Source organism: Pelobates fuscus, chromosome 1 (assembly GCF_036172605.1).
Source record: "Pelobates fuscus isolate aPelFus1 chromosome 1, aPelFus1.pri, whole genome shotgun sequence".
In the NCBI taxonomy this organism is placed as follows: Eukaryota; Metazoa; Chordata; class Amphibia; order Anura; family Pelobatidae; genus Pelobates; species Pelobates fuscus.
The window spans coordinates 163,050,505-163,194,683 of NC_086317.1; the positions used below are offsets into that span (position 1 = coordinate 163,050,505).

The window sequence follows — 144,179 nt, forward strand, 5'->3', positions numbered from 1 at the left end:
GCAGCGTTACTTACCTTGTCCGGGGGCGGCCGAGGTCCTCTGTTCCCGGCGCGCTCGTAGCGCAGATGACGTTGGGTGCTGAGCGCGGAATGCGGTCACGTGTCTCGCCTAGCTTTGAGAGCGCGCCGCGCGTCACGAGCACGCTCTTAAAGGGGAAGTGGGAGCCGAAAATCAAAACGGTCTCCCATTGGCCCCTGTCACCCCACACTCCCCATACTCTCTCACATATTGGGGGTGTGGATATGACAGGGGCCAATCAAGAATAAGTTGAAGGTATTTAAACTTACCTCTCCCTTTACTCCCTGCCCTATCGTGGTTTCTGTTTCAGTTCCCTTTAGCGCTTATTGTGTTCAGTTGTGTTCCTTCGTATTGACCTTGGCTTTGTTTCTGACTACGTTATCTATTTATCCTTATCTGTTCTGTTTGCCGGCTTGCTGTTTACTGTGTACCAGACCCCGGCTAGTCCTAGTTTATGCTGTCTCTCTGTGCCCTTGACCTCGGATCGTTCCTGACTCTGTCTCCTCTCATATACGTCGAGTCCGGCCATTCTAAGGTCCGGTAGACGTATCTCTCCTCTGTGTTGTCTTTTGTCGAGTTGAATCCTGCGAGTTAGGGTATATTTTCGTTACAGTAACCAACAAAATGACAAAGTGCATTTGGTGCAACCCGAATGCCAGCCAAATGTGAGAAAATAACTTGGTACGCGAGCATTCAATGCGCAAATGTGTTTAAGTGCGCAGCACAAACTGAGGAGAATCGCATGCACGCCCACTTCAGAGAGCAAAAATCTAATTGTGCATTTGGCCAATGGGAAAAATACAAAAACTAGAGCGCATAAAACACAAATGAAGGGGGTAAATCTCTAAGATGTACCCAAGCCCCACTGTTGAAGTATTGGGCTAGGAAAAAACTCCCAATAAAGCTTAAACACAAAATTATATGAAAAGAATAGATAAAAGGAAGACAATGCTTAAACAAGTCACACAAGCAATCAATAAACAAAAATTGTGTAAGTTATAATAATACCAATATGATAACGATAAGTTAATAACAGAAACATCACAGTTAGGAACCGTGGGACAGGTTTTACTTTTAACTGTTGGAGCAGCAAAAAAAGAGCCAGTGCTTTGTTTGGCATCGCCTGTTATACTATGGAAGCAATGCTGATTGGCTAGAAGGATGGGCCTGTTATGTTATATATGTGTTATTGTATTGGTTTTAAATATTTTTTATTTGCTGCTGAGGGAAATAATGAGTGCAGCAAAATAGGATAATAAGAACCTCTGTGTCTTTAATAAAATCAATATTACATAAGTATCACAATATTGGCATGATTATATTTTGGACCTAGGTATGACATCAGTGTCCTTGAGTTACACTCATTTTTTCCAAGATCACACATTTGACATAGAGGTCCAAGTATGACTTTGGTTCATTAACAATGGCTCTTGTACCTTGTTTACCTATCCAGTACACTGTTTTAAATTACTGATGATGAGATGTACTTTATCAAACTTTCCACCACATTGTTTGAGATCACAGACTATGAAATACTTGCTCTAAATCTTTTGAAACGTCTCAGAACACCTGTTCCACATCAAGCCTCCTGTAAATTCAAGCCATCCCAAGATGAACAAAATACATACGATATAAAATGGAAGCTGGAAGTACGTAACACAAATTAGTTCCTAATATACTAATATTTTATAACATGTGTGACGGAATGCCTGGCACCCTGGCTGGGCACCTCCGCCAACAGATGCTTCCTAGTACTTGCAAGCACCATAAGCACCGCACCGAACACCACAGACTCCACAACCGCCGTAGCTTAGCTGGGATCTCGCTGTCGTCCTTCCACCCTGGACCAACCTCTGATATCCAGGACCGTGTGGGAAAGACCTCTCCTCCAGGAGAGTATAGCTGTATAGCTCTTATAAGAGCCAGTGATATAGCAGTTCCCCTCCAATCACTAGACCAAGTTGAGGGTTAAGCAGGACTCACCTTTAATGGTGCCACAGCTGTCTCCTCTCCCTGCAAGGTACACTTCCGCTAGGGAGGGATACCGGTTGTCTCTACTCCCAGTAACTCTGGCTGTAGCTAGGGATCTGGGCTGGCTGCCCCCCATTTTGGTATGGCCAGTAGAGAGACCTCGGCCCCATCTCCACCTGCCATTTGGGGTTCCTCCCCGGACCAGTCTGTAAGGAGCCCTGGTAATTGGAAAGAGGGATCATCTGTCCCCCCTTCCGGTATCTCCGACTGCTGTTGGAGAGTGAGGCTGGCTGTCTGCACTCCCTGTAGGATACACTGCTGCTGAGGAGAGAGAGCGGTTGCCTCCTCTCTGTGGAATGTACACTGCCACCGGGGAGAGAGACCGGTTGTTTCCTCTCCCTGAAACTCACTCTGCCGCTGGGGAGGTAGGACGACACCTTCTGCTCCCTGTGATACACACTGCCGCTGGAGAGTGAGACAGATTGTCTCCACTCCCGGTAGTATACACTGCCACTGGGGAGAGAGACCGACCGTCTCTTCTCCCTGGGTTGAACACTGCTGCTGGGGAGTGAGACCAGTTGTCTCCACTCCCTGTAAAGCTTGCTGCTGCTGGGGGGAGAGGATGATACGCTCTTCTCCCAGGAACTCCAAGCTTATGCGCTCCATCACTTCGGAGACTGGCAGCGTTATCCGGCTAAATAGGCGAACATATCCTGTCCCACTTAGCCAGAACAGACAGATCCGGTTGCATCTCTGCTATGTCCGTAAGGCCCAAGCTGTCTTGCAGCTCATCTCGGATGCAACAGAAGCGAGAACCATCTGGGTCTCCTAACGCTATACAATCTTCAAAAACCTCCCATAAAAGACCAGGGCCATTGTAGTCCTCTCCCTCAATGCATTTGAGATTGCCCCGACCCAGGTAGATAGAACCGGCATGCCACTGTAAGGCCCAGTATGACTCATCTAGCCACACCTCGGTCGCAACAAGTGTTTCCAGTTCGCTTACCCATTCCTGATTCCTGGTCGTCTAGGAATGGCATCTGCAGCTCTAACTGTTCCGCTTGGTCGCTGGTTGGTGGTCGAGATTTCCTCTCTCCGGAAGGGTCAAATTTCGTCGAGAATCTCCTTCCAGATATTGGTTTGAAGCGCCACCCTCCACTCGGTCTCCCTTTCCTCTGAGATAGGGTACTCCATACTGCGCAGCACATCCTGTAGTCGCTGCTGGAGCCTGGAGTCGATGTGGGATACTGTCCGACAGTACGTGCCTTCCATCTCTGAAGTAGGGATGGTTTCCCATGACTACGAAGCCATCCCACCGCTTGCCACCAATGGTGATTGTGTGTAATGTGTGGGAGTGTCACCTACTGTACTGCATTATCCTTGGCTTGTACCAATTGTCATCCTGTTCCCCACAAGGTCCAGGTAGGTGTTCCCTTGCATGGGGACTTGCATATAAGGCCAGCTGTGGCACCATTAAAAGTGAGTCCTGCTTAACCCTTAACACGTAACTTGGTCTCATGATTAAAGGGGAACTGCTATATCACTAGCCCTTATAAGAACTATACAGCTATACTCTCCTGGAGGAGAGGTTTTTCCCACAGGGTCCTGGATATCAGAGGTTGGTCCAGGGTGGGAGGACGGCGGCGAGATCCCAGCTAAGCTACGGCGGTTGAGGAATCTGCAGTGTTTGTGGTGTCCGGTGCATCTGTTGGCGGAGGTGCCCAGTCGGGCTTCTCTGTGCCTGGGAGATAATTAGATTAAGCGGTGGATGTAGCAACCCTCTCCCAGACACAGACGCCAGGGAGGGATCAGCTATACTGTGAATGGAGACACCTAGCTTCTTCCAGCTAGAAGGGAATTCCAGCAGGATAAAGGTTTTTTTTATTTATATATTTAAATGCATTTTTCCCCTTCAATGCCACAGAGAGGGGCAGTGTTTTATGACAATTGTGTTCATGCCTGCACTGTTAACAGTAAGCCTCCCAACTGAATACCCTGGGACAGTACTGCCTGCTGTTCCGAGTTTCTTCCCGCTTTTGAAGACACAGGGAACTGCTGTCCCCAGAAAGTATAGCGCAAGTGCATCATAAGACACCTTTGAGCAACACTGTAACCACACACTCTGGTCCTTAGAGGAGCACAATAGTGATCTGCCTCCCATGATATCACACTGACTCTCTTTCTTCCAATCTAATAAGAGTACAGTGGAGCATTGGGGATGAAAGACAAGTACATGCTCTTCTCCAATGAAATGGAGGTTAGCTGAGAAAACCTAGTTTGGAAGACAGCAACTATTGGTGTATTTAACCCTGCAATGTGGTGTGGGTGCCTGGGGGGAAGCAGTCAAAAAATTGTAAAACAGATTGTCATTTTACATTGGGACCAAGTCTTTTTTTTTTTTTTTATTCTTTTTTTTTGTTGTGCGGGTGGTTACAGTATGTTTAGTGGTCGCCACAACAGCAGTTCACATGGTTCACAACAGTTTGACAGTGGCATGAGAGTACGCACAATTTTTGTTATTTTTAAAACATGCTTAACCAAACAGATAAAAAGGTTGATAAAATTAGATGAACTCAAATATTATAAGGTATACTGACGATTAGTTGTCAATCCTATTTTGCTGTATTGTATAAGTCATAGTGTAGGGGCACAAATAGCATATTAGCAGTAACTACTTGAGAGAGTGTGCCTCAGAGAAGTACTATGTGTATACAGGCTGGGGGACAACATATAACCAACATTTAACATTGCTAAAGCCTGCCACTGCTGTGTAGACATATTTCTATCCACTCAGGGCCTAGCCTGCTCTATTGGATATGATTCAACTAAGTATTAGGGCACTAGAAACAAGGTACCACAAACAACGTTATACTGGCAAACTGGCGGTGGCCTGAAAGAATAATAGACTATGATATAGGCATTAAGAGAGTATAAAGTCACTCGTTTATCAGTTGCTGGGTGAGGTAATCGCTGGGGCATGGTTTGGTAATTACGGTATGGCGTAACTGGACAAGATGGCGTCCATCAACATGGCCGGCTCCGAATTTAGTTGCAGTGTCCGCTGTGCTGGGAGTGTCTGCGGTTCAGCCAATCCCCCGGATCGGGAAGTCCGCTGTACATGGAAAACGGTAAGTTGGGTAAGAGCGATCATAGGCGGGCCTTCCCGGCTGGCCTTGTCAGATCCTTTTCGCTGCCTGTGTAAGCCCGTGTAGGTAAGGACGTTGGTTCTTCAGGGTCCTCTTGTGGATCTGTGGCTGTATACTGGACCGGGGTGTCGGTAGCTTCGGTCGGGTGACAGCCGCCTCTCTGAATGGTCGCGTGTGTTTCATGAGTGAGCGGTGGGCTGCCTCGCGGCAATGTAGCGACTGGTACCTGGATGGATCTTGGTGGGCGGTTAAGCCGTGAGGGTAGTGAGGCTTCCTTTTGGTCCCGAGTCTTGTGTGGGGTCGGCCTCCTGATGCTAGGAGCTTGGGTACCTGTTTTGCAAGTGTCCATTTTGTGAGTGGGGGTCTTCCCCTTCTTCTCCTTGCTCACATGAGTCGGTCTCCGAAGCGCTCCGCCAGGCGAGGCATCCTCTTGCGGAGACCACAGAAGAGCCACCATTTTTTCCCAGACTGCCCGGAACATACGTTCATATCGGAGCTCAGTCTCCCTTCTGATTGAGTGCGTGGCAGTGGAGTGCGGGTCGACCGCCATTTTGCAGGCCTCCCTCACGGTTGCTGGGCTTTGTGGCTCTGTCGCTTGAGCCCTGTGTGGCCGGTTGGTCTTGCAAGGCTGGACCGGGATATCCCCCGCCGGTCCAAGGGGGGGGGGGGAACGGTGGCTCAGAGACTTGTCCTCCGATGTCGGCAGCAGGATAGCAGCCGCCTCTCCTGCTCCCATTAGGTCAGTAGGCCTCACCGGGGTGTACGGTGTAGATCGGGTTGATTGTCGCTTGAGTTGCATCTTTTTGTTTGTCCCGACTTCCCCCAGCACCCGGTGGCCCTTGTCTGGCTTTTAAACGCCGTTTCAGTAGGGTTTTAACGATTATTCCGTCGCTGTGTGCAGGAGCTGATGAAGGTTGCTGCCGCTCAGCTCAGCGGTTCGGCCCCGCCCCCCAAGTCTTTTTAACCCCTGAAGGTAAGCAGGCACCAGGACAATTCTGCCCCACAACAATTAAAACAATTTGAAATTGTAATGGGCGTGGAACTGTTCTTTTAATCTGCAAAATAACCTGTTTAAATACGAAAGTCTGGTATTAACATATAAAACAATGGAGTTCATGGACTAAATGGTGATCCATAGTGAAAAAAGTATATTAGGTTTATTCAATACCTTGTTAATTGTGGGGAATTGTTTAACTCCAATCTATTCAGTATAGTTTTAACATTTTTCAAAGGGAAAACTTAAAGGACCACTATAGTGCCAGGAAAACATACTCGTTTTCCTGGCACTATAGTGCCCTGAGGGTGCCCCCACCCTCAGGGTCCCCCTCCCGCCCGGCTCTGGAAAGGGGAAAAGGGGTAAAACGTACCTTTTTCCAGCGCTGGGCGGGGAGCTCTCTGCCTCCGATCCTCCTCCGTTCCGCCCCGTCGGCTGAATGCGCGCATGCGGCAAGAGCTGCGCGCGCATTCAGCCGGTCGCATAGGAAAGCATTATCAATGATTTCCTATGGACGCTTGCGTGCTCTCACTGTGATTTTCACAGTGAGAATCACGCAAGCGCCTCTAGCGGCTGTCAATGAGACAGCCACTAGAGGATTTGGGGGAAGGCTTAACCCATTTATAAACATAGCAGTTTCTCTGAAGTGGTCTGGGTGCCTAGAGTGGTCCTTTAAAGGAACTTAACATGTATAGCCTGGAGGAAAGACGAGACAGGGGGGATATGAGAGAAACCTTTAAATACATAAAGGGAATCAACACAGTAAAGGAGGAGAATATATTTAAAAGAAGAAAAACTACCACAACAAGAGTACATGGTCTTAAATTTGAGGGGCAAAGGTTTAAAAATAATTTAAGAAAGTATTACTTTACTGAGAGGGTAGTGGATGCATGGAATGGTAAAAGTGGTAGAGGTTAACACAGTGAGGGAGTTTAAGTATGCGTGGGATAGGCATAAGGCTATCCTAACTATAAGATAAGGCCTGAGACTAATGAAAGTATTTTCAAAATTGGGCAGACTAGATGGGCCGAATGGTTCTTATCTGCCGTCACATTCTATGTTTCTATGTAATACAACAGCAATGAAGTGAAACAGTGTTATTTACCAAAGTGTGATTTGTTTGGAATTCAAAGTGAATTTCAAATTTTAGGCCCATATAGCTGCTTTGGAATAATACACAAATTCAGCTTATTTTTTAGTTTGGCCTTATTGAGTCAAAGTTTTAAATTCTCTTCACATTCCCGACAACTTACACTTTAGTAAATAACCATGAAACCATTACAAACGTTATCATGGACAAAAACTTGTTGAGGGTCCTCCTCAAATAAGATTACAATTTAGAGGAATGACAAGATAAAAGCAAATTTCAGGCAGAGATAGTAAAACTGAAAAGAAAAAAAAAAATACCCAGTTCAACGTATTGTTTTCAGTTTAGCAAGTTTGGACTGAGATGTGAAATATCATGATCAGTTAACTGCAGTACCCAGACTTGTGAATAGACCTAACTGAGCTGTTAAACTAGCTTAGTGGTTTAAAAAAAAAATGCCAGCTTGGGTGCCTTAAGCTACTGGTTGACATTCTATTCCCAATTTGTCACCATACACCGTTTAGTTAATAAAGCCTTATACAACATTACAGTAGGCAGTTTGTGTGTGAGAGTACAACTGTGGGTTTTAGAAGAGAGTGGGCGGGCATCTGTAAGATTGAGCATGTTTTCTGAGGCAGGCGTACAGGAAGGGGCTGTAAGGGAGTTGTTTTGGGAGGGGAAAAGATTTCCTTGCTCTGGGAGAGTGTCTGGATGGTGCGATAAGAACCTCGCTGTGTCTTGTCTCAATGTGGTGAAGCTTTGAAACAGGTGGGTGCCTTTATATATTTGTCTACACGTGTTGAGTGTTTTAAACAGGTGGGGGGCTTTTAGAATCGTGGGGTCAGTGACCCAGTCCATATTTTTTTGTGGATATAGTCTCCATGTGCAGGGGCGTTCCTAAAAGCAGTAGACTGAGCTCAGCCAAGGATCTAGCATGTAAGTAGCTGCAAACCATGCAATCTAGGGCTATTCGTTTAGATAAGTTGCCGCAAAACTGTTGTTGCATGGGTTTGTGCAGTGGTCATTGCATTTTTGCTATTACATTACATTACTCTGCAAAATGATTAGTGAATAATGACTGTAGAAGCAGCTAGGCAATCGCAGAAAATGCTCCACCCTTCTATGAGAGCATGGCTACCCCCCAGACACATGCATTGCCGAGCCATTGCTCAAGGTAGGTTACTTTAACAGGGTCTCTAGAGCTCCCAGTGTGCATTCCCAGAGGGGCGGTGGGGGAGGTTGTTAGTGAGCATTGCTGGCTAAATGTGATTTTGGTGAAAGCTGGTTGGTTTGTGCTATATTTACAGTTTGTAGACGATGGATGGGGCGCATTGAATCTAGGTTCAGACAGCTATTTCAAGGTTATTCTTTAATTGAGCGTTCTAAACCGCGAGCTGAGCGTGTTGTTACAATGATGCGATCTTCATTTCCGTTATAATCATTCTTCCATCATGGAATGCACATGTTTAGTAAGCGAGCACCAGAAACCCAGCCAGTGTGCGAGCTATGGGATCTGCAAAACCTAGTCCATGGTAATCGAGATGGTGAAAAACCATTAGATTGGCAGAATTGGTGGATTTTTCACACTCGACTGTATAGCCTACGTTTTCGCATCTCTGCAGTTCAGTGTGTGTGTGGAGATTAAATAAACATTGTCAGAATCACAATGTTATCTACATCGTATTTACGTTTTAAAGAAAGCAGAGGCCGTTTTTTATTTATATACCTATCTGAATTTAAGGTTTTGACTAGGCAACCTCCGGTACTCCAGATGTTGCAGACTACGTCTCCCCTGGCGCGTTGCCAGCATTATGGGAGATGTAGTCTACGATACCTGAGGTGCCGAAGATTGCCTAGAGACCATTTGGTCTATTTTTGCTAATCAGTAAACTTTAAAATTGCATACAATTGAAACCGTTAATTCCTAATTTGCATGACCGCAATCTCTGAGTTGTGACGTTGGGGGACACCACAGTAACTGGTGATATTACAATCCAGGTTTTGTAAAGTATGCAGTGGATTGATTTTCGTAGTTAGACCACTCTGGTCTACCAAGCTGACGTCACTCAATAAAATCATGTCTCTGTACTTTTATTATAAGTCACTGATTTTCACAATTTATTTTCTATAGATTCATAACTAAAATTCAACACTACTTGAAGCAATGCACAGAGTAAACAGTCTTCGTAAGAAATACTTGTGGACATGTTTCATCTATTACTATAATTATATATTTGAATTGCATTATGGAACCCTTTTTAAAGGGGCATTGTCTCATTGAAGTGGTCTGGGTGCAGTGACCCTGTCCTCTTAACCCTGCAATTGTAATTATTGCAGTTATTGATAAACTGTAATAATTACTTTGCAGAGTTAACCCCTTAAGGACACATGACATGTGTGACATGTCATGATTCCCTTTTACTCCAGAAGTTTGGTCCTTAAGGGGTTAAAGGATGACTATAGTGTCAGGAAAACAAACTCGTTTTCCTGACACTAAAGCATCCTTAGGACCTCCCCACCCTCAGGGCCCCCTCCCTTGGGGTTGAAGGGGTTCAAACGCCTTCAGCCAATTACCTTTATCCAGGGCCGGGCTCCCTCGGCGCTGGTGACCTCTCCTCCCCCGCCAACATCCGCTTCCGAGTGGAGCAGAATGCATATGCTTTTGCCGCGCGTGCATTCAAACAGTCGATAGGAAAGCATTTCTCAATGCTTTCCTATGGACGTTCTGCACGCTGGAAGCAAATTTCGCATCCAGCGTCGCAAAAGCGCCTCTAGCAGCTGTCAGGAAGACGGCCACTAGAGGTATGTTGACATCTGAAGGGTTAAAACTTGGGGGACCTGGCACCCAGACCACTTCATTGAGCTGAAGTGGTCTGACTGACTATAGTGTCTCTTTAATTCTACTTGTAGTTGCTGTCTACCAGACAGCTACTAGAGGCACCTTCGGTCTGCTAAATAAGGATATGCAGCATCTACTTAAAGGGACACTCCAGGCACCCAGACCACTTCTGCTCATTGGAGTGGTCTGGGTGCCAACTCCCACTACCCTTAAACTGCAATAATTACCTTGCAGGGTTAAGTCCTTCCCTAGTGGCTGTCTACTAGACAGCCACTAGAGGGAACTTCCTGATCCCTAGCACAGATTATCTGTGCTAGAGCGTCGCTGGACGTCCTCACGCTGTGTGAGGACCTCCAGCGTCGCTCTATTCCCCATAAGGAAGCATTGAAATTCATTTTCAATGCTTTCCTATGGGGTGCGCCAATGCGCATGCGCGGCATTGCCGCGCATGCGCATTGGGACTCCTCGGCCGGTGGGCGGAATCAGTCTCACCCACCGGCCGACGGAGGAAGAAGGTGGAGCAGGCAGCGACGTGGGACATGTCGCTGCCTGAGGTAAGTGACTGAAGGGGTTTTCACCCCTTCAGTAACCAGGGATTGGGGGGTGGGAGGGCGAGGGACCCTCCAGTGCCAGGAAAAATGATTGATTGTTTTCCTGGCACTGGAGTTTCCCTTTAAAACCCCATAGAAAAGCATTGATTCAATGTTTTCCTATGGGGTAGTCCTAATGCAATTGTTTCGCTTGCCACGCATTAGGCCCTCCCCAGTCGGCTGACAGCAGAGCCTGATCTTGCGTCGACGGACATCGGCACTGGAGTAAGGTAAGTGACTAAAGGGTTTTTATAGTTTCTTTTTTATGTGCAAGAATTATTTATGTGCATTAGGTGCCACCATTGCATTGTGGAAGGAGACCTAGCCAGCACGAAGGATGTATGTCATGTCACGTCACGTCACCAAACGGGTGGACTATTATGTTGGGGATAGGGACATTATTCATAGCGCCCTAATGTTTTTGTTCTCAATTTTAAGCTTTCAGACAGAGCTCTCAACACCCACAGTGGCTATTTATTTCTACCTGTCAATCTTTTTTTTGTATTATACCTATAATGCAATATATCAAGTATAGTGGAAAATCTTGCTACTGCATAAATTAAAGGGATACTATAGGCACCAAACAACTTCACCTTAATGAAGCAGTTTTAGTGTATAGATCATGCCCCTGCACTCTCACTTATCACTGAAATACTGCACATGCAGAATTGTTTGCAATTCAGGATTATTCTAGCTCTAGTGAACGAATACTGTAAATTTTATTAACGACAGGAGGCGAATATTTGCTTATCTTTCTTTATTGAACCTCCCAGCAGCAAAGAAATAGTTAACAATGGTGTAAAAAAAGTTTAACCAATCAGATTGTATAACATTTTTATATGATGTCATCAAGCTCCTCCCAATTCCTCTTTCTTGCTGTAGCAGAGTATCAACCATGTAAACAATATAACTACATGAACAATGGACGAAACAGCAGGTCCTGTGCTTGGTCAACCTTGTAAACCGAGAACTGAGTTGTCGACTTCACTTACAACAACCGTAGAAAGGTCTTCACACTGAAATTAAACCGAGAGAAATCCATGAGAGTATAGGTTCTCTTACCAGAGAGAACCAAGTTTATGAAAATACATATAGTGAACATCAATTTTTGGCATAGTTCATATTAAATATTAGTGAAAAGAATGAGAAATTCTTGAACATAATACTATAGTGTAAACCTATGGCAGATGGTGTGTATATTTATGTTGGAACCGATAAACACTTTTAACTTGTCTAATAACTAACCGTATATACTCAAGTATAAGTCGACCCGAATATAACCCGAGGCCCCTAATTTTACCACAAAAAAAACTGAGGAAACTTATTGACTCGAGTATAAGCCTAGGGTGGCAAATGCAGCAGCCATGGGTGTACGCAGGAATTTTTCCAGGGGGGGGCATAATTGTAATGACATCTATGCTTGGCCCCTTTTTGACAGTGTCATGAAGGGGAGGTGCATAGTGATTATCACATAAAGCCAGGGTGAATAGCGTTTTCACAACTATGGTGTCAGGAATACATGTTTGTATTCCTGACACTATAGTGTTCCTTTAAGCAAATTAAAGGAACATTCTGGTCACCATAACAACTTAATCTAAATGAAAATGCTATGATGCCAGGAAGCCCCTGGGTGCTCTTTCCTTTAAGGGGTTAAACCGCTCTCAAATGGTTTAACCCCAAAGGCTTCCTCCAGCTCCAGGTCCCTCAGTGGTATTCGGCATCTGAAACGGAGTGTCAGGAAGTGCAGATTGACGTCAGGCATGGGTGCCGCTGATTGGCTAGAGTTGACAGTTGACGCTCTAAGCCAATCGCTAGTTCCCGGTTCATAATTTTTTTAAAAACTTTTTTATGAATGGGGAGCTACTGATTGGCTTAGAGTGCCAGCTGACTGCTCTAGTCAATCAGCAACACCCCTACCCAGCGGCACTCTGTGCTTCCTGACACTCAGTAAATAAAAGTGAACACATTAAAACTGATATTTTTTTTTAACCTGGGGAGATGAGAAGGTCCAGAGTTTCCTGCCAGGCCCAGGTACCAAAGCCTTATGATGTGGTGTCCAGAATAAAGTGCAGGGTTCACTTCATTTGTCCTTCCTGCTTCAATCTCCTTTTCTTCTCCTTCATTTGACAGTCTTCTTTTTCTTCTGACACTGTCTTCTATATTTGGCTCTTTCTGCTTATTTTGCGCCCTTCTGCTCCAAGTGCCCCCCCCTGCGGACGCCCATGGCAGCAGCTACTGGTAAATTTCAAAATAAAAATAGATACCAATAAAATTACATTAATTGAGGCATCAGTAGGTTAAATGTTTTTGAATATTTATTTACAGTGTGTGTGTATATAATAAATGTAGTGGGTATATAATGAATGCAGTTTGTGTAGTGTGGGTATATAATGAATGCAGTGTGTGTGTGTTTGTGTAGTGTGTGTATATAATGAATGCAGTGTTTGTGTAGTGTGGGTATATAATGAATGCAGTGTTTGTGTAGTGTGGGTATATAATGAATGCAGTGTTTGTGTAGTGTGGGTATATAATGAATGCAGTGTTTGTGTAGTGTGGGTATATAATGAATGCAGTGTGAGTGTGTGTGTGTATATAATGAATGCGTACTGTGTGTGTGTATATAATGAATGCAGTGTGAGTGTGTGTGTGTGTATATAATGAATGCGTACTGTGTGTATAATTAATGCAGAGTGTGTGGCTGTGTATAATGAATGTGTACTGTGTGTATAATGAATGCAGAGTGTGTGGCTGTGTATAATGAATGCAGAGTGTGTGGCTGTGTATAATGAATGCATACTGTGTGTATAATGAATGCAGAGTGTGTGGCTGTGTATAATGAATGCATACTGTGTGTATAATGAATGCAGAGTGTGTGGCTGTGTATAATGAATGCGTACTGTGTGTATAATGAATGCAGAGTGTGTGGCTGTGTATAATGAATGCGTACTGTGTGTATAATGAATGCAGCATGTGTGTTTGTGAAGTGTGTGTAAACTGGGTGGGGGGAGGGCATTTTTATTTTAATATTTTTATTTAATATTTACTTTTTTTTTTTTTTTTTTTTTTTTTTTGATATGTCAATCCCTGGTGGTCCGGTGGCGTGGACTGTGCAGTGGGGGCCCGCAGAAGCTCTTACTTGCCTTCCCAGCAGCTCCCTTAAGCTCCCCTTTGTAAATCTTGTGGCCTGCGTGCCGCGCGGAGCGTTGCCATGGTAACCTGTGGGAGTCGCAAGATTTAGGCAGGGGAGCTGAAGGGAGCTGCTGGGAAGGTAAGTAAGAGCTTCTGCGGGCATCCCCCCCTGCCAGGACCGGGTTTTTCATGAGCACGGCGGTCCTGGTCTGTATTATGGCAAAGTAAATGGCCATAATACAGGCTTATACTCCTCACTGGAGTATAAGTCGAGGGGGACTTTTTCAGCATAAAAAATGTGTTGAAAAACTCTGCTTATATTCGAGTATATACGGTAACCTACAAACATACACCAAGAGTAAGCTACAATTCTCAACTGGAAATGATTGTTTAAGTTCACTACCTACTTGCATTCGTTGATTCAATTTGGGATGCAGGGAGAGGGGGAATTCATTGATTCAACTTGGGATGCAGGGAGAGGGGGAATTCATTGATTCAACTTGGGATGCAGGGAGAGGGGCACAGCAGGGTCCTGGCACTGGAGAGTCCCTTTAAGGACACAAGCCATTTTTGCTTTTTTGTGTTCAAATGCAATTTGCATCTCTGTCATTTATTGCACCAACACATCTTATATACCGTTTTTTTGGTTTTTTTTCTTAGAGGACAAACAGGGCTTTAAAGGGACACTCCAGGCACCCAGACCCCTTCTGCCCATTGGAGTGGTCTGGGTGCCATCTCCCACTACTCTTAACCCTGCAAGTGTAATTATTGCAGTTTTTTAATAAACTGCAATAATTACCTTGCAGGGTTAACACCACCTCTAGTGGCTGTCTACTAGACAGCCACTAGAGGGCACTTCCTTGTCCACAGCACAGTTTTCTGTGCTAGAGTGTCGCTGGACGTCTTCACGCTTGGACGTCTTCAATGCTTTCCTATGGGGAGCTCTAATGCGCATGCGCGGCATTGCCGCACATGCGCATTAGATCTCCCCGGCCGGTGAGCGGGATAAGTCTCGCCCACCGGCCGACACAATCACCGGGAAGAGCGGCGGCGGAGGAAGAAGCGACATGGGACATGTCGCTGCCTCTGGTAAGTAACTGAAGGGGTTTTCCCCCCTTCAGCAACCGGGGATTGGGGGGTGGGAGGGAGAGGGAACCTGCTGTGCCAGGAAAACTTATTGTTCTCCTGGCACTGGAGTTTCCCTTTAATTTTATAAAATCTCATAATATATATATATATATATATATATATATATATATATATATATATATATATATATTTTTTTTTTTTTGTGTGTGTGTGTGTGTGTGTTTTGTTTTTCTTGTTTTTTTTTCTTCTTACACTTGATATGTACCACTGTCATAAACTCCCCCAAATTATGCTCAGTTACATCTTCTGAGTAAAACAATATGCCCAAAGTATGACCTAGAGTCCTAGACACTATTTTGTGAAGTTACACTGCTGTAAAAGAGACGTGACCAGTTCAGGTTTTTAAGTGTGAATTTTCATGGAGGGTTTTGATGCATCCGTGTCCCACTTTGAAGCACTTGAGCAGGCTACATATTCCAACTACCCCATAAAGCCATACCATTTCTTAAAGAAGACATCCCAGGGTATTTCAAAAGGCATATTTTGAACCATAGCTTGTACCAAGTGTAGTAGTAATAAGCATTATTTCTGCTTTTTTGACACACAAAGTGAGTTTGCACAGTATATTTTGAAAACCTTATGTGTGCTATGCCTGTATAATACTTCATATGTTGCTCAGCTATGAGTACAGCAAAATCCCCGTATGTACCTTTCTCAGGTATATGTGGATACTGAAGGGAACATTTGAGACGCAGCCAGTTGTTTTCTAACTTTGAAGTTTTATGCTGTGTCCATGTTCCATTTTGGAGTAGTTTAGCTGGTTGGTTATTCAAACTTCTCCACAAACACATACTATTTATTAAAGAATACACCCTGGGGTAATTCAAAAGGCATATTTTAAACCTTAGTGTGGGATCATTTTTTTCTAGTTTGTTGCAGGTGTAGTGGTAATGATGATTTTTTTTTTTTTTTTACTTTTTTTTTTTTTAGTTATTTTTAAACGTTAACCCCTAACTATCAGTAAGCAGCACTAACTGTAAATTCCCCAATTTCCCATAATTCCCACTAAGGCTATTCTGAACTCCCCTTGATTCTTGATCCTCCGGTCACCAAATCAATATTGATGGAGTATCATTGTCAGCAATAAGACAGACACCAAATGTGCTTAACAAGATTCTCAATGAGTATACACAGTTTGTCACGCAAGCGGCTAGGTTTATCGCATCCTTATAATTAGCATTACATACTTGTGTGACAGTAAAAGATTCCGCGCTGGTCACTCTGTCGAAACTGCTGTGACCAAAGTATCCAACGATTTAATTGCTGCTAAATCTCGCGGCCAATACTCTATCCTAATCCTCCTTGATCTTTCTGCCGCCTTTGACACTGTTGATCATCAACAGCTTCTTCACATTCTCCGTAACTTTGGACTACGGGATACTGCTCTCTCCTGGTGCTCCTCCTACCTCTCCCAGCGCTCTTTCGGTGTTTCTTTCTCTGGTTCTGCCTCTTCCCCCCCCCCCCCTCTCTGTCGGCGTCCCCCAAGGTTCTGTCCCCGGCCCCCTATTGTTCTCTATCTATACTGCCTCCCTTGGTAAACTCATCAGCTCCTTTGACTTCCAATATCATTTATATGCAGATGACACGCAAATCTACCTGTCCTCCCCTGATCTCTCTGCCCACCTTGACTCGTGTTTCTGACTGCCTCTCTGCTATTTCCAACTGGATGGCTGTTCACTTCCTTAAACTCAACCTGTACAAAACAGAACTTCTAGTTTTTCCTCCCTCAAGTGCTGCTACTCCTGTGTCTGTCTCCATTCAAGTCAACGGCGCTACTATCACCTCTACCTCGCAGGCTCGCTGCCTAGGGGTTCTTTTTGATTCTGACCTCTCTTTTACTCCTCATGTCCAATCGATAGCCAAATCCTGTCGCTTTCAACTCATGAACATAGCGCGCATCCGCCCATATCTAACGCCGGACGCGGCTAAGGTACTGGTTCATGCTGTTATCTCTCGCCTTGACTATTGCAAACCCCTTCTCACCGGTCTTACATGTTCCCAGCTTGAACCGCTGCAATCTATAATGAATGCGGCTGCGAGGCTTTTTTTCCTGTCCGGTCGCACCTCCTACGCTTCCACGCTCTGTCAGTCCCTGCATTGGCTTCCAGTTAGATATAGGGCCCAATTAAAAATTCTGGCGCTTGCTTACAAATCCCCACATAATGCTGCTCCAACATACCTATCCTCCCTCATACACAAGTATGTCCCGTTGAGACTCCTGCGCTCAGCCCAAGACCTACGCCTCTCCTCTGTCCGGATCCCCACCTCTGACGCTCGCCTTCAAGACTTCTCTAGGGCTGCACCTATTCTGTGGAACTCCCTTCCCTCCTCAATCAGACTTTCACCCAGCCTCCACTCCTTCAAAAAATCTTTGAAAACTCACTTCTTCATTAAAGCGTATCAATTAAACTGTCAGCAGGTTTCTCATCTCCCACCCCATGACTCCTTTCCTGCAACTGTCAAAAATGACCTACCAAGCACTCAATAAACCCTTCTCTAACAAACTATTTAATTCCCCTACTTTAACCCTTTGTGTCACTATACCCCACTCCCTCTAGCATGTAAGCTCATCGAGCAGGGCCCTCAACCCCCTCTGTTCCTGTACGTCCAGTGGTCTGATCTCAATTATGTGTCTTAGTCCACCCATTGTACAGCGTTACGGAATTTGTTGGCGATATATAAATAATAAGATGAGCATTTGAAAAAAGAGAGAACAGGAACATCACGAGGTCGAACATCCTGAAAACGGAAGGTCTCTTGGAGCATGTTACAAAATACATCTGCTAATGTCAGCATAATCATTATAAACCTTATTTTAAGGCAAAACATATTTAAGCAAAAGGAGTTAACTGTTTCATATACTTACACCACTCACCCCAGCTAGCAAAATATATTCTTTTAAAATATTTAAATTAATGAAATAAATTGAACCCCTTAGGGTTAAAAAATAAATAAATTTTTATCCTTAAGGGGTTAAAAAAAAAATGGATCACAGTATAATACTGTGATCTGTATTTTTTTTTTTTTTTTTTTTAATTCTTTATTTTTGTAGTGCATAAAGAAATAACAACGTGTATGTGGTACCCCAAAGGCATTCCACATGCTTTTCAATGACATTCACAACATTGGGGAACGTAATCATATTTGCACACTTTTTATATTAATGTAAAAGGTCACTTCTGTTACACGTAGCTTAAAGGTGGATTCAATATTTGAAACAAAAAACAGTTAAGTAAGGTAATATTTTATGCATAATAAACATGCTATTCTAACTAATATCGACCAGCTATTCCATTTAATAAAGTTTTTCAATTACGAGGTAACTCAACGCATGTTATATTATAAGACTCAGGCTTGGTAGGTACACCGTGCAGGTTAAGTTAGAATATATGCTTTGTGGTGTGTCTGCTGTACATACTGTAAATAATAGTAACTGTGCACTGAGTGGGCAGATATAAGTAAAAGCAGCATTGAACCTAGGATGTAGCACACAGTAATGATAAAAGTTAAAAGAAAACAATTCACTCCTGTCAGGCTATGTATTCATGCCTAAATGCTAGACTATGCGGGTGCTAGTAGGGAAGGAAAAATAATGTAAACATAATGAAAACTAAACATTTGTTATTGTCCATTTTTATAGTTGCTAGTCATCGGTTGTGGTAGCTTGCGGTCGGCATCCATTAATCCGGCTGTCCTTTGCTTATGAGGGTCTTCACCCGATTCCCTGTCTGAGCTCTGCTCGGGGTTGGTTGCGGGATTTATTTGGGGCAGCCCTGCTGTGTTCTGAGCGTGTGGAATGTCCCCATCTCCAGCCCTCATCCGGGTCTGTGTTAGAGGTGGTGAGGCAGTGGTCCCCGCTTTTGATGTTCTTCCAGTTCCCAACCGGGTTGGAGTCTGGGGGTATGATGGTTAAGGTCCCCTGACTTATAGTAAGCCTTTCGTGGGCCTGTTGTCCCAGGCAAGGGTTGTAAAGCTGGCGGTGGCTGGGACACTCTGTCTGGGCAGTATGGCAAGGTGATCCCCTCTCACGCCCCATCCTTATTGAGCAGAGGTTTCTTTGCTTGGGAGGGATAGTGATCACCTCGGGGGAAGGGGGGGTGTAAGCGGGCAGACCTGGGGTATGTCGCCTTTTAGTTAAATGACTCACCGCTGGTGGTCTGCTGCCGACCCGTTGATGCTTGCGTCTGGTTTCCCGCCTTCTCCTTCCAGCTTTCCAGGCATTAATATGGCCCCTTTCAGGAGCTGCGGGTTGTAGCTTGGTGACCTGAGAGGGTGATGCTGCTTGTGTCTCTGCTGGAACGGAGAGCTTCGCCCAGAAAGCAGCTAGCAGTCGGTCCAGCCTCTCCGAAAGCGGTGGCAGTGAGGGTCTTCGTTCTGGCTGGCACGTGGCGTCCGCCATGATGTGGCACACCAGAACAAAGGAGTCGGTGATTTGTTTACGGTGCCGTGCCGAGGCTTGAGCCGGGATATCCCTCTCCGGCAGGGGGGGGGGGTGAGAGTGTGTCGGGGAGACCTCCAAGTAATTTGGCATCAGCCAGCAGAGGGATCGGCCGCCTCCCCCGTGCCGTCTGAGTAGGCCGCCTGTAGGCCTCAGGTCAATCCCCGGTCCGTCGTCGCTGTGGGTTGCCGCGGCTTTGCGGACGCACTTTCTCTGCGGTAAGTCCTCTGTACAGGGGCTGAAAAGTAGGCAGTTGTAGGGTGTAATGTTTCTATTTAGGCTTATTTCTGGTTTTTTCGTGAGGAGCTCCACCAGCATGCGTCCGTTCAGCCCGGCTGCTAGGCTCCGCCCCCCCTGTGATCTGTATTTTGATCACTGTAGGCAGTGATCATCTGGCAGGGAAGGGGTTTATTTTTATTTGGACTGGGTAAAGGGGGGTGGGATTTTTCTTTTTTTTTTTTTTTTTTTTTAAGCGTTCGTAAATATTTTTTTTAAACTTTTTTTAAAGCTTTAAAAAAAAAAAAAAATATATATATATATATATATATATATATATATATATATATATATATAATCTCATTAACCCCTAGCTAGCCTAACACCAAATTCCCCACTAACTTCCACCCACCCTAGCTAGCTAAATATATATATAATTTTTTTTTTAATATTTAAATGAATTAATAAAATAAATTTAACCCCTGAGGGTTAAAAAAAAAAAAACCAAAAAAAATATATATATCAGATGACCGTAAAATGTAGTCCCTGCAAATTGATCACTATTGTCAGTGATCATTTGGCATGGAAGGGGTTAATTTTATTAAAGCCGAGGGGGGGGGGGATTTTACTTTACACAGGGGAGCTGCTGGGAAGGTAAGTAAGCACTTGTTGTGGGCCCCCCAGGACCGCTGGGCTTGTAATGGGCTTGGCGGTCCTGGTATGTATTATCGGTATCTCTATTGGCCGATACCAATATTGCCGAAAATACCCAATATCGGCCAGACTGATAATCGGTCGATCCCTATCTTTTACTGCAATAAAACACATACATATGATGTTTTACAAGTACAACATTGTCCCCATGTACAGGTTTCATGGTGTTTTGGAAAGTTACAGGGTCAGTTGCCCATTTCAGTTTTTAAACATTGAAATTTGGTTTGCTGGGTCTTTGACACCGGATGGCAGCCCCATAATGAGAAATATCCCCATAATGGTATACCATTTGCAAAAGTAGACATCCCAGGGTAATCAAAATTGGTGATGTCCAGTGTTTTTTTTTTTATTGTAGGGATCAACCGATTATCAGTCTGGCCGATTATTCAGTATTTTCGGCAAGATCAGTATCGGCCTATAGAGATACCGATATTGCTGATAATGCAGACCAGGATCGCCGGATCCATGACAAGCCCAGCGGTCCTGGAGGGCCGGAGCAAGCGCTTTCTTACCTTCTCCGCAGCTCCCCTGTCTAAATCTTGCGAGTCCAGCGGCTGTTAGAGCGTTGTCACGGGTTACCATGGCAACGCTCCGTACGGTACGCAGGCCGTGCGAGTTAGACAGGGAAGCTGGCCAAGTAGGAAGCAGGGAGGGGGACTAAAAAAAAAGGAAATATTTAAAATAAAAACAAAAATGCCCCCATCCATTTTACACACATTACCTACAGACACACACCACACTACACCAATACACTGCATTGACTATGCACACACTACACAAACATATACACACTGCACACACTACACAAACACACACACTCTGCATTCATTATATACACTATACACATACACACTACATTCACTATATACACATTACACACACTGCATCCACTATACACACACACTGCATTCATTATATACACTACACAGACTCTCTGCATTCACTATACACACACTGCATTCACTAAATACTCTCACTGCATCCACTACACACTCACACACACACACATATTCTTGAAAACATAAATTCTGACTGGCATGTATATTTTGTGCATTTGACTTAATAAAAAAAAAAAGGATTTGCAAAAAAAAAATAATAAACAATAAAATGGTCAGTTAACAGTAGATTTGTGTAACAATAGTTTATTTTTTCAAAATGGTAAACGTACAGAATATCGGTAAACTAACGGCTTGAAAGTTCACAGATTATCGGTATCGGCTCTAAATAATAAATAAATGTCGATCCCTTTTTTAAAATGTGTTGTGTTTTTTTTTTGTTTTTTTTAAGCTATAAACCCTGGCCAATATTTGTGTTCATTTTAGTTTTTCCACACAGAAATGGCACTTTCACAGATGATATTGTCATTAAACAGTCATATTTGTGTTCAGCGACATCTTGCGAGTACAACAGTTTCACCCTCCATATGTACAGGTTTTATGGGGGTCAAATATAGGGATTGCAAATTAAATTTACTTTCCGCCTGTGTTGTCAGGCATGTCTCTCAAATTAGAATGAATAAAAATCACATGTACATAGCATTTATTTTTATATATATATATATATATATATATATATATATATATATATATATATTATAATTATACACACGAAAGAGATGGGGTTATGCAGTAGAAAAACTACTACCACTGCCCCAAAAAGAGGTTACAGGATGTATGGCTTAACCCCCAAAGTTACATAGAAAAAAAGTGGAAAAAATGGAGTAGGGAGTCCACTCACACAAGGTAGGTAGACTCCTACTCCATTTAAAAGTACCTCCTAAAATAAAATGTCACATATATAGGGTAAACAACCTTTATTAGAAAAAATGCTAAAAGTAAAAAAATAATAAATTCACCCAAAATAAAGGCGTGTATATATCGTGATAGAGTGAACACCAACACCTTAAAAGGCCTGGGTAAACTTAGTCCTGTATAGTCACAAATTAACAGAGTAAGTGAGTGGATACTATGAACCTCTAAAGAGAGGTCAAAAACCACACTCGCTAAATAAAATAGTGGTAACCAAGACTAGTATAATCCCCCAATAGAAAAAGTGCCACTAATGGGATGGTTGGTAAATAGTAGTGGTTATGGTGTCGATAACTAGACGATGGCAAACGCTGTAAGCAACAATATGGGAGCCCTTGGGTGTCTAAATGTACAGAATCTAGGAAAGAAAAACTTCCCAATAAACAGGAGAGAGCACCCCAAGACTCCCTAAGCTAACTAGCTAGCCTCAAATAGACGGCAAAGAACTCACTGCTGCTTCATGGCAGCCTACCAAATCCCTAAAGCACTATAAGAAGTAAGTTAGCGCATCCCAAGCGCTAAGAGGGCCCAGGTTAGGTTAAAAAGTAGAAAATAGAAAACTCAAATTAGAAAAATAGCATCGGCTAATACACCTCGACGTGCGTTTCGGCGTTTTAGATACGCCTTTGTCAAGAGATATGTATATGTATATGTGTGTGTGTGTGTAGTTACTTAGGCTGAAAAGAAACATGTCCATAGAGTTCAGCCTTTCTCACATTTGTTTTTGCTGTTGATCCAAATGAAGGCAAAAATAACCTGTTGGAAGCACTTCCAATTTTGCAACAAACTTGGGGGAAATTCCTTCTTGGCCCCAGAATGGTAGTCAAATTTATCCTTAGAGCAAGAAGCTACTACCCCACTAATGAAATTATATCCCTGAATATTAGATTTTTTCAAGTATGTTTGTAAGCTGCTGTTTAAACATTTGTACAGACTCTGTTAAAACCACTTCTTCATGCAGAGAATTCCACATCCTTATTGTTCTTACTGTAAAATAAAAATTATAGACTCCACAGGTGATGGTTAAACCTAAGAAAGGGAGTAACCAAACAACCTGTGGAGACAGAACACCTTATCGGAAATTTTTCTGTAAAATAACCTTTCCTTTCTTCCAGTCTAAACGCATGACCTTGTGTCATTTATATAGTCCTGTTTATGAATAGAATTCCAGACAATGGGTTTTTATTGGTACCAAATATATTTGTATAATGCTGAGGCGCAGTTTTTTTAAACTAGGTTTACATTTAAACTTTAACAACTAAAATGTTCCATTCTTAATTTTGCAGCTTGCCTTTTTTTCGAGTGCCATACTATCCCTCATAAGAACAGGTGCCCAAAACTGCACAGCATATTAAAGATGTGGTCTTATCAGGGTTTTACATAGACCATTTATATATGACAATACCTTACTGACCTTAGCCACTGTCAATTGACATTGCACATTGTTACCTAGTTTGTTGTCTATAACCATTCCCAAATCCTTCTCATGTGTTATCCCTAACTCGCTACCATGTTGCTTGTGCATTCTGTAACCCGAAGTGCATAACTTTGCATTTTTCTACATTAAATCTTGTGTGTGTATATTTTATATTCATCAGCTGGGTTTCATTTATTTCAGGAACGAGCATAAAGGTTCAGAGGAGATGTACCCACGTGGATCAGACAGAGGCTGGCATCGGGGGCAGCACCAGTGGGATGTGAGTTTGCATAAGCATTTTTACTTTTGAACATTTTTTTTGTATAGTTTTGTTCATGTCTATATATGGAGTTTCTGTTCTATACTATTAATGTTTTGGGCATTTAGGATCTTTCTGCACACATGCAGTTATTTTATATTGCTGCTGTTCAATCACTGATGCTCCTATTATTTTCAATGGGCAGCCGAGAGTGTCAGATGACCGCTATTACAGTCATACCTCCTGCGGGTGCCGGGAAGTGAGTGACCAGATACGCTTATTTAATTTTAAACTTCTTGAAAATACTGAATGGAAGAACAGCATCAGAGGACTCCAGCCTCTACACCCAATTCAAATAGATGAAATGGCTATAGTGCCTGGCATTTAAAAAAAATAAAAAAATAAAGTACAGTATCTATACACCAACGCAACAGTGCACTGAGATGTAATACAGGGTTCATAAGTTCAAGTCCGCCTTTAAGTTAGTTGCCACCCCAAGCCTAGAGTCCATACACGGCTGAATTTCTATACCCTGGGGAAAATTTTGCATCTTGATTTAATGCTTTGGTGCTTGGCATGTACCTTTTAAAGAGAGTTGTGTGCTTTAGAGCCAAAATTAAAAATTATAAAAAACAAACAAAAAACCTTTGCCAAATAAATAATACAAATGGTCTCTTTTACAGCGTAGGTTGCCCCAAATGTTTGATTCGTTATTAAAGAATTTGTCCACTTAAAATGAAAAAGACAAATGGTGCAAATAGTGTAATTCCGTAAATACAGTATTTTAAAAGGAATGCAAAGTATCTAATTCAATTGTTAAAGGATCACTATAGGGTCAAGAACACAAACGTATTCCTGACCCTATAGTGTAAAATCCACCATCTAGCCCCTCCTGGGCCCCTCATGCCTCCATAAATATAGTAAAAATCTTACTTGTATTCAAGCCTGAAGCTGCTGGCTCTGCCCTGTCTGCCTCAGAAAAACAAGCTGTCTGCTGACATCATCAGAAGTGGTAGCCTGCTCCAATCTCAATGCTTCCCCATAGGATTGGCTGAGACTGACAAGGAGGCAGATCAGGGGCAGAGCCAGCATGATTCAAACACAGCCCTGGCCAATCAGCATCTCCTCATAGAGATGAATTGAATCAATGAATCTCTGAGGAAAGTTCAGTGTCTGCATGCAGAGGGAGGAATGAATGTTTAGATGCATTTTAGGCAGCCATGACCCAGGACACAGGAAGGATATCACTAGGCTGTAATGTAAACACTGCATTCTCTCTGAAAAGACAGTGTTTACAGCAAAAAGCCTGAAGGTAATGATTCTACTCACCATAACAAATTCAATAAGCTGTAGTTGTTCTGGTAACTATAGTGTCCCTTTAACGATCGAATGACCTTCTCTCTAGTGATCATGGCACAGGCGGTGCATCCCCCACCTGGGAAACACTGCGAGCAGTACAGCTCATTCCGTCACAGGTAGTGTTGGTTGGTATGTGAAAAGCAGAAAACTCTCTAATACCGAAATACCATTCGGACACCTTTCAGCAAGCGGAGGAAAATATATATATATATATATATATATATATTTACAAAAGTAGAGCCTTCTACTTTGCTCAGTCTAGATAGTTTGAGGTGATTTTACTCTTCACACGACGGAGTTTGAAAATCGGCATGCAGCAGCAACAATTTTTTTATGTATATTGGCTGGTTTAAAAAAAATTATACATATTTATTGGGATCCAAACATTGCAAAGCTGTTGCTCTAACGCTTGTGCACTAATGAGGCTTGCTTCTTTTTTTTTTTTTTTTCTTTTTTTTTTTTTTTTGCGCATGGGCCACTAGGGGGAGCCTAGCAGTTGCAACAGCAGAAAAACTCTTCTAGCCACCCCAGTGTCTCCAGCCGATTCCAGTGTAAGTACAATACATTTGGCTGTGTGTCATTGGGGTTGGTTTGCTACCTGACAAGTTGATTTTAATGTGTTCCCTCCAAAATACTGAGCAATTGTTGGAGAATAATAAATACAAATCTATTAATCCCTTTACTTTATATGCTACATTATCTACTATAAAAGGCACAAACTATATTTCAGGTTTTACTAAAATACATACAATCTCTAGAATATACCATATGATATTTATATTTATTTAAACAATGTAATAAAAATGGTGTGGTGTGTTTTTTTTTTTTTTTTTTTTTTTTTTTCATTTAACCATCATGATGATTATTTACAAAAGCCAAACTTCCTGTACCTGCATTTGAAGAGTTTTAGCGGCCCATTCTCCTCCAATGAATTAATTCTGAGGACTTTTGTCTAGTGTGATAACACTGCGCATGCGAGGCAGTCGTTGCTATCTGCCATTCAGGTGCTTCTTGATAAGGTACACTTAATCCAATGCTTCTAACGGGACACACTTTGCACACTGTCCATGGACTCCAAGTAGATTCAGTAATTGAATCTATTCTGGTCTTGAGCTCTGTGGGGCTGTCTCTGTGGCAGCCGCTAGTAGGTGTGGGAATTATAAACCGTACCTTTTTCTCAGTAACTGCACAACATGACCAATCATTTAATTTAGATGAAGTGATTTTGGTGCATTTTGTCCTCTTTAAAAGTTTTCTTTGACAATTCTTTGTTGACAATGATACAATGTTCAGTAACAGTGTGTTTTGATGTACACCTGTCTTTTAAGTGACCTTTCCAACATTGTCTGTATGTACAATGGAGTGCTAAATAAAGATAAGTTGACATTTTAGATCATGCTCTTTCAGAAATTGTTTAATACTTGCGTATATATATATATATATATATATATATATATATATATATATATATAAATTTATTTATTTTTTTAAGATTATCACTGGAATTGTAGTTAATTGGTAACAACTCCAAATTTGCTTGGATGGTTATTGTTGTGTTTTTGTCATTATACCCCATTTTCCCACTGTCCTGCCCAAATTACTATGATGCAGTACAATTAACTTGACTTGTATAAGGTGTTGGACAGCCCAAAGAGTAGGTGAGATATTTATCAAATACTTTTTAAGGCATATTATGGACTGCTGACATGGCAGAAGGCAGCTTAACATGCACATGCCAATAGTTAATTTTGATTTGTCATAGCTTTGTGCATGGAGAAGCATTGTGGGTCCTCCTGTGCATGCGCAACAGTTCTTTTCTTAAACATGCATTGAATAATTCTCTCTGAGAAGCCTCACATTCCTCTTTGAGACCGCGCTCATAGCGAGTGAGGAAGAGAACCGTGCTGCTGGCTTGGAACTTAGGATCTTTAAAAAAATAAGAAGTGTTTATTTTCTCTTGAAATCTAAAATATTATAGAGGTGTCTCTCCATTAACCCTCCTAAAACGGAACACTTGGTTGGAGGACTGATTTGTCACTGTATCTTGCCCTGTGAGATGCTGGCTTTGTAGTTACTACTACTAGCATTATTATGACTAGATAAATATCAGGACTGGGAGAAAGTCTCCTTGACCCTTACATTGACTCTTTACTACAGTGTTCATAAGTTATAGGAGAAGTATTACATTCTGTTAAACCTTTCATAAATTTAAAACCATTTGAGACTTCATGACATGACCGCTTGTGTTCAGACTTTTATTCAAATGTGGGTGTAGGGCATCTTCTCGGGCATTGCAAGGTGGTGCATAAATGATGTCACTAATGTGAAAGACCGGAAATAACACTGATTGATAGGCAGGGGGTGGTTCATTTATATTTGTCATATTCTAAAAAAAGGGCAAGAAGCAGAACTCACGATTAGAAACTTTTTGTTACTTGCTCCCATTTTATATAGTATGTATTTGCTTCATCTTGTGATGGCTTGCCAAAGTTCTTTATTAGTTATGGTGAGGCTTGGTGTTAAACAGGTGTTTTAAAAGATTCAGAGCAAGTATTTCATGGTCCGTAATATCAAGCAATGTCGTAGACCGTTTATTAATGTTTATATTTTCATTGTCAGTCATTTTAAACTATGTACTGGATAGATTAACATTATTTATTGTTAATAAACCAAAGTCCTACTTGGACCTCTTTTTCCAAGGTGTGATCTTGGCAGAACAACAAGTGTAACTAATGCAAATTAAGTCCTACCTAAGTGCTTGTCCAAAACTTAAAATATAATTGTGGCAAATTTTGTAATACTGTTTAAAGAATATAAAATGAAGCCAGAGATTGTTGGTTTAGGACAGGGTTAGGCAACCAATGGCATGTGTGCCATGCACGGCACTCAAGACTTCTAAAGCCAAACAGGTTCTGACCAATCAGGAGTCCCAGTGAAACTTCAGATATCTGCTAATACAAAAAGATGGTGAACGACAATCCTGAATTTATGCATTGCAGCACTTAGAAGAGGTGATCTCAGATCACTTCATCCCAGCACTTGTGAATGGGAATCCACACTGTAGTATAGCAGTTCTTGGCAGCTATCGCAGCTCCTGCCCTTGACCTTTATCTGGCCAGCCTGGTCCCCACTGGAACCCAGGAAAGCCACCCACACTACTAGATATACACAGAGCTGCAGAATAACCCTCCCCTCATACAAATAATAGCAGCCCAAACACACACCCAATCCGCACAAACTCAACACCACTGACAATCCATATACATGCACACAACCCTACATGCAGTCTCACATGCAATACCCCAAACCGCCCCACACATACATACTACAAAACACACAATGTGACATATCCATCCACACACACAATTCCACAAGCAGCCCCCATACACAGCTGACATTCATAGGTACACAATACCACAAACTACTCACGAACATATACGCACAAATTCAACGATACAAAGCAACTGCAGTATAAATAACGCGTGCATGCAGCATTGAGGCAACATGCACACCTCCATTTAAAAAATAAAAATAAAAAATAGGACCGGCACTCTATGGGACATCACAATCTTATTTCGGCACAGTGCTGCTAAAAGTTTGCCTACCCCAGTCTAGGACAGTGATTCAACCTTTGGTACTCTAGATCAGTGGATCTTAACCCAGTCCTCAAGTACCCCCTAACCGTTCACAAGTTAGGGATTCCACAGTTGTCTAAGGTGTTTTTAGTGTAATTCCTAAATCCTGGGCCGGTAGGGGGTACTTGAGGACTGGCTTAGTAACCCCTGCTCTAGATGTTTTGTACTACAAATTCCATGATGCTCTTATGCCCATAATGCTGGCAAAGCATCAGGGGAGATGTAGTCCATAACATCTGGAGTGCTGCGGGTTGGTCTATGATTTGCTGTGCTCTGCATGTAAGAAATTACCCCGTTGCAATCTTCATTCCTTGTCTGTGTAAATCAAAGGCCAATTTAGCAGTAGTGTCTGCCTGGTTTAAGTCTATTTCCTGTAACAGTCCCTTTCTGTCATGATGGGAGAAAATGACTCGTTCTTTAATGCTGCCATCAGTTGTTCAGGAAATACCGTTTTCCCCTCACCGTAAATGATTCACATGTCAGATCTGGGCTTCATAATGTTTTGGCAGCTGACTTTTTGGCCTATTTACCTGTAGCCCCATGGATGGACCCTGTTTAGATCTTAACCGATAGTTGGTAGTGTATAGGAAAATCTTTTTTTTCTGGAGATTTGTTATAATGTTGATGGCTACATATGGGTTTAGGAATAGCACACACACGCACACTGCACTCATACACACACGCACACTGCACTCATACACACACGCACACTGCACTCATACACACACGCACACTGCACTCATGCACACTGCACTCATACACACACGCACACTGCACTCATGCACACTGCACTCATACACACACGCACACTGCACTCATGCACACTGCACTCATACACACACACACTGCATTCATACACACTGCACTCATACACACTGCACTCATACACACTGCACTCATACACACTGCACTCATACACACTGCACTCATACACACTGCACTCATACACACTGCACTCGTACACACTGCACTCGTACACACTGCACTCGTACACACTGCACTCGTACACACTGCACTCGTACACACTGCACTCGTACACACTGCACTCGTACACACTGCACTCGTACACACTGCACTCGTACACACTGCACTCGTACACACTGCACTCGTACACACTGCACTCGTACACACTGCACTCATACACACTGCACTCATACACACTGCACTCATACACACTGCACTCATGCATACATACACACACACACTGCACTCATGCATACACACACTGCACTCATGCATACACGCGCGCACACACACACACTGCACTCATACATACACGCGCGCGCACACACTGCACTCATACATACGCGCGCGCGCACACACTGCACTCATACATACGCGCGCACACACTGTAAATAAATATTCAATTAATATAATTTTTTTAGGATCTAATTTTATTTAGAAATGTACCAGTAGCTGCTGCATTTCCCACCCTAGTCTTATACTCGAGTCAATAAGTTTTCCCAGTTTTTTGGGGTAAAATTAGGGGCCTCGGCTTATATTCGGGTCGGCTTATACTCGAGTATATACGGTATATAAGTTGTCAATAAATAAAGAAAATTGTAATAGTTACAATCCTTAATAATTTTAAAACTCCATAAATGAGCAGAACAGTCCTAATAAGTCTTTTAAGCTGTATGCTCCTATTTATGTACGGCTGAAATCCCTTCTATTGAAACAGCAGGGAAAGCGAGCCAATGGGAGCACAATATTAGTCTAGTAACACACTAATAATATTTAATAGTATGGTACACATAAATAATAACGTAATCCACTATGTGAAGAAATGTGTAATAAACATTTCTACATATAGGTCAAGTTTAATAACCGACAATGTTATCCATCCAACACCAGCCGTTGGTCTTCATAGTATAGAATGCAGAAACATGTCTTTCAAAAAAAGGATTTTATTCTAAAAATAAGTATAATTGAATAAGTATTTTAAAATCAAAGTTATTCACAGAAGTGTGGGAACCTTATTCTGGAGTCTCAGCGCCCTCCGTCTTGATCCTCTGCCGTTGCTAACTGTCAGAAGCCGGCTTGCAGACAGCGGCAGAGTCCTGTGTGTCCAGTAGCTGAAGGGGAGATTCGCCACGTGCGTTCCACTTTGGTTCACTTTGCGTTCCAATCTGTGTCAGTGTATCGGTAAGATGCAGCCTTAGGCTGAATCTTACCGATACACTTTATCAAGAGATGTGTGTGTATATATAGATTAGATTGCTAAATACACACACGTGTCAAGCCATAAGACTTACTTTTCCCACATAAATCTCACTTTAATAGTGCTTTCACTACTGCAAGGTATTCTGGGTAGGCCTGTGCAAATGAGCTCAACAAAGAACCACATTTTTGCCTCATAATTCAACTTTATACATGGATTCCTCGGAGTATGTGTCTGCTGTATACAACAGCTTTGAAACACAAGTCAGGAAGAGGAGCAAAGCCAGTGAACCACTCATAGACAGCTGTTTATTTGGTATTGTAACTCATCAGCATGAGATTGGTTATTGGCTTGCTATGGAGGCTTGGCGTTACTTGTAAAATACATACCAAACGATTTGTGGTGGGGAAAAAAGTGTGGATGAAAACCATAGTTAAAGGACCACTCTAGGCACCCAGACCACTTCAGCTTAATGAAGTGGTCTGGGTGCCAGGTCCAGCTAGGGTTAAGTTTTTACCCCTTTCCAGAGCCGGGCGGGAGTGGGTCCCTGAGGGTGGGGGCACCCTCAGGGCACTCTAGTGCCAGGAAAACGAGTGTTTTCCTGGCACTAGAGTGGTCCTTTAATAATGCACTTACTTAAGGTGGAAGGGGTTTTCATCCACACTTTTTTTTTTCCCCACCACAACTCTCTCGCGCTCTCGCGCTCTCTCTCTCGCTCTCTCATTATTTTCTCGCTCTCATATTAACTCTCTCTTTTATATTATTTCTCTTTTATATTTCTCTCTCGCTCATTATTAATGTCTCTCATATTATCTCTCTCTCTATCTATCTTAATAATACACTTAAAAAAAATTATAATTTTTTTTAGGCTCAGCCTGTTCCAGTGCTTCGAGGTCATCACCCGAGATCTTTCAGAGGAGGAGGCTACAATGCACACAGGTAAGACAAGAGTGGAAACTAGCATTGAAATAAAGCTAACAAATCCCCACAAAATACAAGCAAGCTATTCTTAACAATGCCAATTTGAACGGAACGCTCTCACAATAAAGACTACAAAGTAGTAGTATTCATCCTTTGCTTGACTTTTAGACTCAAAATTTCCATTGTCCAATTTTCAAGCAATCCCCCCCCCCCTCCCCATTTATTTTGTTTAACATCAGAAATGGGCATTCAAAGTTTAGCAAATATTTTGTCCTTTCAATAATGCTGTTTTCATTTTTTATAGTAATTTTAACATTATTATTTTTGGAGAATAATGTGCTATCTTGGTCTTGCAGGGAGCATGGCGGTTATAATTCTGCAGGCTACCACGACTACCACGATAATCCTCGACACGACTACCACGATAATCCTCGACACGACTACCACGATAATCCTCGACACGACTACCACGATAATCCTCGACATGACAACTGTCATGACTATCCTGATGATTCTTATCACATGCAAGATTATGATGATCGGCAGTTTCAGGATTACAAAGACCCCCGATACCATGACGAAAGAAACTATCATGAATACAGGGAACCTGGATATCACAGAGGACGTGCTAAGGGGAACCACTACCGTGGTGGATACAAGTCTCATGAACGAGGGAACTCTGCCCACAACAAACATTCAGGGCCACATCCTAAGAAACTTAAATCTCCAAAAATTGACAAGACCCCCAAGAAAGGGGATGGTCCTGCAGGGCGCTCAAAGCCTAGCTCAGTTAGTCCTGTCCCCATAGGTGAGTAACTGGGTGAACTTCTATTGAAGGATTCAAATACGAGGGGCAAACTATTTTCATGTGCGGGTTTGAAAGGTGAGCTCTGCTTGCCTTTCAGTTCACGCGCACTGGTCTTAGTCCTATTGCTCTGCATCTTTGACCAAGATCGTCCGTGTAGATGATCTCAGAAAATCCAATGTTTCCCTATAGGGAAAAATTGAGGCTAGTGAGCAGGCATGTTAAAACACAGATGTACGACAATCAATTAGACCATCCGATTGAAATAGAGTTTCACTTGGCTGTTGCGGCAGAAGTGTCTCTAATGGCTATCCATGTGACCGGCAATAGAAGCATGTTAAGCCTGCCATGAAAACTTTGACTTTTCTGCAAAACGGCAATTTATTAAATTGTAGGGATAAAAAGACAGGGACATGACACTCTGACCACTTGTAGTAGTCTGGTGCCTATAGTATGACTAAATAAAATGTGCATATAGGGAAGCTAAAAGATTAGATACATTTTTCAGGAATTATGTAGGAAGACTGAATTGTAGCTCGGACTGCATAAACTAAAATGAAAGTGATTTAACTCCTAAATGGCAGAGAACTGAGCAGTGAGACTGCAGTGGCATACTCTATATCGTGAAACTGCTTAATTAAGCTAAAGTTGTTTTGGTGCTTAGTGTCCATTGAGGAATAGAAGTGATCCACAGGAATTCAATACATCCACAGAGATAAAGTACATTCGATTTTGTTAATATATAAGCTGTATGCATTAGAGTATTTCATAAAGCAAACAATTTTAGTCCTTTTTCTATGGTCCGTTAGTTGTACCTTTTAAACTGTATTGGCCAACGAATAAATATTAAAGGTGAAAAATACAGAAATCAAAACAATAAAGAAATCGATTTGTGTAAACCAGAGGACAGTGCCCAGTATTTTGCATATGTCCTGTCTATCTAAACACTAAAAATAATACTTAGTTTTGTTTACTTTAAATGTTGATGTTCATGGATGGGTTAACGAGCAGTAATCAAAGAATTAATGTAAATAGACAAATTATTTAAGACCTGATTGGTGGGGGGGGAGGGGGGGGGGGGCGGGCGGAGGGGGGGGGACTGCGCTTAGTTTAATGCAGTATGGCAACCCTGGATGCCATATACTCACAGTGCTTTATTCTATTGAAGAATGAAGCTACTGGGCCATCTTAAAGGAAACATACCTTGAGTTCTTCTGAATTGACAGACAAAGATTCATGTACATTGGTATGGCAGCTCTATTAGTTCTGTATGTTTCCCCAGAAGAGTCACAAGTGGATCTGGCTGAATGTCTAAACACAGTAGTTTCCAACCTGTTCACACACTTCAATGACTTCGATATCTCTGGAGCACACCAAATATCTAATATTTTACATGGTACTGGTGGACTGGCAGTTTATAATTCACTTTTCATTAACCGTTATTACACCAGCCGTGTTCCCCCAAATAATTCACTTCCAGTCATGTTTCCCAAAAACCTCAGACGCAAAAACACTGTTCAATTCTGCTAGTGAAAAAAGCACCTACACCAGCTAGCTGCCATTGTGCCCTTTATAAGGAGTGTGAACAAGTGAGGTAATACCATAGATTTGCTCCCTTCATAAACACCATTGCACAATGAAGACCCTTGTTCATGCTCAGTGCTGCCCACTAGTGGTCCAGGCATAATGGTTCGTACTAATGGGATTCCTGGTTTGCTTGCCCTTATGAGGCAAGCAAACCAGGACATCTCTCTCGCTGCTGCTTTGTTAGTGGAATGATACTCCGTGTTTCTATGAAGTGGGCACCAGGTCTTGGGCAGCGGTGAGTGTAGGAATACTAGCTAAATGTGCACACTTCCCACTACTGTTACTTGTAGTAAAAGCGCTGGTCCTCGGTTCTGTGGTCTGTGTGTGTGTGTGTGTATATATGTATGTATGTATGTATATTATATTATATTATTTATATATATATAATCTGTATTTCCCTCACTAAAGTCTTTTTGGCTGCAGCATAGTAGCTGGTACCCTCTGATCTATATGATTGTTCTTGAGGAGTTCTATCTTCACCAAGGGCTTATTTTCATTTTTTTTTTTTATTGAATATTTTTAATGCATTTTATTATGTAATGATTAAAAATAATGGGGTAAACTTCAGACTAAAAATAGAAAAGAAACGTTACATGGTTATTGACTAAAGTGAGAATTCATGGTAAATTCAAACTGAATTTCAAATTTAAGATCAAAAATGGCCAAACGGATCTTTGCTTTTGATATACTTCCAAACTGGTTACATTTTTATTTTATTTTTTTCAAGTGGTGCACAATCCTGGCCGCAGCGTTGTCGTATTAACATCAGGAGACAGTTCTACGGTAAGTTACCTTTTTGCCTCCATGTCATTTTTGTAAATGTAATGGCACGATAAAATGCTCTTACAGAAATATGTATGCCTGTTTGGTATCAAATATATATTGGTGGTCTGTGTTGAAATTTAATTTTTTTAAATAAAACTCCCTCAGTCGTTTGTCACTTTAGCAGGTACAGGTGCCTGGTTGATGCAAATTTCTAATCCGCCAATCATGTGGCAGCAACTGAATTCATTAAGTGAACACTACTGGCACCCAGAACAATTCATATCAAAGTCCCCCCTGTTTTTAACCCTGCAGCTGAGATCATTACAGGTCTGTGGGAATGGCAATATTTCTTAGCATGGTTAACCTGCATCTAGTGACTGTCACTCTGACAGCTCTAGGAGCTCTTCCGTCGCAACAGCAGAGTGAAACTCTGGATTCAATTACATGTTTTAATGCACTAGCCCGGGCACCTAAAACTTTCTAGTGCACAATAGAATTAGAATACATGCTTGTGTTCCTAACACTATAGTGTTTTAAATCTTGCAGACATGGTCAAGACGTTTAGTTGTTGTTCAAAGCAAACACATGGGAATAAAAGTTGAGTGACATAACTGGAAAGTTTGTTGATGTTGGACGTGGTGGTTTGACTCTCTCAAAAATTATTGAAATCCTGGATTATTTTCTTCTTTTCTTTTCTTTTTTTTTTTTTTTTTTGACGCACAGCAGTTTTTGTTTTTTTGATTTCCCAGAGAATTGTACAAGACACAGTAAAGCATCCAGTGAGCAACTGCCCTGTGGATGTCTTACTTGAAAGGTCAAAAGTGAGTGACCTGATTGGTCCAAAGTAAGAGAACTGAAATTACTCCATATTATAACTGCAGAATGCAGAGGAGCATCTTTGAACAAAGAACCTTAAAGGGCATGGACTATAGCAGAACACACTAAGCTCTGTTCATGTCCACTAAAAATAGGAACTAAGATTGCACTGGGTACCGGTGTACCTAAGTTGGACTATAGAAGATTGGCGAAATGACAGCTGGCCTAACAAATCTCTATTGTGACAGTGTGACATGCAGGTGGTTGGATCCATCCTGTATTGCTGATGGGGCATGGTGGCTAACTCGGTTCATGGTCTGAGATCTATAATTCCAAAAGCCATCAGCCAACTGTTCTTGTGGAGCTAAAAATTAATTTTTATTAGTGACCCATAAAAATAAACAAAGCATACAAAAAGAACACCAACTTATGAAAGTAAATCCATGGCAGTAACACAAAAGAAAGTTGTGTAAAATAACACATCCATTTATCCACGCTACCTTGAGTATTGGCTGGTACAAGGAATATTTCTTTAAATAGGAGGCCCCTTGATTTCAGTTTAGCATTCTGTAAATGCTACAATGTACTCAACAGTGTGATTTGCTGAAATGAAAATTGCCCTTAATTTAAAATTCTCTTTGAATTCCTGACAAAGTAGGTGAAACAGAAACATTCTCCTAGGCAGCTTGGCTTCTAGTTTTCGTTACTTTGACCTTAAATGTGAAAACCACTTTGAATTCCTGACAATTCTCACTTTAGTAAATAACCCAGTAAGTTTTCTGGCTGGCCATGTGCGTTACTTTATGGGCACACCCATAATATAGTGGCTATTTGCTACAGATTAACAGGTGACAACACAACTCCGGTAAAAGTTTGTGGGTTCATTAATTCACTACAAAAATCGCAGTAGACGTAAAGATAATTGTGTTACAGTTTTTCTTTAGACACACTACAGGGTATAACTTTTTTTTCATTCCTCAAGTAAAAAATGAAGCATTGCTAATTTAGTTTCTACCAGTTCTACATAACAATAGCAATCTCAAAAAGTCGTTTGCATGTGAAGCAACCGGTTCAACGAAAAAACGTTTATTGACCATTGCACAGCATTCATGAACAGTGGTGAAACTTTAAAAGCAAAATCTGTTCAGTACACAGTAAAGATACACACGTTAGACAAAAAAATACATCAATCTCTTTGGTTTAACATATTAAAAGTAAAACGGCGCCTTTTAGTATCCACACACGTGCTGTCAAAAAGCACATGAAAATGAGTTCCGTGTACTCAACCTACACATTCACCAGATCTCAACCCATGTGAACACTTTTTGAATGTGATAGAACAGGGGTTGCAGAAACGAATCTGCACTGCATGGGTTAGCTTAATAGGGCTAACAGAAGTTCCCAGCTCTCCTATGTTGATAATGGAGGCGGGTAAGTTCAAAAGCGGTGTAAATGCTTACAGTGGTGGATGGAGGGAGCTGTAGTGGTTTATGGAGCATGGCATGTTCAACATGGTGGTTTTTTTTTTTTTTTTTTTTTTTTTTTTAATTTCTTTATTTTTCTTGTGCAAAGATTGACAGCGAGCGTGCAGAGCCACGACAGCATCCGCATGCATTTTTCACAACATTTCAAAGTGTGGCATTTTAGACAGCACATTTTTTTTTATATAACATAACATAAGAATAGCAAGCAATTAGACATCAGTGTTTTATATTTTTCAGCATGCTAGGCTAAACGTGTACATAACAAGGCTAGTTGCGCTGAGGCTTAGAAGTATATAGAGTTGCATCGTTATAGGAGGAAGCTTTTATGTTTAAGGTGTGGTGTGCTCGTTAACGACAATGATATGCCAGGAGCTTTACCGCTAATTTTTAAACATACTTAAGTTGTCCCATTAGACAGGACCACTTAATACAATAATGCTTGAGCGGTTAAAGTAAACACATATAAGGAACTACAGCAAAAAAAAAAAACAACCTGTTACTGTACGATAAAGTAATGAGCTAAGGCTGATCTATGAAGGACAAGATAGTAGCGATTTAAACTGGCTCAGCAGTATTAAACATCGTGTTTGCACTGGTTGCCAGGTAGGCCCAGGAAGTCTACTTGGAGGTCTAACTGGGCTTAACAAACTATAGTGTTTAGTAATGCTTACAGATAACAGGAGGGTCAGAGCAGTTTACAATACACAATTTAGTGCCTCGTGTTGCTAAGTAATTCAGAAAGTTAGTAAATACGTTTATATGGAGCAAATTAGTATGACATGCATAATGGCTTCAAACGTTCTAATCCTGACCAGTGTCCCTGCATAACTGCACCGCGTCCTTTGTGGTTGCGGGGAAGGGCATGCTGCCCGTCTGTTAAGGGATCAGCCGATTCCTTTAGGTGGAGCTTGCACTGATGGCGTCGGGTAGTTCTTGGTGTCGGCTGTCAGCCAGGGGCGTGCCGGTGTCACCCTCCTGCTCCGGACTTGTGGCAGGGCCAGCTTTGTTTCTCCACTAACTCGGGGGATTGAAGAGGCCTGGTATATCCCTGTTGAGGTAAGACTCAGGCCTGTGGTGGTGTCGCCGCGTGCCATGCGCAGGCCTCCGCCTCTGCTTATGTGGGGGATGCGTCTGGGCTTTGCCCCTTGGGGCCCTCACCCGGAGTTGGCTCTTGTGACGGGTCGTGGGTTGTGTCGTCGGGCTTTTGCCTGAGGGCTTCCTTGTTCCACTCCGGCTGTTGCTCACTTGGGTCCTCGGCGTGTTCTTGCCTGCCCGCGGCTGCTGCTGTGTAGCTGTGTGTCTAGCTTCCACCTTTGCCCAGAAGTTTGCCATCAGCATGTTCAAGCGAGTTTCCAGGTCGCCAGTTATCTGTGTGGGCTCACAGGTTGCGGGTGGTTGGACCGGGTTAACCCCCACCGGTCCTGAGGGGGGAGGGGAAGCCCGATACTTCAGGTGCCGCACGCTTTGAAGGGCTGGGAGAGCGGCCGCCTCTCCCCTGCACTGCGTCGTGTAGGCCCCAAGCCTCTGATCTACCGATCCAGCGGTCTGTCCGAGTGTGGGGGATATCATTCTGCTCCCCAGCTTTGGTGTCGTCGAGTAAGGTAAGTTGAGGTTCAGGGTCAGGTATTTTCCCCCCGTTTTTTGCTGTAAATCAGGACCGGGCTCGGGAGCTCACAGATTGTGCGTCTGGTCAGCTCCCCGGTCAGGCTCCGCCCCCAACATGGTAGTTTTAATGGTTCTGTAGTACTAGAATACAAAAACCACATTTCACAAGGTATTTTAACTGTTTAAACCTGTGCTTCTAGGACGAAAGTAAAGAGAAGACTCCTAGCCCAATAGTTGCAAGAACAAATAACAAAGGAAATGTGAAACCAATCCCAGCCATCAAAGCAGAGACTTCAGCAAGCAATAGTAAATCAAACTGCGAACAGGCTGGCACAGACAGTGTGACCATAAAACCTGTGAGTGAGGTCAAAACGGAGACCATCAAAGTCTTTGCAGTACCTAAAGAGGTAAGATGAACGACTTAAAGACTGGTTGGTTAATTCTATGCGTGTTTGCATACACCAAAAAGAGTAGCCCATGTAAGAGTGTTTCACATCTTCCGTCTGCTGCCTTACTGATTGTATGACACGATCATTGTTTGATTTCAGGTGCTGTATAGTGCAGCTTTGAAAACATATTGCGGTTTTATTATGTAGTATTATTTTACATGCTGATTTGCAGCTCACTACTGTTCAATGTGATGGGGTTTTCAGGTTGCACTTCCTTAGTACTCAAAACAATGTGCTGATCTCGCTAGGTGTGCTTTTTCCATAGTCCTTATTCAATGCATTCTTTTTACAAAAAAATATATTAATTATATTTGTGAGAATGTTTGTTTTTGTTACAGTGATGGTCAAATAAGCCTGAAGAACATAATTGGCGTAAAACCGATAATTCTCTGGCTCCAGAGTGCAAACTCTCCCTTGCAGTGTATTTGTTCATATACTAAATAACACTGTAAATTGTGACTCGTAGCCAAATTGAGTAACCCTTGCGGGATGGAACATGCCCAGCTCACTCAAATATGCTTAGATCTGATATATATCTTTCAGGGCGACCAAACCTTATCAAATCTGCTCATAGGATTGTAGATGTCCTCTACTATAACTTCTATCTCTTGCAGTGTTGGTATGCTATCCCTCCGTTACCAGGAAGCCAAGGCTCTTCAAGCTACCATCACGATTATGTTGAACACGTTTTGAGATTGTGAGGAAATCCCTATATGGACCTTTTATAGTAAAAATGCCCATGGATCGAGGTCGAAGGGTCTAATAAATTACTTTGACAGGGACGTCTGGACCTGTTCCCGATATCTACGCACTTAAGGGCATTCCTTTATTTCTGCTCCACCTCCAGCAAAAGTCTGTGGGGGTCTTCCCCATTCTATACAATTTAACTGGCGTGGTGTACCACCTTGGCTTTATTTGAACATCTTCTCTTGCAAATTTATATAATTGGACTCCTTCCTAGCCATTTCCCAAATAGCTTACCCCCATACTCCTCCTTACTGCTCCTCGCCTTGGTCTGGGAAGGTAATTATTTTAGAATCTTGATATAAATGCTTATACCTCAGAAAGCCAGCTCCCTCCAGACCTTTAAAGTCTCTAGATATTCCCACAGGGAACTATTTGTTACGTAGAATGGTGGTCATGGGAGAGGGGAAGATCTTCAATTTGTACTTGGGTAAAACATTATCCCATAAGTCGAATTGGTGATTTCTGGGCATGAGATGAGGAAGGCTCTGTGCTGCTTTATCACCCAGATGTGTATGGTCCTGTCACATCAACCCTGCCTCCAAATTGTCTTGCCTCTGGGGAGACATGATACAGGACCCACCTGGGCTAACTGTGCAGCTATATAATGTAGGTCCAGGTGTGTGAGGCCCATTACAATTTTTTCTTTTTCTTTTTTCTTGTCAAAGGTAAAAGTCCAGCAAATGTTTACTAAGCACTTCTCCTTTGGTTTGCATTACAAGTTGATGCTTGTTAAGTCACTCAAGTCTGCATATGCATTAATACTTCCATAGTGGTTAAGTGTACAGAAATGTATGCACTGACTTGCTGGCTGCTTCTCATTTATAAAACCGAGGAGTAAATAAGAACTCCAAAAAGTGATTCAAAGTCCCAGTTTCTCTTTAACCATAATTTGTTTTTTTTATGCTCTCCGTACATGAATAAGCGGCCCATGATCATTGTGTAATGGCATATTACTCTGGTATTTTTGGGTTTTTATTGTCTTTCTATCTGTATTCCATAATTCTCTGTTCTCCATGGAGAGTTCTATTGCATTTTGGATTGTGCATTTCTATGATGATTAACCTAATTTTTGTGCATTTAGGAAATTCCTGTTTTGACTCCCAAGGAGGAGGAAATATCCTTGGATATCAGTGCTGGGAAGAGACCACATCCTGAACAGCAAGAGGCCAGTCTGGATGAAGAAAAAAGAGAGCATGTGGCCATTGATACAAAAAGAATGAGGAACGACAAATCTCCAGAACGCTGTAATAAAGACGATGAAGTTCAGATTCCATTGCTGGTATATGCATACATTTATATATGCTATTCGGATAATCAGTGCTTTATCAATTATTTTTGTGCAATACACTCCTGTATTTAATTCTGTTGCTACACTTGATATAAAAAGTTTGTACACTGCTTATATTTTAAAAATACACAAAGCCTCTTATTGCCTTTAGCTTCATTCCTATTTTTTTCTTCATGAATTAAGCTGATTGAGCTTATTTATTATGACAGCCTTTGAGAAAGGCGCTTTGTACAGCGCCGAAACGCGTTAGGCAGACATGCAGAGAATTTAGATGATTTTATAATCACGGTTTTCTCACTATTTTTCACTTCACTATGTTAGGGGTATTGTATTAAGACAAGAGGAGCTGGGGCCTGTTTGGAGATTTTTTGGAGGGAATAAGGGATTTGTACTACAATTACTACTACTTGTTGGATTCCAGTTAAGATAAACTAAGTGTGCAATACGACTTTATTAGCCTTGCTATTAGCCTTGCTTTGATCAAGCAGTGCATACAGCACTGTGGCTAGTTCCAAGTATCATTGAGTCCGTTTATATTTAACAGGGGAACATTCAAGTATCCCAATCTACACTTTCTACCAGTCAGTGCATACAGCACTGGGGTTAGTTCTAAGTAGTGTTGAGCCTGTTGATATTCATACAGCACTGTGGCTAGTTCCAAGCAACATTGAGTCAGTTTGCATTTAACAGGGGAACATTCAAGTATCCCAATCTACAACATCTACCAGTCAGTGCATACAGCACTGGGGGTGGGTCTAAGTAGTGTTGAGTTTGTTTATATTCTATAGGGGAACATCTAAGTATCCCATATCTATACTATCTACCTAGTACTTTATGTTACTGTCTTGCATCTAGCCTTTCAGGTGTGGCTATATGAATATTTCCGTAACAACTTTTGTTGCAGTACCCTCTAGGGTTACCTTGTGATGGCTACAGGATCCACCTGTGGCCACTAAGCAAGTATGCAACATCACCTGTTGCAACACCGTGAAGTGTTATATTGTTAGGAGCTCATTGTACCTATACCTCCACAAGAATAGACACTTCTGCGGTTTTATGCTGCACTCCACAGTTGGAGTATCATATTAGCGGTTACTTCCCTTTCCAGTTTTAAGGGTTTGTTTCTGTTTACGAATCAGCAGGGTAGTTAAGTGTACATTGGTACCTCCCATTCATATTCCCCAGTAATGAGTATACATCTAGAGCACTTTTGCCTAAGTTGATATCTCATCAATCACTCCCTGAGCCCCTTTTGATCTCCTCTTGCACCGTTTTGGGTGATTTTTTACTTTAAGTATTCATATTTATGTTGTTGTATTTGTTCATGGTTAAGTATACCTAATTAAAGATTATTTATTTTAGCAGACTTCTGAGATCTGTATCTCACTTGTGTTACCTAGACCTTGGGTCTTAGGTATACACTACCTTTACTGTCTTACTGTATATAATACAAGGGTTACCCCCTATTGAGATACGTTCTGGACACACTTATCTTATCCCCGCAAGGGGGTACTTTCTTTTTCTTAGCTTATTTATTTACAAAATTTTTAGCTCCAGCTTTGCTACTTAGCTATATAACTGAGAAAGTGTAATAGGTTTGAGAAATCTAGGTAACCTAATACCACCAACAACTTGGCACCCACATAAGAATTATATGTCTAATAACAAAGGTCAGAATGGGTCTAACACTTCAGAGAGTTAAAAATTCACTGATATACAATGGGAATATCAAAAGTGAAGAGCGGATTAGAAGGGTAGCAGTGTGCTCCATGTGTCTCGTGGATTATGACTGCTCAGACATCCACCATAATGGTAGGGACCCAATAAGGCAGGTCAGACTCTAGAACTCGGCAGAAGGAGGTGGACTGCGCCCTGTTGCCTAGGCTACAGTAGAGATAATAGCTGCTTGGAAACACCAGGGTTTAGTTTGTTGTGTTTTTTTATTTTTTTTTATTTCTGGATATGCCATGCTGGAGGGTTGTTGCCCATGTTTGAGTCCATGAGGCAAGGAATGGTATTGTTTTTGTATTTAGAAACAGACGCTTCATCAAGTGTAAATGCCGTAGACTGGAAAGGAAGATCCTGGCTGACCATGTCTGCTAAGGCTAGTCCTGAGTATTCAGTTTACTGTAAAATATAAATACTAAATTAAAATCGTATGTCTTTTTGTATTTTAATCTATCCCCTATTTTGCTGCCTGATCTTGCAGAAGCTTTGAATGTTGAGACACACCATTTGTCCTGTGTCCTGATTTTGAGTTTTCACGTTCTCCCTTGAAAAGTGCAGTGTAAAAGGGGAATTTTATCAGAAAGCATAAAATTATACATTTTTTTTAAAATCCTTTTGCGATCCATTAATTTTTAGAATTTATTTTTCAAGTACCCCCTATAGTTGGAGTAATTCCTTTTCTGTCTCTATAGTAGTTGATCAATATATATCATATTTAAACCCATTCTAATTGCCCCTCCCTGCCTCCACCTCAAAAAATAAAATAAATTTGTATTTTTATTGCCCTGCAGGATGGTTGGATAGATGTTCCCCCGCATTCATCGGGGCCCTCTTGTGCCACTGAAGAGTTAGCCAAGAAACCTGAACTGGAACAGTGTGTTTCGGATACAGCCCAAATGCTACGCAGAGCCTTTATCTTAGCCAGAAAAGAAGAGATTGAACTGGTGAGATGATATAAAATTAGTCTCATTTACAATACATGTAAATTGTTAGAAACATTAAAAAAAAATTGGGTTACATGACCAAGAAGTCCCTAAAAACCTGCTTCAGCTTGCAAAAAAACAACAACACTTTTCCTGTTTCATAATGGGTGATGTTGTACCACCTAAATATACCGTGAAGACCGAAGTTTCCACAAAATCATAGAAATGCGTGATTACCAAAATGTATTGTGTAGCATTTATGGTTGGAGAGGACTGATGTATGTAAAGTCAACCTGACCTTCACAAATTGTGTTCACATTCAAGTAAGCATTAATTCAATCCAGACATTGTGTTGGAGACATGTCTAGGAAATGCATAGATTAAAAGAAAAAAAATCTATGCACCAAAACAACTTAACTCCTTAAGGACAGAGGCAGTTGTCCATTTTCTGAACGAAAAAAAAAATTTAGGTGCCCTCATACATATCACTTATTTATTTCAATATTTTAAAAAGGTCAGAAAGGGCTTTCATTTAACATCCAATATGTATACAACAACATTACATGTGGAGGAGGGAAAAATGTGTTACGATTTGCTAATTTTTACACATCCAGTGCAAGTATTTTAAAAGGAACTCAAAATAGATTTATATTACTCCTGATTGTTAAATGCTTAATATGTTAAGGATCTAAATAAATATTTGATAAACACTAACCCTATACCAACCCCTGCACTAATGCTATACTAACGAAATGCCTACACTAATTCTAACTATATGACTACCCTAATCTTACCCTTAACTTCAACTCTACGCCATCTTTAATTCTTGCCTTACCCTACACTAAACCAAAAGCTACATAGAGATTTGTGCTGGGTCTATGCCATAGTCTGTTCTGGACCAGATGCTGGAGGGGTCTCCCTAAATCTCACTGAACCCCTACAAAAATCACAGCTTTATGAATGCAGTTAAAGTGCTCAGTAGTAATGTACTGCGTTTAGAACAGAATGCAGTGAGTGTAAGTCAGTTTATTGTATGATTCTATCCCTAGGGATACTCGGTCATATCATTTTTGTTTTCTCTTCCAGGCCTATGCTCAGGACTGCCGGACCTTTGCTTTGGTGGCCAACATGTTACTGAAAAAGGACCCATCAATTGAGACCGCTGTAGCCAGTGCTCTTCGATCCACACTGCAAGAAATTGCTGGCCGTTGTGTTCATGAACTCAATGGCTTTATTGAGCGTTATGATGTGGAGAGTAGAGTCCTCTTTGAGTCTGCAGCTAGTAGAGGGAAAACTAACTAACGGCCAGAGATGTTTAAATGATTAAAAAAAATAATAATGGGATCCTCCCTTCTCAGGAGCAGCCACCTTATTTATTTCAAAATGAAATATATTTTTAGTTTGTTTATGCTTTGGGTTTTGTTTTATTTATATGTTTAAGTGTTGCTCGACCACCCTTGTATACCGAATATAACTCTTCCATGAGTTTCTGATTTCCGAACATATATTCTACACAAGTGCCTTTTACAAGTTGGAGTCTTTCTATAAATCAAAAAAAAACTCTTTCATTATTTGTGCGGTTTCATTTTATCTGATTTATGGTACAATTGACACAATAAAATCTTTCAGAAATTTTCATAACATTTCTGAATCTTCAGTTTTGTTTCCAGTCGCACATCCAGAGTACAAGAGCTCTCGTACTGTTCTCATAGCATCTTAAAACCTAATGCCCTAAATTTTAATCCTAAACACAACCTAAACTTGAGTCCTAAGTCTACCATAATCTAAAACTGAGATGCACTGAAAGCCATGATATTCACTTGACCTTAACTTGACTCTTTTTGTGTTTTCCATTTATTTATTTATTTATTTTATTCTTTATTTTTGTGGTGCAATCAGTGAGTACATACGCTTGTTATGCCACAATAGCAGTAACAAGAAGGGTAAAAAGCATCGTTTAACAGGCTTATGACATAGATGGTTACTGCACACATTTTTAAGTTTCCGTATATACTCGAGTATAAGCAGAGTTTTTCAGCACATTTTTTGTGCTGAAAAAACCCAACTCGGCTTATACTCGAGTCAGAGTCTGTATTATGGCAATTTGCATTGCCATAATACAGACCGGGGGAGAGGGGGGCTGGCAGAGCTGTACTTACCTGTCCTGCAGCTCCTGTCAGCTCTCTCCTCCTCCGCGCCGTCCGTTCAGCACCTCGGTCAGCTCCCAGTGTAAGTCTCGCGAGGGCCGCGGCTCTCGCGAGACTTACAGTGGGAGCTGACAGAGGGAGCTGCACAGACCGCGCGGAGGAGGAGAGAGCTGACAGGAGCTGCAGGACAGGTAAGTACAGCTCTGCCAGCCCCTCTCTCCCCCCACTGAACTACCAATGACACTGGACCACCAGGGAAGGAGCCCCCCTCCCTGCTATGTATCAAGCAGGGAGGGGGGACGAAAAAAAAATATATAATAAAAAAAATAAAAATTAATAATTCAGTTAAATAATAAATAATAATAATAAAAAAATATAATAATATTAAAAAATAAAAATAAAATAATAATTAATATATCAAAATGCCCACCCCCACCAACACATACACAAACACACACTGCATCACACACACTCACACTGCATTCATACACACTGCATTCATACACACACACTGCACTCATACATACACGCACTGCATTCATTATATACACACACTGGAAATAAATATTCAATTAATATATACGCACACACACTGCACTCATACGCGCACTCATACACTCACACTGCATTCATACACGCACTGCATTCATTATATACACACACTGTAAATAAATATTCAATTAATATAATTTTTTTAGGATCTAATTTTATTTAGAAATGTACCAGTAGCTGCTGCATTTCCCACCCTAGTCTTATACTCGAGTCAATAAGTTTGCCCATTTTTGGGGGGTAAAATTAGGGGCCTCGGCTTATATTCGGGTCGGCTTATACTCGAGTATATACGGTAAGTTGTTGGGTTAGCATAATGCACGTGTCAGGAAAGAATATTCAGAGGAGTGACAAAGGGTGAAGACAGGACATGTGCAATCATCATCTTAACAAGGCTATTCAATTAGGTTCATGCTAGGCTTGTCAATTTTGCATGTTATGTTACGCTTATGCTAGGGTGTAAATGACTTGAAAACATATGTGAGAGACATAAAGGCAGTATCAACAGTTAATATTAAACTTTAGAGTTTAGAGTTTCCACCCCAAGGGGATCCCGTGTCAGCCAGGTGAGGATCAGCGTTTGTATGCCAGGCCCTCCTTTTTTATATACAGTGAGGATATCTTTTCAGGATCACCGGTTAGGTGACTGCGTTAATACTTATAGACTCTTTGGGTGCTCGTGGAGGAGGGAAGATGTTCTCGTTGTGGGTAGTCCGGTCGGGCGCTTGCCTTGAAGTCCCAGCAACCGTGTCGTTTGTTGGGTGCAGCATGGCGGCTATGGGTGGTCAGTCCTTGTATTGCGGCCCCCTTGTGGTGAGCTGTGCGGTGTGGCAGGTTAGGCCGGTGTGCGGTAGGGTTGTCGCACTCTGTTGCTGTTGTTCCCCGGCTTGCCAGGTGTTCGTGCTGCTTCTTTGGTTAGGCTTGTGGGGTCTCGGCACTTACTCGCTGGTTCCCGCTGAGATCAAATCGGCAATCCGCCTGTGTGGCGTCAGGGTAGATGGGTGCATCCAGCGAGTCTCGCATCTGTGCTGCTTGCCATGAGGTCTCCGCCATTTTGGAAGCGGCCTCTATGTACTGGGTCTGCTCTGTCGTTGTGGCACTCCGATGGGCCTCAGGGTGGGGACCGGGATCACCCCCGCCGGTCCAGGCTCGCCTAGCCTCGCGTTTCTGCCTCCGAGGGACTGGAACTTTGCAGCAAGCCTCTCCTCGGGTCCAGGGTGGCTTCTTACACCGGGTAACAGCTGCCGATCTCCAGGTAAGCGTTATGTTGATATTTAGGGGCTTAAAATTGGAGACTTTTACAGGAGCCACTCCAGTGTGCGACCATTCAGCCTGGCGGTCCAGCCCCGCCCCCCCTCCTTTTTATTTCTTGATCTTTTGTATCTTAAAGGACCACTCTAGTGCCAGGAAAGCATACTCGTTTTCCTGGCACTAGAGTGCCCTGAGGGTGCCCCCACCCTCAGGGACCCCCTCCCGCCCGGCTCTGGAAAGGGGAAAGGGGTAAAAACTTACCTTTTTCCAGCGCTGGGCGGGGAGCTCTCCTCCTCCTCTCCGCCTCCGTTCCTCCCCGTCGGCTGAATGCGCACGCGCGGCAAGAGCTGCGCGCGCATTCAGCCGGTCACATAGGAAAGCATTCATAATGCTTTCCTATGGACGCTTGCGTGCTCTCACTGTGATTTTCACAGTGAGAATCACGCAAGCGCCTCTAGCGGCTGTCAGTGAGACAGCCACTAGAGGAAATAGGGGAAGGCTTAACTAATTGATAAACATAGCAGTTTCTCTGAAACTGCTATGTTTATAAAACAATTAGTTAACCCTAGCTGGACCTGGCACCCAGACCACTTCATTAAGCTGAAGTGGTCTGGGTGCCTAGAGTGGTCCTTTAATGATTATACTCCCCTCTGAGGCAACTTTTTTATATTTGTCCTTTTCTTCCATGAGCCAGATCTTACTACTTGGGTGCCTCCATTTTGTTGTCCTCTATCCATGTTGTCTGCAATTTGCCCTTTTGTGGATTATTTTGACCAATGCATTGTGGATAAATTGGCTTAGTAGCTGAACAGGAACTGTGCTTAAGCCCATTGGCAAAATTTGCCACGCTCCTCATGAGAAAAAAAAATAGTCCCTGAAACATCTTAAGTTTAACTAAACAAACTAGGATGAATAAATAAAGTGTGTGTGTGTGTGTGTGTGTATGTATGTATGTATGTATGTATGTATGTGTATATAATATACACACAAATAAGGGAACAATAAAGGATTAATCCAAAAGCAAAACCTGCAAAGTGACAAACACTTTAACCTCTCCTGACGTTGCTTACATACTGTACGCAGATTAGTGCAAAAAGGAAGGGACCGGTATGAGTGCAGGAGCCCTGCACCTGTTCCAGCTCCATCATCATGCTGGTATACATTCTATATTTGCAGAATACTACTTGTGCTGCAGGAGAGGGTAATGTTGTGGTTTATAATCTATATTTGCATATTTCTATGCATTCAGTGTGTGGGGTCTCCCAATGTTTTTTAAAGCTTTTCTTTTGCAATGGTGATACACTCACAGCTCCCACATTTCTGGCTAAAGAAAAAAGGGCAATTTGGCAAATTATAATAATCATGGAGGACATATTAGTGAGTAGTGACTGTCACAAACCTCTAAGGCTCCCTTCCCAAATTGAGTATATATTTGGAAGGATGATTTATTAGAGTTGCACAGCTAGCACGTGTTAAAGAGAAACTATAGTAAAAACCAAAGAAAAGAAACCTGCGCTCTCTCCTTAATCCCTATGTATATTTAGACAAATGGAGGTCATTTAGTTGCTCCAATGGCCATTGGAGGGAATGCCCGCCTGCCAACGTCAAGGCAGATCCCCCTAAGCGGGTCCTAACACTGACCCTTCACCTTGCTTCCTTAACCCCTTAAGGACCAAACTTCTGGAATAAAAGGGAATCATGACATGTCACACACGTCATGTGTCCTTAAGGGGTTAAGCTTCTGGCAAAGATGTCTCTAATGAGACAGAGAGGGGTATTTTGTTTTTGATATACACCCCTATATACTTATTAACCCTTAATAGGGAACACACGGTATGAGCAGCAGCATTGTAACCAGGCTGTGTGATACAAAATAAATACAAATACAAAAAGAGAAGTCCTGCACTCACTCCCATCACTACTGGGCCGGCAGCAAGGACTACAGTACACATTAGCCCCAATATATAGTAAAAAGAAAGTTACCTGCGCTCTCTCCTTAAATCCCTATGTATATTTAGACAAATGGAGGTCATTTAGTTGCTCCAATGGGAATGCCAGTCTGCCAACATCAAGGCAGACCCCCCTAAGCGGGTCCTAACACTGACGCTTCCTTGAGATTCTGGCAAACTATATAGTGCAAGGAAAAAACAGCGGTTTTCTGCGTACTATAGTGCCCACCTACCCCTTCTGGTGCAGAAGGGGTTAAAAAATACAAAAACCTTCAGTCACTTACCTGGGTCCAGCACTGATGTCCCTCAGGTCTACCTCCGCTCCGTGCTAGCTGGTAGAGACGTAATGGCCATGCTCGCATTAGGATTTCCCCATAGGAAAGAATTATTCAAGGCTTTCATGGAGGGATTCCGTTAAGCTGGGATTTTGAGCATCAGTTAAGCGACCAAAAGTTCCTTATCCTTAACAATCAGGAAGTCCCTCTAGAGGAGGAGTTAACCCATAAATGTAATTATTGCAGTTTATTAAAAAAAACCAAAAAACTGCATAATTATCTTTCCAGGATTAAGGATGCTGGGATACTGCACCCAGACCATTTTGAGCTGAAGTGGTCTGGGAGCCTATCGTGTCCCTTTTAAGCCAGAGGAGCCGACCCGATCACAAATCTTCCATGGGATATTGTCAAACCCCCAGACCTTTCAACCATCTGCTAAATCCATGAACTTATTTCATTATGGAACTTCTTCAGGGTTATCAACTAAACTATGGATTTTAAAGCTGAATTGTAAAATATAGGTTGAAAACGTCCAGGAGAGACAGGAGATTTTTCCATTTTGGGACACATTAACATAGGGGCTGATGGAGTTCCAAACCCATGTCCCAAATTAAGTCCACTGATTCTCTATAATTTTCAAACTGGTGACCGGCCTGTGCTACAATGTTGCACCCAAAGCCGTTCTCAATTTGTGTGTGTGTGTGAGACTGAACTGGCAGAACCACAACATAAAGTTGCAGTGGCCCCTTACAGGGCTGATTTGCTTCCTCAGCTCTCCACACTCCCTTGTGGCAGCTTTGTGCACTTCCTAGTGCTCTGTGTAAGCTGCGCATGAGGGAGGGAGGAAGGAAGGAAGGACTTCCTGCACTAACCGTGTGCCACTAGACACCAACTTTATCTCTCCTTTTTACTGGGTGGCATGGCTGAGATGTAGCATCCTCTGTCCAACCTCAACGTTTAAAAAAAAAAAAAAACAATAACTTTTTAAACACAAGCACCCAAACTGACTAGGGCACTATGAATGCATATTTGTATTCCTAATGCTTTATTTTTTTATTAAATTCTTTATTTTTTGCATGCAAGAGTGAACATAGCAGCTTACTCTGCCACAATAACATACGTAAGCGTGGACATAACACATCGATTTTACAATTATGGCATTTGAAGTAGCGCACATTTTTTTTTTTTTAAATAGATACTCAACCAAAGCATAGACTTCTATTGATTACAAATTGCAGTTGAACTTGTTAACTTAATCTGCGCGTTTTATGAAAAGTATACAAGCTAGATAAGTACAGTGCTAGAGAGTTAACTGTGTGGAGCATGAAGTGAAAACACTGATTTGAAAAGTAAAAGTTATAAGTAAAAACCCCTAGCTACGTTAGCATCTTAGCTTAATATGCAGACCTCCATTTTGGCTGCAAGTGATGGGATATTAAGGAAACAAGACTGAATATAGTAAGAACACAAAATAAATGATATATGTCATCAGACATTCGTGTGAGTTCCAGTGGGGCAAAGAGAGTTATGTGTCTGATGATACTATGCCAGGGTTAGAGTCTCAGTCCCTTTGGGGTCAGCCGATGCCTTGACAGGGCTGGGTGAGTACCCCCTGCGGTAGGTGGTGCAGCTGGTGCGATCTCCTCGGCGCGTGGGTGCTGAGATCCCCTGGGCTGTTCTGAATTGCCGTGGGTGCTGAGTGTAGCTTCACCTGCCTTATTTGGGGTGGTCTTGTGCTTGTCTTCGGCGGTTTCCTCCGCTTCCCTGCCTTGCCTGGGTGATGCCGGTGTTTAACCCCCCGCCACCTTCCAGCATCTGCTTTTTTGAGTTGTCCATCCTGCCTCTGCCCGTCGGTACGGGTTAGTGTCACCCTTTTGCTGCGTCTGCCATTGGTGTTGCGCTGCTATTTTCCCCCGTGGTATCCTGTGGCGAAGTCTGGGGGATCTCTTCAGGTTCTGGGCCCCTCATGTGGGCTTCTACGGTCTCCCAGAAAGCAGTGAATATACTGTTTAGTCGCATCTCAGTTTCCCGCCATGTGTTAGACGTGTCGTCTGTGCAAGAGGCTTCCGCCATCTTGGAGGTCGCAGGGACGGTAGCTTTTGGGCTCCACGGAGCTGGTATTGGCCCATTGCTTTGCTCGGGAGTCAGTTGGCGGTGGACCGGGATGACCCCCACCGGTCCAGAAGGGGGGGGAACAAGGGCTTGCAGTCAGCTTTTTGGCGTGACCTTACTGCGCCTGCCACGCTTGTAGGCCTCATTGTGTGCTGTGCTTGGTTTGTCGCTTGAGAGGTACTGATCTCTGCACCTTGGTGTCCTCTCTCGAGTGGTAGCTTTGGGGTCACGATTAAGTGCCTGTATGGCGGTTAATTTTAGCGTTAAGTGCCCGGTTTAGTAGGAGCTGCTGAGATGAGCGTCTGCACAGCAGACCTTCCTAATGCTTTAGTGTTCAGTTTTAAAAGGCTCCAGCACTTGACTGGGCCCCTGGTCTGAGAATGAATTCTAATGCCACAATGGTGGCCCAAAGAGTGTCACCTGATAAGTTGCCACAACCCTGTGTGCCCTGGTGCAGTTGTACTGAGAGTAGTTCTACCAATGCATATACAAAAAAGCACTCTACATGAGTAAACATTTTAAATAAATCTGCATAGAGTACCAAAATCAGGGATTTAACCCCTTAAGGACCAAACTTCTGGAATAAAAGGGAATCATGATATGTCACACATGTCATGTGTCCTTAAGGGGTTAAACCATCTATGCAATGGGTAATGCGTTCACTATTTCAATATTCAATGAGGCTTAAGCAATAAAGAAAGAAAAGGGGAGGGGGAAAAAAATGTTGGTTCAAGATTATTTCCACGTATGATTTTATTATGGGTGTATAACCTATTAGATTCTCAATACTATTTATAACCTGAGGATTTTTTCACCTGGTTTTCTGTGTTCTTTGGTCAGTCCGTACAGCATTTAAATGATTGTAATGCAGAATTGCAGCTAATATATGGTAAGTTTTGCGAGTCCAGCATTGAATATAGAAAAAATAATATTCCATGTATAAAGTTCTGAAAGTAAAAATCTTGTTCCAAGTTTGGGTGTTGCTATGTACAATTTGTTTTCAAAACCAATACTATCGCCCTTCATCTGTCACGACACTCCTTAGTCGACATGCCCTCGTGCAGTACTCGCACTCACCACTGTTTCTGTTTGGCACTGTTTCTCATTTCCTTTCGTTAGGCACTACACCTGGCCCTTGTTTAGCACCTATATATTCTGGTTTCTACCCTCACTCCCTGTCAGATCATTATCCTCTATCCTTGACCCTGTACCTGCTGTTTCCTGGCTCCCGTGATTCTGGCTCCTGTCTCCTGTGTCTTGTTTCCTGAGTATCCTGAGTATCCTGAGTATCTTGTGTTTCCTGATCTGGTGTTCCGATGTCCTTATGGTCCTGTGTCCTGTGCCTCCTGTTCCAGTGTTCGCCTGCAGTGTTCCTGTCTAGACTCCTTCTCCAGTGATTCTGACCTTGCTGCATTATTTCTGTGTGACCTGCTTAGGACTTTGCCCCTTGATGTTCATTTTGTACTTGGTGGCTGCACTAACCTGACTAAGCCTTTACCTTTGCCTAGGACTATCGTGGACTCTGCCTGCTCTATTGTATATATTGGGTTATTGTATATATTTGTGGCATTGTCATATTTTGTTTTGTATATATTATATATATCTATATCCTTTTGGTTTTCCTTAATACATTTTCTTTATTACTCCAGTTATCGTGTCCTAGAATTATTTCTCTGCTAAGTTGGTTCCCACACTTAAAGGGACAGTGCTGTTGCAGGGCAGCACCCCTTCATGCCATGACATCATCTATATATCAAGGTAGCAGGGGGGAGCATGAAAATGCTTTGGGGGGGGGGGGGGGGGGGGGGGGGGAGGGGAAATCTCTGAAAACATGTGAATCTTCCTGCAGTCTACAATTAAAATGTTCACAAGGGCCTGATAAATGCTGTCGGCACACACGATGTGGACAGTATTCAGTGAGTCCATACGCATCAAGCCAAAGCTATGGGGAGAATGGAAAGAGTATTGTTCGTTGTGTACAAGTCTCCGTTTATTGCATAACCCTGTATGTGTTTTTAAATGTGCCCATTAAAAAGGTGCACGCTAGCCAACATAACCACTATACTGATTGGTTGATATATAGGGCTAGGGGTGAGCAAGCCCTGCATTCTATGAAAATGAATGTTGTCCAGGTACAATGAAACTAATATTGATAAAGCGAAAAAAATTAAATTCCACATTTTTAATGTGGAAGGAGAGTTCTGTTTGCACACTGTTCGTAATAATTTTGATATTAAACTGTAAAAGAGTTTAGGCACTTTAGGCAAATGTACCACTAGAACTGTGTGATTATTTGTTTAGAGTGTTCCTTTAACACCTATTGCAGACATCCAGCCATAAGTTGTAAAGTTATTATAGGAATTACAAGGGACAAAAGATCAAAAATTAGGAACTATGTTTTCTAAATTAAAAAAAGCCATCTGGCAGACATAAAAAAACACTAATTTCACATTTTATTTTATTGGGGTCTTCTGCAACAATATACAAACTTAGAATGTTCCCTAGGATACCTTGCAATTTTTCCCCCTTTGTCTTTGTTTGAGGGAACTGTTTTTCTCACACACAGGAGAGGGGTGTGCCCGGGGGCCACAGTAATTTGGGATGGGGGAGCCCAAGAAAAATCCCTCAGGTTCAGAATCAGAAGATGAACATGAGGTGTCCTCATCATCTTCCACTATTCCATTATGTCCATTGAATTGCACAATACTTGATCCACTGCTCATGCAAGGTTGTGAGGATACTGGTGGGCAGTAGATCGCAGATGATGGATGCTGTAGTGACAGGTTCACATGCCTGTTTGCTCTTCTACCAGGATTTATGACATCATCCTCGTGACTGAGGTGAATACGAGAACTGCGATGTCTTACATTGCATCCTGGACTAGGTTTTCTGACAGGGATACCCGTAGCATCCATTGATGAGGGATGTGAATGGCGACATTGAAAGCTACAAGAAGAGCAGTGAGAACAAAAAAGGTTGCCATCATACACTGTGAACTGTGACATCTGGAGTGGCACTCTGCAAGTGGAACAACAGAAGCATGAAGGGAGGGAGTGCCAGTACTGACCCCGAAAAGTCACAGGATCACCATCGGGATCTAGAATAGAAAAAAAACATATCAGCCAAACAGGAGGTCTATGGGTATAAGATACATACAAGTCGATTAAACTGTTTTGTAAACGTTACTCTAGGTTACTTTGGGATTTAAATTATATTTGTTGCTATAGCTCAAAGTGTTCAATGTATGTTTTAGAGCTTTATAACAATAAAAGTTACGTTTTAGATATTACTGAGCTGGATCGTTCTTGATTATACCATTTGTTTTATTTAAACTATTATCCTCATCATTTTTTACAGGTATTTTAAATTTATTGGGCTCCCCCTCCATATTATTAGTGTGAGTGGGGTAGGTAGGAACAGGTATTTGGTGGTTCCTAATATTGTAATACTTACCCTGTATGTATAAAATTAAACAATTATAAATCAGCTAGGATCCATTTTCCTTGAAAACTATTACATTTTCCATTATCTCCAGAACTTACCAATGGGGTCTCCACAAGCCTCACAGCTCTCTGCGTGCAGATGCATGAAGCAACCACCACAGAAGGGTCTTCCACCTTTCATCACGTATCGGCTCCCACCTAGCACCGCATCACACTCCCAGCATCGAAAATGTTCAACATGCCAGTGATGACCTTCAGCTACTATACACCTCTCTGACAGGATCAGCTATAGAAAGAGATACAGAAAGCGTAACTATAGGAAACAAGAAGGTAAACAGATCTCTGTTCCTTCATTAAAGGAACATTCCAGGCAACCATCATAAACCCTATGGTGCATTGTGGTGATTATGGGGCCAGGAATGACCTGGCACTACTACTACAAGTAGTCGAACCATTTTGGTTTTATTTCTGACCTACGGTCAGCCCAGGCACCACTCTCCACCTCCAACAGTAATGACATAGAAGCAGAAGCATGGCTCCCGGATGAGACGGTCAACTGATCACAGCAGGAGAGACCAGTTCTCTGTCATTAGCTGTGGAGGTGGAGATTGGTGTCCAGCAGACCCTAGGTAAAAAGTTAAGCCGGTCAACAAAGGGGGGTGCCAGTGCACTATTGCACCATCACCACTACAGTGCTCTCCGGACCCCTAATGCACTTTACTTTCTGAAATGCTTTGTGTGTGAAGAGTGTCTTTTTCTTTTTTTCCCATTTAGCAAAAAGTGCACATTTTAATAGATTTATTATTAATTAACCTGGTTACACCCCCATGACCTGTCCATCAAATAACAGGGCCCGTTACTTCCTGCTTTGGTTAGCTCAGTGAATCTAAACTCAGGAGACAGCAGAATTGGATAGTCACAGAAAGTCTGGGTGGAGTAAGAAGGGCAAGACAAGAGATGTGCATCATTTGCAAGCTGTTTTTATATGTAACCCCAATGAAAAAAAACGTATGCATATAATTCGCATTATGATGATGAAGTGGTCAGGAATTGAAATGGAGAAAAATCTAAATATAAACACATTATAGAGCTAAATTAAGAAACAACAGTATAAAAAAAAGAAACGATCGTCCTTTAGGTTGATCTACAGTAACCATCCGTTTAATAAGATTAAGACAGCAATTCACAAGGGAATTGTGATAGGTGGTTGTTCCCAATCCATTTCCATGGTCTAACAGGCCATATACTCTTCTGTCCTTTTAAAATGTAATTTGGACATTTAATAGAAGCCTGGGATGGATTACCTCTGGTTTGAAGAAAATTTTGTGTTATTTGCAAATCATTGTGTGATACCAGTCTTTATGGAATAAATATAGTTTGGCAAAAATCATCCCAAAAGGTAGCATGAGTTGGTTGGCTACAAACTTAAAGAATTGTTTTCCTGGGAACAGTCTGCAATTGGTAAATGTATAAGCCGTGGATGTTTTAATACATATGAAGATAATCTTTCCCTTTTGTGACGATTGTAAAATTACAATTTGTGAGGGGGGGAGGGAGTTTGTTCGAGTTACTCCCTAATAGAGTAAGCTGAATAATATGTTTTCAGTTTGTATTGAACTACAGCATTGATTAAGTTCCTTACCAGTAAAAGTGAAAAAATGTGTTTGGTTTTATCTATCTCCCCTTCTTACCTGGTCACAAGCCACACATCGCGCTCTGGTTAACTCTGCATGATGGCGCCCACAGTAAATCCTACCATCCTGAGGGAAATAGATAAACTGCAACAAAGGAAGGTGGCATGTGTCACATACAAAGCATCCAATGTGCCAGCAGTACCCTTCATCTTGCATCTTCTCTGCATGTACAGCAGTGTCGCCCACAAGAATCCTGCCACTGCACTGTAATGACAAAATAAAGAAACCATAAACTTTGTTTCTCTTTTATTTTGTTTTATACCAACAACAAATTGGTACACAATAAAACAAATAAAGAGAAATGTTAACACAGTTTAACACATTTTATCTTAAAGGGTTACTTTCCCCCCCATAAAACAGCTTAAAAAGGCTTAATAAAGCTGTTTTGGTGTCCGAAATTTGAACTTAAATAATTTTGTTTACAGCAAAACACTACCATAGACAACATATCTGTGAAAATGTCAGGTTCCCCACCGCAGCCATTTTTTTTCAATTCTTCATTTTGCAAGCCAAGTTATTAGAACAGAGAAAATACAATAAGATATAGAACAGTCCAGTCTTCAAGTTGCGAGGAGCCGCTAAAGAAATCACTTAAGCACTGAGAAAACAGACATATATACCATCTAATACTGTATACTTTTCGGGATAGTGTAAAAGTGCAATAGGGACATTAGCTTCACATTGAACAGATAATGTTCTCCATGGAGTAGCGATTACAATCTGTTGAGCTGGGGATATGGGTCCAGGAGGCCCTGTGGGGAGGGCCAGATTGATATGTACCACTGTCATAAAAATCCCCAAATTATGCTCAGTTACATCTTCTGAGTAAAACAATATGTCCAATGTATGACCTAGACACTATTTTGTGAAGTTACAGTGCTGTAAAAGACACGTGACAAGTTCAAGTTTTTAAGTGTGAATTTTCATGGAGGGTTTTAATGCATCCGTGTCCCACTTTGGAGCACATGATCAGGCTACATATTACAACTACACCATGAAGGCATACCATTTCTTAAAGAAGACATCCCTGGGTATTTCAAAAGGCATATTATGAACCTTAGCGTGGGATAACTTTTCCGCTAGCTTGTACCAAGTGTAGTGGTAATTAGCATTTTTTTCTGCCTTTTTTACACACAAAGTGAGTTTGCACAGTATATTTAGCAAACCTTATGTGTGCTACGACTGTATAATACTACATATGTTGCTCAGCTATGTCGTCTGAGTACAACAATACCCCCGTACGTATCTTTGCCCGGTATATGTGGATGTTGAAGAGGCACATTTGAGACGCAGCCAGTTTTTTTCTAACTTTGAAGTTTTACGCTGTGTCCATGTTCCATTTAGTACTTTAGCTGGTTGGTTATTCAAACTTCCCCCCTGGGGTAATTCAAAAGGCATATTTTGAGCCTTGGTGTGGGATCATTTTTTCTCTAGTTTGTGCCAGGTGAAGTGGTAATAAGCATTTTGAAAATGTATTTTTTTTTACTTTTTAAACTTTTTAAAACTCATTTTGAAACTTTTTTTTGCTTAATAAATTTTTAAACGTTCCTAAACTTTTTTTTTTTTTACCGTTAACTCCTAACTAGCAGTAAGCAGCACTAACAGTGAATTTCCCAATTTCTTACGACTTCCACCCAACCCAACCCAGCAAGCAAAATAAATCATTTTTAAATTTTTAAATTAATAAAATAAATTGAACCCCTGAGGGTTAAAAAAATAAAATAAAAGTTAACCCTAAGGGGGTTTAAAAAAAAAAAAAATAGGATCACAGTATAATACTGTGATCTGTATTTTGATCACAGTAGGTAGTGATCAACTGGCAGGGAAGGGGTTAATTTTATTAGGACTGGGTAAAGGTGGTGGGATTTTTGTAACTTTTTTTAATGTTGTTAAAAAATTTTTAACTTTTAAAAACTTTTTAAAAAACATTTATTTAACGTTAAACCCTATCTAGCCTAACACCAAATTCCCCAATAACTTCCACCCACCCCAGCTAGCTAAATATATCATTTTACTATATTTAAATTAATAAAATAAAATTAATCCCTGAGGGTTACAAAAAATAAAAGGGGGGGGGCGGGGCCTGACCGCCAAGATGGCCGGACGCACATGCTAAATGCTCCGGTGGCAGCGAGCACAATTACAGCCCTAACGACAAGCTACCGAGTCAGAACGGCAAACCAAATAGAAGGGGTTAACCTGCAATCGAAGCGGTGCTCGAATCTCGAAGCTGTGCCCGCAAAAACCGGGGCCTAGCAGTGCGGCCTAATACGCAACGAAACAAATTGAGGGACCGCGGGAGAGACGAACGCTCTCCTGGGACCTCACCAAGCTACAATCACGGCATGAGTCCCCGTTCCCCCCCCCCTATGGACCGGCGGGGGTCATCCCGGTCCCCATCAAACCAGGCCAACAGACACTGAAAGTCCCGGCTATACCTTGCAGCCTGAACGACATGGCCAGTGGGCCACACAAGAGGGCGTCCGCGGCTCAATGGCGGGAGCCTGCGCCAACCCACCAAGGCAGCTAAAGCACTCACCTAGAGGAGCAGTACACCGAGCGACTGGACAGGATCTTTCAAAAGTTCTGGGAGCGCTTGGAGCAACGCTGCAGGCAGGAGCAGCCTGAACCGGTGGGAACAATGATGAGGGACGAGGTGCGGAGCGGGGAGAGACCTCCAACGAGTAATCCCCACAGAGCTGCTGTCACTGACCGCACCACACACCTTCCTGGGCCGAAGGCCCCCCGGAGAAAACCTCCAAGGCACCAGCCACACCGCCTGAAGTCCAACCGTCGCAGGCGACGGCAAAACACCCGAGTTCTTCACGGCGCCCAACAGAAGGTAGACCCGGCCTCAACTAAGAGACACCGTGTCTGTGGCCCGCAGGTGCTGGCCTTCATACCGGCCTGGGGCTGGAGTGCCCCCTCCTTACACCAACAGCCTACCGAACTCCTGCCGACCCGATCAGCTCGGGATACCAGCATCCCCAGAAGGGGCATCGGCTGATGGATGGCCCGCCGGCCTGCAGCCCCACTTCACGCCACCCACAGCCAAGAACACTTTGGGGCACAACCTGGACTGTCTGTGCAGATACACTTAATTGAGCTCCCACCGAGCAGCCACGTTTGCCAACCGGGAACCAGATTCTCCACGGCGGCATGCACAGGGCATTGGCTGAGGACGGCTAAGTATACACTCAGTGGCCCATCTCCTGAAGCCCAACACTGGTCTGGACTGTGACAACCCTAATGTGGACACTGTTAATCTATGTAAAGTATGGCTTACACACACTCACCCACACTATAGAAGGTGAGGATAACCTCCCACCATAGCCTTTGCCTTAATCCTATTGTTTAAGCCGACGCCCAAACCAGCTTGTTATTAAGACCTGAGAATAATACCTTATCTTACATGACACTTAGCTGCATACAACGTGAATACTCTCATACACAATAAAAATTGTCTAGACTTATGTCCTCAAATGATAACCTACCATCGGCCAAACAAGAACATGCAGGCCCTCTAACGCAAAGCCTACCTCCAGAGCTCACTATGTTGGTTTTGATACTCCACCTAAGGCAGTGGGTTAACTGGGCGAAGGACTCCCTATGTTTGACTTGGTGTGAAGGTATAGCCCAGTGGGTCTCTTAATTTAGCTAACGTTAAACGATTTCTTATGCCTCTGTGTTATGTTATTAAGCCTTTATATGACCTTAACTTTTGTTTTAACGGCACAAAAAGCTCTCTTTTCCGTTCTTCACAAAAATGCCTATAGCAAATGCCAATTTATACAAGTTAAGCACCTATTATTTTATTTTATTTTGTTTTATATAATCTTACTCCAATAATATAGCTGTTTAGTCAAGCTTGAAAAAATATAAAAAATGTGCGAATTTTCATGCCACTGTTTCACTATTGTACATCTTGAAATACGCTGTTGTGGCGTCTGCTGATATCCTGTAACCACCTGCACAGCAAAAATAAAGAATTAAAATAAAAAATAAGAAAAAATAAAAGGGGTTAAAAAAAAAAAGAAGAAAAAAATCAGAGGACAGTAAAATGCCAATTGATCACTGTAGTTTTTATATATATTCCAAGTACTTTTATTTACTTTATTAAACTTTTTTATAAATTTTTTTTATATTTATAAACTTTTTTGCAGGCATTAGGTGAACAGACTGAGAGCTCAGGCAGTCCTCCTGCAGGCACATTCATATGGCCGGGATCGGGCCGTGGAGAGTCTGACTGAGCTCCCAGGCAGACCCCAGGACCTGGTAAGTCCCCTGGACAGCGGGGACGTTCTATGCCGCCTTACGGCGTTTAGAGCCACCCCAAAAAGGACGGCATAGAACGGGTTAAAGGAACAATCCACTGCTTAAAAAAATAAAATAAAAATAAAAACTGATTAGTAAATATACCCCCAATAAATACATACATTCCTTTTTAATACATGTATTCATTGAGGGTATATCTTAAAAGAGCTTGCTAAGGCTGCAGATCTTATGAACTGCAGCCCTAGCATGAACTCCCCTATTTTTTCCTGGAAGAAACTTTCTGTTTTCTCACATGGAAATAACCAACTGTTTTATAAAAGTGCTGAATTGGTGCTCACATGCAAATGCGTGCTGGCTTGTTTTCAAAGCACCAGGTTGTGCACATCTGGACTGAGGTCTGTGTGGGAGGAAGCAGGCAGGCTCAAATAGAGCTCAGGGGAGCTAACGGAAAGAGGCTGCAAACCTCACTGGCTGTTTGATTAACAGCCATGAGTGTGTTCCCTAGTTAATTTATAAAAGTGCAGATTTCATCAGCATGTTCTCGTGCTTTTGGGGTTTGGAGTGGTCCTTTATCTGTGACATTTTGGAAACAGGCAGGAGTGGTTAACTATACTAAAAGCCTCTTTAGAGATTACCAGCTTAATTTTCTCCCACACCACTCTCAGCCAACAATCTTGTCCAGATGGATAAAAACAATATTAATATTGCATATTAATAGTGTTGATACATTACCAATGATGCAGAGATTGGGTGGTCCCTCTGTGCTGAGAAAAGGGTTTGTTTATATCAATCCCTTTGTAAATGGCTTGATATGGAAGTAATACTGCAAGCACCATAACCACTACAGAGTGCAGTAGGGATTACGGTACCGGGAGTGCCCTGGTTTCTCCCCACTGTAAGGAGTCAGACTGGTTTAACTTTTTTTGTTTGATCCGTTGGTCCCCACATCCACTTCTATTCCATGAGAGCCAGAAGCACTCTTGACAGGCTAAAACAGTGCAGGGCTAAGCTCACTGGCAGAAGGCAAACTGCTGACGCTCTAAGCCAATGAGCTAGCCCTGCAGACTCCAGGCAAACAGCTCTAAAACAGTTTGACTCCTTACAATGAAGGATGTCAGGGCACTCCTTGCACCATAACCCCTACAGCGTGCTGTTGTAGTTATAGTGCTGGGAGAACCGAGGGAGGGCACCAGGGGACTCCGTGTGTACAAAGCAATCCACAGTCATGCTTTAATGTCTGTTACACCCAACAGCAGTAATCTTTTAATAAATATACTTTACGCATATGGCTAGATCATCACTTGAATCCACATTTAACTAAGACAACGATGTATGCAGAGCAGGCATGCAGCATAAAACAAAATAGAAGATTCTATAAGTAGAAAGAGCTGATATATACAGATTCCCATAACCAGGCCAGTTCATGATTTAGTCAGAGATATGAATTTAATTGGTTCCGTAATGCTGCAGCTGCCCTTTGATTATCCTCTTCTAACAAGATACAGAGTTACAGACCAAGCCTTTAACCCCTTAAGGACCAAACTTCTGGAATAAAAGGGAATCATGACATGTCACACATGTCATGTGTCCTTAAGGGGTTAAGCTAAGGTACCATAGTGTGATGCCATACAGTTTTCGCTAGGATACCTATTAAAGGTTTGAAGCATAGGCTAACACACTGAACTACATGGTATTTCCTCAACAATGTTAAAATAAATAAGCTAATTGTTTCCATGACGTATATCTGAGTGATATATGAAAAAACATGATAAACCTTATCAGGAAAACAATGTCACAGATTCAATCGCATTGTCTTTGCATTCCTTGCTCCAGCAGTTAAGTCAGCATATAATACTGCCATCACTCACCCTCACACAGCAACGTTCAGGGGTTTCTGAAGTGACTGGTACAATGATGCCCCGTCTCATGCAGTGAAGTCTTCTGTGTGCACTAAATCTCCGCAGCTCCTTCCGCTCCTGTTCCCCCAAGGCTGTACAGAACCTTTCCTGAAAAGTAAACATGTAACGGAAAAACAATGTTTTTTTTACGGAGAATGGTTTCCCAACAGGATATTAAAGGGACACTACAGTCACCCACACAACTTTGGCTTAATGTTGTAGTTACATCTGATTGAAAATGAAACCATATCGTTGTTAGGCAGGCTGTGTCAGTCACATCCAGGGGAGGTGAGGCTAGGGCTTCATTGACAGAAACAAAAATGATTTAACTCCTAAATGGCAAAGGATTGAGTAGTAAAAACTTCAGAGGTGCGATCTATATACCAAAACTGCTTTATTAAGCCAATTGTTGTTTTGGTGACTATAGTGTCCCTTTAACGTTTATATCAGGAATCTGTTTTATGGTGAAAAAAAAATTACTTGTTCATGATAATATGCATTAGAAATCCCCATGATATCCTAGAATTTGCACACGGAAAGTAAATAGTAGCTGGCCTTTTAGCCGTATGTTGTAAACAGCCACTTCTCCTTACTGATTAAGCTTCTGGCCACAATCAATCAAATTCTCAGCAATATTCCATTAGATGCACAAGTGCACGCACATACTCAAGACATCCAAGGACAACAGTAGATTTAAGCAAACGTTCTTCTTGCTTGTTTGCTTTAGTTGTGATGGAGATATGACATATTTCCATCAACATATAAAAATGAATATTGTAAGGTATGTAGTGACGTTTACCAGTATCTTTTTTATTAGATACTTTTTTATACAATAAAATAAAAAAATAAAAACACAATGTCTACTTGTTCTAGTCCATAAAAGATCAATATAGTATTCTTCCAATAGTATCCTCAGGTTTAAAACCAAGCTTGGTATACACACATAGTAATACATTGTTGCAATCACATAAATTACCAAATGTCTTTAAGTAAAATAGAATTTCATGGCACTTGTATGGCTGGAACAGTTACATTTAAAATAGATACAAGCGGGAGACAACCAATATTAAACAAATACATTTGGTAATGTATGTGATTGCAACAATGTATTCCTATGTGTGTAGAGTCTGCAATAATATCAAATGAATACGAAATGAATTTAAGACTTTTTAAAGGACCACTATAGTGCCAGGAAAACAAACTCAGGGTCCCCCTCCCGCCGGGCTCTAGGGGGAAGAAGGGGTTAAACACTTACCTTTCTCCAGTGCCGGGCTCCCTCGGTGCTGGGGACTCTCCTCCCTCTTCCGACGTCATCCGCCAAATGCACATGCGCGGCAAGAGCCGCGCGCGCACATTCTATCAGTCCATAGGAAAGCATTTCTCAATGCTTTCCTATGGACGCTGGCGTCTTCTCACTGTGAAAATCACAGTGAGAAGCGCCTCTAGCGGCTGTCAATGAGACAGTCACTAGAGGTTGGATTAACCCAATTGTAAACATAGCAGTTTCTTTGAAACTGCTATGTTTACAGCTGCAGGGTTAACCCTAGATGGACCTGGCACCCAGACCACTGCATTGAGTGGAAGTGTTCTGGGTGCCTATAGTGGTCCTTTAATGAAACATTGACGAAATTGAACAGCCTTTAAATATGAAGGGTATGCAAGTCAGGCCATATCCGTTGAAAAAGCCGCCAAAGCGGAGAAACGTTTGTAGAGGACTTGACTTCTATCACCAGCATCCAGTAAATGCAAGATCCTGATCCTAACTTGGTGCAGAACGAACACGCTTATTACTCGGGACGCCGAGCAACTCGCTTGAGGTCTGCACTTCATTTAATGTTGTATAAGCTATATAAACTGCGAACAAAGACATAGTTTGTCTATATTTTATGAATATGCTTTAGATATTTTTATGGGATATGTTTCAAATAGAGTAAATTTATAAAAGTACTAAATCTTTGCTTTTATTAAGTGGGATTGATACTTTATGACATACTTTTATTTTTTATTCATTTTTTATCTATACCGGGATCTGTGCTATGGAATGAGCTGCTAACCTGGATTACTTGAATACCAAAATGAATCTAACGATCTAAAGGACTTATTACAAGACTCTATCATATATTTTTTGCAAAGACTATAGATAACCTGTGTTTTTTATCACAGACTTATGAGTTTTTTTTTATATTTTTCAAATATATACCAAGCTTGGTTTTAAAGCTGATGATACTATTGGAAGAATACTATATTGATCCTTTATGGACTAGAACAAGTAGTATACCCAGAGAATGGGGGGAAAATTTTTTTTTGCTCTTGTATATTGTATATAATAGGTTATCAGGTTTCCTATTTTCTCACCCTTTTCTCACTTTTATTTATTATTTTTTTCTATTATTTATTTGGTTTTAATTTGACGCTCTACTAAAGCTAAGTATATTATAATATCTTTTTTATTTTAAATTGAAATTTTTTTTTACATTTTTTTTTTTAATCCTCCATCATAGCTCTAGGACAGGTCTGACTAAGCCCCCCTACAACTGATTCTTTGAAAAGCTAGCTCCATAATGACGAGATCCAACAGGTTGAACCAGACTGTCTGTAAATGGGCTTCTTGGTACAAATAAAAGAGACATAATCCCATGCTTTGGTTTAAAAAACTGTCTAAACAGCAGCATTGTTGCTAAGGGAAGAAATATCATCGAGATTCCAAGAGTGGCACATTGTACGTTAATTAGCACAATATTACATGGGATTAGTTTTAGAGAGTGTGCCTTATTTGCAGCAGACAGGATGACAGTAACTTACCGGAGATAGATTATATAGCCTGAGCATTTCTCAGTTTGAAACATGACAGCACAAAAGGATACACTCACACACACAGAAATATTGTGTTTCCATCACCACTTACATCACAGTCTTGAGGAGGCAGAAGCTTAAGAAGGGTGTGGATAAATTTTAGCTTCCGGGCATCATTATTGGACAAGGAAAGCATCACTTCGCTGCTATGAGTCTAGGGGGGAAAAAAAAAAAATGAAATTTAAAAATGGCACAGTGAATCTAACCAAACCATACTTCTAACCCTTACCCACTTTAAAACCTTATTATGTAGCTGTTAAAGCAGAGACCATTCAAACGATTCAGATTTTTTGAATTATGATCTACAGATTTTAAGATTGACTACTATAAGGGGCTACCTACCTTTTCTTTATGAAGTCTTTTAGCAAGTAAAAGTGTACAAAGGCAAAAACATCACAAAAACGTTAAGCTAAGTGGCATTTCACGGAAAATCTCTTACTTTAAAGCCATTCAGCTTTTTCTATTACTCATTAAATTGACAGAATTACTTTTAATATACTTTCCTTTTAAAATTGAAGGTAAACAAAAAAAAAAGCATATAATCAAACAGAATCTAAATCAGACAAACAGGGAATGCCTGGAGACAGCGTAACTTAGTAACACAGGAACAATAGATCTGGCTGTAGAGAAACCGTATATATATATTTGTATTTATAAAGCATGAAGACAGTACACACGATTTTCACAATAGTGGCCATTATTTCAGAAACCAAGCAGCTGTTACTTTATCTTTTCGAGATCTATTCCATTTTTTTCCCATTTCCCTTTTACATATCTATACATATTCACATTCTCCCTACATTTAAAAGGATTACCCCAATCAATAACGGTGTTTTTAATAAAACACTGCTTTTGGATGGAGTAGACATTCCTAGAATGTCCCCATTAACTAAAAAAAAAAAAAAAAAAGGAATAAAACTTACCTTCTTACCTTTGATCCAATGACGAGGCCAAGGTCTCCTTGTAGCCAAAACATCCTTTGGTGACATCACTCAACTTTATATATGGAATGGAGGGACACCACTTGGACAGGCTGACAGAGCATGTGGGGTGCCGTACCACCATTGGTTGTGGGACACCAGTGTGCTATGCATGCTGACAATGGATACAAACAATACTTAGATTTAGCATCAGCCATCCCAGAGATCTCTAATGATTCTGCTGCAGATGGGAGTTAAATCTCTGGCAGCAAAGTGCTTTTTTCCCTCACATAATGACTCCAAGGACCAAGATCACTTCAAATCACTGAAGTGGTCACGGTGCTTGGTGTGTGTATATGGTGATTGGAGTAACCCTTTGATTCTTTATTCTATTCCACCCTCTTTCAAAGATAGATATTATTATAATGCCTCCCTTTGTTGATTTCCAATCTATGTGTATGAGGTCGCTTTTAAATATTTGGTTTACCGTTGGAGCACCCAGTTAATCTAACTACAGCTACCCCTAGCACTGTATCGCAGCTTGATATATTTCATATGTTACTCCTGCCATAACATTACATTACACGTTACATTCCTTGCCCCACAAGTTTTTCTATGCACTCTTCTACAGCTCACAACACCTCTTCTCAGTTCAATACACTCCCCTTTCTTTTCCATTGTTCTGTAACTTTCACAAACCATTCTTCTTTTGAATTTTTTTTTTCTCAACTGCTACAAGATTAATGACCTATTTGAATGAATAAGTTATACACAACAAGACCAACGTATTAATGTGCAAAACATTCCATGTTGGAGTGGTTTCTATAAATACATGTCATTTTAATGGCATCACAGGCAACCATTTAGCTTTAAAAATCACCAATTTTTTCCCTTCCCCCTCACCTCAAGGTCAAGATAGTCCTCTAGGGCACAGCCAGAATCACTGTCAGATGAGGAAGAGGAAGGAGCAGAAGACGTTGTACCATGAGATGGTGGTACACTTTCTGGAGCCATAAGAGGTGGTGCGGTAAGGCATCAACACGAGATTGGAGCTACAATGAAAGAAAGCAGAAGTTAAAATGCCAGCTGAATTTAGCACATTTTCATTTGTATCAAGTCTCAAGGTAATGACAATTTGTCAACAGGCACAATTAAAACAAAGCAGTTGTGACAGAGCTGACTATGTGGACAAAGATCATGTCGCGTGGTGACACATTTGTGTTTTTTGATTGGTATACTTTATCACATGTTGATATTTTTACTGCTTTATAAATATGGCGTGCTCACAATTGACCTAGGTTTGACAAAGACCCAAACTGGATTGAAACCGTCAAACCTAGGTCAATTGTGAGCACGCCATATTTATAAAGCAGTAAAAATATCAACATGTGATAAAGTATACCAATCAAAAAACACAAATGTGTCACCACGCGACATGATCTTTGTCACATTGTTATTTAGAAGTTAATAAAAAGGTGACTTGGTGTCATAGATATATTTAGATAAACATATTCAACCTTTATACATTCTGTACTATATATTTTTGGCACTCCATTGAAAGATTACAAATATCCATGGGCAGCAATTTGGATTTGTGTAATGTGAGGAGTGTGATTTGGGCCCATGTCAATTTGTAACTGCATCTACCTTGTCAATTGCAGGAGCCCATATTGAAGGAGAAGGAAGAGTTCTTTAGATGAGAATATCTTTTAAGCAGAATATTTGATGGAAATTCTGCCAGCACAATGTATAACTTAACTATAGATCACATTTGAAGGTTAACCTATCCATTTTCTGAAAGGCAGATTTAATTTAACAAAGTGGCAATGAATTCCACACATTTACAACATGGGTATCAAATATGTTAAAGCAGAAATCCTCATACATTTCAACAATTCAACTGAGCTAAAAATGAAAAAATCCCACTCGCCACTAACCATTGGCGATTGAAAAATCTATGGTTGGCAATTAAAAATTCACCCCTAGTGAGTATGCTTTGCCTTGCAGTAGTGAGTCACTTTTAATGCCTGGCTAGTAGCATAGGACTTCAGCTTTTAAACCATATCAATAAGATACAGCAGAAACCAGAGGCACTATCCTGCATTTGCTACAGCTTCCCTGTAATGGTCATTCTGGTGCAAGGTCTAGGTAGAAAAATGTAGTATTTCTGGGCTGGGGTAGACAGCATGTAGCCTTCCAGCTCCCAAGATGCTTCAATATGCATTGAAGTCCATGGAAGCAAATGGTTTAAAAAAATAATAAATAAAACATGCCTAAGTGGTTTTCACAGAAAAGCATATTAGCATGTATGACATCACAGGTGCAATTGCAATAGGTGCACCTCAGATTTAAAAAAACAAAAACAAAAAAAAAAACACCACCAATTGGGTGATTAATTAATTTAATTAATTTTGGTGCCAATTCTACCATGCAGGAGATAGGAGGCATGTGCATTCTTCGGTGAAACGCAGTAATGTTTTGTCAGGACAAAAAAAAAAAAAAAGAGGTGAAATTAAATATTTATTGAAAAATATCTTTTAAAGGACTCTGCAACACAGAAGATAACAATGTGTGTGATAAAAAAATAAAATAACCAAATGTCAGACATTTACCCTTTTTTAAAACACACGATAAACCCAGAGCAGAGTGATATAACAAGATCTGACTAACCCGTTGTAGAGAAGGGAATGAAGGTAAGTGAAGGTGAAACTGATCAATAGGTAATTGTCTCCCTACTAGTGCGCCACAGCATTGTGTGTGTAATGCATTAGCAATTTTACTTATATTTTCACGGTTTCTATTTTGTTGGAGGTTTAAGTTTTTATGATGGAGGCATTAGCAAACAAATACATATACACACACGCGCAGGAGTACCACTGATCTTCTGAATAATGGACTATGCAATTGACCGCGTATTTTCTGACTAGGAATTTGCTATTCTGATGTCTCCATCAGCTGTGTGCAGTTTAAATTTGTTTATCATATAGCAGCTGTTAATGTTCCCGATAATTCTTATTCCTACATATAAAACGTATACCGTTTACTATTCGTCTGACAATAGCCACCCTGAGAAATTCTGTTGGTCGCGTGAAAAGATTCCTCTCCGAGGTTGTGAGGTTTTTCCCTGGTGGAGGCTCAACACAAAATTTACTCTTGCCCTATTTTGTCCTGTATTTTTCTGAAAAATATTTATACAAGCTGTTGTTCCACGTTATTTCTGTAGCACTCCTCAATAAAAAAAAATAATAAAAAAAAAAACAATACAATGCAGATTACTGTTATTCACTAAAAAGCATTGTATTTTTTAAATTTTTTTATTGAAAAGTGCTAGATAAATAAATTGCAATAACTTGGGCTAGAAGATCAAATTGATAAAACCACTATTTACAAAGTTGTGCAAACAGCACTGCGTTAATCAATCTGAGTCCCTACTGACGTCAATTAAATCTCCATCATAGGTTTCTCACATGACTTTGTGTGAACTTGTTTTTAACTTTGCTGAAAGTTCCATCTAAGCGTAACTCAGCAACATAGTTCTATACAGTAAACACTATAGAAGATGGCTACCGTAATTATATTGTACACTTTTATTGGAGTACCTGTATCTTTATTTTCTCTAAAATATCCCCCCCACACAATCCCTCATAGCCCCTCGCCACACTCAACACTACTTGTCAACCCCCGATCACACAAGGAGAGAAGGAGAAGGTTTTCATTGATTCTTGCAACAGGGCCCTGCAGTTTCAAATTTTTTGTCTTGTTTTAGATCAAAAGCAGAAAAACCTGTGTGAAAGGCTGCACTTGGACTATAATCTTTAGAGTATATATTAGATATATAATCTTTCATGAAACCACAGTGACAAAACCGATAGTTATTATACTGCAGTATAACAGTTGATGGGCGGAAAGACAGATAGATGATGTAGGTGTAATACATCAGCAGTCCCCTATTCCCTGGTTACAACCAAGGAGTTGTTTATGCCCAGTGACCATAAGGCTATAGTCTGTTAATCATTGAGCAACAGAAAGTGAGTGGAGATAACAGGGATTGACTGATTTTAATTATTGTGATATTTTTCCTAAGGGAAAAAAATATATACTTCTGCAGTTTGATCAACACAAAAAAAAAACAACAAAACAAACCCCAAAACATAACACAATTCATAAATATTAAAAGGGACACTATAGGCACCCAGACCACTTCATCTCATTAAAGGGTTATGTGTGCACTGTCATTGCTGTTTTAGAGAAACTGTGTTAAAATTACATCTAGTGGTTGTCTACCAGACAGCCACTACAGGTGGTTTCACGGAGTTTAACTCTGTGAAATGACGCTGTTCGTCCACAAGCTTTGCATGAGTATGTCCAGCGTCTTCTAAATACCAATATGAAAGCACTGATACAATTGTTTCCTATTTGAAAGGCTTACTTAGGTTCCCCCCACGCAATGACATTGGAGGAGGCAGAGACAGAGACAGCGCCGAATAAGGTGAGTGTTTAAAGGGTTATTTAACCATTTCTGTGCCACAAAGGGACTACAGTGATAGAAATACAGCTAAACACTAAACAGGTGGCAAAATAAACAACTATGAGTTAGGAAGGTCAATCAGGTTTATAAACGCAGAAGAACATTGCTAATCTCCTGCCAGACAAATGTTATCATTATATGCTGGAGTGACGTCTATTGCTACAACTATTTTTAACACAACATTCAATGTGTGACAGGTCTTTTTTTGTTTTGCTCTTTAAGTCACACAGCTTTGCAGCTGCATTTACATTTCTATTTAAAGTCTAGTGGAAAGCATTTTAAAAACATTGCTGTCTGTGTTTTTTTAGAACGTAACACTAGGATATATTTGGAATGCTAGCATAAAGTAGTTATTACGCGGTCTTTTGTTGCCTTTGGATGTTTACAACACAGAAATGAGAACAAATAAACTAGTAGCCTCTAACGTTAGGAATATGTGTTGCAATGTCATGCACATTACACAGTCCACTTGTAGTACCAAACACAACACTGGAGATATCCATGTGCACTAGTATCACAGAAATGGGTTTGTGTTCCATGAATTGAGAAAGAACACCTTATTATCAACAGTAAATCAGACACAGACAGTACAGGTAAAAATGTTTGTTCAACCCAAAATTACTGAGACCAGATGTCTATGTTAATTCATGCAAGTAATCCGCATAGGGTTTGCCAGTTACACAAAAATGTGTGCCCCCACTCTTTGTTATGACATTTTAAAATAGATCCATCTCCAGCCTACTGATATATCACATGGCTTTTAGTGCCTGAAGATAAAGGAAAAACTTTTTTGTCTCCGTATATCTTTTAAGAAAAATCCAAACACAGTCAATATGAGTGTTTTTATAAAGATTCCATCTTAATTAAATCCAACATTTTAAGGTGGGCAGGGGGGGCCTGACATTGCCGCTTGAAAAAAAAACAAACCCGAAAACATAGCTTTACTCCTTTTTTTTCCCAGCTCCAAAGGCACCCTTGGCGCTGCTGACTTCTCTGCCTCTTGCAAGGTCACGGCCTCATTCATCATTGCAGAATACAATGCTCCTCATAGAAAAGCATTGGGACTTAAAGCACATGTGCAGCAAGTGCCGTGCATTTAAAATTTCTCCACAAGGGGCGTGGCCTAACCACTGGAGCGGATAGTCGCATGGCCTCAGAGCTCCGGCGAAACGACGAGAATAAACCCCTAAAAACCGAGACAAAGGGCACCCAAAAGACCCTAATATAGCTTAAATGGGCAAGAAGACCAAAAGACTAAAACCCGACAGACCCCAACAGGGGCGAAGTATCGGGGACCTCTGGCTGCAAGCACGCGGCGCCCAGGAGGCCGCAATGGCGTCCCTTCATGGAGGCTGCTCCGACTTCTCCGACGGAGTCTCGGATGAAGAGGACGGAGACCACATACAGGCAACAATGCGGTTGCCAACAGCGAGGACGGAGCCCCCACACAAGGCACTCAGGGAGATCATGGCGGACTTCCACTCGAAAATCTCGGCGGATGTGGCCTTGCTCCGACAAGAACTGCGGGGACTGACAGACTGTCTCGGTGAGATGGAAAATACAACTCAGACCCACACAACACAAATCTCCGAACTGCGGCAGAAAGTTGAAGAGCTCACACAACAGAGCCGCAATCACGAGAAAAAGTTTGATACGCTAGAAGACAAACGACGGCAGAAAAACCTGAAAATCAGGGGAGTGGGGATGTCGGTACCGCCAGACGAACTCCCACATTTTGCCAGGCGACTCCTGACGGCCATACTAGTGCCGAAGCAAGCCAAAGCGACACAAATCGAGGGAATATTCCGTCTCCCAACACCTGCCAAAGCACCACTCGCAGCACCGGGCGACATAGTGCTACAGTTCCAAAGCATTAAGGACAAAGCAGCCGTGCTGGTGGCATACCCCATACAACTTCGGTGACATACCCCATACAACTTCGAGGGGATGGCTCTAACCTTCTTCGCGGATTTATCCGGGGGAACCCTCGCTTGGAGGCGGTCTCTCCGACCCCTTACCTCCCAACTACGTGAGAAGAATATCAGCTACCGCTGGAGCCAAGCCCGGTCACTTATAATACCTCACGGGGAAACGGTCCTCTACATTCATGACCTGCCAGAAGCAGCACATCACCTGCAGGCGTTGGGACTGCCACTGGACTGGTTACGTCCAACGAACCCACACGGCTGGAATCCCGAAGCCACACGGGACTTTGTACCCAGGGTCAAGGCCCACACCTCTCGGGCTGAAGCCACGTCCTGAACACACAGACGACCAACCCGGCAAAACCAGGATGAACCTTAACAACACCTGGCCCCCAGCACAACTGGACCCCGTCCCTCATGTTGGACTCGAACGGACAGCGCGCCCACTACCCAGAGCACACGGAGGTATAATACTCAAGCCTCTGCCACTAGAGCCGAGACAACGCTCTGACCCAACATTTACCATGGAACTGCTCTCCCACCACTTGATGCCCCACTAACGGGAACTTTTACTTACGGTGTCCGAAACCGGCCAACTCAGCTCACCTATACCCGATACCGGCACCCTAGCCACAGAATACCTACGGACGACTCCCACACGACAAAAAAAGGGACTCATATCAAAGTATTGCATTCCCATTTTATTTTTCTACAGTTCCACTACTCCATTAGCTTTGAATTTGTTTATTTTTAGTCGGCTCCATAGTATACCAGGCATGGGCCACAGGGCTCAAACCACTCTCTAGTATGCTCCAATCGAGCTAATAATACCTAACTTGATTCATAAAAATAACACTTTGTTTTAATTGCACCCACAACTGTATATTTCTTTATTGTACCAGCGCAGTTTGACTATCTTATTTTATTAAGCCTTGTTAATCCTCCTGAGAATCTAAAAGTAGTTTCGGCTTTATTATCATAAGGCCAAACATGGCAACGTAGCCAGTAATCCTCGGATGTCTTGTTTTGTTTATATACACCCACCACAAGCCCATTACTACAACGGGGTTCTCCTCGGCATGTCTCCCCACGAGGTGTCATGGAATCGCTATATTACGGTATTTACTCTTATGTCTAGTTAGACCTGCCTGTATACCTATTGTGTTTAACATGTATATCGTTCGCCACCTATTGCCGTGTAACGGCTACATCGATAGGCACTGTTTTACTAGTCAATGGGGAATGCTATGGCGCCCCAACCTGCTTAAAATCTTTGGAGGAACTGAAGGCTTACCCGTCCGTACACCTGACGGACTGTATACACATCAGTAGGCGTTTGTCAATTCTCGAATTAATCATAATATCATACACTGTAACCGCCATGTCATAGCAGAGGCTAAGCTACTACTCCACAGGCTGTTTACTACCAGACTTAACCGTATACATATATATAAAAATTGTGCTAGTATTGTCTTGTACCTTGACGTTATAATGTTTGAAATGTGCTAGAGGATTACCTTTTGGGGTACCTCACGAGCAATTGTTGTAAACTTACGCACTACAAAAATAAAGAATTTAAAAGAAAAAAAATAAAATTAAATCAGTGCTTTCCTATGGGGGTTTCCGCTTCATGTAACTTTGTTTGACTTGGTCAGGACAGCGATAGCGCATCTAACGGCTGACATACTGACAGCCACTAGTGGTGGACTTAAAGGGACACTGTAGGCACCCAGACTACTTCAGCTCATTGAAGTGGTCTGGGTGCTGTGACCCTTTTGCACTTAGTGCTGCAATGCAAAACATTGCAGTTCCAGAGAAACTGCAATGTTTACATTGCAGCTCTAAGTCTGCCCCCAGTGGCTGTCTGCCACTTTTGGTCCGTTATCTGGTGCTGGATGTCCTCACGGACCTCCAGCGTCAGATTTTCCCCATTGGAAAGCGATGCATAATAAGGCGGGCTATTAACCCTATAGTGCCAGAAAAATGGCTTTGATTTCCTGGCAGTATAGGATTCCTTTAACCCTGCAATGTAAATATTGCAGTTCCTAAAAGAAACAATGTTTAACATTGCAGGCCACTTTATTGAGATGAAATTCCGGGTGATTATAGTGTCCCTTTAATTACTGTGGAAGCATGAACACAAACTAACCATTATTAAACTAATTCTCACTTAGAAAACTCTGTTATATTAGCATGTCCCTGGTGTCATTTAGCATGGTAGTCCCCAGGTAAATGTAAAAAAATAAAGTTATACTCATCTCTCTCAAGCAGTCAAGTTCATGACAAAAGAACCTAGCCAATCAAAAGCTCTTTGCAAGAAGCGCCACTGGGCTTATCTTAATGCAAAGATCTATGGCTCTCATGGAGGAAATGACTGGGTCTGGCGGACCTCAGGTAAGCTTACAATGGCACGACGTACCTTTACAACTCAGAAATTTACAGGGCTGACACAACACCAATGGAAGCTCAATAGCCACATACCCTTATGTCAGGAAACACTTATTTTTCTAAGCCATGTGACACTCCAGTTGGGCCTAGTCTGTAGGAGGTTATCTTGACTCATCCTGACCGTGACTTAGGCGATATATAAAAAAGGAAATCATAAACTTGTGCAAACAAGATAGCTGGTATTTTATTTTCTCAAAAGGTGACAAATCCAAAATTGTGACAGCTATTTATTTTTTGTCTTAATTTAACAGTGTGTGCTTTTTTTAATAGAAATTACTATGGGTAAACAGTCCTAACCAGTTTTGAAATAATCCTACACACTCCTTATTAATGGAGAGGCTCATACATGACAAATATAGACCAGACAGGTGACTTGTTCAGACTGAAAAAACTCGTACACTACATAAAAGGACTGTATTAAAATCCTATAGCTTAAATATAATACAGCATATCCCATTTAACTAGATGATCACCTAATAAAAATGATTACAAGATGAAACAGAAGTTTTCTGATTAGTCACATTTATATATTTATCAGCCTTTTAGTTATCGTTCTGTACCTCTTTTCTTATTGTCAATGTATCTTACGTTTGCCATCACCATTCAGGCATATTCAAAAAATGATCTGTCACTTTCAAGGTCTTTGCATAATTTACAATGATCCCCAAAGGTGATAAGGTGGCTGGAGTGGGTAGGAGGGTTGTTAGTGGAAGGTAATTCAACATACCTACAGCTGTCCCTTGCAGTCTCAGTCATCTTTCCTAGGGACCATCTTCAGCTCCTAGATCTCCATCTGCTGTACTTTTGACATGTCTGAGAGTACAACACTGAGCTCTATGGGGAACCAAGCAGCAACTGCATTGCAAAGTTCGGCCATTTGTCAACCTCATGCTTGCCCATAAGACAAAGTACTCCCAATCTTGTCTTATGATGTGATTGTGTTGGAATTTCAATGACATTCTAATGCAGTCAATGTGAGTATTTCACAAAGAGTGGCAGAGCTGCTTTAAAGGGGCCTGGAGCACCATAACCACTACAGAGCAGCACAGCCTTTCCCTAATATATGTAAACGGTTTTTGAACAGAGCCATAACAGTCAAAATGTTTTTAAGTAGCACACACGTTACTTCTGATCTTCATGATTTGGCTGAAGCAGAATTTTCTATTTCACTTTAGCTATGACAATTTTGTGCAACTTTTCAGATCATTCACTGGCCAATGTCAGATGACACACATTGAAAGTTGACAGGAGGGAGACAATCTGCATGTTTTGGTCCCAGGCTCGGTGAACCCATCCCAATTTCACCCAAGTTGTTTTACGCAAACATTTAGATACAATTATTACACATTGCTTGAAACTTTCATTTTAGGCTGACTGACAGCTCTGAAAGGCTGAGGGTGGCTACAGGGAACTCTAAGAGTTTATAGCTTTGCAATAATGTAAATTTATGAAATTGCTTAGAGTGACCGACATGTGTGACATGTCATAATTCCCTTTTATTCCAGAAGTTTGGTCCTTAAGGGGTTAAACTAAAGGTACTGTCATGACGATCAAATCTACTACATCTGTTTAAATCCGATTACATACTTATATAAAATATTATATATCATTTTTATTTCTTTAGAATTTTATTATTAATATAGCTTAACCTCAAATTATCCAGCACAGTAGAATATGGTGCTGATTGTGTAAACATTACAATTATTATCATAGCCAAAAAACGACAATGGGTGTATTCATTTAACCAGACATTGTAAACCACTGACAAAAGATTGAATTGAAAATAGGTTTGGTCCCTAAGGAGTTAAAGGGATACATGGTGTAAAAAAAACAAGAAGCATGCTGATGTGTAATTTGAAGCGAATATGCATTAATATTTTGAATAAATACCAATTCTTTCAAATCTTTCAGGGTTATTTGCTAAACAAGAACTGAGCAAGGGAACAGGTCACTTGTGGAAAATAAATCTTGTATCCTGCATGGAAATCACTGCAACTCTGTATAATGCTAGTATAAGGCATTATAATCACCTACCTGTGTGAGCAGTGCACTTCTGTAACACAAACACCAACATTCTGAGCAGCAACAAGGTATCCATCACACTTAGCGTCATTCCTCTATGGGTGCTGCAGAGCCACGGGAGATGACTTTGATCATTGATTTTATATAAGCTCCAGAGCACAAGGACTGCCAAGGATCTCTCCTGGATATGCAATATTCCCATAAAACTGATCACTTCCTGATTCCAGCAGCTGTGCTGTCATGTCTATAAATGCAGTCTCTCCCAGCCCATAAACCAGTTACTAGGATGCCTTACCTGTGTGTGGAAGGGGGCTGAGACCTGCAGTTCACAGCGATGACCGTCTATACCCGGATTGCTGGTCCAGCCTGCAGTGCAAGAGACAGGCAGACAAACAGGATCTGTAAGGGAACAGGCACTGCCCTTCACCTGCCCAGTCCCTCCTTACTGAGACAATGCACCGGCTGCAGCCAATGGCAGCTCTGCTCCAAGTTCTCCCTGCTCCATTTCCTGCCTCACACTATCTATCCAGCACACTCTTTCCTTGTTACTGTGTGTAGACAGTGTCTCTGCTATCTAGTGAAGGGTGGCACCCAAACCTCTGTGTGAGTTTCCTGCTAACCCACAGAGCTGTATAGTATTTCAGGGAGTTTGGATGGTTTATGCAGTCTTTCGGTGTTATTATTATTTTTTTTTATATATTTTACAGTTTTAGATAGATGATAATTAGAGGTGAAGACGTTCCTGATCAAAGGATGTGTGAGGATTTCAGGTAGGTATCTTAAAGGGACACTCCAGGCATCCAGACCAGTTCTGCCTATTGGAGTGGTCTGGGTGCCAACTCCCACTACTCTTAACCCTGCAACTGTAATTATTGCAGTTTTTTTATAAACTGCAATAATTACCTTGCAGGGTTAACTCCACCTCTAGTGGGTGTCTACTAGACAGCCACTAGAGGGCACTTCCGTGATTATAGCACAGGAAACCTGTGCTAGAGTGTCGCTGGACGTCCTCACGCTGTGTGAGGACCTCCAGCGTCGCTCAATTCCCCATAGGAAAACATTGAAAAGCATTTTCAATGCTTTCCTATGGGGAGCTCTAATGCGCAAGCGCGGCATTGCCGCGCATGCGCATTAGGTCTCCCCGGCCGGTGGGCGGGATCAGTCTCGACCCACCGGCCGACGCAATCACTAGGAGGAGCGGCGGCGGAGGAAGAAGCAGCGACATGGGACATCGTCGCTGCCTCTGGTAAGTTACTGAAGGGGTTTTCACCCCCTCAGCAACCGGGGGTTGGGGGGTGGGAGGGAGAGGGGACCTGCAGTGCCAGGAAAACTGATTGTTTTCCTGGCACTGGAGTTTCCCTTTAACCAATGCCACTTACTGGTAAGGTGGTCTGACTGGGTCTATTTATGGAAGTGAGAATTGTCAGGAATTAAAACTGAATATATCATTTAAAGGACCACTCTAGGCACCCAGACCACTTCAGCTTAATGAAGTGGTCTGGGTGCCAGGTCCAGCTAGGGTTAACTAATTTTTTTATAAACATAGCAGTTTCAGAGAAACTGCTATGTTTATCAATTAGTTAAGCCTTCCCCTATTTCCTCTAGTGGCTGTCTCACTGACAGCCGCTAGAGGCGCTTGCGTGATTCTCACTGTGAAAATCACAGTGAGAGCACGCAAGCGTCCATAGGAAAGCATTATGAATGCTTTCCTATGTGACCGGCTGAATGCGTGCGCAGCTCTTGCCGCGCGTGCGCATTCAGCCGACGGGGAGGAACGGAGGCGGAGAGTAGGAGGAGAGCTCCCCGCCCAGCGCTGGAAAAAGGTAAGTTTTAACCCTTTTCCCCTTTCCAGAGCCGGGCGGGAGGGGGTCCCTGAGGGTGGGGGCACCCTCAGGGCATTCTAGTGCCAGGAAAACGAGTATGTTTTCCTGGCACTAGAGTGGTCCTTTAAGCCGCCTAGATAACTGAACCGAAAAAAAAAAAATCTTCAATTCTGGTTTCTCACTGTAGTGAATAACCATAAAGCTCAGGTAGTCTAAAGGTTTACCGAAGAACGGCAGTAATGTAGTTAAATAATATTGGGGTGTCAATGTCAGTTGTTACTTTGAATAGCCTGCTAACGAGACAAATGTTAAACTGGTAGTTTTTTTGTTTTGTTTTTCTGACAACTGGATTAGAAACCCAAAATTGTGTCCCTGTGTCAGTTTAGTAGGTCCTCAGTTGTAGAAACCAGCATTTTTTTTCTCATGACAAACAAGTGATAAAGTGCAATAGGTCAATAGAAAGTGCTACAAAAACTTATTTCAAATACTACACAAAATTATCAGCAACCAAATAAAGTGCAATCTCCAAAATCTCAAAAACAGAAGTACAGATATAACGTGCTCTGTGTCTTTAAAAATATATTTAAAGAAAACCACGCCATGGACGAGCTGACGGTCAAGGTGCGGAACTCAGAATCCAAATTCAACAAAGTTTGGGAGCAATGGATGGATGACTTAACTACAATTAACTAAGAATAGCGGGCAGTGGTGAGGGACACTCAATACTCTCTTCCTCTTATTTATTACTGTACTGTCCTTTTAGGCCACTTGCAGAACCTGGACCAGGCATAGCCAAGTGGAGACCAGGGCGCGGAGGGTTCCCCGGGTGGGACCCGGCAGGGGTCACTGCTTCCGGCCCACAAAGGAGCCTTCTCCGGGGGGTGGGGGGGACCGAACCGCAGGGGGGACATAGAGCACTCTGCGATGGGAGGCGCACCCCACAGTGGGATAATACACAGCAAAGAAGCTCACACATCCCAGAGAACGCATCCCACTCTCGGGGACAATAGAAATTTATCTTTTTACACAGACCTTCTCACTCTTCTACCTCTAATTCTCCCTTTCTACTTATGTTCACATGGTTCGTTCTACGTTATCTAATTAAATAAAAAAGTATTGGATGGCACGTACTTGAATAAGGGCCTGAACAACAAGTTTGGTGGTTTGGGGCTACCCAACTTCCCTTGCTATTTTAAGGCTATTTTAAGGCAACCCAAGAAATGAGTTGAACATATGCTCTTTGGAAATGGCTTTCCTCTCCTTTACATTTGTATAACCCAAAAAGCTTTCATTTGATCACTTTATTTATTTACAGTTACACACTTTGGCATTATCATTAGCAGGGTTGGATTAACATAGGGGCTGATGGAGCTGCAGCTCCAGGCCCAGGCCCAGGCCCATGGAATAGGCCCATTGATTCAAAAAAAAAAATACATTTTTATTTAAATTTTATTTTTTTACACACTAGTCTTAGGGTTGCCAGGTATTTCTCATGTATTTCTTATGGTTGCCAGGTATTTCTCAGAAGTATTTCCCAGGTATTTGAGGCTGCCTAGCCGGTGCCGGTATTGCAGTAATACCGGCAATACAAATGTCTGTCTCAGTATAAAGAGTTTATTCTGCAATACCAGCGACGGCCAGTAGGGGTCGGTGTTTGTGTGGAGAGAGGCAGGGATAAGAAGTTACAGCATCTCCCTCCCTGCCTCTCTCTACTCACTGATCTGCAGGGGAGCAGCTCTGCACAGAGAGTCCAGACAGCAGTTTCAAGCCTGCGAGACATGGGGACAGTGAGAGACTTGGGGACACTGAGACATATGGACACTGGGAGACAGTGGCCCCATGTCTCCCAGTGGACCCTGGTCTCTCAGTGTCCCCATGTCTCCCAGCCAGTGTCCCTAGTGTCTCAGTGTCCCTGGTGTCTCTGTGTCCCCATGTCTCCCAGTGTCCCTGGTGTCTCCCAGTGTCCATAGTGTCTCAGTGCCCCCTAGTCTCTCAGAATCTCCTAGTATCCCAGTGTCTCCATGTCTCACAGTGCCCCCAAGTGTCTCAGTGTTCCCTTTGTATAAAATAAAAAAATATCAGGCACTCACTGTGATAGATTTAAGCAGGTTTATTGGACACTGCAATGTTTTGACCTGTGTGCGCATCTGGGGGTGCTGTGTGCGCGTCTGGGGGTGCTGTGTGCATCTGGGGGTGATGTGTGTGTCGGGGGTGCTGTGTGTGTCTGGGGGTGCTGTGTGTGTCTGGGTGCTGTGTGTGTCTGGGTGCTTTGTGTGTCTGAGGGTGCTTTGTGTGTCTGAGGGTGCTGTTGGTGTTGTGTGTGTCTGGGGGTGCTGTGTGTGTTTGGGTGCTGTGTGTGTTTGGGGGTTGTGTGTGTGTGTGTGTGAATGTATTTTGTATTTAATTTAAAATATATATTTTTGTATTAATAATAATAATAATAATAATTAAAAAAAAGTTATATCCCCCCCTCCCTTCTTACCTTTAGCCTGGGAGGGGGGGGGAGCCGTTCTGCCATGATGGGAGCCGTTCTGCCATGAGGGGGGGGGGACCATGCTTCCTTCCCTGGTGGTCCAGTTGTGAGAGTGAACTCTAACCTGCAGGCTAGAGTTCACTCTCGCGAGATCTGAGCTTTGCCGGGGTAACCGCGGCAACTCTCAGACCTCGCGAGAGGACCCGGCGGAGCTGCTGGATAGAGCTCTGCCGGTCCTCTCTCCTGCCTCCCTCCCTCTCCTGCCGGTGGCCGCATGTCAGTGCCTGTGGGCCGGTGAGGGAGATCTTTGATCTCCCCACCGGCCCATGGAGGCACACAGCGGGGCCGGCGCTCGGGTAGCGCGCTGGCCCTGCAGGGGCTGGCAGGGAAGATCCTGTGATCTCCCCTGCCGGCCTCGGCCCCACGGCCATCGCGGCCCACCAGGCATTTGCCCGGTGTGCCCGATGGCCAGTCCGAGCCTGTCTCCCAGTGTCCTCTCATGTGTCAAAGTCACCTAGTGTCCCCATGTCTCCGTGTCCCCAAGAGTATCAGTGTCCCTAGGTCTCCCAGTGTTCCCTAGCATCTCAGTGTCTCCATGTCTCCCAGTGTCCCAATGTCTCTCAATGTCCCCTAGTGTCCTAGTGACATGGGGACACTGGGAGACATAGAGACACAGACACTAAGGGACTGGGAGACATGGGGACACAGACATGTCCCCTTTTTGTGTATGTTCATCCCTTTCGGCAGTTCTGGTTATGCGATTTGTGTCAGTGGCCCACCCTTTTACCCCATCCATAGACTTCCTGCTTTACTGGACACTGCTGTTAGGGGGTATAGTATGGGACAGGTTTACTTGAAAGATGAAAGCGTGATATTAGCATAGGGGATGTGTTTTCTCATAGCTGCATCCTATGAGTTTCCCTCCAGCACCATCTCCATCAGATACATGACGCTTAGGAGCTAGGACTGTTTTAGTGTTGTTGGTCAATAAGATTTTGTAATTAGGCCCATCATAATGGTCAGCACCAGGCCCACTGGGCTCTTAATCTGGCCCTGCTCATTAGCAGTGATTTAGGCAGGGACAACACAACAGGCTCAATTTGAACAAACCTGTCTAAGTCTCTACAAGAAGGACATATATCTATACTAAAAAAGCCTCAGAGACTAGATCTCTGCTTACAGGACAGGACCCTCTTTACCTATTCTAATGGTCAGTTATATTATAATAATAAAGTGTCAAGAATAGTTACCCTAACACGCAAACCTAAAGGTAACAGTAAAGGTGCACGTACCGGTCCTTAGAGTGGCCGGGTTAGTGCCTGAGGCTGAGACAGATATATGAAATGAGAATAAACGAGAGACAAGCAGAGGTCAGGATTACAGAAATACACAAAATTAATAGTCAGGCCAAGTTCAGGATAGCAGAGAGCAAGAATAGTCAAACAAGCCAAGGTCAGAAAACCGGAAATCCGACACACTGTAAAAACGCACTCTTAAGTAACAAAAACCACAACAGGGCAAGGAAACAAGGACAATCAGTGGTGCTGCCATAAAGTCCAAAGCATATACAAAATACATTTAAAGGAACAGCACACACAAACAAAAATACAGCTTTACTTTTCACAAGGCTACTTACATTCGCCTATCCTAGCAAATAAATATGGGGATTCAGTTCCACCTTATGGCCATATCGTGTTAAGCCCACCACTATGCCACAGTATCCCAATAGGGGACCCCTGCAGGGTCGAAACATTGCTGTTGTTTTGCTCTTACTAAAGCTGCTATTTTGGCTATTATCCTTGAGTGTCTGCATCAGTATTTTTTCCCCCAATATCTAGTAATAATAATAATGTCATAAATTTAATTTATTACTTTCTCACAACAATAAAAAATGTGTATTTGTATGTTGTACTGTTGTCATTTAAATTCAGGAATTTGTAGTAATGGTGTTTGAATGCTAACAGAAGGGGGGTGGCATGTGGGAGGGGAAGTCATACCCAGCCAGGGCGGTGAAAACTGCCAACTACGCTCATCTGCAGTCCTCAGCGGTCAACGTAGTCCTCCCATGGTTGCCAAATTTTAGTGAAGGCGGGGTACGTATCTCGTACTTGAGCAGTGAGTTTGTCCATTAAGTGTGTCTCTTTTATTTTTTGAAAAACCCTGTCCAACTGTGGCATGTCTATGTTCAGCCATGTTTGTGCCATTAATCGATTAGCCACCAGGTTGATTTTGTTAACCAGCTTTTGTACAAGTTTGGTCCATGGCCATTGTGGCCCACTGGGTGTTTTCTGCAGAACCCACCATCGCCCACCTGAAATCCCAAACCGCCCACTAGGAACCACATTGACTACCCCTGCGGTGGTGTTGCTAGGAGGGGGGCAGAGGGGGCCATGGCCCCCCCCTACAGCATGCAGTGTCCCCCCAATGGAAATTAAAGTGGGAGCACAGCGTCTCCCTCAGGGCAGTCTTTAATTTTGATTGGACCCTGGGCAAGCATTTACTTGGGCCCCCCTGACTACATATAGATACACACAAATACACTACCTGACACACATGCAGATACACACTGACCGCATATAGATACACACAAGAACATACAGATACACACAGACACTGACACACACATAGACACACACACACACAGATACAAACACTGACATACATGCAGATACAAAAGGTATACACTGTCTACATATAGATACACCGACACACACACTGACACACATACAGACACACATGCAGATATACAGATACAAACACTGACACATACAGATACACACACAAACACAAATGGACAACATACAGATACAGAGACACATTCTGAGAGACGTACTGACACAGATAGCCATACTGAAACACACATACACAAAGACATACTGAACCACACAGACATACAGATACACTGACAGACATACTGGCACATATACACACAGAAAGATTGACATACTTAAACACACATACACTGACAGACATATTGACAAACACAGTGTCAGGGACCAGGAACCAGACAGAGACAGAAGTAGATGCAAACACACCTTTATTAATAAATAACAAATAATAAACAAAAGCAAAGTCCAGGAATCAAGCAGGGGTCAGTCACCAGAGCGGGTAGTCAGACAAGCCAGGATCAGGAGCACGGAGAGCAGCGGAGTCAGGAACAAGGCCGGAGTCAGGAACCAGGATCAAACAGGAAACACAGGAACAAGGAGACTTCTGGGAAACAGGAAACCACGCAAGGGCAAGGAGGTTCTGGGCTTAGCTGCTTAAATAGGCAGAACTGATTAGCAGCAGGGTTGATTACTACTCACAGGTGAGTAACCGTGGCAACAAGCAGAAGCAGCTCAAGTAATTGCAGCTGCAAACTCAATCACTGAAACAGAAAGGTTTTGCTGTTTAAAACAGCAAAGAAACCCTGACAGTACCTCCCCCTCAACGATTCCCCCCATCTCTGTTGGTGGGTCCGGGCTTCATGGGGAAGCGGGCGTGATAGGAACGAAGGAGGGATGGTGCATGGACATCAGAGGCTGGAACCCAGGAGCGTTCCTCTGGACCGTATCCTTTCCAGTGCACCAAGTATTGGATCTGTCCTCTGAAGACCCGTGAGTCAATGATGCTGCGTATTTCATATTCCTCATGATTGTCAATCAGAACAGGACGTGGACGTGGCACTGAGTTGGTGTAGCGATTACAAACCAACGGTTTCAAGAGGGAAACATGGAAAACATTTGAGATGCGCATGTTAGCAGGAAGGTCAAGTGCGTAAGCTACAGGGTTAACCCTTCGAAGTATACGAAATGGCCCAACGTATCGGGGTGCCAGTTTTTGTGAGGGAACACGGAGGCGTAGGTTGCGGGAAGACAGCCAGACCCTCTCTCCGACCTGATAGGTAGGTGCAGGAAGGCGTCTGCGGTCGGCCTGGAGTTTGTAGTTCTGCATTGCGCGTTGCAAAGAACTCTGAACCTGCACCCAAGTGGAACGGAGTTCCCTGAGATGTCCCTCCAATGCCGGTATCTCCTGTGGCAAGAACGTATCAGGCAACATGGACGGTTGAAACCCATAGTTTGCCAGGAACGGGGATAGCCGGGAGGAGGCATTAATCGCACTATTGTGGGCAAACTCCGCCCAGGGTAGCAGATCAGACCAGTTGTTCTGGTGGTCAGAAATGTAGCAACGCAGAAACTGTTCCAGTGTTTGGTTAGCTCGTTCCGCTGCACCATTGGATTGCGGGTGGTAGGCCGATGAGAAGGAAAGCTGAATTCCCATTTGCGTACAAAAAGCTCTCCAAAATCTGGACACGAACTGGCTACCCCTATCTGAGACTATCACTTTGGGTAACCCATGCAAACGAAAGATCTCCCGACCAAAAATTGTTGCAAGTTCCTGGGAAGTTGGTAGTTTTTTCAAGGGAATGCAATGCGACATCTTCGAGAATCGGTCAACAACCATGAGAACGACTGTATTGCCACGAGAGACCGGAAGATCTACGATAAAATCCATGGACAAGTGGGTCCAGGGTCGTTCACCATTAGGTATGGTTTGCAGGAGACCCACTGGAGGGCGTCGTGGGGTTTTGTTTTGAGCGCACACAGGACAGGCAGCTACAAAAGCGGTGACATCCGAACGGAGACTAGGCCACCAAAATTGCCGGGATACGGACCAGATTAACTGGTTTTTGCCTGGATGTCCAGCTGCTTTGGAGTCGTGGTATGTACTCAATAGTTTCGTACGGAGGTTAATAGGTACAAAACAACGGCCATTAGGTTTCTCTGGAGGAGCATTACTTTGTGCAGCCAGAATCTCCTCGCCTAGGGGTGAGGTGAGGTTAGTACGGATGGTTGCCAGTATATGGTCCGGAGGAATCACAGGAGTAGGGGTTATCTCCTCTCTAGATGGAGGGGAGAACTGTCGAGACAAGGCATCAGCCTGGATGTTTTTTGTACCGGGCAAGTAAGAAACCACATAATTGAATCTTGATAGGAAGAGAGCCCATCTAGCTTGCCGGGGGGAAAGTCGCTTAGCTTCAGAAAGATATGTTAGATTCTTGTGGTCTGTGAGTATGAGGATTGGCACTGAAGTACCCTCAAGAAGGTGCCTCCATTCTTTGAGAGCTAAAATTATGGCTAGAAGTTCTCTATCACCAATCTGGTAGTTGCATTCCGCCGGGTTCAATTTCCTCGAGAAATACCCGCACGGATGCCTGGAACTCTCTGGGTTAGGACGTTGAGACAGGAGGGCGCCCACTCCTGTCTCAGACGCATCGACCTCAAGAATGAATGGTAAGGCAGGGTTAGGGTGTGCCAGTATAGGGGCAGCAGCAAAGGCGACTTTGAGAGACTCAAAGGCAGTAATGGCTTCCTGTGACCAATGCTGTGGATCAGCATCTCTCCTGGTCATGTCCGTGAGAGGTTTAACCAAGGAAGAAAAGTTGCGTATGAACTTCCGATAATAATTGGCGAAGCCCAGAAACCGTTGTATAGAGCGAAGACCCGTAGGTCGAGGCCATTTAAGTACAGCCGAAAGTTTCTCCGGATCCATAGAGAATCCAGTATCTGAGATAACATATCCCAAGAATGTAACCTGTTTGCAGTGAAACTCACATTTCTCCAATTTGCAGAACAGACTATTTTCTCGAAGTCTCTGTAGAACACGAGAAACGTCTGCGTGATGGTTCTCGAGAGATGTGGAATGGATCAGAATATCATCAAGATACACCACCACACATTGCTGCAGCATATCTCGCAGGACGTCATTTATAAATTCTTGGAAAACCGCCGGAGCATTGCAAAGACCAAAGGGCATTACTAGGTATTCGTAATGGCCGCTCCTGGTGTTAAATGCGGTTTTCCATTCGTGGTCCTCTTTTATCCGGACGAGATTATATGCCCCTCTCAGATCAAGTTTGGTGAAGACCGTTGCTCCCTTGAGGCGGTCAAATAATTCCGTGATTAATGGAATGGGGTAGGCATTCTTAATAGTAATGCGATTGAGACCCCTATAGTCGATACAGGGTCTCAACTCGCCATCTTTTTTCTTTACAAAGAAAAAGCCGGCCCCGGCAGGAGAAGATGACTTCCGAATAAAACCCTTAGACAGTGCATCGGTAACATACTCCTCCATGGCTCGATTTTCTGCTACAGACAGTGGGTAAATCCGGCCCCGGGGAGGATTGGTACCCGGTTGGAGTTCGATACCACAGTCATACGGACGGTGTGGTGGCAGAACGCTGGCTTGACCCTTGTCAAATACATCTTGGAATTCTTGGTACTCAGCGGGTAAGGAAGAGGCAGAACATGCGCCCAAAACTTTGACCGGTTTCTGGAGACAGGACAATGTGCATTGCTGGGACCATGATAATATCTCAGCTTTGCGCCAATCAATTGTGGGGTTATGCTTCTGTAACCAAGGGTATCCCAAAACAACCTGGTAATATGGAGAGGAAATGACCTGGAATTGGGTCGTCTCATGATGTAGAGCCCCTACAGCCAGAGATATGGGCACGGTTTCTTGGGTCACGTGGGTTGGCTGTATTGGTCTGCCATCGATGGCTTCGAAGGCTAGTGGGGAGTTGCGAGACTGTAAGGGTATAGAGTGCTTTGCTGCAAATGCACAATCTATAAACAAGCCTGCGGCCCCAGAATCAAGTAACGCCCGGGTTTCAATGGATGAATCAGACCAGGAGAGGATAACAGGCACCAAGGGTTTGTGCACACATATCTCTGGGTCTGCAGAAAGACCACCCAAGATCTGCCCCTGACAGTATCTTGGGTACGGACCCTTTGCCGGACGGATCGGGCAAAACTTTAACATGTGACCGTGGTGTCCGCAGTATAGGCACAGGCCCTCCCTCCTCCTAAAGGCTCTCTCCTCGGCCGAGAGGCGTGAGAAGCCTAACCGCCTTGGCTCCACACAGACAGAGGACTCAGGACCAGGAGGCAAGGGAGGTGAGGGAGGTTCGGGTGGGCAAGAAAAGCTCGGTGTCAAATTTACAAGAGGCCTCCGCAGGCGCTCCTTGGATAAGGATCTCTCTCGGAGTCTGATATCAATGAGGGTGACAAATGATATCAGTTCCTCGAGATCTTTAGGTAATTCTCTGGCTGCAATCTCATTTTTAAACACATCGGAGAGACCTTGTGCAAAGGCAGCCACAAGAGTCTCGTTGTTCCAGCCACCCTCTGCTGCCATGGTACGGAATTCACTGGCATACTCGACAATAGTTTTTGTGCCCTGAGAATTAGACATGAGTAGTTCGGCAGTAGGGGTGGAGCGAGCTGGAATATCAAAAACCCTATTGAAGGATGCAACAAATTCAGGGTAATTGTAAATAATAGGCTTCTCCGCCTCCCAGAGAGGTTTTGCCCAAGCTAGGGCCTTTTCAGACAGCAAAGAAATCATGAAGTGAACTTTGTCACTGTCTGTAGGAAATGGCTGGGGCAGGGTTTCAAGGTATCCTTTAACCTGATTTATAAATTCTCTGCACTGTGCTGGGTCGCCCCCAAAATGCTGAGGGAGCGGGACAGACCCAGTCATTTCTCTAGCCGCTACAGGTTTGGAGGTTACAACCGGTGCTAGAACAGGAAGTGAGGCAGAGGCGGCCGCAATCGCAGGCTGGCCGGGTACTGGATCCAGATGGGCATACTGGTCCAAATGGTGGTTCTGCTGGTCCCACTGGGTAAGCAGGTTAGGTATAGGTGTCTTGCCTGTACCATCTGTATTCATGGCCCTTGCGTAATGTCAGGGGGCCCTTGCGTAATGTCAGGGACCAGGAACCAGACAGAGACAGAAGTAGATGCAAACACACCTTTATTAATAAATAACAAATAATAAACAAAAGCAAAGTCCAGGAATCAAGCAGGGGTCAGTCACCAGAGCGGGTAGTCAGACAAGCCAGGATCAGGAGCACGGAGAGCAGCGGAGTCAGGAACAAGGCCGGAGTCAGGAACCAGGATCAAACAGGAAACACAGGAACAAGGAGACTTCTGGGAAACAGGAAACCACGCAAGGGCAAGGAGGTTCTGGGCTTAGCTGCTTAAATAGGCAGAACTGATTAGCAGCAGGGTTGATTACTACTCACAGGTGAGTAACCGTGGCAACAAGCAGAAGCAGCTCAAGTAATTGCAGCTGCAAACTCAATCACTGAAACAGAAAGGTTTTGCTGTTTAAAACAGCAAAGAAACCCTGACACACAGACATACAGAACCACACGGACACTGACAGACTCACACATAGACATTCTGTCACACACACACACAGACAGACTCATGCACACACAGACATACTGACACACAGACAGACATTCTGGCACACATACACACAGACAGACATACTGAAACACATACACACAGACACTGAGAGACAAACACACATACAGACATACTGACACACTGACAGACATTCTGGCACACAGACAGACAGACTGAAACACATACACACAGACACTGAGAGACAAACACACATACAGACATACTGACACACTGACAGACATTCTGGCACACATACACACAGACAGACATAATGAACCACACATACATTGACAGACTCACACACACACAGACATACTGACACACTGGCACACATACACACAGACAGACATACTGAAACACACATACACACAGATAGACATGCATATATACTGACACACACACACACACACACTCAGACATTCATGCAAAATGTGATAACCACCCTCCAGTTTCTTACCTTTTCCTGGAGGGTGGCTTCCCTGGGGTCCAGTGGGCTGGCTGGGGTGGCTGGGAGTTAAGCTCTCGCTCTCTCCTGGCCTGGCCCCCTTCTGAGCAGCTGGTCCTCCTTCCTCCCGCGCGGTTCCGGTTTCTGTGGGAGGAAGTGGACAGGGCCCGGGGCAGCTGCCCCGTTTGCCCCGCGTTAAAGACTGCAGCAGCAGTTTCCACCCTTTTTCCAGGAGTGGCCAGAGGGGGCACTGTGCTGGGAGGACTTCCTCCTTGGTCACAGAGAGCAGCGCAGGGGAGAGACAGGGAGAATAAGCTCAGCTCTGCACAGAGGCATCCAGGTAGCTGCTGGTAAGTGTGAGTCAGTGTGTGGTTCAGTCTCTGTGTGAGTGTGTGTGTGGGGGGGGGGGGGTGGGAGGGGGAAAGTCAGTCTCTGTGTGTGTATGGGTCAGTCTGTGTGTGCATGATTAAGGCTCTGTGGAGCCGAAACGTTGCACTTATTTTCTGGTGAGGTGGTGAAAACACGAATAAACTTACCTTCATTATCCTGGAGGGCTGCCTGTGTTTCTCTTCTTATATACATACACACACACTGACAGACACACACATTTTCTCACAACCTCACAAATTGCTATTTTTATTCTTATTTAAATCCACCCAACCTCCCTACCTTTGGGAGAGCGGAGTGGATCTTTCCCTGGCATCCAGTGGGTATCCTCTCTGATCTTCCTGCAATCTCTCTCTGCTCCACTGCGCACTCTCTGTAGTGATGCTGGGGCTGGAGTGATGTCATGTCACTAAACAGCGTGCGAGGGAGCAGAGAGGAACTTCAGAACTGCAGGAAGGTTACTGCTCCTTCGCATCCCGCCTCCATGCTCCTCGCGGCGGCCATCTTTAAAGCTCCCTGCGGCGGCCCGGCTTCAATGTTTCCTTTGTGGCTTAGCAAAGGGCTGACAAATCCCAGGCGCCAGGGTGAAATTTTTAGTCGCCATGGCGACCTGGTGTCTCGGATTTGTCGGGCCCTGTGTATGTATGTGCATATGTATGTAAATATATATATATATATATATATATATATATATGTACATGTATATACACGTTTTATAGCTGCCCCCTTACTTTTGTTCCTGGCCCCTCATGTGACCCCATCCTGGAAACGCCACTGTACCCCTGGTGTACAGTATTGGTGTTTCAATGCAGGGGTGTATTTGTGTGCATTGTTGGCATTTGAATGCTGGGATGTATGCACTGCCACAGAGACTGACACAGATATGCGCGCATGTTAGCTTCCCTCTCGGCTTCTGTGTGTATGCTTGTGATACCGGAGAAACTGACGGAAGCCAAGCACAGAGAGATGGACACAGGTTTCTTCAGGAAGGAAGAGATTCTTTATTCGGTTCACCGATCGGGACTCAGAGGGACTAATGTCACCAAAATACAGCAAGTTCTGAGCCCCGGACAATAGTGCAGGCTCCTTATATAGGCACATAACTCCTCCCATATTAAGCTCCACCCGCACATTCTCTTGACCAATCAATACAAATAAGAATTAACTTCCTGCTTGACCGCATGGCTTGTCCAGCACAATGGAGGAGGGGAATACTACATCCTGTATTCTTGCACATGCTCCGTACACTACTGATCGTATCTTGCCTCGTGCAACCAACTGATCGATACGTCAGCATATGCACGTACACATGCCACCTGGTAATCTCGGCCTACTAAATTTATTTTTACCGAGATTCCACCACATTCCCCCCTTTGATGCCTCTTGATATTTCACAATTACTTGAGGCATCACTTAACCTTGGTTTGCATACACCGCAAGTTACCATGAACCAGACCAGACTTGTCTATGATGTGAATCTTTCAACACTCATCTTCCTGCATTGGTTCTCCCTGATCTAGAGCCTTATATTTATAAATTGCCATTATCTGTGCAGCAGCCTTCCTCTCTGCTATATTTTCTATCAGGCTTTGCACAGACCTAACTACTAAGGGTATAAGACATGGCAGGAGTAGACACAACATTAAAATCAGTAAGACTCCACCTACCAATGCCTTAAGCCCTCCAAACTGCTCATACCAGCTACCAAACCAACTACTTGGATTATACCCTTTCCATACCTGAGTAGGCACATGTGCCAGTTTAACCATATGGCTAGTAAGCTCAGCTATTGCTTGCCCTTCGTCATCTATTTGAAGACAGCAATTGCTCAGGTTAAACTTCCCACATACACCTCCCTCTACTGCCAATAGGTAATCCAAGGCTAATCTATTTTGGTATACTGCTGTCCTCATCCTGGTATTATGCTTCGCTAGAAGATTGAGCGCTTGTGAGGTCTCATTAGTAATAATCTCAACCACCGCCTGTAACCTTATAATGCGGTTGAGCATATAAATTGGGGTTCTATAACCAAAGGTACCATCCTCTGCCCACGTGGCTGGCCCATAGTAATCTATAATACGCTGGGGAGGCCATTCATCATCTTCCCAGGCGCCTATCTCTATGGGTCCCCTTTTCTTCCTATGATTCACATCATACACTTTAACACCTAAAGTCTCACCTGTTTCGATAGGTAACAAGAAGAAGGATGGTTTGAGCATACCCAACACACATGTCCCTTCCCAGTCCTGTGGCAGCTCCGAATAGGCTTTCTTACCACAGATCCAGTACAAATTTGCTGGGGCTCTCCAACTAGATGTGATGGATAAATCAAACCACACATCCTTTAAATTGGCGTATCTTGCAAACGGGTTAGATGGTTCTGAGACATTTGAAGCCGACCACCAAGTTGTATTCTTTGTATCATCATCATAAGCTTTTTGCCCTAGACAAGTTAATTCTCCTACAGAAGTATTATACATCATTCCTTTCCTCGCTATGCAAACATAACCTATGATGGAGGTCTTTAATCTCCACTCAGATTTACCTCTAACACTCATTTGATAATCGGCTTGTGAAGATATTAATTGTTCAACTGCCTCAGAACCAGACATTACCTCCTTTGCTTCCCAAGGCCATTGGTCTCCCATGTTAGTACCTCCACACACATAGCAGTTGGTAACATTAAGACTACCGGCAATACTTTCAGCTAAATCAATGAACAGGTTTTTAGCATTATGGGGGATCTTATTATCTATACTCATTTCTTCATAGAAGGAATGATATACCTGATGAGTTTGGGAGGTTACCGTATCGGTCTCTATCCCTATAAACAATACTGTCCCAGGGTCTAAACCCGTCCCATATATTTGAAACCCAAATAAATTACCATATTTATCTAAGAACTTGTCGGGGTTATTTATAAGTATATGGACTGGATTGCATTCCATAGACTTACAGTATGGATTGGTAGGCAACTTAGTCACAATCATGTCCTTGTCTGCTGTCTGTCCCCAAGTTGCCCACCCCACACAAGACCAATATGGGCAAAAGTTATAATCTCTATTTGGGCATCTAGGACTCACATACTTATTTTTACTGCTGGGACAAATATTTTTATCGTTAGACCCATACGTTCTCTCCCATCTAAGATCCCCACATACATTCCACGGCTTTCTACCACTTGATATCGCCTTACACACATCAAATAGCAGAACACCCGAAGAATATACGGATTCTAATACCGTTTTGTTAATTAGGGTCCCCTGAGGATCTCCATTCCTGAGAGTCAACCAAATTGTACGGGGTTGATACTCTGGACTGAAGCACTTAGGTTCTCCTACTCCTAAATGGCACACACTATATTCTATATTTAAGTATCTACATCTTGATACATCTCCTTTACACTCGTATTGCGAATGCCAAATTAGGGTCTGGGAAATATGGTTACCTGTTCTTGTAGTCTTAATGCATACCTCACAGCTAGGAGTGTCGGTACCTCTACCTTCCTGAATATAAAAATACACATATAAAAACATTATCAGAAACACATCTTTCGTCATCATCCTCAGTCTTCGTCCGTGCGATGGCACCTCAGCTTCCAGGATGTAAGGGCTGCAGGGAATGGAGTTCTGCTCGTCTTCACAGGGGTCTCTTCGAGACTTTTCCTGACTTTTAAACTACACGTTGGTGAGCGGACAGGCTTTATTATGGCCTTCTCACTCACTTACCAATCTCTGAAACAATAAAATTTGTAACCCACAAAGTTCCTCGTCACTCCGACTGAGTCGTGCGCTTTAACCAGATCTTGCAGGGATTCTCTGCATCTGCTGTAGCTTGCCAAGAATCGACTGCTGCTGGTTTAACCCTGGAGTGATGTATCCACGGAGTCACTTCGGCCACTTTTATCGCTGTAGGGGTAGACAAAAGAACAACATAAGGACCTCTCCACTTGGGCCCTAACGGTACATTATTCCACTCTTTAATCCACACTTGGTCTCCTGGGTGGTAACTATGAACTGGGGGATAAATATTCACAGGTAATCTATCTTGTACCCATTTCTGTACCTCCTCCATAGTCTTACCCAACTCTACAACCTGCTGCCGGGTAATTCCTTCTCCCAACTGACTCAAATCCCCCCTTAAGTTACCAAGTACGGGAGGTGGTCGCCCATACATGATTTCAAAAGGAGAGAGGCCCATCCTTCTGGTAGGTGTACTGCGGATTCGCAATAGAGCTATGGGCAAAAGAACGTTCCACTTAAGTTGGGTTTCCTGACACATTTTAGCCAACTGGTTCTTAATAGTTCTCTTCTCTCTACTTTACCAGAACACTGGGGTCTATATGCCGTATGAAGCCTCCACTTTATACCAAGCATATGAGTCAGTTGTTGTAGGCACTGATGAACAAAAGCTGGACCATTGTCCGATCCTATAGAGCAGGGTAGTCCATATCGGGGTATTATTTCTCGTAACAGGAATCTCACAACTTCTCCTGCTTTCTCTGTACGAGTAGGACATGCTTCTACCCAGCCTGAATAGGTGCACAAAACTACCAGTAGGTAGCGATGTCCACCAGATTTAGGCATTACTGTATAGTCAATCTGTAGATCGGATATGGGGAGTCCCCCCATAAACTGGACTCCTGGTGGCTTTACTGGTCCTTGCCTTGCATTATTTTTAGCACACGTTACACATCTTCGTACAATGGCTTGAGTCAAGTTGGACAATCTTGGTATGTAGAAATGTTTTCTGAGAGATTCTTCTGTACTATCTCTCCCAGAATGTGTCCCGTTGTGATAGTTTTGGACAATTTCTACCGCTAGTGATGCTGGAATGACTATTCTCCCATCTTCTAACTGATACCATTTGTTTTCCAAATACTTTCCAGGTTCAGTCTTTAACCACTCCTCTTCTTGAGCTGTATAAACTGGAGTCCATTGAGACAGTGGAGTTGGTATAAGAGCAGCTATATGCTCCACATATTCCTGTCTTTCTGATTCAGCGGCACGCTTAGCTGCATTATCTGCCATCCGATTTCCTTTGGTTACATCACCATCTCCTCTCAGATGCGCCCGACAATGTATAATACCGACTTCTTTCGGTTCCCACACTGCTTCCAATAGTTGTAGGATTTCAGCTGCGTACTTGATTTCTTTGCCCTCTGAATTCAATAGTCCTCTTTCTTTATACAAAGCTCCGTGGGCATGAGTGGTTAAAAACGCATACTTGGAGTCCGTGTAGATGTTCACTCTTAAACCTTCAGCCAATTGTAACGCTCGTGTCAGTGCTATCAATTCTGCTTTCTGTGCTGATGTTCCTTTTGCCAGTGGCCGAGCTTCTATCACCTTGTCTATCGTTGTTACTGCATATCCTGCATAGCGGATCCCTTCTTTCACATAACTACTGCCGTCTGTGTAATATTGAACGTCGGGGTTCTGGATGGGAAAATCACGAAGATCTGGTCTACTTGAGAATACTTCATCCATCACCTCCAAACAATCATGTTGACTTTCAGTAGGTTGTGGCAAAAGGGTAGCTGGATTTAAGGTATTAACAGTCTCTAAATGCACTCTTGGGTTTTCACACAACATTGCTTGATACTTGGTCATACGGCTGTTACTAAACCAATGATTTCCTTTGTAATCCAACAACGTCTGTACTGCATGTGGAACTCGTACATAAAGTACTTGACCCAGAGTGAGTTTATCGGCTTCAGCTACTAGCAGGGCGGCTGCAGCTACGGCTCTTAGACAAGGTGGAAGTCCGCTGGCCACTGCATCCAGTTGCTTAGACATGTAGGCAACAGGTCTTTGCCATGATCCCAAGTACTGTGTCAATACTCCCACAGCCATTCTTCTTTGCTCGTGTACATACAGGTAGAATGGTCGTGTGTGATCAGGTAGACCTAATGCTGGGGCACTCATCAAAGCCTTCTTCACATCTTCAAATGCCGTTTGTTGTTCTTGAGTCCATAAGAAGGGGTCGTGCTCTGTACCTTTGATAGCTGCATACAGAGGTTTTGCCAGTATCGCGTAACTGGGAATCCATATCCTACAGAAGCCTGCTGCCCCCAAGAATTCTCGCACTTGTCTTCTATTCTTGGGTGTTGGTATTTGGCACTCTCTGGACCCATAATTCTTTGACCTTCAGAGATATGGAATCCCAGATATTTGACAGTTGGCAAACACAACTGAGCCTTCTTTCTAGACACCTTGTATCCTGCCTTCCAGAGAATGTGTAGTAGATCGTGCGTTGCTTGCTGACATATTTCCTTTGTAACTGCTGCTATCAACAAGTCATCTACATATTGTAACAATACACACTCTCCTGGGATGTACTCGAAATCCAGTAGATCTTGACTTAGAGCTGAACCAAATAGGGTAGGTGAATTTTTAAACCCTTGGGGCAGTCTTGTCCAAGTCATTTGGCGTTTTGAGCCCGTCACAGCGTTTTCCCATTGGAAAGCGAAGATACATTGGCTTTCTGCGGCAATTCGGAGGCAAAAGAAGGCATCTTTGAGGTCTAAGACTGTAAAATAAGTAGCCCCGCCCGGAATTAAAGCAAGCAGGTTATACGGATTGGGTACAACTGGATGTATACTAACAACCGCATCATTGACTGCTCTCAAGTCCTGCACAGGTCGATACTCATCTGTACCGGGCTTTTGAACAGGCAGCAATGGGGTGTTCCAGGGGGAAGTACAGAATTTTAGGATACCATACCGTATGAATTTATCCAGATAAGATTGAATGTTCTTCTTAGCCTTCTGCGGGATGTGATATTGCCGTAGGCTCACTAGATAAACCCCAAGTTTTAGTTCGATTTTAATAGGTGGAATATTGCGGGCCAGTCCTGGTGGGTTGTTCTCTGCCCAAACTCCTGGTATGTTGAATAAGGATTCATCACTCTTAGGGTTTTGGCTAGTCAACGCTGTATAAAGTCGCCACTCTTCTTCCTTTGGTACTGATAAAGTCATAATACCTGAAGGTCCATTAAACTTTAAGGATGTTGTTCCATTTGGTAGGAACGTTATCTGCGCTTGTAATTTGGATAGCAAATCACGTCCTAGCAATTGGACTGGACATTCAGGCATATAAAGGAATTGATGTTTCACTACGTGGCCTCCCAATGTACAGAGTCGACTTTTAAGAACCGGTTTTGCAGCACTTCTTCCAGTTGCTCCTATTACGGTAATAGTTCTTCCAGATGGAGGAGCAACTAGGTTAGTCACCACCGAATGTTCAGCACCAGTGTCGATCATGAATGCACTCCTTTTTCCCCCTATTGATACATCGACCATAGGCTCCGCTCGACCAAGGGGGATGGAGCCCGGTCGGTATCAATAGTCCTCCATGACCGTGTCAGCCAATCCTACAAAGTCCCTACCTTCTCTATCGCGGGACCTTTGCGCTGCTGGATAGTACCTGTCTTCTCTTACACTTCCTCTGTTACCATTACTCCCTCTATTACCATCACTCCCTCCGGGGCCTCCTCTACCTCTCGCTCTGCCTCTAAAGTTTCCATAAACTGCCCTGGGTGGGCCTCTCTCGTACTGCTCTCTTTGCGGACACTCGCTTCTCCAATGCCCTTCTTCTCTGCAATACGCGCACTGATTCCTACTCAGGGGCTCCCTATTCCACCTACTATCGCCTCTATCTGGGCCCCGTCTATCTACGCCTGCGATTGCTACCGCTAGCATATCAGCCTTTTTACGCATCTTGCGCTCTTCCTCTTTCTTACTTTCTGACTCCCTATTCATGTACACCTTATTTGCTACCTCCATTAGTTGGGTGATGGACATTCCTGCAAACCCTTCTAACTTTTGTAGCTTGCGCTTAATATCCCCGTAGGCTTGGCTGACAAAGGCGGAGTTTACCATTCGGGAATTATCAGCGTCTTCCGGATTAAAGGGGGTATACAAGCGGTATGCCTCCAATAATCGGTCATAAAAGACACTGGGCGCTTCATCACTTTTCTGAATCACCTCAACTGTCTTCGACATATTAATGGCTTTCTTCCCTCCGGCTTTCATGCCAGCAATTATAGCGTCTCTATAGGCTTTTAGTTGAACCATATCTGCGCCATTAACATTCCAGTCGGGATCGGTATTAGGATAATGTGTTGCGGCCCATGCTGCTGGATTGGCTTGATTTAAAGTACGGGCTTCATCCTCTAGCGCTTTAATGGCCACTTGGTTAATCCTAGTCCTTTCCTCATTATTGAACAATGTCATTAATAACTGCTGGCAATCAGCCCATGTCGGATTATGTGTCTGAACTATCGAGGTGAACAGATCGGTCATAGCTTGTGGTTTCTCAGTGTACGAGGAATTGTGGGTCTTCCAATTCAAGAGATCGGTAGTCGTGAACGGGACATATACGAAGACTGGGTCAGCATATACCATTTGACCTGTGGCATCGAGATAGGCTGACCCAGGATTCAAACGAAGAGGCATCTGGTAATGTTTGGGCTGTTGGGTACCGGTCAGTTGTCTGGTTAGTATAGGGCTACGTGGAGGGGCGTCGGTTATGGGTTCCGTTCGGGGGGTAATAAGGCGTGGGGATGTAGAGGCTCTATTGTGGGGAAGGCCGGTGAATAAAATATTCCGAGCCGAGCTAGAAGTAGCTTGACCGGAAGTTTGAAGTGGCGCCAAATCGGGATAATCGGATCTAACGGGGGTTGGTTCCGGAAGGGGAGGTTTAGTACGGCGGGGGGTGGATTCTGAACTGGAGGAGGAAGCGGAAGTGGATGGGGACAATGGGGGAAGGGGTGTAGAACTTCCTGTACTTGTATCACTTCCTTCTACAGGGAAGTAAGGGGGCGGCATAGGGATCTCGGACTCAGGGGGCGTGTCCAAAATGGGCCTAACCATAGTCCTAATGGACAAACAAGTCCTGGCCACCATGAGGCGACATTGCTCCTCGTGGCATATCCGAATCCATCTTGGCGAGTCGTTTACGGCCTGTCTCCAACAATCAATATATGGAAACTGTCCGTAAAGTTCAGGCCTACCTGATACAGCCACGTGTACACGCTGTGAGTTGGATCCAAACTGCCACGTGGCGGCCATGCCGCAACCAAAGTAGGCCACTCCCTAGTGCACAAAGTGACCAAACGTACAGGAGACATTTTAACCCCAAAATCACATGTTGTAAATCCCTTTTTAAAATTCTTTACCATACAACCTAAGGGATCCAAAATCGTCGACTCCGACGCGCCCATACTTATCAATGGAGCATCGTTGACAACGAATACTATGCACACGTTCTATTCAACAGTCACACCCGTTTCTTCCGGCAACAGCACCACGTGGTACAGTTACCAAGTGAAACGTACACAATAACACAATAAACACTCAGGGAATTCCCGTACACGCACAGCTGTTACACCAGTCACTAAATAATCAATATTATGCCCTTTGGCGAAACTATACAGTCACCCACGCTATAATTCTCTATATATGAATTACCCGTCTATAACACACCCCAGTAACATCGTCTTTTACAAACAGCGTTTACAGTACGGTTAGCATAGGTCAAAGCACAATTTAAGGTCACAATACAATTATTAGTGGTTATGGTGTTAAACATGCAATAGACGACAATGATTATTACTTATATACAATGTCAGTAAATATACAGGGTTATGGTACCGTGCACTATAATACAGCAACACACTATTAACACTCTCGCTAGACGGCTGAGCTCGCGCTATCTAACAAGATATACACTTTACTAACAATCTTTAACACATATACAATCCCAACTAAACTATTGGCCAGTACCTTGATGGACTACCTAAAACTATCTACATCCGTTTTGGTTAGCCACACTGCCCAAGCACCACATATAGCGAACTAGAGGGCGGAATTTACAACAGAACCCTTTTAGTCTTTCTACTCTATCAATAGTCTAGTGGGTTCCAAATTTACACGCCTTCCCACTTAGCCAAGATAGGTTGAGATCTAGCAAACGATAATGTACATCAGAGTCTGCTTAGTCTCCCGGTCCCTCCGACCTAGCGAACGTAATATACACCCCTAGAACGCTAGTCTAGACAAGACACCGGTGTCCGGCTAGGGCTATTTACACAGAACCCCGCCTGACTCCAAACCAAATCAAACGGTCTTACTAAAGAGCGTTCGATTGAGCGGTGCGCCTTCGCTCCTTCCCTCCGACAGAGGGGGCAGATTCCATACACAGATTTAAACCCCTTATGGGCCTACCGCACAATCGGTATACCCCTAGTGGGTCCGCCGTCTAAAACAGCGGTCGTCTTACCTCCTCGTTCCTGAACCTGAGTTCACACTCATCGACGGGGACACCCCAGCACTTCTTACGTAGAGGCCGATGATCTCCTGGACAACAGACCAGTGGCGCCGAGACGAAGGGAGGTCCACGCAGAAGTTCAGGGGTGCAGCCGTATAGAACGTGGGCAAAGATAGACCGTCTCACGCCTCTGCCTCTCAGCTACCGTTGAACGATGAGCTTCCCGGCCAATGCACCAAATGATACCGGAGAAACTGACGGAAGCCAAGCACAGAGAGATGGACACAGGTTTCTTCAGGAAGGAAGAGATTCTTTATTCGGTTCACCGATCGGGACTCAGAGGGACTAATGTCACCAAAATACAGCAAGTTCTGAGCCCCGGACAATAGTGCAGGCTCCTTATATAGGCACATAACTCCTCCCATATTAAGCTCCACCCGCACATTCTCTTGACCAATCAATACAAATAAGAATTAACTTCCTGCTTGACCGCATGGCTTGTCCAGCACAATGGAGGAGGGGAATACTACATCCTGTATTCTTGCACATGCTCCGTACACTACTGATCGTATCTTGCCTCGTGCAAGCAACTGATCGATACGTCAGCATATGCACGTACACATGCCACGTGGTAATCTCGGCCTACTAAATTTATTTTTACCGAGATTCCACCACACTTGCACCTGCCTCCCAGCAAGCTGTAAGTGATGTGAACTCTCTCACAGCAGAACGCAGGGGGAAATTAGTACAAAAACCCAAAAGGCCCCTACTATTGCCCTCATGGCCGCACTTCCTCCAACAAATTGTACATATGCGCATAGTTGTCATGCACATATATATATATTGTTAAACATACACACACAAACTGTTACACATTTATACACATATCCTGTTAGATTATATACGCACACACTGTTACACATACACATAATATTACATGGACTAAGTACAGCTGACTTCATTACCTAATACAGTTTATTGTTCTATATGCAGATCAAGTTTGAGGGATCTAAATTTTATATTGTGAACATTTGTAATAAATACTTTGTACTATATAAACCTGGAATTCACTCAGTATTGTCTTCAAAGCAACCAAGCGGTATGAATTTCTAGATTCACACAATTTTCCCATTCTCTCCTTTATTATTTTTAACATATGCTCCCTTGGGAGGTATTACTGTTTATATTACTAGCCTGTCTAAGCCTGTACATACGTTTCCTTAATATGGGTGTTATGTACCTGGCAAGAGTTCATATAGGCCCACTGCCAGCTTTCTTATGTCAGCAGTAACTGTCTTTAACTGAACCTATTATTAAAAGATTACGCGTTTCCTTCAGGTACAACCCAATGCCTGTGTTTGTCTGTGGTAGCAAAAGTGTTCATGAAAAGCGACATTTGTTTAATAAAACTGAGCAGGTCATTTAAGACCACTTTTATTAACACCATATAAAAATAAGTGTCTCAATACAGTAATAATGAGTGGCTGTCACTGCCAGGGTCCCATCTGCTTTCATATTGAATCATTTCCAGAAAAGAGAAACATGGCATGACTGTTAATCTAAAACAAATCAGGCCCTTGGAACTTATCCCCAAGCTATGGGACCAATAATTATATAAACTTGATGTAATTAATACATATGGTAGTCTACTAGTCTGCATTGGTACACATGGATATGCTATATGCAGAATTCTAGAACACATCAAATCCATTCCGCCTTATGAAAACATGACAGAAGGTGGGAAGGCTACTTGTGTCATTAGTGATCCCAAATGAGCTGTCTACCTGGAAATGGGCATAATGCACACCAGGCTGATTAAGACCCTATCTGTCTATATCACTTAGGGCACAACATGTGTGGTGGAATCTCAGTCAAAATAAATTTACTAGGACAAGATTGCCACGTGGTATGTGCACTTGCATATGTTGATGTATCGGTCGGTTGGTTGCACGTGGCAACGATACAATCAGTAGTGTAAGGAGCATGTGTAGGAATACTAATTGAACTGTGACTTTAAATTGTACTCTAACCAATGCTAACCGTACTATAACTACTGTTTGTAAAGACGATGTTACTGGGGTATGTTATAGACGGGTAATTCAGATATAGGGAATTATAGCGTGGGTGACTGTATAGTTTCGCCAAGAGGCGCAGTAATAGTTATTTAGTGACTGGTGTAACAGCTGTGTGTGTACGGGAATTCCCTGAGTGTTTTGTTGTGTGCGTTTCACTTAGTAACTGTACCACGTGCTGCTGTTGCCGAGGGAACGGGTGTGACCGTTGGAAGTGTGTTTGTTTGGTTTCTGTTGGAGACGACGCTTCATTGTTAGTATGGGTGCGTCAGATTCAACGATTATGGATCCCTTAGGATGTATGTTGAAAAACTTTAAAAAGGAATACACTGTGTATGATTTTGGGGTACAAATGTCTCCAACACGCCTGACTACTTTATGTAGGGAATGGCCTACTTTGGTGGCTGCATGGCCACCACGTGGCAGTTTGGATCCTAATCTGGTACAACGTGTACACGTGGCTGTATCAGGAAGGCCTGAACTTTACGGCCAGTTTCCGTATATTGACTGTTGGAAGCAGGCCGTAAATGACTTGCCAAAATGGATCCGGGTATGCCACGAGGAACAATGTCGCCTCATGGTGGCCAGAACTTGCTTGTCCACTAAGGCCGTAATTACGCCCATTTTGGACACGCCTCCTGAATCCGAGATCCCCATGCAGCCCCCTTACTCCTCCTCCACAGGAAGAGGAAGAGGAGGTGCTGTTGGTAACGCTACTCCCCTTGCCCCGTTGTCCCCTCCTACTTCCTCTAGCTCAGAGCCCAGCCCTCTTGTTTTAAACCCTCCCCTTCCGGTACCTACCTCCGTTAACCCCACCTATCCAGATTTGACGTCATATCTAGTTCCTGGTCAGGCTCCTCCTAGCCCGGCCCGGAATATTTTACTCACTGATCTCCCTCTCAGTAAAGCGTCCCCTTCCCCTCGTCTTACTACCCCTTGACCGGAACCCCTAACTGACGTTTCTAAACGAAGCCCCATACTAACCCGACAACTGACCGGTACCCTCCAACCCCGACATTATCAAATGCCTCTCCGACTGACACCAGGCCCGACACACATTAACGGTGACGGCCAGTTACAACACACTGATCCTGTATTCGTCTATGTTCCCTTCACTACTACTGATCTATTTAACTGGAAGACCCATAACTCCTCATACACCGATAAACCTCAAGCCATGACGGCTTTGTTTACCTCCATAGTCCAGACACATAATCCCACTTGGGCTGATTGCCAGCAACTGCTTATGATATTGTTTAACAACGAGGAAAGGACACGGATAAACCAAGCGGCAATTAAAGCGCTGGAAGAAGTGGCCCGTATACAAAATCAGGCCAACCCAGCAGCATGGGCCACAGCACATTATACAAATACTGATCCGGAGTGGAATGTCAATGGCGCAGATATGGCCCATTTAAAAGCATACAGGGACGCTATTATTGTTGGCATGAAAGCCGGAGGAAAAAAGGCGATTAATATGTCTAAGACGGCTGAGGTATTGCAGAAATGTGATGAATCGCCCAGTGCCTTTTATGACCGATTATTGGAGGCATACCAGTTGTATACCCCCTTTAATCCAGAGGCTCCTGAGAATTCCCGAATGGTTAACTCTGCCTTTGTCAGCCAAGCCTACGGAGATATAAAGCGCAAGCTACAGAAGTTAGAAGGGTTTGTAGGGATGTCCATAACCCAACTAGTGGAAATAGCAAATAAGGTCTATATTAATAGGGAGACAGAGACGAAGAAGGAGGAAGAGCGAAAGATGCGAAGGAAAGCGGATATGCTAGCGGTAGCTATCGCAGGCGTAGATAGAAGGGAAAAGGAAGCGTATAGGGGAATGGATAAAGGCGAGAATAAGTGGAATGGGGAGCCTTTGAGTAGGAACCAATGCGCGTACTGTAGGGAAGAAGGGCATTGGAGAAGTGAGTGTCCACGGAGGGAACAATATGAGAGAGACAGACCTAGGGCAGGGTATAGTAATAATTATAGAGGCAGAGCGAGAGGAAGAGGAGGCCCTGGAGGAAATAGTGGGAATAATAGAGGAAGTGTTAGTGGAGATAGATATTACCCAGCAGCGCAGAGACCCCGAGAGAAAGAGGATAGGGACTTTGTGGGTTTGGCTGACACAGTCATGGAAGACTATTGATAACGACCGGGCTCCATCCCCCTTGGCCGAGCGGAGCCTATGGTCGATGTAGCAATAGGGGGAAAAAGGAGTTCTTTCATGATTGACACTGGTGCTGAACATTCGGTGGTGACTGACCTAGTCGCTCCTCCTTCAGGAAGAACTATCACCTTCATAGGAGCAACTGGAAGGAGTGCCGCTAAACCGGTTCTTAAAAGTTGACTCTGTACATTGGGAGGCCACATAGTGAAACACCAGTTCCTTTATATGCCTGAATGTCCAGTCCAACTGCTAGGACGTGATTTGTTGTCGAAATTACAAGCACAGATAACATTTCTACCTAACGGAACAACATCTTTGAAGTTCAATGGACCCTCAGGTATAATGACAATATCTGTACCAAAGGAAGAAGAGTGGCAACTTTATACAGTGTTGACTAGCCAAAACCCTAAGAGTGATGAATCCTTGTTCAATATACCAGGAGTGTGGGCAGAGAATAACCCACCAGGACTTGCTCGTAATATCCCACCAATTCGTATCGAACTAAAGCTTGGGGTTTATCCAGTAAGCCTGAGACAATATCACATTCCACAAAAGGCCAAGAAGAACATACAATCTTATTTGGATAAGTTCATAAGTTATGGTATCCTAAAATTCTGTACTTCCCCCTGGAACACCCCATTGTTGCCTGTTCAAAAGCCCGGGACAGATGAGTATCGCCCTGTGCAGGACTTGAGAGCAGTCAATGATGCGGTAGTAAGTATACATCCAGTTGTGCCCAATCCATATAACCTGCTTGCTTTAATTCCGGGCGGGGCTACCTACTTCAGTTTTGGATCTCAAAGATGCCTTCTTTTGCCTACGAATTGCTGCGGAAAGCCAGTGTATCTTTGCATTCCAATGGGAAAATGCTGTAACGGGCTCGAAACGCCAGATGACTTGGACAAGATTGCCCCAAGGGTTTAAGAATTCACCTACCCTATTTGGATCAGCTTTAAGTCAAGACTTACTGGATTTCAAGTCCATCCCAGGAGAATGTGTACTATTACAATACGTAGATGATTTGTTGATAGCGGCAGTTACAAGAGAGAGATGTCAGCAAGCAACACATGATCTACTGCACATTCTTTGGAAGGCAGGATACAAGGTGTCCAGGAAGAAAGCCCAGTTGTGTCAGCCAACTGTCAAGTATCTGGGATTCCATATCTCTGAAGGTCAAAGGATAATGGGGCCAGAGAGAAAAGAAGCTGTATGCCAAATACCAATACCCAAGAATAGAAGACAAGTGCGAGAGTTCTTGGGGGTAGCAGGCTTCTGTAGGAAATGGATTCCCAGTTATGCGATATTGGCGAAACCTCTTTATGTGGCTATAAAAGGTACAGAACACGATCCCTTCCTGTGGACCCCCGAACAGCAAAATGCATTTGAAGATGTGAAGAATGCATTGATGAGCGCCCCAGCATTAGGTCTACCTGATCATACACGCCCATTCTACTTATATGTACACAAGCAAAGAAGAATGGCTGTGGCAGTATTGACACAGTACTTGGGATCATGGCAACGACCTGTTGCATATATGTCCAAACAACTGGATGCAGTGGCCAGTGGTCTTCCACCTTGTCTAAGAGCTGTAGCTGCCGCCGCCCTGCTGGTAGCCGAAGCTGATAAGCTCACTCTGGGTCAGGAACTCTACGTGCGAGTCCCGCACGCAGTACAGACGTTGCTAGACTATAAAGGCAATCATTGGTTTAGTAATAGCCGCATGACTAAGTATCAAGCTATGTTATGTGAAAACGCGAGAGTGCATCTAGAGACTGTTAATACCTTGAATCCAGCTACCCTTTTTCCACAACCTACTGAGAGTCAACATGATTGCCTGGAGGTAATGGATGAAGTGTTTTATTTTCCCATCCAGAACCCTGATGTCCAGTACTATACGGACGGCAGTAGTTATGTGAAAGAAGGGATTCGCTATGCAGGATATGTAGTGACAACCATAGACAAGGTGATAGAAGCTCGGCCATTGTCAAAAGGAACATCGGCACAGAAGGCAGAACTAATCGCACTCACATGAGCGTTACAATTGGCTGAAGGTTTGAGGGTGAACATCTACACGGACTCCAAGTATGCGTTTTTAACCACTCATGGAGCTTTGTATAAAGAAAGAGGACTACTGAACTCAAAGGGTAAAGAAATCTGCAGCTGAGATATTACAACTACTGGAAGCCGTGTGGGAACCGAAAGAAGTTGGTATCATACATTGTCGAGCGCATCTGAAAGGTGATGGTGATGTAACAAAAGTAAAACGGATGGCAGATAATGCAGCCAAGCGTGCCGCTGAATCAGGAAAACAGGAGTATGTGAAACGTATAGCTGCTCTCATACCAACCCCTCTGTCTCAATGGACTCCAATTTATACAGCTCAAGAAGAAGAGTGGTTAAAGACTGAAACTGGGAAGTACCTGGAGAATAAGTGGTATCAGTTAGAAGATGGAAGGATAGTTATTCCAGCATCGCTAGCCGTAGAAATTGTCCAGAATTATCACAATGGGACACATTCCGGGAGAGATAGTATGGAAGAATCTCTTAGGAAGCATTTCTACATACCAAGATTGTCCAACTGGACTCAAGCCATTGTACGAAGATGTGTGATATGTGCCAAGAACAACGCAAGGCAAGGTCCAGTGAAACCACCGGGAGTCCAGTATATGGGAGGAGTCCCTATGTCCGATCTCCAAATAGACTATACGGTAATGCCTAAATCCGGCGGACATCGCTACCTACTAGTAGTTGTGTGTACCTACTCAGGTTGGGTAGAAGCATGTCCTACTCGTACAGAGAAAGCAGGAGAAGTTGTGCGATTTCTGTTACGGGAAATAATACCCCGATATGGACTACCATGTTCTATAGGATCGGATAATGGTCCAGACTTTGTTCACCAGTGCCTACAACAACTGACTCATATGCTCGGTATTAAGTGGAAACTTCATACGGCATATAGGCCTCAGAGTTCTGGAAAAGTGGAAAGAATGAACAGAACTATTAAGAACCAATTCGCAAAGATGTGTCAAGAAACTCAACTTAAATGGAATGTTCTTTTGCCAATAGCTCTGTTACGCATTCGTAGTACACCTACCAGAAGGATTGGTCTTTCACCTTTTGAAATTATGTATGGGCGTCCACCTCCCGTACTTGGTAACTTAAGGGGGGATTTAAGTCAGTTGGGAGAAGGAATTACCCGGCAGCAGGTTGTAGAGTTGGGTAAAATTATGGAGGAGGTACAGAAATGGGTACAAGATAGATTACCTGTGAATATTTATCCACCTGTCCATTGTTATCATCCAGGAGATCAAGTTTGGATAAAGGAGTGGAACAGTGTACCGTTGGGGCCAAAGTTGAGGGGTCCTTATGTTGTTCTTTTGTCTACCCCTACAGCTATAAAGGTGGCTGAAGTGACTCCGTGGATTCATCACTCCAGGGTTAAACCAGCAGCAGTAGATTCTTGGCAAGCTACACCAGATCCAGAGAATCCCTGCAAGATCCGGTTAAAGCGTGTAACTCAGTCGGAGTGACGAGGAGATATTGGGACTTCTAGAGTAATGAAAGAGATCAGCAAGTAGGTGTTTTGACGGCCATAATAAAGCCTGACCACCTACCCACGTTACATAGCCAGAGTGTCTTGAAGGGACCTTTGTGAAGGGAAGAGAGGACTTGAAGGACTCCATTCCTTGCAGCCCTTACATCCTGGAAGCTGAGGTGCCATCGCACGGACGAAGAATTAGGATAAAGATGTCAGGAGAAATGCATTTGATAATGTGTATATTTGTGTTTTTAATTATTCAGGAAGGTAGAGGTACCGACACACCTGGCTGTGAGGTTTGCATTAAGACTACAAAAACAGGTAATCATATTTCCCAGACCCTTATTTGGCATTCACAATATGAGTGTAAAGGATATGTATCTAAGTGTAGATACTTAGGTATAGATTATAGTGTATGCCATTTAGGAGTAGGAGAACCTAAGTGTTTTAGTCCCGAGTATTAACCCCGTACAATTTGGTTGACCCTGCGGAATGGAGACTCACAGGGGACCCTAATAAATAAGACAATACTAGAAACCGTACATTCTTTGGGTGTTCTGCTATTTTATTATTATTATTATTATTTTATTATTTATATAGCGCCAACAAATTCCGTAGCGCTGTACAATGGGTGGACTAACAGACACATAATTGAGATCAGACCACTGGACGTACAGGAACAGAGGGGGTTGAGGGCCCTGCTCAATGAGCTTACATGCTAGAGGGAGTGGGGTATAGTGACACAAACGGGTTAAAGTAGGGGAATTAAATAGTTTGTTAGAGAAGGGTTTATTGAGTGCTTGGTAGGTCATTTTTGACAGTTGCAGGAAAGGAGTCATGGGGTGGGGGATGAGAAGCCTGCTGACAGTTTAATTGATACGCTTTAACGAAGAAGTGAGTTTTCAAAGATTTTTTGAAGGAGTGGAGGCTGGGTGAAAGTCTGATTGAGGAGGGAAGGGAGTTCCACAGAATAGGTGCAGCCCTAGAGAAGTCTTGAAGGCGAGCGTCAGAGGTGGGGATCCGGGCAGAGGATAGGCGTAGGTCTTGGGATGAGCGCAGGGGTCTCGACGGGACATACTTGTGTATGAGGGAGGATAGGTATGTTGGAGCAGCATTATGTAGGGATTTGTAAGCAAGTGCCAGAATTTTGAATTGGGCCCTATATCTAACTGGAAGCCAATGCAGGGACTGACAGAGCGTGGAGGCGTGGGAGGTGCGACCGGACAGGAAAATAAGCCTCGCAGCCGCGTTCATTACAGATTGCAGCGGTGCAAGCTGGGAACATGTAAGACCGGTCAGAAGGGGATTGCAGTAGTCGAGGCGAGAGAGAACAACAGCATGAACCAATATCTTAGCCGCGTCCGGCGTTAGATATGGGCGGATGCGCGCTATGTTCTTGAGTTGGAAGCAACAGGATTTGACTATCGATTGGACATGGGGAGTAAAAGAGAGGTCAGAATCGAAAAAGAACCCCTAGGCAGCGAGCCTGCGAGGTAGAGGTGATAGTAGCGCTGTTGACTTGGATGGAGACGACAGGAGTAGCAGCACTTGAGGGAGGAAAAACTAGAAGTTCTGTTTTGGACAGGTTGAGTTTAAGGAAGTGAGCAGCCATCCAGTTGGAAATAGCAGAGAGGCAGTCAGAAACACGAGTCAAGGTGGGCGGAGAGAGATCAGGGGAGGACAGGTAGATTTGCGTGTCATCTGCATATAAATGATATTGGAAACCAAAGGAGCTGATGAGTTTACCAAGGGAGGCAGTATAGATGGAGAACAATAGGGGGCCGAGGACAGATCCTTGGGGGACGCCGACAGAGAGGGGTTGGTGAGAAGAGGCAGAACCAGAGAAAGAAACACTGAAAGAGCGCTGGGAGAGGTAGGAGGAGCACCAGGAGAGAGCAGTATCCCGTAGACCAAAGTTACGAAGAATGTGAAGAAGCTGTTGATGATCAACAGTGTCAAATGCGGCAGAAAGATCAAGGAGGATTAGGATAGAGTATTGGCCGTGAGATTTAGCAGCAATTAAGTCGTTGGATACTTTGGTCACAGCAGTTTCGACAGAGTGACCAGCGCGGAATCCAGACTGAAGGGGGTCAAGCAGAGAGTTGGATTCGAGAAAGTCTGTCAATCTGGCGTACACAACTCTCTCGAGGATCTTGGAGGCAAATGGGAGTAGCGAGATAGGGCGGTAGTTGGATGGGGAGTTGGGATCAAGGTTGGGCTTTTTCAGAATCGGGGTTACGGTTGCATGTTTGAAGGGTGAGGGAAATGTGCCAGAGGAAAGGGAGAGATTGAAAATGCTAGCGAGAGGAAGAGCAAGAAAGGGAGACAAAGTGCGGATGAGATGCGAGGGAATAGGATCGAGAGAGCAGGTGGTGGGGCGGGAGGACAGGAGCAGTGCAGAAACCTCTTGTGCTGTAGCAGGTGCAAATGTGCATAGGATGGCAGGGGGAGTGGGGTTGGGTGATATAATGATAGGGGAAGGAGAGAGATTAGAGATCTCTTTCCTGATTGTAGAGATCTTCTCAGTGAAATGAGATGCAAAGTTTGTGGCGGACAAGGTGGTGGAAGGAGGGGTAGTCACAGGGCGAAGAAGAGCATCAAAAGTGTGAAACAGGTGTTTGGGTTGATGGGACAGTGTGCTTATGAGGGTTTTGAAGTAGTTTACTTTTGCAGAGGAAAGAGCCATGCTGTAGGAGCGCAGCATAAATTTATAGTGGACAAAGTCAGATGCAGAGTGAGACTTTCTCCAGCAGCGTTCAGCAGTTCTGGAACATTTTTGGAGGTAACGGGTCAGCTTAGTGTGCCAAGGTTGTAGTTGGGGGAGCTTGCTGCGTTTAACTGTAGGAGGTGCCATGATGTCAAGTTGAGAGGAGAGAGTGGAGTTGTAGAGTGAGGTTGCAGAGTTAGGGCAGTTGAGATTTGAGATGGGTAAAAGGAGTGTTTGGAGTGTGGTGGAGAAGTGCTGGAGATCGAGGGAGTTGAGGTTTCTGCGAGGTTGGAGAGTTGATGGTGTTGAAATTTTGGTATGAGGTATGCAGATGTTAAATGTTAGCAGATGGTGGTCAGACAAAGGAAATGGATCAGTGGAGAGATCAGAGGTGGTACAGAGATTGGTGAAGATGAGGTCAAGAGTGTTTCCTGCGGTGTGAGTTGCGGAGGAGGAAATCTGTGTGAGTCCAAAGGAGGAGGTTACAGAGAGCAGACGGGAGGCATCAGGGCAGTTGAGCTTGTTGATAGGGATATTGAAGTCCCCAAGTATGAGAGAGGGAGTGCTAGAGGAAAGAAAATGGGGTAACCAGGAGGAAAAGTGTTCAATAAATAGTTTAGGGTGACCGGGGGGGGGCGATAGATGATGGCAATTCTTAAAGGAGTGGGCTTAAAAAGGAGTGGGCTTATTTGATGCATGTAAGGCGATATCAAGTGGTAGAAAACCGTGGAATGTATGCAGGGATCTTAAATGGGAAAGAACGTATGGGTCTAATGATAAGTATATTTGCCCCAGTAGTAAGAACAAGTATATAGATCCAAAATGCCCAAATAAGAATTATAATTATTGTCCATATTAGTCTTGTGTAGGGTGGGCAACTTGGGGACAGACAGTAGATAAGGATATGATTGTTACTAAGTTGCCTACCAAACCATATTGTAAGTCTATGGAGTGTAACCCAGTCCATATACTTATTAATAATCCTGAACAGTTTATAGATAGGTTCGGAAACTTATTTGGATTCCAGATATATGGGACAGGTTTGGATCCTGGGACAATATTATTTATAGGGATAGAGACCGATACTGTGGCAGCCCAGACTCATCAGGTTTTCCATTCTTTCTACGAGGAGATGAGTGTAGAGAATAAGATCCCCCATAATGCTAAGAACTTGTTTATTGATCTAGCCGAGAGTATTGCCGGTAGTCTTAATGTAACCAACTGCTATGTGTGTGGAGGTACTAATATGGGAGACCAATGGCCCTGGGAAGCAAAGGAGGTAATGTATTCCGGTTCTGAGACAATTGAACAGATAACATCTTCTCAAGCTGATTATCAAATGAGTGTTAGAGGTAAATCTGAGTGGCGATTAAAGACCTCCATTATAGGTTATGTTTGCATAGCAAGGAAAGGAATAATGTTTAATACATCTGTAGGAGAATTGACTTGTCTAGGGCAAAAAGCTTATGATGATGATACAAAGAATACAACTTGGTGGTCAGCTTCAAATGTCTCAGAACCACCTAACCCGTTTGCAAGTTATACCAATTTAAAGGATGTGTGGTTTGACCTACCTGCTACATCTAGTTGGAAAGCCCCAGCAAATTTGTACTGGATCTGTGGTAAGAAAGCCTATTCGGAGTTACCACAGGACGGGGAAGGGGCATGTGTGTTAGGCATGCTCAAACCATCCTTCTTCTTGTTGCCTATTGAAACAGGAGAGACTTTGGGAGTTAAGGTATATGATGTGAATCATAGAAAGAAAAGGGGACCCCTAGAGATAGGTACCTGGGAAGATAATGAGTGGCCTCCCCAGCGTATTATAGATTATTATGGGCCAGCTACGTGGGCAGAGGATGGTACTTATGGATATAGAACCCCAATATATATGCTCAACCGTATTATAAGGTTACAGGCAGTGGTTGAGATAATTACCAATGAAACATCGCAAGCGCTCAATCTCCTTTCGAAACATAATACTAGGATGAGGACAGCCGTTTACCGAAATAGATTAGCCTTGGATTACCTATTCGCAGTAGAGGGAGGTGTATGTGGGAAGTTTAACCTAAGCAATTGTTGTCTTCAAATAGATGATGAAGGGCAAGCAATAGCTGAGCTTACTAGCCATATGGTTAAACTAGCGCATGTGCCTACCCAGGTATGGAAAGGGTATAATCCAAGTAGTTGGTTTGGTAATTGGTATGAGCAGTTTGGAGGACTTAAGGCATTGGTAGGTGGAGTCATGCTAATTTTGATGCTGTGCCTTCTCCTACCATGTCTGATTCCTTTGGTAGTTAGGTCTGTGCAGAGCATTATAGAGAATATAGCAGAGAGAAAGGCTGCTGCACAGATAATGGCTATATATAGGTATGAGGCTCTAAATCAGGGAGAATTAGTACAGGAAGAGGAATGTTGAGGGATTCGTATCTTTAGGGAGTCGCAAAGTCTGGTCTGGTTCATGGCAACTTGAGGTGTAAGCAAACTATGGTTAAGTGATGCATCTGGAATTGTGAAATATCAGAAGCATCAAAGGGGGGAATGTGGTGGAATCTCAGTAAAAATTAATTTACTAGGACAAGATTGCCACGTGGTATGTGCACTTGCATATGTTGATGTATCGGTCGGTTGGTTGCACGTGGCAACGATACAATCAGTAGTGTAAGGAGCATGTGTAAGAATACAGGATATACGAGTATTTCCCCTCCTCCATTGTGCTGGGCAAGCCATGTGGTTAAACAGGAATTTAGTCTCTATTCGGTTGATGGATAAGAGTATGTGTAGGTTGAACTGATTATGGCAGGAGCTACATGCCTATATAAGGGACCTACACTGTATGATCAGGGCTCAGACTTTGCTGTTTTTTGGGGACATTAGTCCCTCTGAGTCCCGGTCGGTGAATCGAATAAAGAATCTCTTCCTTCCTGAAGAAACCTGTGTCCATCTCTCTGTGCTTGGCTTCCGTCAGTTTCTCCGGTATCACATGCACAGAGAACCTTTGAAGCACTTAAAAGGACACTAAAGGCACCCTGAACATTTAATCTCAATTAAGTGGTCTGGGTGCAGTGACCATGTGTTTTTTAACCTCTAATGTAAAATATTGCAAAACACCTCAAGAGGCACTTCCCCCGTAAAGTCAGACTCCATTCTCAATCAAATCCTGCTCATAGAGAGAATTGATTGGCACAGAGTGGGGATTTGCCATGTATGCACACTAGCCTCCCAATGTTTTCCTATGGAATCTTGAAGATCCCAGGCAGGAAGATGCAGCTAGGGTTGAAAGTTAAGTTAAAATACTTTTTTATTTCAAATGTGGGGTAAGGGGATATGGTCATCTAAATAGTTAGTAGGACATTATAGCGTTGGTATGTCTTCTGTGAGAGACTCTATACAAAGCATTCAAGCTACACAACATATGCTATCAATACACTTAAAGGACACTATAGTCACCAGAACAATTACAGCTTATTGGATTTGTTCTGGTGAATAGAATCATTACCTTCATGCCTTTTGCTGTAAACACTGTCTTTTTGGAGAAAAAGCAGTGTTTACATTACAGCCTAGTGATAACTTCACTGGCCATCTCCTGTTAGAGATCCTTCCTGGGTCATGGCTGCCTAAAATGCATCCAAACATCCAGTGTCTCCACCCTCTGCATGCAGACACTGAACGTTCCTGACCCTATAGTGATCCTTTAACAGTGCTTGACAACAGATCTAGATTGAAATCATTTGAAATTCAGAGGCATTTATTCTATCATGGTAGAATAATTCACACAATGATGTGTGCTTGGTGGTATCATTGTTCCCTCAGAACTTGGCTTAGAAGTTTACCATCAATGGGATATATAATTAGCTTAAGTCATCCAGGGCACCACACTCTGCAATGAGAGACGTTATCGTTCGCTGATCATTTTCACAAGAGAAACCACATGTCAGTGTTGCAGGGCAATACACCTTATTCTTTTGAAGGCTTCAACCTCACTTTCTACCAAGATCTAACCATGTCCACTTTACAGTGACAAACATTACTCAACTTTGTAACACACCAACTGCAGTCAGATGGAGTGGAATATCAATGGATGGCACCAAGAGCATTAGTGGTGCCTCATAGTGGGACTGTACACAAGATATCTTCAAGATACACCTGCCTGTGCTGTCTGTACCAGCTATGAGCTCATAAAGTCAACCCAACATTCATGCTGCGACCCTCCAATGTAGACCCCTTTATTACTATGGGAAAAGTGGAAGATGATCAGGAACCTCACTAGGGTCTGAGACACAATGGTGGCAGGCAGTAAGGGTCTACATGTTCAGTATCATTTTATTTATTTTCTTTTACATTTCAACTGTATTTCACCTCGCTAGATAAGGTCCCCTTGACTCAATGACTCATAGTCTAAAACAGATTTAAGGTTTCCGCTCTAAAGGTGTTTAGCTGGTATTGGTGCTGTTCACCATAATAGGTGTTTCGTCTCACACCAGTGACGTAACAATGTGACCCCTTCGACTGGGCCCGTCACCCCAGCCAATGGTTTCTAGATAAGCCTCTGTTTCACACCTTCCTCCTCCCTATCTTTCCCCTTGGTTAGCAGAGAGCTTATTTATCATTTATTGTTTTTATTGGTAATTGCCTTTATCGTCCACATTCTATTTTATTGATAGGTAGGCTCTTGTAATTTAATTGGTGACTTATTCCTGAAAATAATTAATACTTGGTGTAATGTTCAATGCACCTGATATCTCTGTTATATTTGTGATTTACTTATAATGCACATTTTTCATTGTTTTTTATTTCTTTATATACTGCCAACTATTTATATAAATTAATAAAAAAAAAACATTATTGCTATAAAAAACAGTAACAATCATAAACAAGTGGCTATTCACTAAAGTTAAAATTGTCAGGAATTCAAAGTAAATTTCAAATTTTATAACTTGCTAGCTTTTAAATTCACTTTAAATGGGGGGCGTGGCTAACTATGCGACTGATCAGACGCATGTCAGTGGAGCTCTGCATCTATTCTGAGACAATATCGGTATTTTATCTAATTAAAGTCCAGCAGAAGCCTAACCACGATCACACCCCCTCAGAGACATAATGGGGCGCAGAGGATGACTCGTCTCCTTCTATGATGGGGGACATAAAAAAGTTACTTCTGGATCTGCGTGCAATGTGGAGAGACACAAGAGACACAACAGGAAGTAGGAATTCTCCAACAAAAGAACAGAGGCATTGAGGAGAGGGAACATACCCGAGCTGTAGGCCTACAAATGAATAAGACCCACCTGGAAGGCCTGACTCATGTCCAGAAGTTACACCGCACAGTAGCCACGACGGAAGCCCGACCTAGACGCAGCAACATCTGCCTGAGAGGCATACCAGAGGAGGTAACTGGAGAAGCATTGCTGCTCTACTCCCAAAAGTTGATCGCCTCAATGGGCATTTATGGCGGATCAGACCCTTCCATGATATTGAATGCATTCCGTGTATGTAAGGCAGCTACAGCCCCAAGAGATACAATTATTGTCACCAGAGACATTACAGTGCTCACAGGAATTATGGGCCCCTCCAGAACTCTGGCAACGGTTCTGTATGAGGGACCCGCAGTGTCACTCTTTAATGACATCCCATTTGCTGCACTTGTAGAAAAGCGTAAACTAGCACCGGTAGCTAATAAGTTGAGGGACCACTCAGTCTGTTACTGCTGGAGAGTCAACGGTGCTTTACAAGTCCCACAAGGAGACAAGACCCTTACACTATCTTCAGATGAAGATCCAGAGAAGCTTATCCAGAGCCTAAACCTGCAAGCTCGACAAGTAGAAGCTGAACAACCAAGGAGTACCCAAGATGGGACACACAGAGACCCAGGGGGAAGGAACCTTGCTGACCCGACCCAGGCTAACCAAGAACACAGTTCCTAGAAGCTGACTCTTCACTTTTTCAAGATTTGTCCCAAGATTACACCTCAGGCACAACGCACAAACTGTCTTGACAGACCAAATCTTACCAGAGCTCTTACCTGGGTCATATAGTCCCCGAACAGAACTATAGAGGAACTCTATCATACTACTTCTGGCAAAATTGCATATTATGCACACATAGAGCATTGTAAATATGTAAGGGTTTAAAATACTTTACTATATGTTCTTTCCTTTCATACCTTGACGTGGATGTACAGGGATACCAAGTACTGGTACTTGCAGAGCGCTAAACCCCGCTATAGCACTATTTCTTTCTTGCGGGACCCGCTTAACGCTATAAAGAGCGTGACTCCGTTAGCGTTACAGCGTTAACAGGGGTACCATGGGAGAAAGAACAAGAGAGCCAGAAAGAGAGAGTGAGACAGCAAAATCCAACCTGGAAGATCTATTGGCAAGGTACAGAATACTTTCTTTGTTCCCTTGTTTTTAATAATGTGATTATTAATTGTCTAATACATATTTTTTATGGGGGGGGGTGGTGGTGGTGGGGGGTAATGCAGATAGAGTCATATCTAGTGATTGTTATCAGGGACCCCCAAATCCTGCAGAGAACATCTGCTGGCAAGGTACAGTACAGAATACTATATTGTCATTGTTCCATTGTGTTGCATAATGTGATTGTTAAGTGTTAATTGTTACTTTTCTAAGAAAATCTACATTCATTGTATTTTTTATACTGTTTTACAGATGTCTGATCGCAAAGAGGAGCAGGCTGAGGGCAAGCAGTGTCCGCACTTGCCACTACACCGGTGATCTTAAGGTTGTAGAGGTTGTACCTTTCCTTAAAGCGGTCAAACCAACCTCTACTTGCTGCAAAACTCTCCATCACATCTGGATCTTGACTCTGGATGTGAGCCTCAATGCTCTTCACCTTCTCCATCAAGATGGCCTGGCTGAGAGGCATGTTACGCTCCAGCTCATCATCTATCCATATGGAAAGTCTCTTCTCCATCTCCTCAAGAGCGTAGGACCTGAAGCAGGTGATCTTCTTGGCTGAAGAAGCAGTGCTTGCCGTCGCTGAAGTGCGGATCTTATCCTTGTTTTTGAGGATAGTGCGGATAGTGGATGTAGGCAAATGGAGATCTGCCCTGATATCTACCTAGCGCTCTCCATTATCCATGCGGTCCAGCACTTGAATCTTGACATCCAGAAGAACTTCCGTATGAAGCCATTGCTGGTGTACCACTCCCAGACACCGAGGGCAATGAGGGGCATTAGCAAGTCCAGCTTGCCAGTCATTTGGAAGGCAAAAAGGAAGGCATGGATCATGAGGGATATTTTTACAGAGTGGTTCACTGACCATTTCTGCCCTTCCATGCAGCGTTATTGTCGGTACAAGGGACTGGAGGAGAAAGCGCTGCTCATCATGGACAATGCGCCGAGCCACCCAACCCACTTGGCCGAGTTGCCCATCTGCATTCCTGTGGAGAGTCTGTTCCTACCGCCCAACACAACGTTGCTTATCCAGCCTATGGACCAGGGGGTGATTGCCACCTTCAAGGCCTACTATCTCCGCCGCACAGTCCATCAGCTGATTGAACACACCGACCGCAAGGACAAGCAATCAATGTTGGACTTCTGGAAGCAGTACCACATCATGAAGGCTGTCTCCAACATTGATCTTTCCTGGAAGGAGGTGACACAGCAGTGCCTCAAGGCTGTGTGGAAAAAGATCTGGCCAGAGCTGTGTGAGGATGTGCAACTACCAGAGCCCATCATAGCGGAGATAGTGGACCTTGTGACCATGGCTGGACTAAGAGACACAAATGCTCAGTACATTGAGCATTTAGTCCAGGCTTCAGGTGAGAGCCTCAACAATGAGGACCTTGAAGAACTGGCTGAACAGGGCACACAGAAACCTCAGGACACCAGCGACTCTGACACTGAGCCTCCAAAAGAGGTTTCCTCTGAGCTCCTAAACAGGGCATTGCATCAGGTCAATTACATAATGGATGAGCTTGTGGCCAATGATCCTGATGCAACTAGGAACTAGGAATGCAAGACGCATTGTGCTTGGAGGGGTGTCTTGCTACTGCCATCTGCTGGATAGCCGCAAGAAGCATAGACAAACGACCCTTGACCAATTTGTGGCAAAAAAAATGAGGCAGGAGGATGACCCTGGATCCTCCACATCCACCATTTAAACTTTTTTTGGACTGTTACTTTAATTTGGTACTGTTTCTTACATTTATTGGGTGAAAAACCCTTAGTTTATTTTACTTTTTATTTATGATGCTGTGTGCAGTTCACAGCAAGTAAGTAAAAAAAGTTTTAAAATTCTATTGGTGTTGTGTATTTTTTTCAAAGTTGATTCTCTATGCCTAAACTCCCCATTAGTGATGTCCTGAATGGTTCGCTGGCGAATAGTTCCTGGCGAACATAGCATGTTCGCGTTCGCCACGGATGGTGAACATATGCGATGTTCGGTCCGCCCCCTATTCGTCATCATTGAGTAAACTTTGATTATCCCCCCGATAGCCAGTAAGCTGTGTTTATTATACATTATCCCTCCCATAGTCAGTAACCTGTGTTTATTATACATTATCCTCCCATAGCCAGTAACCTGTGTTTATTATACATTATCCCACCCATAGCCAGTAACCTGTGTGTATTATACATTATCCCTCCCATAGCCAGTAACCTGTGTTTATTATACATTATCCTCCCCATAGCCAGTAACCTGTGTTTATTATACATTATCCTCCCATAGCCAGTAACCTGTGTTTATTATACATTATCCTCCCATAGCCAGTAACCTGTGTTTATTATACATTATCCATCCATAGCCAGTAACCTGTGTTTATTATACATGATCCCCCCATAGCCAGGACCTACTGTCTTCCCCCCCTGGCCCCCACCCCTGAGTGGTGGGTGGGGGCCCTAAATAAAGATAGGGGGGGGGACCTACTGTCCTCTCCCCCTGACCCCACCCCTGAGCGGTGGGTGCGGGCCCTAAATAAAGATGGGGGGGATGACCTAATGTCCTCCCCCCGGCCCCCATCCCTGAGCAGTGGGTGGGGGCCCTAGATAAGAATGGTGAGGGGGGACCTACCGCCTCCCCCCGGCCCCCACCCCTGAGCAGTGGGTGGGGGCCCTAAAAAAACAATAAGTGGGGGGGACCTACTGTCCTCCCCCCAGGCCCCCACCCCTGAGTGGTGGGTGGGGGCCCTAAATAAAGAGAGGAGGGGGACCTACTGTCCTCCCCCCCGGCCCCCACCCCTGAGAAGTGGGTGGGGGCCCTAGATAAGAATGGTGGGGGGGGACCTACCGTCCTCCCCCCTGGCCCCCACCCCTGAGCGGTGGGTGGGGGCCCTAAAAAAACAATAAAGGGGGGGACCTACTGTCCTCCCCCCCTGGCCCCCACCCCTGAGCGGTGGGTGGGGGCCCTAAATAAAGAGAGGGGGGGACCTACTGTCCTCCCCCCGGGCCCCACCCATGAGCAGTGGGTGGGGGGCCTAGATAAGAATGGTGGGGTGGGGGACCTACCGTCCTCCTCCCCGGTCCCCACCCCTGAGCGTTGGGTGGGGGCCCTAAAAAAACAATAAGGGGGGGACCTACTGTCCCCCCCCGGCCCTCACCCCTGAGCGGTGGGTGGGGGCCCTAAATAAAGAGAGGGGGGGGACCTACTGTCCTCCCCCGGCCCCCACCCATGAGCAGTGGGTGGGGGCCCTAGATAAGAATGGTGGCGTGGGGGACCTACCATCGTCCTCCCCGGCCCCCACCCCTGAGCGGCGGGTGGGGGCCCTAAGTCACCCCCCCACCCAAATCAAACTATCCCCTACCTACCCCCCTCACCCTAAAAATAGTGAGGGGGAAATAAAATAACTAACCTGTAAAAAAAAATTTAACTTACCATTTGACGTCTTCTTTTTTCTAAAATCTTAATTTTTCAGCCCCAAAAAAGGCCAAATAAAAAGCCATCATACCCGTCGAACTTAAAATAAAAGAAAAAACCCGAGCGCAAAAAAATAATCCATCTTCACCCATGGAGGGCTCCGCGCAGACTGAGCTACGCAGGGCGGGGGAAGGCTTATAAAGGCTTATAAAATTTAACTTTCCCACGCTGTGTAAAATGACACAGAGCACTGTGATTGGATGGCTTGAAATCCATCCAATCACAGTGCTCTATGTCATTTTACACAGCGTGGGAAAATTCCAAAGAACTTTCCCACACTGTGTAAAATGACACAGAGCACTGTGATTGGATGGTTTTCAAGCCATCCAATCACAGTGCTCTGTGTCATTTTACACAGCGTGGGAAAATTCCAAAGAACTTTCCCACGCTGTGTAAAATGACAAAGAGCACTCTGATTGGCTTAAACCCACCAATCAGAGTGTTCTTAGCCTAATTGCAGGGCGGGGCAAGGCTTTATAAGCCTTCCCCCGCCCTGCGTAGCTCAGCCTGCACGGAGCCCTCCATGGGTGAAGATGGATTTTTTTTTGTGCTCTGGTTTTTTCTTTTTCGTCAGTTTTTTTTTTGCGCTCGGGTTTTTTATTTTATTTTTAGTTCGTCGGGTATGATGGCTTTTTATTTGGCCTTTTTTGGGGCTGAAAAATTAAGATTTTAGAAAAAAGAAGACGTCAAATGGTAAGTTTTACAGGTCAGTTAGTTAGGGCTTGGGACCCCTAGTCACCTTGTTTGGGGGGGGGATTTTCATTTAGGGCCCCCACCCGCCGTTCAGGGGTGGGGGCCGGGGGGGGACAGTAGGTCCCCCCCCCTATTGTTTTTTTAGGGCCCCCACCCACCGCTCAGGGGTGGGGGCCGGGGGAGGACAGTGTAGCGGTACTTACCTTATCCGGGGGCCGGACGCGGTCCTCTCTTCAAGCCGCGCGCGGTCCTGCGGCTGCACGAGCCGCGCGCGGCTCGTCCGACTGTTCAGACAGGAAGGCGGGCAGTGACCGCGAGAAGCGGTCACGTGTCCCGCCTGCAGCTAAGAGCGCGCCGCGAATCTCGGGCGCGCTCTTAAAGAGACAGTGGGAGCCTAAATTGCAAAAAGGCTCCCATTGGCTCCTGTCATGCCAATCACCCCATACACTTACCTGTTGGGGGAGTGGAAGTGACAGGAGCCAATCACATTAGTTTGAAGGCTACTTATACTTACCCTTTTCCCTTAGTTCCTTGCCCTATCGTGGTTTCTGCTTCAGTTCCCTTTAGTGCTTGTTGTGTTCAGTTGTGTTTCTCCGTATTTGACCTTGGCTTTGTATTCTGACTTCGTTTTCGCTTTATCCTATTCTGTACTGTTTGCCGGCTTGCTGATTCCTGTGTACCAGTCCCCGGCTAGTTTTCGTTTACGCTGTCTCTTTGTGCCCTTGACCTCGGATCGTTCCTGACTCTGTCTTATCCTATTACGTCGAGTCCGGCCACTCTAAGGTCCGGTAGACGCATCTCTCCTCTGTACTGTCTTCTGTTAGGCTGGATCCTGCGTGTAGGGGTATATACTCGTTACATTACGATAGGGCCTTGGACCCCGCAGATTTAGCTCAACAGATGGCGACCCATGAGGCTAGATTTGTAGAGCAGGATCACCGTATGGATCAAATAGCTCAGGCTCTCCAGACGCTCTTAACTAGAACCATTCCAGCAACCGCACCTAACCCTCCTGCACCCCTGCTTCCTGAAGTATCGACTATGCCTAACGCTACAGCACATTTAACGCCTCCTCCTAGGTACGGAGGGGATTCTAAGACATGCAGAGGGTTCATTAACCAAATAGAGTTTCATTTTGAAATGTATCCACGTTCATTTCCCACAGAGAGGTCTAAAGTTGGATTCTTTATGCACCAACTTACCGACAAAGCACTTGAATGGGCAAACCCTATTTGGGAGGCTAATGGACCTATGGTGCATAACTTTCACAGTTTTCTAACAGCTTTTCGCAGAACTTTTGATACTATGAAAAGGTCTAAGAATGCCGCTAGAGCATTAATGAGGGTTAAACAGGGTTCTAGGTCTGTGGCTGATTACGCTATACAGTTTCGTACCCTTGCCTCACAGGTCGATTGGACCAATAATGGGTTAACTACGGCCTTCATGGAAGGTTTATCAGACTCTATATTGGATGAGGTAGCAGCTAAGGAGCTTCCTATTGCCTTAGAGGACCTTATTGACTACCTCATCGATATAGATAATAGGATTCGTGACAGGCTCTATACTAAGAACAGGAATAGACGTTTTGTTACACCTATTCAACCCAGAGTTAATATACCGGAGAGTGTTAAAGTATCTGAAGAGGAACCTATGCAATTAGGGGTTGCAAAACTCTCAGATACTGAGAAATTACATAGGAGAAGGGAGGGACTCTGCCTATATTGTGGTAAGAGAGACCATATGGTAAAGGAGTGTCCTCTGCTCCCGGAAAACTCTCGCACCTAAGACCTTATAGGGGACTGGCCTTGGGTGTGATTTCTAAGTCTCCTACATTGCCTCCTAACCGATTGCTTCTCCCTGTTTCTTTACATATGGGAGAGAGTTGTATAGTTGAAAACATAGACGCCCTGGTTGATTCTGGGGCAGCCGAGAACTTTATAGACTCTGGTTTTGTAAAGAGAAACAATATTCCCATCAGAGAGAAGGAGATACCCTTGGCCGTTGAGGCCATAGATGGTAGACCATTGATATCTCCTGTTGTTACTCACGAGACTGCACCGCTACACATGTACACAGGGGTTCTACACTATGAAACCATTCGGTTCCAGGTCATCACCTCTCCCTCTTCACAGTTGGTGTTAGGGTATCCATGGTTACGTGCCCACAATCCCATTTTTGACTGGGAGACAGGGCAGATAAAATCATGGAGTGAAGCCTGCCATGAGTCATGTACTATTGAAGTCACGCCTGTGAATTCTATTAACGTTCCTACTGTTCCTCCTTTATCTACGACAATACCCTCTCAGTATTTAACTTTAAAGACTGTCTTTGATAAAAGAGAAGCTGACAAATTACCGCCTCACAGACCCTACGATTGTGCTATTGATTTGTTGCCTGGTACTATACCTCCTAAGGGCAGGGTGTACCCCCTATCGGTTCAAGAAAACCGTGTCATGGAGGAATACATTAAAGAGTCATTAGACAAGGGATTTATTAGAAGATCCTCTTCTCCGGCTGGAGCGGGGTTCTTCTTTGTATCAAAGAAAGAAGGTGATTTAAGACCTTGCATTGATTATAGAGGTCTTAACAAGATCACCATCAAAAATGCTTACCCTATACCTCTAATAACAGAATTGTTTGACAGGCTCAAACATGCTACGGTATTCACCAAATTAGATCTTAGGGGAGCATACAATTTGATACGTATTAAAAAGGACCACGAATGGAAGACAGCCTTTAACACTCGGTCAGGTCATTATGAGTATACCGTCATGCCATTTGGGCTTTGCAATGCCCCAGCAGTGTTCCAAGAATTTATTAATGATGTCTTAAGGGACTTTATTCATTCATTTGTTATTGTGTACTTGGATGACATTTTAATATATTCTACAGACATTCACACTCATCACAGACATGTTACGACAGTTCTGAAGACCCTTCTTGCTAATGGTCTTTATTGCAAATTAGAAAAATGTCTATTCGACCAGTCCGAGGTCCAGTTTCTAGGGTATTTGATTTCCGCCGAGGGTTTTCGGATGGATCCCCAGAAGCTCGCTGCAGTCATAGAATGGCCTCTGCCGCAAGGTCTGAAAGCCATCCAGCGTTTTCTGGGTTTCTCTAATTACTATAGACGTTTTATCAAAGGTTTTTCGTCTATAGTAGCGCCTATTACTCGTATGACTAAAAAGGATGGCAATACACGTGTCTGGTCTACTGAGGCACTTCAGGCTTTTGACTTTCTTAAAACTACGTTCGCCTCTGCCCCTATTTTACAGCATCCTGTCCCCTCATTGCCATATATACTTGAGGTTGATGCTTCCGATATAGGGGTAGGTGCTGTCTTATCCCAAAGAGAGTCTCCTGACAAGCCATTGCATCCTTGTGGCTTCTTTTCTAAACAAATGTCCAAGGCAGAGAGGAATTATGATGTGGGTAATCGCGAACTCCTTGCTATCATTTTAGCACTCAAAGAATGGAGACATTTGCTAGAAGGAACTAAGGATCCTATTCTCATATTTACAGATCATAAGAACCTATCCTACCTTAGCGAAGCTAAAAGATTGTCTTCAAGGCAGGCTAGGTGGTCACTGTTCTTGTCTCATTTTAATTATATAATCACCTATAGGCCAGGTGACCGGAACACCAAAGCGGACGCTCTGTCCAGACAATTCGAGACTATTGACAAACAGGAGATTGATGTCACTCCTGTCATTCCCCCAGACAGGATAATAGCAACTACTATATTGTCTATTTCCTCGTCCCTCTTGCAGGCCATACAAGCGAAACAAGGCATGGCACCTAGCGAGAGGCCTAATGATAAATTGTTCGTTGACATTCCCGAGAGACGGGATATTCTGTCACTTTATCACGATACTAAGACTGCTGGACATCCTGGTATTTCCAAAACAGTGTCAGCCGTTTCTCGGTATTTCTGGTGGGATACCTTACGTAAGGATGTTACTGACTATATAAGTGCTTGTACTACTTGTGCATGTATGAAAACTTCTCGTAGAGTTCCTTGTGGGCTGTTGCATCCGTTGCCCGTTCCCGAGAGACCTTGGTCTAATCTATCAATGGATTTTATTGTTGAATTACCCCCTTCGAATGGTAACACAGTCATCCTAATGATAGTAGATCGGTTTTCCAAAATGGCTCACTTTGTGTCTCTTCGCAAGTTGCCCACTTCCAAGGAATTGGCTCTTATCTTCGCTAGAGAAGTGTTTCGATTACATGGTATTCCCTTATCTATTGTATCCGATAGGGGTAGCCAATTTGTTTCCAGGTTCTGGAAAGCCTTTTGTTCGGAGATGGGTATTTCCCTCTCATTTTCTTCCGCTTACCATCCCCAGTCTAATGGAGCTGCTGAACGTGCCAACCAGTCTCTTGAGCAGTACCTCCGTTGTTTTGTGTCTCACCATCAGGACAATTGGTCTGACCTGCTTCCTTGGGCTGAATTTGCTCGGAATAATGCCACTCATGATTCTTCCGGCAAAAGCCCTTTTTACGTTGTCTATGGCCAGCATCCCGTTGTTCTTCCGGCTGCATTCTCCTCACAGGGCATGCCAGTTCTGGATGAGCATTTGGCTGGTTTGCGTAATACTTGGGAGCAGGTTCAGCGTTCTTTGGTGGACTCTGCTGCCCGCCAGAAGGCTCAGGCTGACAAGCATCGCAGAGCGGCTCCTTCCTATGTTGTGGGGGACAGGGTTTTGCTTTCCACACGGAATATTCGCCTCCGGGTGCCTTCTATGAAATTGGCTCCCCGCTTCATTGGTCCTTATCGCATTATACATAAGGTTAATCCCGTTTCTTATGCCTTGGGTCTGCCTAAGAATCTGCGTATACCCAATGTATTTCACACCTCTTTGTTGAAGCCTTACGTACACAACCGCTATACCCGGCATACTCCCCCTCCCCCTCCTGTCTCTGTGGAGGGTCATGAGGAGTTCGAAGTATCTGCTGTTATTGACTCTCGTTTTCTCAGGGGTCGGCTTCAGTACTTGGTACATTGGAAGGGTTATGGGCCTGAGGAGCGCAGTTGGATTTCTGCGGATGCTGTTCATGCTCCCCGCCTTGTACGTTCTTTCCATTCGCGTTTTCCTGCCAGGCCTGGTCCTGCCCGCCCGGAGGGCGTGTCCTCAGGGGGGGGTACTGTAGCGGTACTTACCTTATCCGGGGGCCGGACGCGGTCCTCTCTTCAAGCCGCGCGCGGTCCTGCGGCTGCACGAGCCGCGCGCGGCTCGTCCGACTGTTCAGACAGGAAGGCGGGCAGTGACCGCGAGAAGCGGTCACGTGTCCCGCCTGCAGCTAAGAGCGCGCCGCGAATCTCGGGCGCGCTCTTAAAGAGACAGTGGGAGCCTAAATTGCAAAAAGGCTCCCATTGGCTCCTGTCATGCCAATCACCCCATACACTTACCTGTTGGGGGAGTGGAAGTGACAGGAGCCAATCACATTAGTTTGAAGGCTACTTATACTTACCCTTTTCCCTTAGTTCCTTGCCCTATCGTGGTTTCTGCTTCAGTTCCCTTTAGTGCTTGTTGTGTTCAGTTGTGTTTCTCCGTATTTGACCTTGGCTTTGTATTCTGACTTCGTTTTCGCTTTATCCTATTCTGTACTGTTTGCCGGCTTGCTGATTCCTGTGTACCAGTCCCCGGCTAGTTTTCGTTTACGCTGTCTCTTTGTGCCCTTGACCTCGGATCGTTCCTGACTCTGTCTTATCCTATTACGTCGAGTCCGGCCACTCTAAGGTCCGGTAGACGCATCTCTCCTCTGTACTGTCTTCTGTTAGGCTGGATCCTGCGTGTAGGGGTATATACTCGTTACAGACAGTAGGTCCCCCCCACCATTCTTATCTAGGGCCCCCACCCTTTGCTCAAGGGTGGGGGCCAGGGGGAGGACAGTAGGTCCCCCCCCTCTCTTTATTTAGGGCCCCCACCCACCGCTCAGGGGTGGGGGCCAGGGGGAGGACAGTAGGTCCCCCTTATTGCTTTTTTAGGGCCCCCACCCACCGCTCAGGGGTGGGGGCCGGGGGGGAGGACGGTAGGTCCCCCCCACCATTCTTATCTAGGGCCCCCACCCATTGCTCAGGGGCAGAGGCGGCTCTCTAATTAGGCGGTTTAGGCGGCCGCCTAAGGCCTCGCGCTGTGTGGGGCCTCGCGGCCGCCTAAACCGCCATAGGGCAGACTGACATGTCAGGTCCTTGAGGACCCGACACAGGAGGGGGCCAAGCGGCTTCCCCTGTATGCCGCCGGGTGCGAGGCCCCTCCTGTCAGTCTGACCGGGAGAGCCAGCCTTCAGTCTGCAGCTCCGCCGGGTGTGAGCTGCAGACTGAAGTGTCTCGCGATCTCTAGCCAATCAGAGCGTTGCCGCGGGTTACCACGGCAACGCTATGACTGAAGATCGCGAGACCTTCACCATGTGCTCTGCAGCTCTGCATCCGGCAGAGCTGCAGATCGCAGAGCCCACTGGACCACCAGGGAGTCTGACTGCCATCACTGGACAACCAGGGAGTCTGACTGCCACCACTGGACCACCAGGGAAAAAGGTACCTGCCACCCCACCACCCACCCTGTCACCCCATCTGCCACCCCCTCACCCTGTCACCCCACCTGTCACCCCCCTCACCCAGTCACCCCATCTGCCACCCCACCTGTCACCCCCCTCACCCAGTCACCCCATCTGTCACCCCCCTCACCCTGCCACCCCATCTGCCACCCCCTCACCCAGTCTCCCCATCTGTCACCATGCCACCCCACCTGTCACCCTATCTGTCACCCCACTCACCCTGTCACCCCATCTGCCACCCCCTCACCCTGCCACCCCACCTGTCACCCCCTCACCCTGCCACCCCACCTGTCACCCCCTCACCCTGTCACCCCATCTGTCACCCTGTCACCCCATCTGCCACCCCCTCACCCAATCACCCCATCTGTCACCCTGCCACCCCACCAGTCACCCCATCTGTCACCCTGTCACCCCATCTGCCACCCCCTCACCCTGTCACCCCACCCTGCCACCCCCTCACCCAGTCACCCCATCTGTCACCATGCCACCACACCTGTCACCCCCTCACCCTGTCACCCCATTTGCCACCCTGCCACCACCCTCACCCAGTCACCCCATCTGTCACCCTGCCACCCCACCTATCACCCCCTCACCCTGTCGCCCCATCTGCCACATCCCTCACCCAGTCACCCTATCTGTCACCCATACACCCCACCTGTCACCCACCTTACGCTGTCACCTCTCCCTGTCACCCCCTCACTTTGTCACCCCCTCACCCTGCCACCCCACCTGTCACCCCCTCACTTTGCCAAACCCCTGTTACCTCCTCTCGCCATGTCACCCCCTCTTACTCTGTCACCCACCCTGTGACCCCCCCACTGTCACCCCCCTTACGTTGTCACCTCACCCTGTCACCCCCCCTCACCCTACCACCCCACCTGTCACCCTCTCACCCTGTCACCCCATCTGCGACCCCCTCACCCAGTCACCCCATCCGTAACCTTGTCACCCCCCTCACTCAGCCACCCCACCTATCACCCCCTCACCCAGTCACCCCATCTGCCACCCTGCCACCCCCTCACCTGTTGCCCCATCTGCCACCCCCCTCACCCAGTCACCCCATCTGTCACCCAGCCACCCCACCTGTCACCCCCTCAATCAGCCACCCCACCTGTCACTCTCCCCACCCAGCCACCCTACCTGTCACCCTCCTAACCCAGTCACACCACCTCACACTGTCACCTCCCTCCCCCTGCCACCCACCTGTCACTCCTCTCTCACCCTGCCACCCCACCTGTCACCCCCTCACTTTGTCACCCCCCTCACCCTGCCACCCCACCTGTCACCCCCTCACTTTGTCACCCCCTCACCCTGCCACCCCCCTGCCACCCCCTCTCACCATGCCACCCCACTGTCACCTCCTCTCACCATGTCACCCCCTCTTACTCTGTCACCCACCCTGTGACCCCCCACTGTCACCCCCCTTACGCTGTCACCTCATCCTGTCACCCCACCTCACCCTACCACCCCACCTGTCACCCCCCTCACCCTGTCACACCCCTCACCCTGCAACCACCCCACCTGTCACCCCCTCACCCTGTCACCCCACCTGTCACCCCTCTCACCCTGCCACCCCACCTATCACCCAGCAACCCCATCTGTCACCCCACCTGTCACCCCCTCTCACCCTGCCACCCCACCTGTCACCTTCCTCACCCATTCTCACCATGCCACCCCACCTGTCACCTTCCTCACCCATTCTCACCATGCCACCCCACCTGTCACCTCCCTCTCACCCCCTCTCACCTTGTCAACCCCTCACCCTGTTACCTCCCTGTCACCCCTTCTCACCCCACCTGTCACCCCCTCACCCTGTCACCCCACCTCTTACTCTGTCACCTTTACTCTGTCACCTCACCCTGCCACCCCCAAACAATATGTCACCCCCTCTCAGCCTGTCACCCCACCTCACATTGTCAGCCCCTAACACCATGTCATCCCCTCTCACCATGTCACTCCACCTCAAATTGTCAGCCCCTAACACTGTCAACCCCTCTCACCATGTCACCCCACCTCACATTATGTCACCCCACCTCACATTATGTCACCCCACATTATGTCACACCATCACACTCTGTCACCCCCCTCTTACTCTGTTACCCCCTACACAATGTCACCCTCTCACACTAGGTCTCCCCCCTCTCACAGTAGGTCTCCCTCTCACACACTAGGTCTCTCACCTCTCACATTATGCCACCCCTTCACACTGTCACCCCCCTACACAATGTCACCCTCCCTCTCGCACTAGGTCTCCCCCCTCACACACTAGGTCCCCCTCCTGTCACCCCCTCTTACCCTGTCACCCACCCTGTGACCCCCCACACTGTCACCCACCCATACTCTGTCACCTCACCCTGTCGCTCCCCACACACTGTCATCCCACCTCACACTTTCACCGCCTCACACTAAGTCACCCACCCTCTTATTCTGTCACCCACCCTCTTATTCTGTCACCCACTCTCTTATTCTGTCACCCACCCTCTTATTCTGTCACCCCCCTTCACACTATGTCATTTCCCCCACACACTCTGCCACCACTCTCTAGGCACACTGACACCCCTCCATACACACGGTCTCTCCCTCCGCACACACGGGCACCACTCTCCGCACTCGGGCACCTCCCTTCATTCTCACTGTCAACCCTCAACACTCTGGCACCCACCTCCATACACTTTGGCACCCTCCTGCTCTTTTACACTCACCCTGCCACAGTTACCCCTCTACTCACCCTGTCACCCCCTGAAGGCAATAATTATACACACTGTCATAAAATAGCTCCGCCATAAACTCAGTGCCAAAGGCCACAGGCAGTACACAAACATACACATGCTCAGAGAAACATACATACATATACAAGGATACTCCCTGCCAGACACACATTCTCAGGCACACAGAGGTAGACAATGCAACAATGTATACATAGACTAGCTCTCTATATCCAGTGCTGCAAGCTCCCTCTTCAATATATCTACAGCTTCTTATACACACAAATCAACTGCTATTTTTTCAATAATGGTGTTAGTGGGGGCCTCATGTATGAGTCTCGCCTAAGGCCTCGCCAAGTCTAGAGCCGCCACTGCTCATGGGTGGGGGCCGGGGGGAGGACAGTAGGTCCCCCCCTCTCTTTATTTAGGGCCCCCACCCACTGCTCAGGGGTGGGGGCCAGGGGGAGGACAGTAGGTCCCCCCTCTTATTGTTTTTTTAGGGTCCCCACCCACCGCTCAGGGGTGAGGGCCGGGGGGGGGAACGGTAGGTCCCGCCCCACCATTCTTATCTAGGGCCCCCACCCACCGCTCAGGGGTGGGGGCCGGGGGGATGACAGTAGGTCGTCCCCCCTATCTTTATTTAGGGCCCCCACCCACCGCTCAGGGGTGGGGTCGGGGGGGAGGACAGTAGGTCCCCCCTATTGTTTTTTTAGGGCCCCCACCCACCGCTCAGGGGTGGGGGCCGAGGGGGAGGACGTTAGGTCCCCCCACCATTCTTATCTAGGGCTCCCACCCACTGCTCAGGGGTGGGGGCCGGGGGGAGGACAGTAGGTCGTCCCCCCCTTTCTTAATTTAGGGCCCCCACCCACCGCTCAGGGGTGGGGGCCGGGGGGAGGACAGTAGGTCATCCCCCCCATCTTTATTTAGGGCCCCCACCCACCACTCAGGGGTGGGGGCTGGGGGGGACAGTAGGTCCCCCCTTATTGTTTTTTTAGGGCCCCCACCCACCGCTCAGGGGTGGAGGCTGTGGGGGAGGACGGTAGGTCCTCCCCCACCATTCTTATCTAGGGCCCCCACCCACCGCTCAGGGGTGGGGGCCAGGGAAAGGACATGCATCAACTATGTAATTTTCCATGGGAGTTTTGCCATGGATCCCCCTCCGACATGCCACAGTCCAGGTGTTAGTCCCCTTGAAACAACTTTTCCATCACTATTGTGGCCAGAAAGAGTCCCTGTGGGTTTTAAAATTCGCCTGCCTATTGAAGTCTATGGCGGTTCGCCCGTTCGCGAACATTTGTGGAAGTTCGTGTTTGCCATTCGCGAACCGAAAATTTTATGTTCGCGACATCACTATTCCCCATGTTAAACTGCACCATTTAGAGCTGTTTTGCTTAGCACTCATAGCAGTTGGAACCTATCTACAGCGTTAAGCGGGGTATTCCTGTAGACCTTATGCAAAATCCAATAAAATACAAATTAAAAAATAAAATAATTTACTTTATTTCAGACAGTATACACTTGAGGAAATAATAATGTTTCTTCAAAACCCAGAAACAATTACACTATTACATTTTTGCCAACTTAATATCTAACAACATAATTTTAGTAATTTCCCTTTTCCAGCATTCATTTCCTTTCTCTGCAAGAATAGGATTTTTGTCAGTGAAGGGAAATGAAGTTACAGGAGGGCCTCCCAGGGACCATTCTACGGTGGAAAATATTTTTTTCCCACAAAGTTACAGTGTACTGACCCCTAGGTTTCTGGCATGGTAATAGGTTACTGTTGCAATTAATCAGGCTTTTATGTCAGAGGTCAAAGCATTCACGATCACACATAGGATTAATTGTAACTCCTTGTTTGTAGTCTATCTTCTTATATGTACACATGCAGTATGTGAGGCAAACTACCATGGCTCTAAAATCCAGATTCAGGGAAAATCGATTAGCCATCCTAGATAAGGATAAAAAATGAAAACTAATTGGATACAGCCAAATAAGTTACACTAAGTACAGGGGGGTAACCCCTAGTGGAAATGAGCAATCAACTTGAGAATAGTGTACCTAAAACTGGGAGAGAGCAGCGTGTGCCTGTACTACATAAAAGCCAGAAAGTATATGAAAATCTGAGGCACGAGTAAAAAGACCGAAGGTCAAAAAACAAAAAAGAATTTATTGTATACTAAATAGTATCAAAAAGATAGCAAAAACCCAAACGTGCTGAATCAAAATACAAAGTGGAAAAAATAATAAAAGCAATAAAGATACAGTACTAATTTACTTAGGATACATGTATCAATGAAATGATATAAGATTCGATGAATGTATCAAAAAGAAAATATGTTAAAGCAGTATAATGATCTGCGGGATTAACTCTAATGTCTTAAATAGTATGAGAGTAATGAGCAACAGCACACGTCTGTGCTGTTTGGGAAAGACGTTAGCTGATAATAGCCATAATAGTGGGGGAGTGAGTGGAGTATAGGAGGGTAGTCTAAATGCAAAAAATACTAAACATATGGCTCAAAAAAATGTCTGCGGTTATCGGTATGAAGACTGCAGGTCCTAACATATGATTGTTAGATTTAGCAAAAAATATAATGCCTAACGATGGTAGCGCAGTCCTGCATATATAACAGTAAAGCCTGCAAGCGTATGAATGCTATATACTATTGGAAGTTTCAGAGGTGGATTGGTTGGTGCCACTTAAATGTGCTGCCGACCATTGGCAATGTGTGGACTATTGAGTCCTGGTATATGGTAATTGACATGTAAGTAATATGTAATGGTAGCCAAGCCAAATACTGTAGAGACTGCTGGAATAATAATTGTAATGGCTCTTGATCTGTGCCGCGGATAGTAGATGATCTAGTAGCGTGCTATAGTTCTAATAGAAAGCACTAAAAAAGGGTTAACAGATAAAGGCTGTACTTGACTAATAGCCAAGAATATAAGGGTAATAGAACAGAGAAAATAGTACTGATTATAATAAACTCCACGCTAACAGCTCGCCTCAGTACCTTCAAGGGTACCTAAGTATTAACTTGCTAATGCTATGTAAATAGATAATTGCGATAGTGTAGAGAATACTGAAGATGACTAAATACACTCACACTACCAATTCACACCCCGTGCCTTCGAGGGCACCTAAGTCTACCCCTGCTAGGTTATAAACTGTGTAAGAAAAAGACAAGTAGAGTTGCTGTCATCATCTGATAAAAGACGGCGTGTATAAAGCCCCTGACGCGCGCGTTTCGCCCACCTAGCTCGTCAGAGGGGAACCGGTCAAAGAAAAATACCGGGTTTAAAAAGGAAAAGGTCGATGTTCATTGGACCAGGTAAGTGGCTACAATTGGCTGGAATCTGATGACGTCATAGAAGCGTAAGGAGGAACCTTAACCCCTAAGAGTAACGAACCGAACACAAAATGTACCACAAAATAGAAAAAGTGAAAAAGAATTGTAAAAGTATTAATAAAAAGATGATAATCTATATAAATGACAAAGACTCCAAAATAACAGGATGTATTGATACCAAATTTATAAAGTCGATTATTAATGAGTAAAGATGTAAAGTATTAGAAAATAGTAATTGGTCATGATATCAGAGAAATACATTAGACTGGCAATAAATGTCAGTCTTGTTGGAAGAGAACACTGACTGAATAGACTACAATGTGTACACTGCAATGAAAGATGAAAGATATAGAGAATAATAAAAAAGAGAAAAAAGATAACAAATAAAAAGAGGAAATACCAAATAATAGCTAATATAGGCGGATCACTAATTCATGTTTAACTGATAATACGTTTTAATAGTATATTTAAAGAAAGACCTAGGAAAGGTTTTCTAACCTCACATACATATATGTGAGGTTATAAAATGTGTGGAAATCAAAAGGAATATTGAGTAGAATATCAGATACATAATATATTTATTTGTCATTCTATTAGCCAATGTGTTCCGTATTACTGGATATAGGGGACCCTACGGTATAAATTTGTCAAATTACTGAGGGCACCCCAATTGTAGATTTTTAACATGTTTTCTATGATTTTAATTTTTATGTGTATATTACCTCCCCATGTATCTTGTTAGAGCTTGAGTATAAGGTTGCCTATATCTTTTATGTTATTTCTAGCCATTACTTTAATTTAATTTACATCTTTCCTATATCTATTCATCCTACTGTTCACTTATCCAGCCTTTTTGCAACAGGCGGTGTTTGCTGGTGCCTACTGATTTTGTGAGACTTATTTACAACCCAGCAGTGATCCTTTTGTAAACTACTAAGGCATGATGGGAGTTTTAAATCACTTACTACAGATAACCTCACTGACACATACAAGCTCATACAAGCTCACTTACAGATAAGCTCAGACACACACAGGCTCCCTACAAATAAAGCTCACTAACACAAATGCCCCTACAAACAAGTTCACTGACACACATGCTCGCTACAAACAAACTCACTGTCACAAGCTCACTGTCACAAGCTCACTGACACACATGCTCACTACAGACAATCTTACTGACACACACAAGCTCACTACAGACAAGCTCACTGACACACACACACATGCTCCCTTACAGACAAGCTCACTGACACACATGCTCATTTCAGAGAAGCTCACTGATATGCACACACAAGCTCACTGACACATATAAGCTTACTTACAGATAAGCTCTCTGACACACACATGCTCATTACAAAAAAGCTCACTAACACACATATGCCCCTACAGAAAAGCTCACTGACACACACATGCTCATTACAGACAAGCTCACTGTCACACACATACTCACTACAGACAAGTTCGCTGACACACATGCTCACTACAGGCAAGTTCACTGACACACATGCTCACTACAGACAAGTTCACTGACACACACATGCTCACTACAGACAAGTTCACTGACATACATGCTCACTACAGACAAGCTCACTGTCACACACATGCTCACTGACACACACAAGCCCACTGACACACATGCTTACTACAGAGAGTCCACTGTCACACACATGCTCACTGACACAAAAAAGGTCACTACCGACAAGTACCGACACACATGCTCAGTACAGAGAAGCTCACAGACACATACAAGCTCAATTACAGACAAGGTCAATTACAGACAAGCTCACTGACCAGTGGTGTATTCTGGTTTTGTGCTGCCCTACACACTTTCACTGAAACATACACATTCACAGACATACGCACTCACTCATTCACTAACTTACTGACACACACACATGGTTACAACAGACAAGCTCACTGACACACATGCTCAGTACAGAAAAGCTCACTGACACATGTTCACTACAGACAAGCAAGCTGACACACACAAGCTCACCCCAGAAAATATCACTGACACACACATGCTCACTACAGACAACTCATGGTTACACACATGCTCACTGATACACACAAGCTCACTTACAGACATGCTCACTGACACTAACAAGGTCACTCCACACATTTTCACAGACACACATGCTGAAAGGCAACTTCTATCCTAAGTGACTCGGTCCCACTTAGTCGTTCTCTGGTCTCCGTTGTTGGCTGAATTCAGGGAAGGACGATGGAGCAAATAATGACACGCACACAGTTTGCTGTCCAACGTACTTCAAATGTATTAGTGAAAGGTTGCCATATTTATACAGTATAGGTCATGAACTTTGTGTTACAAAATATGCAATAAATGTGCTTACAAAAGATAAATGTTTATGCTAAAAGTGGCAATAGCTGATCTTGCAAAACCACATATGCCTCGTGGTCAAGCACGTCTGTTTATTCATGATACTTCTTCTCGGAAGCATCAGGTCAACTTGCGGATGCGTCTGTTGTTACAAAAGCAGAAGTTATAAATCAAAAATAACCTGTGGTTAGTCTGGTTTTTAGCTCTTGTGTAAATCTTTATAAATGTTAGAAAAATATAGTATATTAAAAAGATGAGATTTAACCATTTATTGACTCTCTCTATCCCTTCATTTCCCCTCTTTGAACAAAACTTGTTCACACCCTTTTAGGGTTTAGGGTTAATTTAGCCAGGGTAACTGATCATGGTATATTCAGAATTGCTAGCCAATTCTGCAGGACTTTCATTATTTCTTCGGCCACTATTCCCACGGCAATTACCCTGGCTAATATAGATCACATGTAGACATTCTCAGGAACATTACTCTCATGCATGTAGAATTGTAAGAATTCTGCATAAACTGGTGGTGGAGGTATTGGACGTGATGGTGGTGTGCTTTTGTAGATGCAGCATATCACTCTTGTGAGTACATAAAAGAGGAGAGATATAGATGCTCCCATAATTAAGATCAGACCTAAGGTTTTTATTGTATTAAGGATGGAGGAGAAATTGAACCAATCACCCCAGTAGTTAGCTATCCCAGAGTTACTCTTCATTTCCTTTGCTAAATCTTCCAATTTCTGTATAGCTAAAGTTACTTTTCCATTGGGGCCAGTATTCTGGGGTATATAGGTGCAACATACCCCTGAGGCAATGTATTTACAAACTCCCCCTTTTTCTGCTAGAATCATGTCCAGGGCCATTCTATTTTGGAAAGTCATTTGTGAAGTAGCTTGTAATTGTTCAGCAAGGCCTTGTAGGGCATCTCTAGTATAATTAATGAACCTTTGCTGGTTATAATATATGTAATTGATCCAATCAACATTTTTACTGGCGGTAATCATAGGAAGTATGGATTCAAATCCAGCTGCTACTTCATCTCTTGCTTTAAACTCTTTAGGAACACCCCGGGGGATACCTATAGTATCTAAATAAATGTGTGGATCAAGGCTTCCACTGGGCACTGCCCTCTTCCTGCGACTGGAGACAGGTATTGCTTTGGATACGGAAAGAGAATCACTAAAGATGTGTAATGGCATAATAATTTTAGCTGGGGTGCATTCACCTCTCCATGGAGTGGGGAGCCTATATCTAATCTTCATGTCCCCACAGATCCAATATACATCTCCAACTGATGAAGTTTGGTTTAGTAAGGTGATGTTACTATAATAGAGACAAAAACCATTGGAAAAATTACCAAATTGTTTTCCTTTGTTATCAGTATTGTTACCCCTAAAGCATGTATAATTACCAGGGTAAATGGAGACGGCATCGTGTAATTTAACTTTAGACTCGCCTAAAGGATGCATTACTTTCCAGGTCTCACAACCATCTGTAGAATCATTTGTACCAGTGAATAGACTAAGAAAACAGTTCCAATATTCATCAGGGACAAAGAGTGGGACTGTTCCTAAATGAGGCCTGGAACTGCCGCACACATAACAATTGGACCTGTTATTGGAATGAGCATTATATCTCATCCATTCCAACCAGAGATTAGTGTCGGTGTATCCTGTTTCTAGGGCAACAGTATCCTCAAAAGTTGCATCTGCAATGGCCATCATATCTCCAAGGGTGTGTATATGTGGTTTGAGGGGGTTGACAAGTGTCTGATGTGAAGTAAGCTTCTCCCATTCTGCATATCCACATATCCTTAAATTGGAACCGTCCTTTAGTGGCAGGGGAAACCATATCTATATAGGTAGATAATATGTATAGACCTTCATCATTTTTATTGGGGTTTTCTAGGTTAAGTATCAAGGGCATTCGTTTACCCAATTTCTTCTTATAACAGGAATATATGTTAGGCTTGGGATCAGTTCTAGTTAGGGTCAAACGGTCCTTAAGTGGTCTACCTAATTTGTCTATTCTGGTCATAGCACTATATGGTCTATATTCCCAATCTGTACCAGTGTTCCAGCCTACCGAGCCCCAGTGATCACAATTGTTTCCCCAGTAGTTATCAGTAATGCAAATGTATTATTGACTTGGTGGAGTATATAGAATGCATTCATTAGTTTGTTCCTTAGGACTACAGGGTACTATGTCACAGTAATCAAATGTGAATGTTGCTACTGATGTACTGGATGAGTTAAACCAAAACTGGAAAATGTCGTCTGCTCCCTTAATAATGGTTACCTGAGGTTTGTTATCAGAAGAGATACTACGGGGATTATGTTTGAGGCTACTTAATTTCCTTGGTAGGCTATAAGATGAATTGTAAGGAATGTTAGGGTTAGGGTTATCAGTTTTGTGAGGAATATGAGTGTAGTTGGTATTGTTGGTAACCCCTGTCTGAGAATATTTCTGTGTATGTTTACAAAAAGGCAGTATAGGATTAGCGGAAGGATATAAACAGTCACTAATCAAATAAATCGGGAGAAAAATACATAGTAAACATATCAGTATCAGGAGCATTAATCTGGCATCGCCGGTCACTAGTGTCGGCATTTTCGTCTTTGTCTGTATCGTTGCCTTTATCGATCTCTTTGTCTTTGCCTTTGTCTTTGCCTTTGCCTTTGTCTTTGCCTTTATCTTTGTCTTTATCTTTGTCTTTGTCTTTGCCTTTCACTCGGGATGCATGGATCCAGAGGTCCTGGGAATCTGTGAGGACAGCCGTCCGAGTCACAGCGATGACGGTAGTTGGTGGGCCAAAAGGATATCCACCCTTCTTTTTCCGGTTGAGTTGTCGAATGTATACGGTATCTCCAGGTTTGAAAGAATGTGTAGGTTCCTGTGAAGGCAAAGGAAACTGCGAAGAAACATTGCCATATATACCATTCAATTTGATCAATAATTCATGCACATACTGTTCTTGTATTAAGTGTAAATCACCAGGCACAATTACCAAAGGTTCCCTGGCCCAAGGAGTGGGAAATGGGCGTCCCATAAGAACTTCAAATGGAGATAATTTAGTCACTTTATGGGGAGTCATTCTTATCTCAGCCAAAATGGCTGGAAGATATTTTGTCCAATTAACCCAAGTGCCAGCAGTCGCCTTCATCAACTTATCTTTTATAGTCCTGTTCATTCACTCTACAACCCCTGAACTCTGTGGGTGATAGGGAATGTGAAATTTCCAAGTTATCTGTAGCCACTTGGCTAGTTCTTGTGTAACTTTGCTTGCAAATGCAGGACCATTATCTGAATTGATTTGAAGCGGGCACCCATATCGTGGGATAATATCTGTGGTTAGGATCTTCACCACAGTCTTAGCATCTTCTTTGTTAGTTACAAATGCTTCGGGCCAACGACTAAATTGGTCTACAATGACCAACAAATACTGTTGCCTAGTTCCTGTCTTTGGAACATGTGTAAAATCAATCTGTAGATGTGTAAAAGGTGCAGTAGGAGGAGGGAGGTGATCGTGTTGTGGTTTGTTAGGAATGTTGGGATTGGATCTCATACATGGTTCACAGGATTGTATGAACTGTTGTACCTGTGTGCGGAGATTATTGATGTAAAATGTATCTTGGACAGTTTTAAAAGTATGAAGCATACTTTTGTGTCCGGGACCATGGGCCTGGCTGATAAAAACAGCTGAACTTGCCTCTGGTATTCCTACTTTCCCCTCTTTAGAGTAAAGATCAAACTGATCTTTAATCAATCCTTCCCTGGACCAGTAATCAAGATCAGAAGGGGAAGCAAAAGATTGTAACTGGGAGAGGAGAGTTTGATCGGGACAAGTAGGTGGCAATAAAAGAAAACAGTCCAAATGTCCTGTAGGGTCCATTGTTAGACTTGCAGCTTCCTTAGCTACTCTGTCTGCAAAGGCATTACCTTGGGACACTACATCTTTACCTTGTGTGTGTGCTTTGCAGTGTATGATTGCTATCTGTAAAGGTAATTGGATAGCTGTGAGGAGTTCAGTGATGAGTTTGCTATGTGCAATTTGTTTGCCATCTGCTCCTACAAAACCCCGTCTTTGCCATATAACTCCAAAATCGTGAACTACCCCATGAGCATAACGAGAGTCAGTGTAGATGTTAACTTTGCAATCTTTAAATAGGTGACATGCACGTGTGAGAGCTATCAGCTCAGCAGCTTGAGCTGATGCTACGGGGGAAGAACCCGATTCTACAATGATATCAGGTAATTGGACTACAGCATAACCTGTGAGGTATGAGCCATCAGAGGGTCTGGAACAGGACCCATCAACAAACACAGAAACAGCATCAGAATCAGAAAGAGGGGTAGACAGTAGATCAAGGCGGGGTGAGGTTTGCAGGTGTATTGCAGAAAGACAGTCATGTTCGAGGGCTGCAGGGGGAACTGAGTTTGGAGAGGAAGAAGACAGGGAGGAAAGAATAGCATGCAAAACAGCCATGGGACCTGACCCTTGTGGTGTATATTCTATGGTAAGGTTCTGTGAGTTGAGAAGTATGATTTCATAGCCACTAAGACGTTGTGCTGTCCTGTGTTGGGTTGTCAAATGCTTAACTAGGTGTTGGACTTGGTGTGATGTGTGTAGGATTGTAGTGTGGCCCAGAGTGATAGTAGCAGCAGTTTCAACAGCCATGGCACATGCCGCCAATGCCCTGAGACAGGCCGGCATTCCTTGCACGGGGATGGGCATGACTTTAGAAAAAAATGCTATGGGGCGTAAACCACCTCCATGCTCTTGAGCACACACAGCAGCCATAGTTTTACAGTTGTCCTTAGCATACACATGAAATGGTTTGGTATACACAGGGAGACCCAAAGCCGGAGCTTGAACAATTGACACCTTCAAAACCATAAAGGCATTTTTCATGTCTGGGGACCAACGAACAAGGTCAGGGCTATCTGAGGAGGTGGACTTTCTGAGCATTGAGTCATAATGGGAACATTCAGGAATCCATTGACGGCAGTAATTAATTATGCCAAAAGGGGTGAGCAACTCCTTCTTTGTGACGGGCATAGGGATTCTCTGAATTGTCTCTATCCTCTTAGGACTCAATTGTCTGGTTCCAGCTGCCAGAACAAATCCCAGATAAACAACTTGAGGCAAACACAACTGCATTTTATGCCTTGCAACCTTGTGACCTTCAGCTGCCAGATGCTTGAGCAAACTGATAGAGTCACTAACACATGCAACACGGCTTGGGCTACAGATTAGTAAGTCATCAACATATTGTAACAGGACTGAACCATGACTGGGGTGCCATGCCTTGAGAGTATGCTGGAGTACCAGAGAATAAACAGCTGGTGAATCCACATAGCCTTGGGGAAGTCTTGTCCATGTCAGTTGGCATCCTTCAAAAGTGAAGGCTGGCAACAACTGAGTCTCAGGGTGTACAGGCAGGGCCGGCGCGTCCATAAGGCGGCACAGGTGGCCGCCTTAGGGCGCCAGAGGAGGGGGGCGCAAAAATCCGGATCTCCTGCCTCTGGCTGGAGACTCGGATTTGTAAACTCACCTCTCTCCCTGCAGCCAGCACACAGCAGGAGCAGGGCAGTGAAGTCAGCCGTCCTCCTCTGATGATGTCAGAAGGGGGCGGGACTTCTACTGCTCCCAGACTCCCCAGCGGTCCTGACTGCAGCTCCAGCCTCCCAGCCGACCACCAGTTGAAAGGTTCTCCCTCCCTGGCCCAAGGTAAGCTTCTGGGAGGGGAAGGGGGTGGGGAAGAAGCATTTTTATTTTTATTTATTTTTTAAATCAAAACTTTTTTTTTAAGCCCCTTTCTACAGCCCCTGCCCCCACTATACTCCCCCCTGCCCCCACTATACTCCCCCTGCCCCCACTATACTATCCCTGCCCCCACTATACTATCCCTGCCCCCTGCCCCCACTATACTATCCCTGCCCCCACTATACTATCCCTGCCCCCACCATACGGCCCCTACCCCCACCATACTCCCCCTGCCCCCACCATACTCCCCCTGCCCCCACCATACTCCCCCTGCCCCACCATACTCCCCCTGCCCCCACCATACTCCCCCTGCCCCCACCATACTCCCCCTGCCCCCACCATACTCCCCCTGCCCCCACCATACTCCCCCTGCCCCCACTATACTATCCCTGCCCCACCATACAGCCCCTGCCCCCACCATACAGC

The 144,179-nt window shown here is 43.9% G+C and overlaps 2 protein-coding genes across 5 annotated transcripts; one reads left to right on the forward strand and one right to left on the reverse strand.

Moving 5' to 3' along the window:
• The first annotated feature begins 7,891 nt into the window (after positions 1-7,891).
• Positions 7,892-45,387, forward strand: LOC134608626 (periphilin-1-like). Of its 3 annotated transcripts, none has more exons than XM_063451619.1 (10): positions 7,892-7,984; positions 23,718-23,796; positions 25,617-25,685; positions 31,799-31,869; positions 32,208-32,659; positions 34,971-35,026; positions 39,114-39,320; positions 41,191-41,388; positions 43,917-44,069; positions 45,135-45,387. In XM_063451619.1, exons 2-10 carry the CDS (start codon positions 23,743-23,745, stop codon positions 45,348-45,350), a joined length of 1,476 nt encoding a protein of 491 aa, XP_063307689.1. In that variant the 5' UTR covers positions 7,892-7,984; positions 23,718-23,742; the 3' UTR covers positions 45,351-45,387. The 3 variants fall into 3 exon arrangements, with proteins under 3 accessions (XP_063307689.1, XP_063307682.1, XP_063307698.1); XM_063451612.1 differs by lacking the exon at positions 7,892-7,984 and adding an exon at positions 8,092-8,152; XM_063451628.1 differs by lacking the exons at positions 7,892-7,984; positions 25,617-25,685 and adding an exon at positions 8,092-8,152.
• Positions 45,388-54,772: 9,385 nt separating this feature from the next.
• On the reverse strand, positions 54,773-78,960 carry PRICKLE4 (prickle planar cell polarity protein 4). Of its 2 annotated transcripts, none has more exons than XM_063451642.1 (7): positions 78,633-78,960; positions 68,318-68,466; positions 66,547-66,648; positions 63,612-63,749; positions 57,466-57,672; positions 55,874-56,060; positions 54,773-55,428 (listed from the first exon to the last, which is right to left on the reverse strand). In XM_063451642.1, the coding sequence occupies exons 2-7, from the start codon at positions 68,426-68,428 to the stop codon at positions 54,833-54,835; spliced, it is 1,341 nt and encodes a 446-aa protein (XP_063307712.1). In that variant the 5' UTR covers positions 68,429-68,466; positions 78,633-78,960; the 3' UTR covers positions 54,773-54,832. The 2 variants fall into 2 exon arrangements, with proteins under 2 accessions (XP_063307712.1, XP_063307722.1); XM_063451652.1 differs by lacking the exon at positions 78,633-78,960 and adding an exon at positions 78,350-78,605.
• Positions 78,961-144,179: the final 65,219 nt, after the last annotated feature.

Coding starts and splice junctions, on each gene's coding strand:
- LOC134608626 (XM_063451612.1), top strand. Junction 23,797..25,616: donor GGGGGCAGCACCAGTGGGAT/GTGAGTTTGCAT, acceptor ATGGGCCACTAG/GGGGAGCCTAGCAGTTGCAA. Junction 31,870..32,207: donor GGAGGCTACAATGCACACAG/GTAAGACAAGAG, acceptor TTGGTCTTGCAG/GGAGCATGGCGGTTATAATT.
- PRICKLE4 (XM_063451642.1), bottom strand. CDS start 68,428: ATGGCTCCAGAAAGTGTACCACCATCTCATGGTACAACGTCTTCTGCT. Junction 57,673..63,611: donor CTGAACGTTGCTGTGTGAGG/GTGAGTGATGGC, acceptor TTGTCATTACAG/TGCAGTGGCAGGATTCTTGT. Junction 55,429..55,873: donor GGCTTGTGGAGACCCCATTG/GTAAGTTCTGGA, acceptor TTTCTATTCTAG/ATCCCGATGGTGATCCTGTG.